General features: G+C 42.5%; 3 protein-coding genes across 4 annotated transcripts; 1 reads left to right on the top strand and 2 right to left on the bottom strand.

Annotated features, from left to right (window-relative positions):
- The first annotated feature begins 55245 nt into the window (after nucleotides 1–55245).
- Nucleotides 55246–61232, top strand: LOC306708702 (homocysteine-responsive endoplasmic reticulum-resident ubiquitin-like domain member 2 protein). The gene is made up of 9 exons (XM_079176619.1): nucleotides 55246–55320; nucleotides 55801–56157; nucleotides 57263–57340; nucleotides 58041–58154; nucleotides 58308–58438; nucleotides 58859–58972; nucleotides 59062–59349; nucleotides 59477–59591; nucleotides 60270–61232. Exons 2-9 carry the CDS (start codon nucleotides 56011–56013, stop codon nucleotides 60435–60437), a joined length of 1155 nt encoding a protein of 384 aa, XP_079032745.1. The 5' UTR covers nucleotides 55246–55320; nucleotides 55801–56010; the 3' UTR covers nucleotides 60438–61232.
- Nucleotides 61233–62828: 1596 nt separating this feature from the next.
- Nucleotides 62829–103854, bottom strand: LOC306708066 (sodium bicarbonate cotransporter 3-like). Of its 2 annotated transcripts, XM_079175758.1 has the most exons (26): nucleotides 103775–103854; nucleotides 89036–89117; nucleotides 87572–87721; nucleotides 85263–85401; nucleotides 84459–84619; nucleotides 84119–84268; nucleotides 82714–83097; nucleotides 78159–78274; nucleotides 77288–77445; nucleotides 76500–76587; nucleotides 76174–76320; nucleotides 75768–75871; nucleotides 73557–73731; nucleotides 72684–72817; nucleotides 72240–72485; nucleotides 71675–71780; nucleotides 71247–71408; nucleotides 70418–70531; nucleotides 70126–70287; nucleotides 69213–69464; nucleotides 68985–69053; nucleotides 68392–68565; nucleotides 67990–68127; nucleotides 66898–67022; nucleotides 66495–66543; nucleotides 65161–65324 (listed from the first exon to the last, which is right to left on the bottom strand). In XM_079175758.1, the coding sequence occupies exons 1-26, from the start codon at nucleotides 103814–103816 to the stop codon at nucleotides 65301–65303; spliced, it is 3651 nt and encodes a 1216-aa protein (XP_079031884.1). In that variant the 5' UTR covers nucleotides 103817–103854; the 3' UTR covers nucleotides 65161–65300. The 2 variants fall into 2 exon arrangements, with proteins under 2 accessions (XP_079031883.1, XP_079031884.1); XM_079175757.1 differs by lacking the exon at nucleotides 66495–66543 and having other exon boundaries at nucleotides 62829–65324.
- Nucleotides 103855–110638: 6784 nt separating this feature from the next.
- On the bottom strand, nucleotides 110639–114661 carry eomesa (eomesodermin homolog a). Its single transcript, XM_079175837.1, has 6 exons — nucleotides 113852–114661; nucleotides 113299–113453; nucleotides 112513–112634; nucleotides 112131–112289; nucleotides 111899–111960; nucleotides 110639–111784 (listed from the first exon to the last, which is right to left on the bottom strand). The coding sequence occupies exons 1-6, from the start codon at nucleotides 114559–114561 to the stop codon at nucleotides 111034–111036; spliced, it is 1959 nt and encodes a 652-aa protein (XP_079031963.1). The 5' UTR covers nucleotides 114562–114661; the 3' UTR covers nucleotides 110639–111033.
- Between the last annotated feature and the right edge of the window lie 29518 nt (nucleotides 114662–144179).

Here is a 144179-nt window from a genome sequence, read left to right as displayed (position 1 = left end):
ATTTCTTTCTCTGTCAATCCCTTAATCTCCTTTAAAGTAATTTATTCCTGATTGGTCTAGAATAAATGCAATGTGCGGAACTTAGAGTGAGAGACGAGGGACCGTTGATTTATGGGAGAAAGTGATTTTCCACCAACTTCCTTCATTATCCATCAAACCTGCTCTCGCCCTGCTTGCTCACCTTCCTTTGTTACCAGTACGCAATGCCTGGGTGCAAATGAACCTCTCATCAAACAGCAATACATATGTAATCAGAGACTGTTTACTCTCAGGCGACTTGTGGTCCCTGACAAGGAAGTCTCAGGGAGTCTGTGGGTGGACAAGGGCCTCTTTGACACCTTTGGCTCTGTAACCTTTTTCCTCAAGTGGATCCCTCTTAATTAGAGTCTCAGTAATGGCACAAAGAGCCATGAACTCTTATCCTTTTTGTACTTGGAAATTCATGCTAATCCCAACAAACTACAGCACAATACCTTTTCTAAGTTGCCGCTGTCAGGGAGTGTTTTTGGGTAATGCCTTTCTTGAAATTGTGTGTAAACAATGGCGTCCGCCATGCCCTAGATATGGAGTGTGAAACATTGCTTTCTTCATTTAGTTGTTAAAGTTATGGCTCTTTGTAATTCCGACAAGGTGACGTTTACATAAATATTCCTAATGGATTTATTTAGACGCTGATGGTATTTACAGGAATTTCCACATACTATTAATATTTGTCTGGAAAACAGAGGTGAGTTGATTAGTTTAATGATAGAGAAGGAAGAGTTTACTGTCCTCTCATAACTGATGGATTCTACAACAATTTCTTTGCCTTTAAAGCAATGACAATTGTGAGTTTGAGGGCTTGCCTTGCTTCTCTAGACAATTCCGTAATATGTTTTTGCTGACAGCCCAACAATTTACACATAGAGACTATTACTTTAACACATCACGTTGGGATTCCAGTAAGTCTTTTGTAACGTCTTTGTCCTGCAGAGTTTTTTTTATTTTTATTTGAAGATGTGCATTGATTATCTGTGTGTTTTACCCTTTTCTGCTGCAGCCATGCATGTTAATCTACCTGTATTTGTTCCAGGCTGACGGTAAGGTAAGTGGGTCTGACCGAGTAGGAATGAGTCTTATGTAAAAGTGACTCAGGCTTCTGACGTGAGACCGACATGGAAGATTACCATGATTTTTACATAAAGAGGTGCATGTATGAAAAGGGCTGTATTCAACCTACTTAATCTAATGGACATCTTAGAAGAATCGCATTTTAAATCACTATCATCATCCTTCTTTGAGAAATGCTTATTGGACCTTTGAATGTCATGCAAGACAGTTTCTAGAAAATGTGGAGGCAAGTGGTGAGTTGGATTGAGTGTCTCGCAGTAACATCTGGACACTCCCACAAGACCTTCACACTCCGCCTGGTGACTAGAGCCTCACTGAATGTGCAGTAGACTCAACCTTCACACTCACATGTAGAACCAACACCCTGCCCACCCTCAGACTAATGCCGAAAACTCACAGTAAAGGACCCCCTCAGTCTGAACTGAGGATGAATGCAAATGTGATCATGCAATTTGTTATCTTTCACAACCCTCATTTCTGCTCCTCATGTCTGACTCGCTTGACCTCTTCAGAACTGTTTACATTTCAACCTTTGTTAATCACTGAAGCTCATTGCAAAGTCTGCTCAGGCTGTCAGGGTTTTGGTGGAGATGAACAGAAAGCAGATGGCCTAAAATGAAGATGATAATCTCTCAGAGAGCAGGGTAAGCATGGTGGTAAACAAGCGGAGTCGGGGTACAGTAGCGAAATGTTAGATAATAACCGGGAAGTGAGTATGTGATGATTGGCAGGGGGGGGAAAACTTTTGAACTTTTGCTGAAAGTGTAAAAAGGAGAAAAGCAAACTAGGCGACAAAGTCGAATGCTGCAAGTACATCACTTAGCAATCACACTGCTGTGAAGTGAAGAAGCATCTGACACCGAGTGTAAACGCAGTCAAATCAAATCAAGATTCAGTGTAGATGCAAGTTGCATAAAACTGTTGACCGAGTGTAAAATGGTAGCAAAACACGTGCCTTAACAGCTTTTAATTGACGCACATTCAGACTGCAGAGGTGAGCAAATGTAATGACATTACAATGGAAAGGACTTTGCTGAAGGCTCCATGATTTGTGTAACACATGGATCAAAAAGACCCGGCTCTTCAATGTCCGACTCCCACGCCTTAAACATGCTCACTGGCCTGACAAAACAAAACACTAGACCACTACCTTTGTTTTCTTGTCATCATTATGTGTGTGTGTGTGTGTGTGTGTGTGTGTGTGTGTGTGTGTGTGTGTGTGTGTGTGTGTGTGTGTGTGTGTGTGTGTGTGTGTGTGTGTGTGTGTGTGTGTGTGTGTGTGTGTGTGTGTGTGTTTGTCTGGTCAGCAAACACAGTATGTGGGATAGATGGACTGCCTTAATGTATTTCAACGCAATTTATATTCAATATGCCACTTTTCCTGCCTGATTATGATTGTGAAAGAGGGGGCACAGAGTGACTAACACTTTGTCTGACTATCCATCTCTTTCTCTCCTTCCTCTCAATTCAAATGTGACCTCTCTTTCTACCTCTCTTTTTGAATTTGCATCTCTCTCCACCTCTTTTTGTTGGTCCCTCTCATTATCGCTTGCTGTCCAGCCTGATGAAACCCGAGCATCTCTCGGAGGAACCCGTCGGTAATGTTCCTGCCGTGGGGTCAATAAGAGACCAAAACCTAATAACAAAGAGTGGGCAGCCATGTGGACTTCGTTGATCCTTCCCCCGACAGACACTTCATATGCATACTCACTGCTCGTACACACTCACACACCAGGCCGCGTGATTAGTCAGAAGCGGGGGGAACTACAGTGCCCTCAATGTGGGTGAAGTGGAGAGAGCGGAGGATGGGAGGAGAGCAACAAGGCGGATCGCAGGATCAACCAGTGTGAGGGGAGGGAGGGTCAGCGGTGCCGAGATCAAGGCAAGACAATCCAAATGGTTGAACAAAAAGATCAGTTAGCATTTCCTCATGATTAGCATTAGCACATGCATGTAGCAGTGAGGTGATATAATACTCGGGACTCATCATAGCCATGTCCACAGTTTGCCATGGACTGCTCCCTTGCACATACATCTGATCTGTTCTTGTGTCTCATGTATGATCCATAGAAAAAGCAATGTCTTCTGCTTCCTACTACTATGTTTGACTTTCTTACAAAGAATTAGGATGGCAAGATCAAGAGGAAGTCACTGCTCCGGGCCAAGAAACAGTCCTGCACTATGAAACCACGACTTTAAGAATTAAACAAACAAGATATAACATGTTAATCAGTGAACTGGTGGATGAATTGTGTTAACTTCAGATGAAGCCAGGCTTGCTGTTTCCCCGTTTCCAGTCTTTATGCTAAGCTACACTAATCATATCTTGGCTCTTGCCTCATATTTAGAATCAATGCAATGAAATATACTTGGGGGGAAAACTCTGAATTACTCGCTAAATAGAGCGGCCAAGAGCGACAAGCTACCACGTGAGTTGCAACAATAATCTGGCGAAGAGTGGATGAAGAACCAGAGTAGATAAACTGTTGAGTGATGAGTTGATGGGATGCAGCTGGTTTGACTGGGCAGGTGAGATGAATTGTAATCAGGAAGCCGGGAGGAGACCAGGTTGGAGCCCTGCTCATACCACACACACAAACACACACACACACACACACACACACACACACACACACACACACACACACACACACACACACACACACACACACACACACACACACACACACACACAGAGGACAAGCAGGAGGCACGGCCTGGCCGTGACACTCTGAAACTGATCAGTTGTTTAATTTATTTATAATAATCTTACTCTCAATTTATTTACATTTTACATATATAACATCAGATTCATATTTTCTTTGGTAATCACATTTTAAAGTTTTGTATATGTAAGGATAGTTTCAAGTACATTTGCCGTGTAATAAATGGCACGATACCAAGTGAATTAAGTCCAAATGGATGCATTATGGGTTGATTTCAGGAGACTAGACTGGGTTTCTTTTTGAACGTGAAGGGGAGGGAAGATCATCCTGTGCTGCAATGAAAATAAACTGATTGCTGCCTTTCTGCTGAAAATAATATGGTCAGAACAGTAAATTCCTAAAATAAAGCAGGCGCAGACCACAATAATCCTGGTTGGAATGTTGAGTTGATTATTCTTTTCCTATACATTATCATATTTTGTACTTTTAGACTGTTTCAATCAGTGTAAGTGAATTGTTTGTATTTTGTTTGTGTAACCCACCTCGCTCTATAGGTTCTCAAGGAGCTACATGTGGTGTGCAATGACCACAACCATAACAAGTGAATTCAGTCACCTGCTACTTTCCTACCACAAAGCAGATAGTTCATCCGGCTGTTCCGGTGGCAATGTTGATCCAGATTCCTGGAAATCAAACTGGGAGGATCGCCATCAACTGGAATCATTCTTCGATCGATCTTCTGCACTGGATCTAATCACTCAATGAAAGACCTGACCTGCATTTACAAACAGACTTAGTCACTGTTTTTCTTATGGATATATAATTATCTTATATTTTATGCCGTACATCATAATAACAACATCAAAGTCAGCCCTGACTAAATATACTTAACATATCGAAAAACTGTCCTTTACTCTCTCTCAAAATTCAAAAGATAACTCACTTAATTATTCGTGGCATCATGCAGAGTAAGTGATTTAAACCTCCACATTAGAAGAAATTGACATTCTTTTATTAACATGGTATAGTATTAATAAGAAATGTATTAACTTATTAAGAAAAAATAAATTTCCCTTCTCTTAACACTGAAATAATTGTGTAGCTAACACACAACAAAGCAAGGATCAACTACTTCGAGCTCTACATGGCGACTCAGGGGAACTCTCTCAACATCGAGGACTTTCCCTCGTGCTCTTAAACTGCACCGCAAAACTTCCTGTTAATGTTATGTAAATAGATCAATTGTTTACAACGTTATTAATTATATACACATATATATATACACCTATATATACAGTATATATACACATATGTACAATACATACACAGTATATGTATAAATCAACGCTTGGTTAATGAGGGTCCTTAAGCCCTGACACGTCAACCTCTGTTGTTTCTTTTATTACGGAATGCAAGTCTATTTTATTCTCTTGCACAGTTTGTGGTTGCTGTGTTAAATGAATATCATCTATTCTGTTGATCTGTCATTGTAATTTCTGTAGTCCTGCACCGTGCAAACTGACTGAAAACGATGCAGGTGGCGCTGTTCCACTTACGAGTTTTGAAAAAAACTATAATTGACGACAATTTTGTGCATCATCTACCACCCTCCTAATCCATCCTATTTACTATTTTGTGTCTCTTTCAAATAGCAGCCAAGAGGATATTGGCTTTAGCCAATACCAGCACATAATATTGTCACCCACATCTTTACATCATCTCCCTTAAACCTTCACACATACGCACTTTGTCTGGGTTTGGCGACTGGAAATAGCGTAACATTCTACAAATCAGGCTACCGCGTAGAGCCTGGGAACCATCAGCCTGCCAACCCCCAACTGCTCTATGGAGTTTACATGCGTCATAGCGGGAGCTGGCATGCAGTGATATTCATATTCCAATGAATGATGAAAACAAGTGAGACAAAAACAACTCAACTTAATGATGCTTCAATGAAATCTCTATTTCTGTTTCTTTCTAACTATTGCAGATAAAGGCCAATTTCTAATAAGTGCAAACATAGATTATTACCTCAACAGGATTGGTTGCTTGTCAAAACAGTCTAGATAATCATGTTTTCTTGACAAACAACCTTGCAGCCCAGCGAATAGTCAAGGTCCTCAAAGGAAAAAGGGATCTTTGGTCACTTTGTTAGATTGAGAAGTAGGCTCACATTATGAGGCTCACACTATCAGTTTTGTTTGAAACTTGAAAAAAAGTACTGTGTTTTATGAATGGGGGCAGCAAAATGCAAAAATGAGTCATTTTGGAATTAATTGAGCTTCCAATACAGATGTTCAAATATACACCAAACCAACTCATTTAGACTAAAAGATCTATAACTACAACATTACTCAACACTGGCGTGGGCACACAGCCAGACAAGTTGTAACAGTTACGCAAATCCTTCTGTTGGCAGATGTACTGCGACCTTAAGACAACTTTTCATGAAATATTTCAGAGTAAAATAAATTATATTACATTTGTTTAGTTAAAGGGCTATACAGTAATGTATGATTTATATCAATGACCAACAACAAAAGCTGCAAAATCAGCAACACTGTCTCCTTCTACACAGCACCGACCTGTCTCATCTTTCACGTAAACGACAGAAACACTTGCTGTATTATTTGTAGCGACTTGAAATGCACACTTGTTCCAAAAGAATGATTTTGCTGCAAAGGGCAGCTAATAAGTTGTATAATTGTGTATGAATAATTCACAATATTAAATGTGCACGTATCCAACATGACTGTGGAACTGCAGGAAACAATGCTGGATAATTAAACATTTTCACTACTGTATTTTTTCTTGTGAGTGACATGGACGGACATTATACAGAAAATATCAATAAAGCAATATGAATAGCTCGAAGATAAAGTCATCAAAGGGGCTAAAAAGCTCCCTGTGGAGACCTGCTTGCCGATCTAATCATCCCTCTGGAGTAGTAATTGAGTTGACAACTAAATTATCCAACAGTGCAACACTGTTTGTTTTTTAATCTACCTCTATTGCCTGCCGAGCCTGCCAAGTGTCATATCTCAGCCAGATACCTTTGACGGTATTCACTCTCAAAAGGCTGCATATTTTAAGAGAAAAGCAGCTTTTTTTGTTCTTTGTGATACATTCAAGATGGCTCAGTGGAGCATTACAGCCACGTTTAATGGGATTACTCCCTCATAAATATGCATACATATGCATGAATCACTTTGAGAGTGGGATATGGTAGATTTTTACCCATTGTCAGGTCTTCTAAAATAACATAGGAAGGAACTAGATGTAGATGCCACTGAAATGTTAACGATTCAGCCTTTGAAATGTCAACTTCCATGACAACCATGCCAATGGAACCTACAGCTCAAAATTAGTTTGCGAGTCATGCGGAAGAAATTTGTAAATTAAATCACGTCGCGTGTGCTCTGGGCATTTCTTTAAAAATATATATTTCCTTGAATGAGCATAAAGGAGCTGCAGTCTGTTTTGAACCGCTGTGCAGGATTTAGTGTTCTGGTGAGGTGAAGGCCACTTGTGTCCACAAATAATTTCTATACCTCCTGAGTCCTGTCCATCTGGGTCTGTAGGACCAACTTCTCACTAAACAGTGAAAAGCTTTTAAAACAGCAATTTATTAAGACTTTCACTGTTACAGTACATGCAAAAGCTTACTCTCAGACACACACTAGCATTTGGGGCATAGATGACAATTATAAGCACACACAACACTAACTTAAAACACCCATTTACCAGCAGAGGATGAGAAAATAGAAGTGCGTATGAGCAAGGATTATATTGAGAGGTGATGTTTAATTTGTTCATATGATGAGGTCCCTGGCTGGCTTGCATTCTTGAAAGGTTGTGAATAGAAGAAAGAAAGGGATCCTTAAAAGCAGTTGATTTAAGTGTTCATCTGTGTCAGACTGTTCCCAGCAGGCTGTCGAGCAAAATGTCTGTGAGGAATTGAGAATTTGAACCTTCTTGTTCAAACAAACCACCCTTCGTTTTAGTTATTGGCGTCCTGTGGAGTTGTCTTGTAACGAACAAATGTTAATGTCTACATTGAGAGTATTGTAATAAAACACATTGCGTGTGCACTATATTGTCTTTTCTTGCATTGTCTTTGTTTTATTTTGTCTTGAAACCTTACCCATGTTACCCTTTTGCACCTTTTGCACCTTTTGCTGTTGTCTGCCTTGTTTCTCTTGACACATTTTCAATCTCACTCAAACATCACAATTTCCCTGAAGAGATGGAGTAGTTTGCAACAACAAAAAAATTGGTCATGATGTCGGATCTGGCTCAAATTGGAATCTCAGACCACATGCCGAGGTGGCATTGAGTTCAGATCTCAGTGAGATGTCGACAGGGTGTGGCCACAATCTGGATGATATATCGAACTTTGGTCTCTCATCATCTTCTCCCATCAATAGCAAGGAAGGGAGAGGAGGAAAACCGGGGCTGAAGAACAGCTGAGGCCTGCTGTCCGAGTCTTGTTTAGTTTAAAGACTGTATAAAGTATGGACATAGTCTCCATGACGTCACCCACAGGGTTCTGAAGAAGCCTCAAGTTTGGCACCATTGAAAAGAGTGTAACCAGGGCCTAAGTTATGTTGAATAATGTTGTCTCACATGCACTGCTATAAGCGGGTATAATGGTGTATGTGAAAGTGCAAATCTGTGTGTGGAAGGTATAATTTAAAGCCTGAGCATTGATGTGAGTGTACATGTAAGCCGGGTGTGTGTGTGTGGGGGGGTGTCGCGTTGTATGTGTCAGATTGTGATGGGTGTGTGTGAGAGCAAGTATGAGCTTCACATGTATGGACATGCATATGTACACACCAGCGTGTACTCAAACACACACCCCCCCCCCCACACACACACACACCTCTCTAACCCAATCTGCTCCCCCCAGTGAGTAATTCTTTGCAGCTCTCAGGCTGAACTCTACACTCCTCATTTGTAAAAGTTCAGACCGTATGAGAAAAATCTTGATCGCTTACTACGCCTCCTGTTCAAACTATGAATAGCATGGTTCTGGTTCTATTTACCAAATAGATACTCCACGATAGTACATGCACGATCATAAGAAGAACCCTCAGCTCAAATCCTCTAGCACGATGAAGAAAAAAAATCCTGCACACTAAAAAAGCTAATACACAGCTAACTTCTGACATGCAGACGAAGAGAGCCTTCAGTTCACAATGATCAAAACATCAACGTGTTTATCAGCTGATTACTCATCAAAGGTCAGATTTAATCGGACTGCCAGCCTACTGTATATACGTGGGTATCTAACAAAGACAAAAATGATCTTTGACATTTGAATAAGCAAACCTTCAGCCTCAGCTGCACTGTTATCACACCGTACCATCTCAACTGCTCGTTGTTGTGACAGTGTTTACACAATCTCCCCGACCTTATTCACGCATGGATTTGCCAGTAACAATAAAAAGAAATGAATGCATCTTGGACTTAATTGTGCTCTATTTTGCAAAGTGGTTTTATGGAGAAATCGTGACTCGAAATGTCAACCTTAAGATGGTTCGATTAGATAGATGATTAGATATATACTTTATTCATCCCCAGGGGGGAATGTGTATGTTACAGCAGCAAGACATACAAAGTAAGCAAAGTAACAAAGTAACTAAAAATATTAAGTATTAAAAAATGCACAATATATACACTAAAACAACAGAGTAGTACATATTAAATATCGGAATATAGAAGATAAAATAACAGCTGGAACACGTTTACAGTCCCAAACAATCTGAGTCAATTGTTGCAAAAAAAAAGCTGCATCACATACACAGTTACTACAACTGGAGATGCACACGAAGTTCTGCTCAAGGCAACTTGTCAAAAACTGCAAACAATGACTTACTTTTACAACTATTTTATGATACTTCAGGAAGAGCAGCTGAGGAGGGATCCCTCTCCCAAGTACGGAATAGACTGAAATAATAACATTACAGTAAAATGACCAAACTATACATCCAAGTAAAACAGTACTTTCTCTTATTTCATGATATTATTGGTGAACTTGCTCTAAATGTTAAAAAGGACCAGGAGGAAATATTTCTAACTAATCAATAAGCTAATGTAAAACCAGCATCTTTGATTCACAGTAAGTCGGGAACTGTTGTTGCTTTTTGGATCCACTTACTGCAATAGTTTAAATGTTGTCCTAACTACGTCAGTAGTGAATGCTATGAAAAGCAACACTTCTATGAAATGGCCTGTTAGCCATGCTCACCAGGGTGAAAATATTTTAATATTTGCTGTCTATTCTGCTGATCACAGGTATGAATAACGGTATTTTCGGTCATCAACTCATTATTAATGTAGGTCTGAGGACCAAATTTCAAAGTGAATGCGAGTGATAAACAGTGGGAAGGAGTTTGTGGTTCTTTTACAGTTTTTGATCACGAGCTAAACAAAATGACAAACCGTTCTATCATTACAAGTCCATCATCAACATTTCCGGAGACCCGCAGGCCCTAAATAACTGAATGAATGAAACGGCAACACGTCACTGAAAGTGAAGAGGTGTTTTTTTTTCAATTTGCCAAATTATTTTGAAATCATGGCACATATTCAGAGACGTATTCATAGCCGATGGTTAAAAATATCAGACGAGTGAGATTTCAGTGGGTGTTGAATTGTTAGTGCAGTTGTAACTCTTTTTTTAATCTCAAGGGGGAACAGAGTCAACAGGATGAGTGGTGTGAACTTGTTGTGGGCTGACCAAGACTGTGGTTGTGGAAAAGGCTTCACACAAGGGGAAGAACTGGGGTATAAATAACCTCCATATGGCTTATATATTTATATGATTGATCCATACGGGTCAAACTAACTTTATTTAGCATTTACAAGCACTATAAAAACATTATAATAACCGTTTTATAACATACTAGATGGGGATATTTTTGTCTCTATGTTTACAGAAATTGTCAATAATTACTTACTCATGTATATGTTTTACAATATTGTCATTCATTATCATTTTATCCAATAGTTTCTACTTATGGATGCCTTACAGGAGGAGTTACAGTTGTTGACAATTACATTAATAAACACTTGAAAATGTTCTTATATTTGCTCAAATAAATTATTGAATGGTGTGTTATTGAACTACTTATGTAGTAGTTAAAGTAGTTACCAATATGTTTCCACTCTGAACTAATGAGGGTGACGATAGCAGCAGAGTGCATGCACTAAGAAGTGTGTTTACAGGCCCCCCAAAAAAGACCTAATGTCACAGTGTTGTCAGAAGATAACAAAACGTTTTTCTCTTATTTATTCTTTTTTTTGCTATTGATCTGCTCATCCCGACTGTCAGCAGGACATGAGAGACATTTGGGATCTGCATTCATTCGGTGTACCAACAATCTGCATGCTGCAGTAGTTTGAGTCTTTCTGCCCTTTACAGCTGACATCGCCGTCACCCCTCACCCCCGACAGGAACAAATCTACACCGGAACCACACATACACACTTCATGAGGCTGTCAGCCACACTAGCAGGTCAGCTCATTGGTACCACAAGGTCGCACAGTTTCACACCTGCACTGTATATATCTACCCACTGGCACTGGACCGTATTTTGTATCGTCGCCAAATTAGCTTCCTCCACAATTTTTCACATTATTTCATCAATGTACTATCTAGCCGTGCGGCTAGTTGTACAGAAATAGAGTTGTAAATCTTACTGACGTCAATCGCGCTCAGTTCTGCACTCGTAAACACTCAGAGGCAGAATGTGGGTTTTGTTCTTGAAGAGAAAGAGCGACAGAAGAAGAGGTACAGTACACAGCGATCACTCAGACCTGACTCATCTTCAGATGCTTCCTCAAAATAGATATTACCCCCATTTAGCAAGAGAGAATGTAAAGCAAACTATATAAATAAATAAAGGAATATGCTGTCATTCATTCACCCTCCTCCCCAACATTTCATTCTGTAATGTAGCTATCTATAACTAAAACAAGCCAACAAGTGGCTCCATTATGCCCATTCAGCTCATGTGAACTCTGTGATCTTCCTTTCCCCCATTTGGCAGCCTGGGGAAAGTGGTTTACAATGTGCAACTTTGTAAATTCACACCTTGTTGAGATCCATTAGGACATCAAAATACAGCACTTCTGTACGGATACAGGGGAGCTGCCACGCAGGATGATGTATTTTACTGAAAAGCAAAGAAGACTGGTGATGAAACATGTTTGGGGGAAATACGTCAAAAGAGCCCTCTGCTCGTCCACTAACATAATGTTGTTGGTGTGCAGCAAAATGAGCGTGTCAGTACGTGAGAAACTCATCCTGCTGAGTGGAAATGACACTATTTCCAAAGCCCCTAGTGTCACTAACACCAGCACAATAAAATGCAATCTGCAGTGCACTGCAGTGGTCCAACAGCGATTCCATTTGAGGCTCATAATGTTCAATTCATGTTGAACAGTTACAAAACAGTGTTGAGTGTTTTAGGATATTTTTCAGACACATACTGAAAGCTCCAACCGATAGTCCCCCACCATACACACCGTTCGTGTCACTGTCTGGCAATTAGCAGAGAATAATATGGGGATGTGGGGGGGGGGGGGGGGGGGGGGGGGGGGGGGGGGGGGGGCAGAAGGTTCATTATGTAACGCAATATTCAACTGTGTCAGTCTCAAAAAAAAAAGCATCATCATTTTGCAAAGGCATATTTGTTGCAGGTCTACTGTACTGGATTCAATGAGGTCATGCGGGTGATATCATCAGTTAGCTGAAACATTAAGGACATCAGAGAGAAACCTCTGAAAACACACACAAACAGTGCTGAAGATCTGTCCCAGTGCTTCTGCGATGTTGTCCAGTATGGATGTGCATGTTACAATATTGCTCAAGTTAAAGCAATATTAAGCTAAAAATTAAGTGTTTAAGCGGTGGCTATCCTGCAGATCATTGCTCAAGTAAAAGTACTTGTGTAAAAATGTTCTTAGATTAAAAAGAGAAAAAAAATATTGGGTCAGTTAAAATGTACTCTCAGTAAATATGACTACGTTACATTTTTATTTTTAAAAAGGGAGGAGGGAGGGAGGGAGGATAGGCCAACACTGGAACAACATCAGCAACAAAAGCCCATTTATCCTTTGATGGCACTTTGCAGCCTTTTCATACAGCACAACTGATTCTTACTTAGAATTAAAAAATAAAAACTCCCTCAGCTGGTTTTTCTTTACAAGAACTCATCAGAAAAGACAAAAGACAATTAAGCAAAAATTACCGACCGTCACTTTTTTTTTATATAGAATCAAAAGCAGAAATAAAACATCACCAAAGCAGCCAGGTTCCAGGTTCAACTTCTCTGCTCGTTCACTCTTCATATATATAATCTGTCCAATCGTCCTCTCTGTCCCACTGAGCTCCTCAAATTAGTCTCAGTATAGTCTCAGACAGCAGCATGCTAGCTAAGCGTGTACCCGAGGTCACATCATGGGTGTGTTTGATTTGATTGACAGCAGGTGCATTCAAATTATTAATTAAGGTAGATGCAACATTTTTTTTTTTAAACTATGATGATGTACAATAAAGTTAAGCATACCACATAAGCATGTGAACTTTAACTTGATTGCATTGTCGTCCATAATTTGTACTGTGGCCTGGGGCCGCTGTTTCACAGCACCTCGAACCCCCTGACACTCGCAGGGTGTCACCTCTCAGGACTCCCCCCCCGGCGGCCTGCTGACACACCAGCAGCTTCTTCCCTGCTGCAGCTGGTGATTTACCTTGTTTCTTTTGTTCTGCCCGTGCTGATCTATTGAAGTCCAAGCAAGGTGAGGTGAGAGCGGGGAATCCAGTGTGGAGGTGTCCACGTCATTTTTTGTCCTAATAGTTATTGTCAATACGTAATGGGTTGCTTGCATGTTTATTTTGAGAGTTATTGTTATTATTATAAAACTAGGGATTTGTTTGCTTGATTGGCATCTTAGCTTAGATTTTGTGGCTGCAGGAGCTGCAAATATGGTGCAAAGAGAAAGCTTGCTTTGCTGTCGAGTACAATATAAAACATCGTCAACATAATGGGACACGATCTGTTCCGCCGTGTGAGAGACAGCGAAGGATAAAGCATCAGAGAGAGAAAAGTGAAAGACATGCCAATATAAAAGAGAATTACGGCAAAGCAGAAGGAAATGGCTCTCAGCTGTAACAGCGTCACATTATGCTGACATGAACCTGGCTGTGAGACAAGAAGAGCCAAAGCAAAAGGAGAGCGACGCAGGAAGGGAGGGAGAGTAACCGGGAGCGAGCGGAAGTGGTGGGCGAGGCAAAGGCAGACAATAGTGTTGAGTTTGTGCAAGACCGAGAGAAAAGCAGTGATACGAGTAATGGGAGGCTGCTTCAGAGGAGGAAGTATGACATGCAGAGAGAGAGACAACTAAGCAGGCAGAGCTGATGAGAATTTGGTGTCGGGGGATCAAAACAAAGAGCTCATCAAGGACGAGAGAGCAGCATGCTGGCAGCGAGGTCACTCGCTGTAATAGATGCATTATGCACGGAGATCAATTGAATAAAGACGAGATGGGGAGGGAATGTTGTGTCCTGCGGGCGTGAACGTCTCTAAATCCACCCGAGGGTGATGAAAAGCCTTCAATACATTGTTTTGATGTTGTCACTTTACATAATATGTGGTTCGAAGCATTGTTTTTATAATAGTGTCATGCAAAACTGCTGGCATGAACCCAGCGAACACTACCCGCTCAGCACTAAACGGCAGACAGACTAATGTCCGGTGAACACAGTGGAGCATTTAGTGAGCTGAAGAGTCAGATATTCCCCTCAGGAGATGGTGGAGACCCAAACAGAGATACAAGAAGAGTTGAAACATTACTTTCAAATGAATGTTAATGTCACTCCATGCCTGCTGGATGTGTAAACACGCAACTTTATAATTGTCGGTGTTGTGTTAACAGCTTGTTGTACAGCCAAAATGTGAGTTTGACTTTTAAATTGATGAGACAATTAAAACAATAGAAGTTGGAATTTTAACCACTGAATTATATTCTGTAAGTTGTATTTTAAAGGGCAAAAAAAAAAACACATCCACACTGTACATAATGATATATTTTGTATACACATTGCCATTTTATCCAGACTTTTCAGGTACAACTTGACACATAGAATTCATCTTTTTTTGAACACTTTTCCTACAAATCAAATCAAGTGGTTGAGATGGAGGAGTTGCTTTCATAACACCAACACTGATGCATTTCTTTCTCCTGATTAACAAAAGACAATAAACTAGGCTTTCATCATTCTTTTCACTCAATGCTGTGACAGTCTGAGTGAATGATGAATGAATTAAAAGCATGTGGGGAGACACCCTTGCCACGACGGTGTTCTCCTTGCATCCCAAAAACAGAGTTCTCCCTCTCCTTCTCTTTCTCCATCACTTTGCCTCACAAACTGCCTGTTTCTGTCTCTCTCTGTCTCTCTCTCAGCTGTTTCCACAGCGACAAAATATCGTTTTGAAGGCAGGTGGTGAGTTCTTGAGGACTTGTACAAGCAGTGAAGTTGCCATTTCCGACTCGGCTCTCACAGGAAGGAAAAGAGACCAAAGAGCCGGAGAGAAATTTAAATTAAATGTTCTCGGGAACAGCTGTGTCTGTCAACATTAATGTGTGCAGCTGATGTATGTCATCGCTTGTTTTAATGTGAATTAATGTGCGCACTGCTGTCTCCGCTTGTTCCACGGTATCAGTGAGGTGCTTGATTACGCAATCCACTACCACAAGTAGGTTAAAGGACGAGCTCAGTAGTAGTAGCACTAGTGCAGACAGTCCTATTTGTAATTGTTTGACCATTGCAATTCTTAATTGTAGGTGCTTATACACTAATCACTTATGAATATAATATTCCATTTCTGCTAATGGAAATGCTACACACCGAGCCATTAATTGGAAGCACCACCATCAAAAAAACAGAAATTAATAAAGAAATGAGGTGTCCAGTTGGAATAGTGCAGTGCTAACACCTGTTGGTTCATAAAATAAACGGTGAGATAACAAAAGGAAATTGAACCAGAGCTGGAGTTCTGTCCTGTCCTGTTCGATACTCGACAGCAAATCCAATACCTACTGTGCAAAAGTATTGACCTTTACTGGCAAGCTCTCCAGATTTTTTGTATCCCTCTGACTTGACTTACATTAAACAATGTGCAACCGGCAGTATGCATTTATGTGAAAGGGTAATAGCTGCTGCTGAAGACACCAGTGGTGCTGTAAATGTCTGGCTCCCATAATGTCCCAGTATCTGCACTTTACTCTGTCAGAACCAAACCAGAGAGAGTGCATCTCCGGGTTAAAGTAGATGCACATAATTATTGCAATTGGCATTGCAAATAACATCAAAATTGCTCTCAAGGCTTTAAGTGTATTGTGAAGATGGTGGAGTAAAATATTATATTCATGTGTGAAAATGTATGGGTCCTCTTCCATCTTTGAAGATGGAAGAGGACCCATACGGAGCATGAAGCAGAGAAACAGACTGTTGAAATATCTTCACTTCTCTGCTGTTTTTTTCCTCAAAAGTACAGACGCTAAAGCTTTTGCAGCTCTGTTGTTCAAGAATTCCACTGCAGAGATCCAATAAAATGTCAAATAAAAGGACGCACTGAAGAGCACGTTGCATGTCAGCTTTAGAGAATCTCCCAGTCGTGTCTCCTTTTGCTTCTCATGCTCTCTTTCTCACATAGGAGGTTGAAGCTGCTATTGGGCCCATTCTTCTGAATAATTCCCATCGGCCTGTCCCATTGGTGCTGCACCAATGATCCAGCAGCAGACTGAAGTCTCTGTGACTCATGGCGTTGAATGTATGACTATGTATCCACGAGCAAATTACACTTTGATCCTGACATGATACCCAAGGCATCACAGAAAATTTGCCTCCCAAATTTATAATATGATTTTAGTCCAAATCCAACAGCTTTGATCAGATTCCTGAGAGAAAAAAAAGATGGCTGTCAGTCTTTTTTCTGCTTTTGATGAGAACCACAGCGTGCTTGCACAGTAAATGTTTATATGTTTCTGGATCTGAAAATAAACTGTCTGTCATTAAAACTCTATTCCTGTATGTCACAGAAGTGTCTTGCTTGATCAGTTCGGCTACTGCCATAACAACGACGGAGCGAAAAATAGTGTCAATTTATCAGACCAGGTTTTATGGGAGAGGGTTTCCAAATTCATGACATCCAATTACCAACAAAAGGACCTCTACTTTGAAGGATTATTATTGTATATATTGCCACAATTTGACTTTGAAAAACTGATTGATTTCTGGAGCACCAGCCTGCAAAAAAAATAGCACCAATCTCAGTCAAGATAGATATAACATGATTAGTTGTGCTCTGAAAATTGAAATACAAAGTGCTGCCCATAATTTGAAAGCTATTTTTGCTTGATTCGCCATTTCAATATAAAAGCAGAAAAACATGAAGACAGGGAGTGTTTGCAGCAGTTTATAGTTGCAGTAAATAAACATTAAATAGCTTGTTGTGAACTCAAATTACCCACTGTTGTTTCTTTGGCTGCCTCTTTATATAATATGTAAGAGTTCATGCACTTCTATTAGAGTGTTTTGTTTGTTTATTTTGCTCATATGATGTTTGTTATTCAACCCAAACATGTATTACAGTAAATATATATATAAATATTAATACTGCTGTTCGTTCCAAATGGAGAACAATGGATATTAACTGCAGCTGAAACAACAGTGACATACTATTATTACCTTATAAAATTATAAAAACGTATAAAGTGAGCAAACTATTTGCACATTCAGCAGATACAGAGCTACATTAGCCTGTACCGTATTTGCAGGCATGTTTCTGGCCACCTGTTTAGTGTAAGTTCAGTATTAATTCTCCTTTTAGCTTGCGGTTTCGGTCTCCACCAGCTCCTGCAGCTAATATCTGCTTCTTTGGCAGCTAGAAGCTTCACCATACTCACGGTCACTGACTTTGTCTGTTGCCATTTGCTTGATTGATGCTTGATTTGCAAGGTTGATGAGAGTAACGACATTAAGATGTATAGTTGTGGGCCTTAAAACTAAATAACAAAATGGACAGATATTAAAACACTCGTTGGAGCAAAGGAGGTTCTCTGTGGGTTCGTCACCACAAGTGACTCCCTTCCCTTTACACACAGCTATTTGATCCATTGTGGAAATGGAAAATATTGATATAGTTTAATGTATTATGTATTTTCACCACAGTACTGACACAATCGTCTGTCAACAAATCTGTTCCAGTTGCAAGCCAAAGTGAAAAATCAATTGACACGTCACTGACAATGAATACGTTTTGAACACTTTGACAGAGCCAACGAGCTAATTCATCTTAGCTGTGAGGACCCATGTGAACTGAAACATGGCTTTTTATGGCAGCTTAACATGCTTCATGAACATATGACTCCCATAAGTTCTGGAGTTTATTTATAGAGTTGTTTTTCGATGATAGCTGTACCATCGAGCATGAATGCACAGCATGAAAAGCATCGGGGTTATTCAGTAATGTTCGACACAATTTATCATAAAACATTGCCGTGAGGCTAAGCGGGCAGCGGCTGCCCTTCAGGTTGAGAGACATGAGTGTGATGGGTTGTCCATCACCCATTTTGCTTCGCATCTGGCACGGATGGTGTAACTCACAGAAAGCAGATGTCTTGGAGGAGTCGTAAGCCATCTGTGTCCCCATATTGAGCGTGCCTCCTGGCTCACTCTGGCTCCCTTTCATGTCCTGACACAGTATATTCGAAGACTTCCACACAAACGGAGAAGGATGGCAGGGATCCCGCTGCATTGTTTCTAATCCCCAAAGTTGGCAGAATGTTCCCAGTGAGCACACTCACTGAAGAAGAGAAAGGAAACTCGATCTTCAGGCTAATTTCCCAGTATGTCATGACAGAAAGCCCGTATGAAATAAAAGCTGCTGTGTGTTCCCCTTGCTTGTGTATATCAGTCAGTTTTTAAAGTCTCTTCCAGAGTTGTTAAGACTAATGTACACCTAGCTTACATGTGAAGTGTGTCCTTACATGGCCAATGCACATGTTATTTGACTTGATGGCTTTTATGTTGTAATTGAAAGCTCAAAACAACAAGTGAATGGCAAGATTATTATGACAACTACTTTTTCCATAAAACAAAAATGTTCTTTCAATCTCAGCTTATAGCATGGACGGTTAGTCCTTAAAATTCTCAGAAAAATGGAAGTGTATCTTTAGTTTCCTGACATATATCTAATATGGCCGAGGCTTTCAGAACAGCTACTAAATCGACCTTTAAGCTGCGATTTATTTGCCTCGTGTTCACTCCTGTGATTTCCTGTGGTTGTAAGACATATGTGTTTGTTTTTTTGCTATTTGTAAAATTGAGTTTTATCACTACAAACCTCATTCTTCCAGCCTGCTGCAGTGTTTGTGTTCCCCTGCTCATTGAGCTCCCTCTTTTTACGTGGCTGTAATGCCACTGCCTCAGCAGCGGAATAGCTCCTTATCACTGTGTTTGCTTCTGTGATGTTCTTCCAAGTAGCACTGACAACTAATACTCAGCACCAACTGTAACAATGTGCCAAAGCACCAGACAGTTTAATCCTTACACAGCCACTATTAATACAAACTTCAAACATTACCAGTGCCATCAGCCCACTGTAAAATCACCACGAAATGTTGAGTGTCAGATGAGAACACAGTTTGTAAAATAAGACAAAAGACAACCAGAAGTCATGTTTCTATGATTAATGATCCACCACTACAAGCCATCATATGAGTAACCGATGACACAACACCCACTCCCACCCAGAGCCCCGGTGTAGGCTCTGGAATGGGCAGGCCTGAAGCACGGGGCACCTGGGCTAAAAATGATTCCCACCCTGCTGCCCAATTGGAGAAAAACTGTCACACACCCCCACACACATACGGAGCAGCCTTGCACACTCACCGCAATCACACACCCACTCCCCCTCACTGTGTCCTCCCTCTATAAGTCAAAACCAGCTTTGTTTATTATATGCAGGGAAAGAGGCCCATGTTACCGAAAGACTAACAAGTCAGGTGCATTCAATTTCACATTAACCGGCAAATATTAGCAGGTGAACAAAAACATATTCGCCATCTACAAACAATACAATACACTCTGAATATGAATTCAGATCGATTGTTTAAACAGTTTTATTCAGTTGATCATTATAAAGAAGTTGGATGAAGCTGCTGTGCCACTGCAGGAGGCTACACCATCGTGAGCTGAGAGAAAGCTTGAATCTAGTTTTCAGTTGTTCCCGTTCCGATTACTGAGGAGACCTTGATGTGATGAATCACTGTGAGGCCAATGTGAGACTTGAAAGTATTGATGTCATCTTCAGTACTGAAGGAGATGTGCGTTATACTATTACGGTTTTACTCAGAAACATCCGGTGTGTAGCGCGTGCATGAGTCAATACATATATGTATATAAACTGCATGTGCACAGTGAGAACATAATACCATAGACACTGCATGAAAACCTTTTACTTTTAACCTTTTAAAGTAACTGCATTACGTTAGAGAGGCTTTCACCAATTAGCATGTTGTGCCTGCTAAATTACAGGCTGACAATCACCTCTGTTATACGAGACATCTGAGGTAACCTGTAGAAGCAATGCCTGAAGTCTAGTTATATGACCAGAGAGATGTCCTTTAGTAACCTGGCAGCCTGTACTTTCTTTCATCAGCGTGCTCAGAGGTCATCTCCAGCTCTCTTCTGCCCCTCTCAGGCTGAACTGGGAGCAGCAGCACTTCCGGTCGTCCTCGTCTTTTGTATTCCTCTTGTGGTGCAGTCCTCCTCCCTCTCTCAATTTCCCAGCTTTTCACTGAAGAGACATCTGCACACTCAGGCGAATGGATGCTTGCCTATGTTGTGGGTGTTAAAGTTGGTAAAGAGGGAAGTCATATTGGTATATAGATTTACATTTTAGGGACTCCAGAGTGAACTTAAAGATGGGTGAGACGGTACAATAAAGTTATTCGATTATCAAAGCCATAAACTTTGCACGTGTCAATGCATTTGAGTACCTTTGCAATAGAATTATGGCAAAAGAGCTGTCATAGCAGAATGACTGGAAGATCAGATAGAAATCCAAAAGGTCATAAGTGCAGGAATTAACTCAGAGGAGATGCAGCTGTCACATTGAGTGAATGAATAAAAGTGACGGGATGAAGTGCAGGATTAGCTAGGCAGACATATGCTTTGTTAAAATCAGTCCACTGGATTGTAAATATCTTAAGAATGTGCTCCTAGCCACATCTAAATGTATAGTAAATGTACAGTGTATGCATATGGTTGTGCAATGTGCAGATATTTGATATCCAAATCAGTATGCATGAGGAAAAAAAAGTATATGTAGATTCAACTTGTTTGCTTGTAAACACATACACTGCAGATGCTCTGCAGCTTCTCCCTGAGCTCATGCCGTCTGCACAGGAAGTGTTGCTCAACGTGACGGCACAAAGGAATACGCAGAGCACTCCATGTGCCACCTTGAGGGGAATAGAGCTCCATCGAGATCCATCGCTGCGTCAGGTTAGTATAGTGGGCGGGAGGTGATTAGATGGAATTCACTTTTCTCCCCACTGTGCTTTGGATGTTTACAGACTCAGCACGGTGACAGAGCAGTCTCCCTGCCTCACTCTAATGCTGCATCCTGTAAGCAGACTTCTGCAAGCACCACAATGCAGCAGACGTCATGTCAAGCCCAACAGCCCCGGTGTTGTGTTGAATAAACAAGAAGAAGAGGAGGAGAAAGTTGAGGAAGAAAAGTTTATTCTGCCTATAAATCCCTCGGGTCTACTTCTCTGCTTACGTATATGCATCCCCGGGCACAGTACTGGTAGCTGCTGCCTCATCTGCACTTCCTCATCCCCGGATGGTGACAGGCGTCATCGGCGTCCAGCTTTGTTGGGAAACCACGACCAGCTTCTTGGTCTCACATGAGCTGCAAGCTGCACGTGGTGCTTTGCAGCACATGTTGAAGAGATCCACGGGATCACGGCATCCCTCCTACTCTCCCTCGCCGATATGGACTTCAGCACCAGAAATCTAATATTTGCCTTGTAGACAGTGTGCAAGAAAGGTGATGGATGTGGGTGGATGGTGTTGCAATTTGAACAGACGGACAGAGAGAGGAGGACATTAAGACGAAGAAAGATACATATAGAGAAAAAGGAGGAATAACCTGGAACATAGTGAAATATCAGATACGCATGCTCCTTGGTGCCTGCAGATACATTAACTGTTCATATTAATATCTATACTAATGTTGAAGTTCAAGTACATTACAAGGAAATGTTTCTCATTCTGTTTAATTTGTATTGTTAGACTCAACTCCCTGTCTCTGTGGAGATTATGCGTCTGAAAGCTCAATGTTGAACATTGCTGGTGGCAATGGTTGATATGAGATGAGTGTGAGGGCTCAGTGGGGGATCAGTTCAGAAAAGAAAACATTTTGCAAACTGGTTCATTAAAATTGTCGTTTGCCAATAATTATCCTTCACAGCTAAACTTTTAGCCACCAATAAATACTTTCTAGGTGCTGTTTTGTAATTGTTGTGACACACAATTTTCAAAATTAAAAAACGACCGTGACGGAATTATGTCAACAACTTTTGGATGGATTGATATGAAACTTTGTGCAAACATAGCTGAGACAGAATGAATTCAGCCGTTGGTATTCAGTAGTAATCCTGTAACCCAATAACAGATAATCGTATAATTTGTAATCTGATGCAGTGACATTCTCACTAACTCTTTTGATTAACAGGAAATGATAATATTTGCACATTACACTTTCAAATGCAGAAATGTCCACATGGACAGCTTGAATGGCACAGACATTATGAACAGTACTTTTTACCTTTTCTTTTAATGTCTTTTCCCGCTTTTGAGTGACATTGTTGCTATTCATCCATCTTTAGCACAAATACAACAAAAACTAAATAATACAAAATCTTCTTGGTAAAGGCTCACCCCCGGCAGATTTGAAAGGAGTAAACATTAGAGAATAAACATCACCACGCGGTTTGTTTCACATGCCATGAATGTTCACTCCACCGATGGCTTTTTCCTTCACTTCAGATCCAAATGGTCTTTCACGAATGAGAGATTCGATTTCCATAGACGTGGTTCTAATGAGTACAGGATCAAAGCAAGGACACAGGCTACTCTATCTTGATGACGCCTGGTGACGTTTGCAAAAGGGCTGCGCAAAGGAAAATCTTTGATACGGGATTTACTTCAGAGCTGATTAAACTGTCCTTTTAACACAGTGTAAGAATGACGGTTACTATCAGCAAGGAGACAAGTCCAACTTGTTTCTCCTTTAATGACCTTAAACCTGGAAAGACTCAGCAGCCCCCAACTATTATTATGTTTTCCCCTCAGGGTTGAATCACTATAGGCCTTGCTCAACACTTACAGCTGCAGGCAACAGTACGTACGTAAGAATAAGATTTTAAATGATTCAAAACATAGAGTTCCCATTCCTTAAATAGTAATGTCGCGCATCACACAAAATAAAGCTTTTAAACCGATATGTGGTCTAGTAACTTTTATAGTAACCATCTACTAACTTTCTCATTCTACTTGCTCTTATTGCATACGTTTTCTAGTTTTTTTATGTATTTCAATCGATCAAATTGCTTAAAAATACAGCACATTCTTGCAACCGTTTACTGGCAATTCATTATGAGCAGCCTTCATCTTAATAGCAAACATTAAAGAGCATAAAGTAGATGCTGTATGCAACAGTTGATCATATAGGGAAGTGATGCATATGATAGTGGAGGGTATAGGCGTTGTTAGCCCCGTTTTATAGAGTAGAGCTGTGTTGCTGTAGTGCAACGTCCAGTTGGAAACACAGAGCTGGTTGCAGTTGCTTGTTGCTTAAGAAGATGAAGCGTGATGACAGTGACAACAAAAGATTAGCATAAATTCAGTCCTTTAATCCCAGACAACTCTGGCTTTGCTTGGCAAGAACATCACCACCACAATCAAACAGATAACAGCAGGCGGAGACAGCAGTCAGTCTACACAGACGTTGCGTTGGGTATATCCATGTGTGCATCACATAGACACGCTCGGAGTCTCACTCCAGAGCTGTGGAGGCTTTATAAAACGGCTTCCCTGGGATCAACAGAGCTCTTATTCCACACCAGAGAGGACACTTGGCTGTTCCTGCACCTGCAAAGCTGTGATTAAAGTCAAGAGTCAAGTACAGCAGTTCAGCTGAAACTCCATTTCACAGACTAATCAGGGCTGCACAACTCATTTAAAAAAATCTGTTTCAATGAAGAGTTTCCGCTCCTTAACTTGTTAGTGCTGTTTCAGAGGCCTCTATCGCCATCTCACTGGTATATAGTTATGCACACAGCATCCCATTTGTCTTGAAAGTGTGTTAGGATTTAATACTAATACCACAATGATTACTAATGCAACTTCTGCTTCGTGGGGAAGAAGGCATTTGTAATATGTTGCATTAATTCCACACTTGGAAGCTACTGCAAGCTTTTTTTGCTTATTCCCTTAAGTCAATAATGGCATAAAATGGCTAAATTTAACTTTTTTTGATAAGATAAACTGCAGGAGAACATCATAAACACTGTTTTCCAGCATCACAATATTAACATTTCCTACCTCCCAAACAGTGTCTCTATTTCAGCTGCAGAAACGTTATCATCGTTATCATCCATCAAATGGGTCATGTATTAGTAGGTGTTGACGTAGAGTCACTGGATGTCCTGAGCTTTGTCACTGAGTGTTATTGTTTGGACGTCCTCTTCTGTCCTGAGTGTCTTATTGGGAGTTAATGAAGCTCTGAGGAGCATTCAGCATCTCACAGTCCGCTTGTTGCACTGAACAGAAGAAAACAATTACACTAACCATTCTGATGAAGTGCAATGTTTTTTTTTATTGCAGCACAAATATACTAAACTAATTAATAATATATGAAAACATCTGATCAGTTATGCTTTGGCTTCATTGTTTTGTATGTTTGCTCTTCTTCTGGCCTAGAAAGTGTATTTTTGTTTACTTTTTTTCATTTCAAGGTGCACATCGCTAGTTGAAACGGTTCTGTATCATGTAGAGAGGATGTGATGTTTTCCTCATATTTCACTTACAGTATATTGAAATGGTGTCAGGTCAGTGGCCACGGGAGTATTTCAATGATTCTGGACACCATGGCAACAGCAGCCTGCTCAGCTCAGCCAGATGGCTGATAAACTTAAAACCCCAAACCTCATATTTCACCCACATTTACTTTGATAGTGCAATGATGATACCATCACGAGACAAAAGATGCTCAACCAAGTACTTCCTGTCTACTTATTGCAATATTGCAAACTTTAACATTTACCCTGTCATTGATTATGTCTGCACAATGTCATATTGACTTCTAGAAACACATTGTTGTAACTTCAATATCTGCAATGTGATATTTTTTTGCTCCTAAAGAAATGTAAGAGATTTAAGCTCAATGTTTTTAAAGGCACAAGTCGTCTTTGTCGTCTTGTTTCTAAGTTTAGTTTTGACACATTGAAGTGTGATCAATTTAGAACAAAAAGAAAACATGCAATTTATTATTATTCCATCACCGCCTTCACTCCCAAAGCCATCTTCAAGTTTACGGCTGTCACCATGTCAGTCACACAAACCGTGGCAGAATTCATAGTGTCTTTATTGAATGGACCATGATTCACAGAGAGGCTATTTAAAGACTGTGGGGGATGAAATGTTCTTCTTGTTGCTTTTATATGGGAACAAACAGCATCTTTTTACAAATATAAATAGACAAAGTGCTGCTTAGTAAGGGACACAGAGACTACGTTGTGATTCACAGCAAAGTTCTTAAGAACTTTCTGTGTGGAGTTTGAATTTTCTAATCTGAATGTATTGTGCTGCTCTTATAATGGCATTCTGGGAGTAAACAGAGAATCGGACTTCTTTCTCATGTGAAATAAATGATGCATGAGGCATGATGCTGTTGGACAAGACTGTTAGGCGACGGGCCCATCCTTTGTGTTGAGCTTAACCGGTGCTCTTATGTATCATTCATATGAACTGATTTTAAGGTAAAAAAATAAGGTATCCAGGAGGTAAACGGCCTCTGAACGTGGTGCTGCAATCATGAGGTGGATCAATTTCCTGTACTTTTAGATGGCATTGAGGGGAATGCTTTTCACCAGGTAGCATATTGCTAATGGCTGTGATGTGTAACCGTTATCTCTCACATGGAAAGTTTATTGTCACCAAGACGGTGTATTTTTATTATGCCACGAACGTTCCAGGCCTTAATCTCCCAGAAAAGTCTCCCAAACTACTCAGCAAGTTTTGTGTGAATCATGCGTTAATATTGCAGCATTAACATAAAGATGCTTGATGCAACAGAAATTGGGTGAAAATTCCTGCTTAGTGATGTGTGTTGGGAACAAAAGATGAGGCATCAGTCCTTTATCGTCGCTCTTATTCACTCTGAATTCATCGAGTAGATGTGACACTTCAAATGACCCCAACACTCCCCCACAGATTCCTTCACAACCTCACTTCCTTTGTCTGTGTTCATCATCAAAACCTGCACTGGCCTTTACGTCTATGATGCTCTATTAGAGTGGAAGGGACGTGTAGACAGACACAGGTTGTGGGCTGGTGGAGGCGGGAAAATAAAATATTGGTGATGAAAATCTTGTTAATCACATAAAAAGAATACTTAATGAGAGAAGAAATGTACTGAGAGAAATTCTGAAATAGCAATAATCATAAACGTGGGAGGAGTCGTTGAGTACAGAAACAGTTGGCTTGACACTGTGTTTGCTTACGTACACAATGATCCAAATGCATATATATATATATATATATGTGTGTGTGTGTGTATATATATATATATATATATATATATACACACACACACTCACACAGTACAGTAAAAACTATATACGAGTCATGTACCACATGGAACACACACGCACGTGTGTACATAGAGGGCTCTGGGTTTTTCACTAACAGGCTCTGAGGTACAGAAAGAGCATCCCTTCCCCCCTTCCCACACAAAAATAAAAAAACATTTGATCAACTGTGCATTAACACCTGCTCACATAGACAAACGGGCATTCAGAGAGACATCTACGCACAGGCATTAACACATTTTCCAACCTACGCCAGCATGAACTCACAGTTGGGCGGCAGAATTGAGTTTCTCAGTGTGTGACGTATTTCCTCACTGTTTCACTGGCGGACACCAGCAGAGGAACCCTCCCCTGTTGACGGAGGGAGTCAGGGGTGACTGTGAATCACTACCTTTCTCAGTGGTTTGCCATCATTGGCTGCTTCTTGCAAAGGGAGCTGAGGGGAAGTGGATTATTGCTTTTCATCTCTCAGCAACCATAAGGGATTGCCTCTTTATTTAGGATTTCCACTAGCACGAGCGTAAGCATTGTCTTTTCTTCATGGGGTCCTCACACATACAGTCGAACACACTTAAACTGTAAACTGCTGCAAAACAGCTCATCTTACTAGATAATCAATCAAGTACAAAAGAGAAGCAAACTGCCATCCTTTCAATAAACTTTAAGCCAAACACCTAATGAATGTAACAAATTCTTCAGGAATTCTTATAAAATTACATTTTGTCTTATAAATAGTCCTTCTTAATAACCTCTTGAACCCTAAGCCTATTTTTAGACCTCTGCTCGAAAATTGCATACCCATACTCAAGAGTGTAAATCTCTAACTACAAGGTCTATCTTATATTAAAAAATAAATCAGTTGCATCCAGTTAAATTGCCGAATCATATTCCCTGAATACGAGAAATATGTTGTATAATAATGACAGTCCTAATTCTTTTGTTCATTTTTTCATTTCTTTTTTTATATTTTTGTGTAGCCCAAACCAACTCTCTAAATTGATGTCATAGTGTTTAAGGGTTCCATTAGAAATGGGTGTAAGGCAGATAAAAATACAACCCTTAATTAATGGAACGTGGGTTAAGACCCGTTTGCACTGCTGAGTCAATGACAGATGTGAATTTTCGCCCTGCAGTACATAATCATGCTCCATGTGTGTACTTAATCAGTATGATTGGTTTTCCATCAAAGGCCTTTTCATCATCATTAAAAAAGAAAGGTTTCAGCTTGTGTTAAATGTAGTATAGCTGTAGACTGCGGAGACTTCACTAAGAAATAATCTGGGTCGTGTCTCGATTTTTAACCCTCGATTTGCGAAACTCTAACGAGATGATCGAGGTCAGGCATCGACTTTGAATGGTCAGGGTTAGGATAGGTCGCTGGGCAGTGAATCTCACTTTTTGCAAATTTGTGAAATGACTAATAGTCTGGCACATAACCTTCCTTAAAACCACAACATGTCACTTTTACGCTTCGGGAAAAGAGTGATGTATTCCTGGGAAGTAATCACACGAACAGTGGTCACCAAAAGGCCATGCAGGTAGCTGCCCTTAATCGTGTCAATGCTTCTATGTTGAATAACTTGTACAGCAAGCAGACTAAAGAGAGGAAATACATCAGTTATTTGGCCTTAAGTATGTGTTTAGGTGAGAATTGTTTAATGTCAACAAATTGTGTTTGCTTGGAATGAAAACTCCAAAAGAATACAGTCTGTGTTGCAGAGAGTTACAAGGCCAGAGTCTAGACGATAAATATCAAGACATTCTCTGTATTCACGCTAATGAAATGTTCCACGTGAGTTGCCTGGGTGAATTATTGTTAATAATGAAAACATTCTAACAATGATAGAAAAACAAATAAAGCAAGAAGAAATATAACTCAACCTCCACCTCATTTCCATATGATTATATCACATTTTAATAATGCTGTGTTTGTTATGTTTGAATTATCCAAATCATATTTAGTTCAAAAGTATTGGAAATATTTTCCAACTTTTTTAATGTCTGTTAAAAAAACAATTGCTTTGGCATTGTAACTTTTTTTATGTATTGATATAAAATAAACCAAATGTCTTTCTTTATTGTTAGAAAGGCAAATGTCATGAGTCACTAGCTGTTCACTACTTAAGGATTCCTTTTTAAAACTTTTGATAACGGAACAATCCACATACCTATAATACAAATCTAAGTTATTTTCTTTTTGTTGTTAAGCTATTTTTTTGTTATCGCCTGATGATGAGCTAACCGAAACATATCATTTACTGATTAATTAAATATGAATTAATCAATAGTCATAGTCACCAATGACATTTGCATTGTTAATGGCCAGGTGCAACATTTCTGAGTAGTGTTGCGTAGACAGTTATCATGGTTCGTAATTCATACATTCATAAATGAGCACAACAAATATTAGGCTGCAAGACTAGCTGTAGACAAACACACACACGCACAGTAACGAGAGCACATTATGGCAGCTTGTACCCAGATTAAGAAACAGAGGCATTCTTTTTAAAATATAAAAAAATGTACTTATACACCAGAGGAAATAAGAAAAACTATAGACATGGGTAACCAGTACCTTCAAATGTTCGGTGGCTGTGTGCTTGAGTGTGGAGTGTGTTTGCTTTTTTAAAACAAGCAAAAGGTACAGCTGTACTGCACTGAACTGCAGCTTAAACTGATATATGTCGTTTCTAAATAGCAACAGAAATAGCAAAAATCTTGCATCTTAGAATAAAGTACAACAATACAACAGCAGTTAAATGCGAACTGACGCCTGTAGCACACATACGGGCAAAAGAAGCCAAAGTATGCTTGACGGCATCTGCTGATTTGTGGAGCAGATGGGATACGAATGTCTCTTTTTCTGGAGAGTTGATGCTTCGATGCAGGGAAACAGGACAGGGGCGTAATCCTGACTTCAGCCTGTGATGATGCGAGTCACGACACTGCCAATGTGTGTTCCTCTGGATACTTACTTTTAGCATATTACCTAACTTAGCATTTTTGCTAAGCACAGAGAAGCTGACAGGAATTTGGTTATCAGGTATCCTGTTGTGAACTGCAGTGTTGGATATGGGGACATGTTGACCTGTTGGGGGCATTAGATGGATCACCAAAGTCATTAGGATAACGCATCTTGAGACAATAGATGGGTTTCCATCTACCTGTTTTATATGTGCATTTAAAAAAATTAAAATATTGCAAAATCTAATTTAGGCTTGACTGAGGTAGAACAGCTGGTGTATATGTAAAAGTAAAATTCGACAGAGTACATTGGAAACAGACTTGTTTTATTGTTTGTTTTGTTGAGTTCTGTTTATGTTAAACGTATGTGATGTGAGTAGATTCATGAATGGAAAAGTAACAATAAAATACGAGAAAAAAAGAGAAAATAAAATTCCCTACAGACATAGCTATCCCTACAGCCAGCATGTTTAAAAAAACTAAACAATTCTGAGTCATAATCCTATGCTCACATGAACTCTTTCAGGACAACCAATATTATTTGAAATAGGTAATTACGGAGGAAGCAGGACACATTGGTGTCATTGTCCATCATGCAGATAAGTGGTTATTTGCTCTGTGTCATTATTTGATGTGTTATGAAGAAGAGAAAAAGCAGATTGTGACGGTGCAACATTGATTTATTCACCATGAATACATACATCCCCATAACTATTCCACCCCTACGTAATTGATTGCTTTTGCTTCCAACTTCATGATTGATATGTATTTTTCCATTATCTTACACCGCTGTTGCAAAATATGAGACTAATTATTCTTCAAATGAGTCTGTTTGATTAAAATGCAGCTTTGAGAGACCATCCAATTGAATGGGTGATTAATGAACGGATTCTCCTGTGAACCCCTGACTACTGAAGTCATTAATGCCAGGCTTTCATGCCTAACAACCATTTTATGGCTTGCTTTTATTATTATTAATTATAAATCCTCCTTTCATTGAACATTTAATGTACTTCAAACAAACTCTATAAAGCTGAGATTTTGAACTTGTGCTGTCCACAATACTGTTTGTATAATGGGGAAGCTATCTATCTGTATTACAGTGCCTGATCGCTAATATGTAAAAGTGGATGTGAAACAGGCTCTGTACCTCATTGCAAGTTAACCTTAATTAATACTGAGAGCAACTTCATGAAAGGAATTCCACTGACATTTCTTGTGTTTGCAGAGTGTTAATCTACTGTGGTAAACCATTACATCAATAAATAATCAAGTCAGCAGCAGAGTTTCTAGGAAGAACACAGAAAGCATGACCGTAAATCATATAATAATCAAATCATAATTACCCGGAGGGATTATGCAGATAGTACGTTATGCACATTAATGCATTCTTCTGCAATAGCGAAGTAGCACTCGTAAAAATGGAAGCATTTTTTCATGGGATATTGATGAAAACAGCTATGTCTGCACACCCTGATCAACTTTATGATTACCGGTGGGGATATATCTTGAATGCTCTAACAACTGCAGGATCAGGACCTTGGAGAGCGACATGACATGCAGTCCTGACAGTCACGTCCAGATCCTGAGGTTTTCCCAGCCTCCTTTTTTTAATGGCAGACAATGTACAAGTAACTGGCGATGAATCTCCCATCCATCTTTATTTTCCCATGAACAAGATACTTGATCTCCTTCACTTGTTGAGTCGCATGTTTTTGCTTTTGTGGCCACAGGAGTTGCAGTTCTTCTGGCCTGCTTATCCCAGAAACTCTTGAGCTGACCAGACCCAAACAGTTCCCTTCTTCAATATGAGGACTCTCTCCACTACTGGGTGTCTACCAGTAGTTTCTTGATTTGCCACCAAGACGGGCGCCGTTGACCTACTGGCTGCAGTTGCCTCAAGAGCAGCAAACGCTTTAAACATGGCCCACTCAGATTAAATATCTGAAGCAAATGTTTTATTATTATTCATTCATCCGTCATGTGATGTTCAAAGGCTAGCTAGTTATTCCCTCTCTATGTTACAGTATATGTTGTGTAATATTAAATACTGCACTCAAACAAATCCAGCCTCAGTCCCACCTGGACCTAAAATAAGATATTATTATGATGATTTAGAATTACAAGTTCTACTGTGCGCTGTGACGACCCCGCCTCTAACATCATGGCTGATTGCCTGATGCAGAGCACCTGGTTCTGGAGCATAAAAGCCCTGCTCCAGTGTTGCTCTGCCCTGGTCGTGCTCTGACATACTTGGAGTGATCTCTGCCAGTGACTGCCGATTATACTTTGGTTTTGTCTTCTTTGGTTTCGCTGACAACACCCCACACTTCATCCCACACACATCCATGCTCACACTACTGATATACTGACCGACACACTTCACAAAGGTAATTACTTTCTTATTTGGTTAACAATAAATACGTTAATTTACCACCACCCCCTGTGTCTTGTCCATATTTGTCATGGCCTAAGAGCCGGGTTGAGCAGGGCCGATTTTATCACCAAACCGGATGACTTGAACAAACTGAGCAGAGATTTAGATTCAAAACGAGTAAGTGTGTCATGCTGCAGTACAACAGATTTCAAATTTTTTTTTCCGCTTGCAGGAACTACCAGTGATATAAGCGCTTTTTTTCTGACTACGTTCATGTTCTTATGTTTAAAAATGAGTCAGTATTGCCTGATGTGCATTCATTTATACGTGTGTGTGTGTGTGTGTGTGTGTGTGTGTGTGTGTGTAGGCAGTTATTGTAGAGCCATCAGGTGGGCGCATGTGTCAGTGATCCAAACTGTACACAACAAGTGGTTGCAACATCAAAAGTCCTCAATCTAACCCAAACAGTAATGAGGAAGATAATGACGCACCGGCCTTCCCCGACGCCATCTCCTCCATATTCATTACGAGATCTGATGATGCATAACTGAAGTTTTAATTGCTACATGCAAGGAGATGGGGAGATTCATATTAATATGCTAATAAAGGGAAATCAGGGAAAAGAGTCAAATGAATTTCCGGTCCCCCTGAGAAATTCTGGAGCAGGAATTGTTGAGTAACAGCTCAGTGTCGATGGTTCGATGTTTAGGACCGTGGTCCAAAAAAAAAAATGAAATGATATCCTGCTCATCTGCAGTCAGGCTTCTGTTCCACTAGCATCCAATCCACAATGGGGTTTTTTTGCATAGTGGGTTTCATATTACAGTATTCTGTTCATAATCCAAGTCAAGTATAGCCGTATAAACGTAGTGCAAACAAAATCAAAAACATCCGTGGGTTTATTTCTTCCTATTTTTCAGGGTCTCTGTGTAATTGTTTTCATTTCACAGGAAGTGAGAGCAAACAGGGGGGGTGGCAGCTGACAGTGACAGATATCAGTCCACTAAAACCCAAATAGAAATCCAATAAGTTCACTGACGTCAATGCCCAGGTTCAGAAGGTACATGTTGATCGAATCAGCAAGCTTATTGTAAAATGTCTGTTTCGCACTGCACTGTTCGTCGTGATAATGACGGACTTCAGGCTGCAACACCGACACTGAGTTAATAGGGACGAGAATTTGAATGAGACCGGCTGAGTGGGGAGTTCACCAGGAGATATCCTCACAACAAGCTATCCATTTTTGGGATGATAGGTTTTGCCTGAAATGATGCTCATAGCAAGACCGGGTATAAAGATGAAAACAACAAGATCTCTGTGAGGCCTGTTCAGGCTTCAAAGAACCAGACATCTCCACCAGTAAGATGAAAAAGAAAGGATGACATTTCAGAAATGTGCTCAGGGTCACACTGTCCACACAAACCGGCAGGTGAAAGCCTGCAACTTGTGGTTGGAAGGATTCAGTGGCCCATCACGGTTGCTTACAATGTTCCGATCAGACCCCCTTGATCCTCCTCCACCTGCCGGTTTGCGTAACAGACAGAGAGCGTCGGATGTTCTTGGACAGCTGCTATGACTGAGCAGCTGAACCTCTAATGGTCACTTCCGCTGTTGAAAACCCGAGCCTTCACACGGTCACACTCCTCTCACCCCAGATAGTTGCATCTGTGTTTCAAATCTGTTAACCTTACATTCATCCCCACAGAGGCTGAGACCACGAGGTGATTCACACTGAAGTAATGAAAGATGTTTTGTGTGTTTGCCCTGAGTGACTGGTGTTCAGTGACATACAGAAGAAATCCATCCATCCATCCATTTTCCTCCGCTTATCCGGGGTCGGGTCGCGGTGGCAGCAGGCCAAGCAGGCTGACCCAGACTTCCCTCTCGCCCGCAACATTTTCCAGCTCATACTGGGGGATCCCGAGGCGTTCCCAGGCCAGCTGGGAGATATAATCCCTCCAGCGTGTTCTGGGTCTTCCCCGGGGTCTCCTCCCAGTTGGACGTGCCCGGAAAACCTCCAGTGGGAGGCGTCCAGGAGGCATCCTAATCAGATGCCCGAACCACCTCAGCTGACTCCTTTCGATGCGAAGGAGTAGCGGCTCGACTCCAAGTTCCCTCCTGATGTCCGAGCTCCTTACCCTATCTCTAAGGCTGAGCCCGGCCACCCTACGGAGGAAACTCATTTCGGCCGCTTGTACCCGCGACCTTGTCCTTTCGGTCACGACCCAGAGTTCGTGACCATAGGTGAGGGTAGGAACGTAGACCGACCAGTAAATTGAGAGCTTTGCCTTCCGGCTCAGCTCTCTCTTCACCAAGACGGTCCGGTGCAGCGCCTGCTTTACTGCTGTAGCCGCACCGATCCGCCTGTCGATCTCCCGCTCCATCTTACCCTTACTTGTGAACAAGACCCCGAGATACTTAAACTCCTTCACTTGAGGTAGGCACTCCGTCCCCACCTGGAGGGAGCAATCCACCGGTTTCCGGCAGAGCACCATGGCCTCGGATTTGGAGGTGCTAACTCTCATCCCCGCCGCTTCACACTCGGCTGCAAACCGCCCCAATGAATGCTGGAGGTCAAGATCCGAGGAGGCCAACAGGACCACATTGTCTGCAAATAGCAGAGAAGAAGAAATCAATGAGCTTCAATCTGGCTTTCATTGCCCATGAAGGCCAAAGCTCTTGCTTTTCAGCAAATAGTTTCAAACCGGAAATAGTGAATAAGGACATCTTTTTGATGATAAATTATAATCAGAGAAAAGGTCTGCTGATGCACAAATGACTAAGTCCTTGAAGGGAGTACATTTACCTCAAGTTTTTAAGTTTTATTTGTGTTGCAGTTAGCAAACATATCAGGGAGAGCGAAAAGGCAGCGGTGGATTTACTTTACTACGTTATAATTCCTACCATTTTCCTAAAATCAAACCATTTTCGATGTGGCTTTTGGTTAGCATTTTTTCAGCAATAGTCATTCAGTGTATTTACATTCAGTAATTATACCTCTATATATTCTTTTTTAACAGTAGTGGCAGAGTCCACTCACTGTGGATTCATCAATATCAGCCTCACTGTTTCCTGTTCCAGAGCTGCCTGATGTTACTGCTACGGTGGAACAAGCGGTGGCTTTTACTGTGAAGCAGTCACAGGTAACACAATGTATTTGTCATCAAGGTTAGCACTAACTGCAAAATGTTCATCTAAACTGCATCTACAAAAGTTGATGAGTCATTTTCAGCATTTCTTTTGTAAAGGGGCCGTTTGAGAATGTGCTCGAGGTAGAGCAGCAGGCGACTCACAGTAAAGTTAGTTACATTGCCGTTTGTGGAAAACTACTTCCGCTGTGTCAGATTGACTTCTTTATCTAAACTAGAGGACTTTGTTTGACTGAAAACACTCACTCCAGTTGCTCCTCCACGGTGAGTAGCTGGGGCTTTCTCTGGAATGAGAATGACTAACTGAATGTCGGCAGAGCACTACATTGCACACAGGAAATCCTTTAACAAAAGGAAAGTCCTCTGAAGGTGTTGATGTACAGAAAAGCCTTCTGTCAATTACAGGGATTGAAAAAGAAAACCCTTTTTCTCAAGGTCTGGTCGAAGCACTCAACACCTCATTATAATTGCCTCGGCGAGCTGGTTCTTCCGAGAAAATGATCGCTGTAGGTGTTCATTTTCTGTAGTTGCTGCCTCCCTTAAGATGTCATTGACGTCATTGGAGTTAAAACAAACAAAAAAACTGCCAACCTGAACAATCTCTCCCCGACCATTTTCATTCCTAGTCAGACTCAAATTAACAGTGCATACATTCACAACCGTGCACTTATCCAGCACAGGGAGAATACGCCAAGTGAGTGGGCTGATTGCAGCTATTGAACACAATGAAAACATGAATGACAGCACTTCAGCGGCCCGAGCAGAAGCAGACGTCATTAAACACTGATGGAGAAGAGAGAGACGGAGAGAGTGTGAGCGACAAAGACAGCGAAATAAAATGAAATATTGAAAGTAATTCTCAAAGGCAGGGGGGGGGGATTCAAACTCTGCAATAGGAAATGTACCTCGAGAGGTGATCAATGAAACTCACAAAATGATGTCAGTTAAACTGCCCCCCATTAATCTACAGGAAGCGTGGATCAGGCATGGATCTCTGGTCTCCTCTGTGTTTGGGTTTGTTTATCCACCTCCTGTCTGCAAACCAACCTCACATATCAGGGAAATAAGAAATTGAATTTAACTGAATTGAAAGAATCATATATGCTGACATTTGTGCAATGTGGCTTCAATGTGTGCAGAAGAATATGGTGTCATTCTCACAATAAGTATTCGGCATATCTTGACGAATGCCTCTCTGCACAGCAAATGCCTGATACACAGACTGAAGGTTTAGTCGAGGAGAACAATACATTATATTTGAGTGTTTTTTTCTGCAAAGCTATTTCCTCTTTGAAAAAGACTAAGTGCTTCTGTTCCATCTAGCAAACAGGAAATACCTCCCATATGCATTTGCACTATATGCACTATATGAGTATTTTCTCATCTTTGCACCTCTGCAGACTGAGATCGGCGAAAACAAGCAAATAAATACAGAGTTTTTACAGAGCGAGTGTGTCTGTCCAAATGATGGAGAGAGTCTCTAGAGGCCATGGACGTGTATGTGTGCTTGGCACTCTGCCAGGTTGTGCAATGATCACATGCTTGAGGCTACAGATGGATTTTCAATTTACAGGTAATGACATGGTGCCTTTGCAGAGGGCAACAACTGGCATGCGAGAATCACAGAGGCGTATCCTTTTTACATGTAACCAGATCATTGTCATCACTGCTATTGTCCAGCTCAAAGCCGTCACTTCAGTGTTTTGCAGTGTGATCCTTTTCCTACAGGAAAAGCAGAAACAGACAGTTTAAAGCTTTGACTAAGTCCACTTTAAAATGCAATAAAAGCATTGATGGTAACCAAAATCTTAAATGGACGGAAATATCAGGTACACCGGTACCAGCAGGGAGATGACTCAATAACTCTACACACGTATTCACTGGAACACAGGGTTTGGAACACGGGTAAACAGTCCAAAAATCGTAAGCAGTGTATGAACTAAAGAACGGTTATATGACCACTAGGAATAACATAAGGAATGTACAGCTGGAAAGCTAACTGAGACAGAGAAGAAGACGAACTAGGAGGGTGATAACGAGGGGCCTGTGACAGCAGGGCTAATGAGGGACAGGTGAGAACAATCAGGGCGGGGTGGATTATCTCACGGGTAGGAATCACACAATGGCAGGAAGCAAAGTACCTGAAACGTGAGGCAGAAGGTGTAGATGTATGGGATAATGCCCAAAGAAGTGTCCATTATCATTTAGGTAACCGTCCGATTCTGGCCTCCCTGTCGTCCATTAATTAATTAATTATTAATGAATGATGGACACCTCAAAGGGCATTATCCTGCTTATACCATGGCAAAGAAAATTAACCTCTGACCTCCAAGTCAGCCTTTAATCCACTGTCGATACAAAAAAAGTTGGTCGGTGCAGCTTTAAAAGTACAGTTTCAGTGTAAATGGCCATGTGCGAAAGGTATATAACCAATCTAATTTGATTTATTATGGAGCGATGAATAAATAATTGTACGCAGATCGTACTCCAGAGAAGCTTATAAGTTGTTGCATTAACCCTGTTCTCCGTTTCCTTCAAGAACATTTCCCTTACCGGTTTCTGTCACATAAAAAGAAATAATTTGTGCTTTGCAAATACAAGGCATGTCTATGCTATTACAAACCCCTTCTGCAATGCTTGAGCAGTGGGTTGCACAATCTAAACATGCCACACAAATGCTCCTCACAACATAAAAGCGGCACAGCGATTTTACTCTTTTGTTTTTTGCAGTTGCCTCCAGCCATTAATGTGTCCAAATGTTTGTCCGAAATATGTTCTTCACCTATGAATGTGTCAGTCCGTGTCTTTCATTCTCATTGAGATGCAGGAGCATAAGACTTGGTCACAAGAACCCGGTGACAAATCCTTATGGAGCGAAGGATGTTGCTGCTGAGAGATTAGCCTCACGCAGGTCTGATGACGCACATAACCCTGAAAAAAGAAAGAAAGGTATGCTCGGTGAGGCAGAGAGGAAGGTGAACAGCAGGAACGTGGATTAGTGAAGCTTTCTTCAGGTTTCATCCATGCAGGAGGACAGAATCATGGTCTGCATGCAAAATGATCAAGATGAAATCATTTGAAAGTTTCTGCAAAAAATGGATACCGCATGGATTCTGTGCACACAGGCGATGTCTGAAAGCAGCAAATTTAAGAAAGCACTGCAAGAAACAAAACGAGGCTTGTTTATGTCTGATCAACGCCTCGCTCTCAGAATGACACAAATCCTCCAGCTGCCGTTGGCCAGGTCAGGCCGAAAACGCAGGCTGTAACAGATCTCCTGCGTCACTGAGTGAGCATCAACCACTCTGATGTTTTGAATGACCGCCCACGCCTCTGCGCACTGCACCCTTTCATACGCACATGCATGTGCATACAAACACACACACACCCTGCACGAGCACATGCATGCTCTGTTCTGCCGGAAGGAAACGCCAAATTCAGAATGTTTGTCTTTTTTTTTCTTTCTCACATTTTCTTACAGGTATTCTGCATCGAGACGTCGGGAGCTCCTCGGTGCTGGAGCTTCACCATTAAACATGTTGTCACGGTAACTGAAGGCCGACATATGAAGGAACCCCGAGCTTGTCATAGGCCTGTTGCTGTGGTGACGTCTTTCCCAGAATGAAATGTAATGAATTGGACAATTAGAGTGTGAACGCCGAAGGCAGCATTCAAATGAACAATTAACAACATGAAATAGATAACAGCAATGCACAAACACAGAATGTCACTGCAAACGAGTTTATATAAAAGGCGTTAGGGCAAGTCATTGTCACAAAAAAGGATAAAAGAACTGATATTTGAGCATTTTTATATTTTACTGAGTGTCTTAAACTGTATCTGATTCCATATTTCAGATGGTACGGCTGTGTCCTGCTGCACACACTAGTTAAAACAACTTAACTCCCATTCGGTCTCACTGACTATTCCCTTGGTTGATGGCACTTCGTTCTTTTATGATCTTGCAAGATCAACAGGAGGCACAACTCCTGCATAGAGTCAAGCAGAAAGGTGAGGTTGAGAAATGGGGAACGCAAAATGAATGCATTAAAAAAACGAAAGCTGCATTGGTTTGAGAAACTCAGACAAAGAGTACAGAGAGTCTCTGTGGTGTTGTAATTACTATGGCTTGCACTGGCCATCGGTGTCTGGTAGAGCGTCAGCTTCCGGCGGCAGCTCAATGCAGAATACTAATGCTGCAATTAGTGTAACCCAGCAACAGGAAGTTGGCTGCCCTTGAGGGGAGGAGAGAGAACAGAGCTGAATACATCGCTCTGATACTGACGAGCTTTAGTGGCTGCTGTCAGGTGGGCCATGCTCCCTGCTCAGACCTGAGGGAACGAGCTGGCACAGTAAGGCTCTGTGGGCTGCCTGCACCGACAACAATGGGGAGGGGGTAAAGCTGGCATGTCAAGGTTAAGTGCTGCAGGATCATTACAGGTTATCCCTCTGATAATCAAGAGAAAAAGCCACTTCCAAAGGTTCCCACATCTGCTTGAATGCTGCCCTGGCAGGTTCTGACCCTGCACATTTGCATTCAGAATATGTAACAATAAGAAAAGTTGCAAAGCTAGGCTGAGTGCAGTCTTCTTTTGCAGACTAAGGCAAGTTGCATGCAACTAGGAGTAGAATAAATAAAGCATTTATATGTTGTGAACAATTTACTTGCATATGCTAAACAAAATGGCAATTACACAAATATGCTGGCTGCCCACCCGCATCCTAACTCCATATAATAGCATCTCTCTTAACAACCTCCAAAACCCCGGGGTCTCCCTTGGACTGCTTGACCATAATGAACCGAGCAAGGTGTAACGTAAAGTGTTCCTCTGTTCACAAGCCATGGAGCTTATACCTTATTTGCAGCGCTGCACACATCTCCAAAAAAATCAGACTGAGTAGTTGAAACAATGGGGAGGTGTGTGCAGCCATCCAGAGGTCTGAAACCAGGCAAGCCCTCTAAGTATTGACCTACAGATATTGTCTGTCAGTTATATGGCAACTAGTTAACTTTCAGATATAGACAGAAGCCATTCAGTGGTCTGCTGTGGTGTAAAAGACCATGAGGACTAACTATCCAGACAACAGACCTGAAGTTATCGGATGCCTGTTAATTGGACTTAATGGTACCAATTGTGACTCTGCAGAGTGCATCCATTCAACCCGATTGCCCCCTCTCTCACATCTCAAGTGGAGTTGAATGACATGTGTCCTGCATTCTTATGAGCCCGTAGCTATGGAAACTCGTCCTCGAGTAGCAACTTGTTCGATACGACGCACTCTGAGCTTTGCACGGCAGGATTCGCTTAAGTGCAGCTTTCCGCTCGACGCGTTCATTTCTGAGGCCTTGCACTCATTATCCCAACGCTGATGGACAATCAAATGATAGACACAGAGTCTGTTTTCAACAGTTTGTATACATTTGTATCTCCTGAATGAGTTTGTCAAGCCCATTGACAGTGCTGACATTCATGTTTTGTGTCTTGGCTTATGGAAAGGAGGAGGACTAAGAGGAGGGAGGTTTACTAGTTGTCATGCCTCACACTACCAACGCTTCATTGGAGTTTTATTTTTGCCCATCAGTGGGATGGCAGTAAACATACTTATTAGCATAATATTTTTCATTGAATAAAACTGGGAGTAGGGTAACATGAATGGGATCTGACTTGACACGGAACGTGGTTGTACCGTATAATAACTGCAGCTCATCACAACCCTCAGACATTCATGTCCCCTTTTATAAAAGTAAAGAGCCCGACACATTCAATCACCGGTTACCTTTCATTTCAAAAAGTGATTGAGGCAATGAAAGTACAGCTCCAGAATGTCCTTTAAAGAAAGTTACTAAACTTACTTTCATGTTCATCATTTGATTTTGTGTTTGTACTAGGACATGTTTACATTATGCAGCCATTGCCAAAGACTGGGTCAGGACCCACAGGTGGGTCGAAGGAGATTTTATTCGGGTCGCCAAATAAATTTGCAGAACATTCGCAGAAATTGCATAAAGAAAAGTCTTTTGTTAAACATTTATATCTGTAGTAAACCTTTGAGCCACATGAGGGGGCTTGAAGGTTCGTAATGTCCTGTTAATTGTAGCCGACTTATAACATTGAGTCTAGAATGACAGGCTAGCATACATTCTGTTTGTTTAACTGATGAGAGGAAATGAAAAGTATGAGATGGCCTGTGTGCCCCTCATGTTTTCAAGAACACATGCATATAAGAAGGTTGTGATTTATCAAACATATTTTTCTTCGAAATGGCTGAATTAACTTTAAGATAATATTAGGTGATGTGGAAATGGCGTTAAAAGTTCGCCATTTACGCACTTCTCACGATTTATAGATATTTATTGTGATTTGGGTCGCGATGCTTTGTCATTTTTAAAAAGTAGGTACCTATAAAAAATACAGTTTATATTTTATATTGACTGTGCCAAGGGCCATGATTACCACCAGGGGCCCTGATTTGCCAAAATTGCACCGCAAGAGCAACTACTTCGGACAAATTGCAATTCAACTGAGCAACAAGATCAGGTTGAGAAAAATATTTATGCAAATCAAGTGATCAGAAAAAGTCACCCCCAAAATAACCGGTAACACTTATTTGCGAAATATTTCTATGCAACTGCGTAGTCACACCTGCTGCAAATGTGCTCATGCTGGGTGCGCTTTAAAATAAACTGAGATGTGCAGTTTAAACTGATATGTTCAATTTAGCTGACGGGTTTTCAAAAGGTATTTTTAGCCTAGCTTATTTTTGATTAGCCTTCCAAATTAAGCTAGAATTAATTAGATGCTATCATTAAGTTTGTCAGTTTTGCTGTTGATTGTGTTCATTGTGGGTGGTAAAAGAACAGTTGCCACTTATCAGGGAGAACAGAACATCTTTTGTGTTTTAGTGGGCTGAGCTGTCAAATGTTTTTCCAGTCAACCCCCTTTAAAGTATCCTTGTAAACACCACTGACAATTTGGCAAATATCGAAATAATCAAAAGTTTTGTTGCAACTTAGTTTGTGTCACACTTTTCAAAACCACACAGGGCCCAACACTAACGTGAAAGCGGTTGCCACGCTGGCGATCAGGTAGAATGGTTGCCATTCTTAGTCACCAAAATGTCAAGAATCGTTGCCAATTTCTCCGAATGGTTGGCAATGGCACAACTTTGTTTTCGGGATGACATGAAGTTAAAATTAGACTCTAAGCTACAAAATCACTTTGTTAAGTTAATAAAGAACATCACGGTTGGGCTTGAAATAACTACAAACGTTTAGATTTAGGCAAGAAAACCATGAACGGTAAGATTTCGGCAACAAAACCACTGCCGCATATCTACAACGCCGTGTCGAATATCGGTCTCCCGGTTCAGCTTTAGCGTGCTCCGTTTTAGATCACAGTTCCCTAAATACATGTCTTCAAAATGAGCCGCTGGTTGCCCACCACCAGTGATTATCATTATTGCCTGGGAGAGGATTCAAGGAAGTATTTTTAGTTGGTGTAACTAATAATTTACCCGCGTGGGGAACTATTTTTGATCACAATGCCTCTGCCAAGATGTTTCTGCCTGAGCACACCCAGAGTCTGCTCGGTACATCACTCGTGGTTTGTATAGGACCATTATGAGCTTGCCAGAAATAAAACTAACAAAGGCAGTTACAGACCCACCGGGGGCACATGCATCAATAATAGCCCCTTTGGGGTGACATGGCACTGGGTCATCATGCCTTTGATGCATCGTAATGACCCATCCCAAGATGGGAAGAGGAAACAAATACCATTTCTGTGACTTCATGGGCAATTTACCTTTCCTTCCTCGCATCCATTTTCAGCACTATCGGGGGGGGGGGGGATTTATTTTGCTAAATAGCATGCATTTGCCCTTGCCTAGTTTGTACCTTTTTTCCTTTTTTCATCCGGGCACAAATCCTTATATGTGCAGTTATTATACTTACTGTAGACGGTAAGGCATGTACAGTATGTCATACAGCTCAACTCTTGAGTTATGTCCTCTCTCTCCTCTCTCTCCCCTCGCTTGTTTTCTCTCCCTCCCTCGCCAACCTCTCCAGCAGGAAATCTCTTTATGGACCTCCAGCAGATAGGAAACCTGTTTCCATGGGGACCGGCTAGACATGTGTGCGTAAGACGGTCATGCAACTCGAAAAGAATGAAGTTTTCCACTTTGATATACCAAGCTATTGACGCAGGATGAATTGCTCAGGCTAATCGACCAATTTCACCGCGACTAATCAATGGCCTACTCCAGTGTAAAAGCATCAGTTGAGAGTTTAAATTGTTTCTGCAGAGTGGATCAAAGTGCACAAGGTTAAGCCAGCTGTTACGAAAGATACAGGAAATGCAGCCAGTGTCACAGGGACATCCATTTAAGACTGAGCAGTATGTCTTTTCTTTGTAAAAGAAAATAACAGCGGATGCATCCTAGACTCACATGCCAAGCTATTGTTTATGTATGCATGAGTAAATGAAAGCAATACTGCACTTTGCATAGGCAGCGAGTACACAGCTTGCCAATGTTGGAGAATTGTTTGCTGCAAAAAGTAGTTTTTCCACTAAAGGTCAGGTCGAGGATGAAGATGTCGTGCACCGGATGTATTTGCAATGTTCAAATGTTGCAAGCATGGAAATAAATAAATATATACAGTTCAGTGTGATCAGATTGGAGGTTTAAGTGCAGGACATGCAGGAATGCTGCTCATCAAAAGTGAATTTACCGTTTGGTTTTTCCGTAAAAATGAATGCACACTGCCACCCAGTGCAAGCAACAGGTTTTCTGAGAGCTGTGTATGACTCATACAAAGCTGTGCTTGTAAAATGATACTTTTACATCATTATGAATTAGATTGCATTGCGGCGCTGTCAATTACATCTGCGTATGTTTTGACTATTACAACACTATGTACAGAATATGTAAAGACAACGTTAAATGATAAAGTGAGACCCTTCAGGCGGCAGGATATTCTGTTAATGGCCCTAAACAGTGAAGGAGCTCCACTCATCAGTATGGCACAATCAAGGGTTTTAACAAGCTTGACTTGGTCTTTAACAGTCAAAAACCGGATATGCAATTAACGCCCCCTCCTTCCCAAGCCAGTGACTTTCTAAACAGCAGTGACTCACTAATTGCAGACAACCATCGTGCATTACACCGAGGGGGCACGAGGGCTTCAGAATCTATTCAGCACAATACAAATGGAAACATAAACCGACAGCATTGACAAAGCTTTCCTTTTCTTCTTTGTGACAAATGATATTTCAAAAGGGCAAATATCAAAACAATAAAGCTGAATTTGAGCAAAAAAACCCACAAAAAAACAAAACATTCCATCTATCCGCAAAAGGATTTGTCAATAGCATGGTTCCATATGAAATACTGGATCAATTTAAATTGACTTTACTCCATGGTCCACCTCAGTGAAACGTAAATCTCAATCACTTCATAAACATAAGCGCCATCCATTCACAAAATGTGCAAATACCTTTGAGCTTTGATGATTAGCACTAGAAATCTTAGCAGACACTGTAGCATCCTAGTAAGGAGTGCAGCTCTCCGTTTACTGCTCTTGTAATACCTACGCCAGAGTCGAGCTGTGTGGAGATCTCTGGACAGACAGACCTTGAACCTGGACCAAAGTGACGGACTAGCAAGTCTCACTGAGCGTATCATTATCGTCACAGTCAATATAGATCTCTGTCAGACAGTACATCGTCTGCCGAAGGATGACTGAGATATTTGACCTGGTGCTGCAGGTAGAAACTTTAACTAAAGCAACCTGCGTAAGCAAACTCGTTTAATCTTTCATGGCATGAGCTGGCTGCTCTGAGACCAGAGTGAGGGAGAATATCTGGAGTGTAGAGAAATATCTTGAAACTTTTGGCAAGAAGTTAGTTGTAATCCCGTGGAAGTTTATATCACTTTAATGTGTCTTACTGTCGACTGTGAGCTCTAACGCATCCTTGCCGAGACCTCGCCGCTACACGCTCCTGGCGCAGCTGCGGTGGACCGTCCAGTGCATGTTTCCAAAATCCATGAGAAAATGTTTTTAATAATCATGATGATTTTTGCCAGAATCAAGCAGCCCTACTCTGAGGCCTTCAGCAGGGCCGTAGCTAGGGTTTTAGAAATACTAAGAGCGCACTAAAAAAAAAAGATTCTGGTGAAAAATAATGTATTCTTTATTTATTTATTGCCCTAAAAGTAATCACATTGAGCTGAAAAAACTCAATATGATTTCCCAAATGAATTGGATCTATACCGGCTGTGCGGACGGATTAACAGATCGTTGGACGGATGGATTATGGATGCAATTTAACACACAAAGAACACTTGTTGTTACTGCTTTTTCAAAACCTCCTCCAGGAAGGGACCTTTTCACACTAGTGACTCACTGATACAGACGCTCAATATAATCAGAGGGGGCAATCTGTTCAGTTCAACAGAAACGTCAAAGCATTATTGAAGAAATAACAAGCTCTTTTCTTTCTTTGACTATCGACATGTCAAAGGGCAAATGTTACAAAAGCGATTTCCTGAAATAATCATTTATGAGACTTATTCCTCGTATTGCTGAAGGAAGAAAATGATCCAAGCTCGGTATGTATAGACATCAGTTATCTATAGAAATTGCCATGCCTCCTGGCCACCGAGGGGCAGATAGACTAACTGTATGTGTGTATGAATGAATGGAAGCTGTTCGTCTTGTATCGTGTCCAGAAGAAATGTGCACACTCAATTTGAACCTGCTGCTCAGAAGCTTTCCAGTGACTTGCCACATGCATGTGAAGCATTTTCTCTCCGCAGAGGGTGGCATGACTTATGGCAGGGGTCACCAATAGGCGGACCGCGGTCCGGATCAGGACCCAGACGCTGTCCTATCCGGACCCGGACGAATAACTGATGGATAATTGAGAATTATACATTTTGGCGGAGCGCTTCTATTTTAACCTGCACAGCTTTTCCAGCCTTTACGGCACTCGTTCAGCAGTCCAGGAAATACACCGACCAATCACATACGTTGTAAATCACCTCACGTGACGCTACTCAGCCAATCGAATATCTGTATTCTGAAACGCATCGTTCGTGAGCCGAGTGAGATTTGCACACATATTTAGACCAAACACTCCAGTCTGAACTGAGGGCAAGATGTTGAAATGTGTAGAGATTGTTTATTATAAAGTTCACTGAGACAGTTATGATGTGAAATGGATTTAACAAAAGAGAAGAAAAAAGTTCACTCCAGCCACACTTTCCTTTTTTCCTTTTCATACATTTTTCTCAAATCAAGCAATATCTGATGCAAGCTTTTCAAAGATTCATTTTTGTGTATTTCATTTTTAGATGGATCCCTTATTTTACTTGAAATGAGAGAACAACATTTATTTATGTATTTCTATGTATTATTAATAATCCATCCAGTTAAATTTGAAAACGTAATTACATATTAGTTAATACTATATTATATATAGTATTTTTCATACTATACTATGACTTTTTGGACATGCTATACTATTACCGTTTCATGACTTTTTTCCACATAATATACTTTATTGCATCTTTTTACATGCTATAAGACATACTATAGTATGGTTGCAGGTCACGTGACTCCCAAACGTGACAGGAAAGCTAGCTTTATTATTTTAGCTTATGTCCATAAGGATATTCCTCATGAGCTTGTATGTAATGTCTGTTTGTGCAGCGGAGGACTGTTGATCCGGACCTGATGGAGACTCTGAGGTAAGACCTGTTCTCACCTGAACGTTCTGTCGTTACCATGTCTACCAAAATGCGCATCTTTTCAAAATTCACTCAGTCTGTCCAGAAACGAAAGTTCAGTCAGTCAGAAAAGCAGAAATATCCTTCACTCGACAAAATCTCTCGAAAGAAACCTTCAAACTGTGATTTTAATTGCATCAGGAACTCTACTTGTGACCTACTGTCAAGTTGTGAGAACTATTTGCTGCAAAGAAGTGAGATTTATACACTTTCTAAACCCCTATGGTCTTCAATGCATTTTACCATTGAGACTGTGAATCCCCAAAATACACCAATATGTATGCTAATATTGGTAATATTTTCAATTATCAGTGTAAATTCATCCACTAGGATTGACTTTTGACTGTTGTGACCAAGTTTAAACACGTTTTTGTCTAATTTAAACCCAACGCTTTTGTTTTGTTAGCTAACGTTAGCTGTTTAGACCTGACCGTATAGCATTAAGCTAGCACACACTGAGAAATGTTAATACAAATATTGTTTCTATATATTTATACAACTTCTAGGGGATATGGATCATAAGTGATGCACGCATGACAATATATTTAATCTGTATTATTTCAACGTGTTCACAATTCACGCGTTTCCTACATACTCGTGATGTTTTTCATATATGAGGAGACTATTTTACACCAAACCTCGCTCAAAAACGTGTCACTTTTATGTCCTCGTGCCCTGAACATTAACACGATGCGCAACAGATAGTGAAACAACCACAAAAGGATAATTATTTTATAAAAAAGGCGGGGACATGTTTCCCACTTTTAGTCAATCAGCAAGACCGCTTTAAATTGACATTTTTTTTAAGGTAGTCTGGTGTAAATCTCGCTGTGTAAAATGTATCTGAGTGTAGATGTACTCTGTTTAAACTGTGCTAAGCTTCGAGGCTGATTGTACTTATCTACACACGTTTTTACGTGCACGCACATATTAATGTTTACAATAAACAGCTGACAGAAATCAGTACATTATCCAGCCTAATCCTTCATATGCTCAATAATTATGAAAACAAAATGGTGTTGTGAATATCAGAGCAGGTCAGGTGTCATTTTAGTCACGTGACAGTAAACTGTGTTGTGTACAGTGAAACTCTCAGTGGTGACTGTGTTCATTGGTTTGATACCAGCAGCCTGTAGACATATGGAAGGCCTCCTGCAGTAACAACACTGTGAAACAATTGCAAACATTTTAAACTTTACTGTGTTTTTTTTTTCATATAGTTATAGCATATAGTTTATTGTATGACATCTACTTTCTGTCTAGTCACAATGCTTTGTGCTACTGATCCTTTTAATGTGATATGTGATGTGGGAAAGTACCATGATGTGCATCAGTGGTCTGAGGGTTGTGTGTGTTTTTACCCTCAGATGGCCCGACGGATCGCGTACAGCAGCGTCCAGATCCCGGACCCTAACCGGCCCGGAGTCTCACGGACCATCCTCAGGATCAGAGGACCCGCCTCCCAGATCGGCACCCCACCTGGACCCTCACCTGGACCCTCACCTGGACCCCCACCTGGACCCTCACCTGGACCTCCACCTGACTACGACCCTGGCAGCACGGTTACTGGGGTCCTTCGTAGCATCCCCCCAAGCTCACCCCAAAGGCGAGGCAAAAGAAGGTACCCTGAGGGACCCGGTGAGCCTGTAAAGGTAAGTCCAAAGAACAGGAAGCTGAATCCGGAGTGGAGGAACCAGGTTAACAGCTGGTGGTGCAACAAGGCCCCTGGACCTCCAGGCATTGTGAAGCACCAGGAACAAGGTGGATCTATTCAGGTAAGTCCACCTAAACTCCCTCAGGGACTCGGTGTGCCTGTAAAGGTAAGTACACTTAAACCCCCTCAGGGACCCGGTGAGCCTATAAAGGTAAGTCCCGGTCAGCGTCGCCCGTTATGGGACCACCCTGGGCCGGAGTGGGCGAGGAACGTGAGTCTTTATCTGGAGAGGAGAGACCAGTTTGACAGCTGGCGGTGCAACAGAGGCCCTGAACCTCCAGGTAATGTTCAGCACCGCAATCCTGGTAAGCACCTTTATTCATTTGAACTGAATTTAGCTGACTTTGAGATTACTTATTTAGACTGAAATCATTGTGTTGAATTGTTTAAGTTGTATTAGATAGAAGTATTAAGTTGTATTATATGTATTAAGTTGTATTAGATTTTAGGAGCATGCTCTGTTGAGAAGGTTCTCCTGGTCACTGCACAGAGACTCAGGCAGGGTGTCTGCACACAGAGAGTGGTCTGGGGGGGATAGCGTGAACCTCCAACGTGTTTCGACCCCCTAGGGAAGCTCCTCTGTGCAGAGAATTAATAGGATGTCCACAGCATATCAAGGGGGTTCACATGTCTGTTGATGCCCACCCTTAGTCCGACAAGAGTCCTCAGTGACGAGGAGAGGAGAGGAGAGGAGAGGAGGCGAGAGGAGAGGAGGAAGAGTGAGGAGAGGAGAGAGGAGGTTCGAGGTGAGTATGAACCCTCTCAAATAAAAGGTAAATATTAATTTATATTTTTTTCTATACAGCTGCATAATTTATATGTTCACCTTTATTCTGTGAAGATTTTACTTACTGTTTGTATTTGTTTTTTTTAGAGAGGAGAGAAGATGGAGAGGAGGTGGAGAGGAGGAGATGGGGTGGTGGAGGGCAAGTGTGAATCCTTCTAAGGAAGAGGTGAGTATCATTTTATTTCTTATCATCAAAATTGATGTTGTGATAAATAAATAATCTGTTCATCTGATTTTTTAACTATAACTCTATAACCTGTGTTCCATTTCTCTTTTAGGGAGAGGAGAGGAGAGGAAGAGAGAGGAGGGGAGGTGGAGGGCGAGTGTAAACCCTCTCATTCAAAAGGTAAATATTCATTTTTATTTCTTTCTATACAGCTGCATAATTTATATGTTCACCTTTATTCTGTGAAGATTTTAACTCTACTTACTGTTGTCTGTATTTGTTTTTTTTTAGAGAGGAGAGGAGATGGAGAGGAGAGGAGGAGATGAGAAAAAGTTCACCAAAGTGTGTACCGTTTTCCTCTTAGCAGAGTATTTCGGACCAAAGATGAACAAACCAAGACCCCCCCCCCCCCCCCAAGACCCTGAAACCACCTTTTTAAAAGTGCTGACAGAGCGAAGATCTTGTACATCTGTTTGTTCAGGGTCCTCGCCTGAGAACAACATAAACACCCCTCCCCCAGCTCCGGATCAAGGTGCGCGCTGTATCTGTTTGTAGTTATTGCCCCGTGTACAACCCTCCACTGAAGGTCTGCTGTCCGCTTTTCAACGGGCAGCTTGTACAGAGACCGCCAGCTGCCTTACGAGGAAACATCTGGACCAAAGAACAATCCACCTCGACGACTCCATCCCTGCCAAAGAGCGCAAGTTCACAACCTTGACGCAGGTGTGGTAGACGGCTTTTTTTCATGCATCCTGAAACTTGTCCAGGTGCAGTGTTTTAAAAGTGACTGCCACTCTCCCACCGGGGGGGGGGGGGGTGTGAACAGAGAGGGGAAACTGCACTCAAAGCCGTCATGCCACTGGTCACACAGACTTCGGTTTGCGGCAAACTCTCTCTGGGTTATCGACAGAGCTGTAGAAAGATGTTAGTCCAGTAAGGTCCAAGTTCTCTGGTTGCAGGAGGAACAGCTGCTTGTCGTAGCCCGACCACCCAGCTCTCCTCAGCACTGTGTCGAGCCAGCTTGGGCCACAGTTGTGAAGCAGTCTTTGAGCTGTCCGGAGTCTAAAGGAGGCAATTTTGGACTGGATGTCAATCAGTCCGTGCCCTCCTTCATCAACAGGCAGGTACAGAGCTGCTGCCCGGACCCAGTGCCAGTCTACGATGGCTCTCTGGACGTCCTCTATTAGGCCTCTCGGTGGCGTCAGAGCAATAAGTTTGTGCCGAAGAGTTGACTCAACTAAATTATTGGCAACCGGAACTCTTCCCCTGTACGACAACTGGAGTAGCAACCATTTCCATTTAGACAACCGAGCACACACTTCCTCCTTCACTTCCTCCTTCACTTCCTCCCAGTTCTTTGCTTGAAAGCCCTCGTTGCCCCAAAAAACTCCCAGGACTTTCATTCCCTCTTTCCCCCACTCAGGTCCACCAGGCAGACGGGGCGCTGCCCGGCCCCTCCACCGTCCCACCAACAAGGCTTCACTCTTGACCCAGTTCACCCGCGCAGATGAGGCCTTTTCATGCAATGACAAGTTATCCTGCAGACATTGAACGTCCTTCTGTCAAAAACACATCATCTGCATATGATGTAATATTTTATTACTACAAACAGAAGTAATAAAAGTACTACTTTATCAGAAACATGATCCCTGTCAGTGTTTCACTGTTATATATGGATATTACATATGCATTTGTTTGTAGGCTTCTTGAATATATATATGACACTAAATAGCGCAAGTTAGATATTATTGTAATGTTCCGGACCTTTGCACGAGGAGATTTTCTCAATCTGGACCTTTCGGAATTTTAATTGAATACCCCTGACTTATGGGGTACCCTCCTTAAAGCCAGTTGAGGTCACAGGAAGCTCCCTGAGGGTTCTGATTGCAGCCTGACATTTTACTAGGTGAGAGAAATGGAAGAATAAGATGTCAGAAAGCATTTTTATCTGCCGTTCTTGGCTGGAGAGAGTCTCCACTCTGCTGTGTAAATCAACATCATCTAAGATCAGAAGATGAATACAGGAGGCTTTGAAAACACTTTACCCTCCTATTTCGCATTCATAAGCAGTAAACACGTAATAAACCGTCAAACTTTAACAATATATTTATAGGCAGCTGTAAGGACATTTGTATTAATTGCTACATATATAACTCCTTATACTGTGACTGGTGTAAACAGTTAATAAATGATTCATAACACACAGCTATGATCATATCTGATGATAGATGAATACACCCAATAACAAATCCTTGCAGTGTCTAATAAAACATTTTCATATTAAGTGTTTGTACACATGCAGAGTTAATAAACGTGTTCTAACCTGATGATAACATTTCATCTCACTGGATTTCTTCTGCAGCTTTTAGCTGCATCTCATCCGTGTATTCAGTGTATGTAGTTTGCTCAGTTGACGGTTGAGAGTAAAGTGTTTGTGAATAAGTATGTACTTCATTATTGAATACAACAATTATGATAAGCACTTCCTCAATGAATGTGATATCTGATCAAATAAACAAACAATTGCCCAGTGGTTGCTGTGGTGTTTGAGTTCGTTGCTGTGACGCTTCTAAGTGGTTGTTAGGCTGTTCGGGCTGTTCGGGACGGCTACTATGAATAAATAATTCATATATAATTGATTAATAAATATTCATACGGTATGTTATTAACAACTACTTTACTATATTGTCAATCATCCATTAACTTTTTATACATCAGGATCCAGTCATTCAAATGAGTTGTAAATTATGTTAAAAAATAACATTTACATGTAAACTGTAGTGTATTTAGCTATAATAAGAGATTATTGGGAGGGATTAAAACAAAATGTATCCGTTATAAGTTACAATCACTATATGAAAAGATGAATTATGTCCATTTATATACGGTGCAATCATTATTAGGGGCTCACTTTATCAGAAAGTGAAATCAATCAAATCGGGAACAATCACTGATGTGCTAGCAACCATCCAGAAGGATGATGTTCATTGTGTTTATTTGATGACTGATTCTGAATAGCATACTTGAGAGAATGCACATCAAAGAAAGGACAAAAGAAAATGTATTATGTCACGGGGTTTGTTGGAAGCAAAACAAAGAACAGACTGGAGGCGAACCCATCTCCTCAGAGTAGTACACTATGGATACACTTTGAAAATGTCATCTTGCTGTGTTGTTGGGCGCCAGAATCGATATCACATACGCATGGGACGATAAACGGCGATTCTAGTTTCCAGCGAGCTGCAATATTGGCGAAACGTTTCAGAGATGGAGTAAAAATGTTGTTAACCTCCAGAGCTGTCACGGCTGCTGCACTGAGCTTAGATCACCACGATAATATACTATAATCACCACTATAATAATCACCACTATAAACCATGAGGAAAATGGACAGAAATGATGCTATTGGGTTCAACTTTTAGAGAGATGAGGAGACGGCCTGCTGATGGGCTGCAGTGCAGCACCAAAGCATGGCTGAAACAGAAAGCCTGCTGATACCATGATACATACACATGTATATATGTACACACAACACTGGTCAAACAAACCGTCCAAACAAAGTGTCATTTAATGTGCATTCCTACACTGTGGATGCCAGCAGTGTAAGGGTCGGCTAACATGGCCCTGTTGGTTAACTTTCTCAAGTAACACTCGCAGTCCCACAACTGAACATATTGAGAGAAACTTATATTTTCTTCATCCATCATAACAAAAAAAAACAAAAAAACAAGCCAGGGTTAATCAACATGTTCAGGGAATTGTTCTGACTCCGCCCACTCTCCGTAAGGCTGGAACCAATCACAGCGCAGTCTGGGCAAGAGACAGTATAGATGGCTGAGAATTTTCCAATTTACTTCCACTGCATGCGTGTGGATTGTGCGAGAAAAGCACCTTGAGGAAATCTGGGTCAAGAAGTGGTCTATTGTTCAAACAGGTCAAGTCTTATATGAGACACAGCCTCAACCCAGCTCGGGAGAGTCACATTGTGGATTTACTGGTGCCATTTGTCGTGGTTTGGTTAGGTATAGTTGTGTTTGATTTAAAAACAAATATACTCTTGTGTTCCGTAAAAACTCTAATACGCTGCTATGTGACACACACATACAAGGAGTAATAATGCGATGCTCTTATGTCCTCAGAAAATAGTTATTTACAAGGACCTGCAAGACCTCTTGAGTTCTATGACTCAAGCGGAAGTCTGTTAACCCGTTTTAAGAGCAGATTGAACACATTCTTCTCAGTTTTTCAGTGAAGGTCATTATCGACCATTATGTGTTTCTTTATAGGCTTGATCATTTTAAATGTATTGTGTTTTTTCTAGCTTTAATAATATAAAGCCATGTATCAAACATAATTATGATAGTTAAATCGGCAAATCGGCAAATAGGCAAAAAAAACGTATAAATCTGCAGAAGGACTCCCAAAGTTCTGAATGTTTTATACAACTAGTGCAGTGCCTGTTCAAAACATGCATTCAAATATATTTCAAGACCCAAATACATTTTTTCTCCCACATTTCCCCCCTTGAGTGACTCAAGTCACTCATATTAGAAAAATGTTAGAACCAGGACGGGCCCTTGGCCTGTGGTGTTGCTGCTTGCAGCTTTCTTAAAAAAAACACTCATACAAACACCCTTGACACTGCACTTCCTGGGGTCCTGAGCAACACACCTGCCATGACATAGTTGCATCACAAACTCAAGTCGCAGCGACTCACAGTCAGAAACACTGGTGAAATACACTTTGGTTTCACGGGGGGAAAACACAAGGGAAAGACTTAGCCGTTAGGCAGAGTAGGCAACCTGGGCCTGGGGCCGAAATATAAAGGACCGTTCTGTATTACGATGTTTAGATATAAAAAATATTAAATTATATTACTATTCTAACTAATTTTACCCTGAAAATAACTTATAAAAGGTCCCCAACGCATGTACAAAATATGCAACTCAGCTGCCTACTACTTACTGTGTACTTTCACTACTAGAGGAAAACATTGTCGTACTATATTTACCAGGCAGCGAGATTTACTAGTTACGTTTCTGATTCAGATCTAATATTATGCATTAACCAGCTTCCAGCAGGCAGACAGAGATGCCTTGCTTTAGATCAAACAGGGAACAAGAGTGATGGAGTCCGTGATGTTACGCTGTGCCACCACCAGATGGCAGTCACATTGAATCACTTCAACCGCAATGGATCTTAGCCCAGCATGCCGAGCATGGGATATACATCCCAGCCCTAATCAATCACTCATGTGTTTTTTTGTAGGCTGTAGTTTGTGGCTCTGTTCAGTTGTATAGCGTGATACATAGAAGATGTTTATATTTTTTCAATCCAATTTATATAATTGGGCATGGTTCCATTTATTAAATTAATATCGTCATTATTGTATTAAATCATGGCCATAAACTGTATATATATACAGTCAGATATCATATTGTCATGGCCCACGTTAGATTTGATCATCACTTCTCTGTGCTTGTAACTCAGACTTTTATCAGTGGGTGGCGGTGATGCGCCGTTAACATTGAATATCGACAACATCACGAAATCCAACGAAGAAGACCGACAACCCTCCGGGTTCAGTCTGGGCTCGGAGTTAAAAGTAGGCTGCATATTCCGGTCACTGGGGGTAAACAAGGTAGGCAGACAACACACGCTCTTTGACACGATCTATATATATATAACTATATCCTTTTGATTTGGGTGGCTAAGTATGCTAGCTAACAACTTTTTTCTGCTCGAGTTGACTGACATTAGCAGCAAAAAAAAACCTGCTGAGGCTAACGTTAGCTTAGCCAGTTAAATACTCCTAACCAGGGCAAGTTAAAGGCATCTGTTGACAAACGTTATTGAATCGCACACATGCAGTGGCGTCTCCATCCGTCTGTGCGAGCTCGTTATAACAGCGTAACGCTAGTTGTCATTACACGTCGGTCGTGTTAAATGTCTGTCACTACTACACAAAGCTTTCGCACCAGTAATTAATCCTTGTATATTATTGTAGCGTCTTACGCAATGCCAGAAAGTATGTTTGAGATTAGCACACATTACTAATCTGTAATATTACTATTATGTTGTTGGGATCACGCTAACCTCACGTTGTCCTTTCTGCCCTCAGGCTCCAGCTGTGTGCCGTCTCCACAACATGACAGGGACCACCTTGCAGCTTGCAGGCGAGCAACATCAGACTTCACAATAACATTACAAGCTTCGCTCCGATGTCAGGAACACACTAGAAAACCACCAGGAGGACTGGAGCCGGTGTACCCCTGACAGGACAGTCCAGATCTCCCTTCTTTCTCCACTTGAGACAAATGGTTTTGAAGTCATGGATCGAGGTGTTGTGGACGGTCCTGTTACCCTGGTCATCAGGGCACCCAACCAGAAGTACAATGACCACACCATCAACTGTTGCCAGAACTGGACTGTGGAGGAACTCAAAGCGCACATCTCCGATGTGTACCCAAGCAAACCTGTGAGTATTGTCTCTTGCTCCAGTTAATGCCTGTGGTCCTCTGGTCCATCCTGCTGCCCTTTTGTCATTCAAGTCAGCTGATCACCTTTTGTTGAAGCACCAGAAAGAGCTCAACCTGTGTTGTTGTTGTTGTTGTTTCACCTGTACTGGGCAGCCTGAAACATGAAGTGAGAGAGAAACTGGTGACATAACCATTGATAAAATGTTCCCAGTCAGAAACAAACACGTTTCTATGACTGCTGGGTATCATGTGATCATAATCATGTGATATGTATGATGTCTGTAGATGTTAAACCCAGGAAGGGAGTTATGTGAGATAAGATCCAAAACACTGTTGCCCGTTGTTGAATGTCCACTCGGGAAGCATAATGTAGAAGAAATGGATTTGGCTGGTGTTGTAACAAGAGTTCAAAAATGTTCAGATAGCCGTCCCTCTGTGAGTTAATTAGTGTTGAATTACCATAGTCACACAGACCGTTGACGTTGATCTATTCTCTGAAGTGAAAGTTAGGTTTCCAGACTCTCAGTAGCTGTAAGAGCCTTGGAGTCACAATGAAAAGAAGGCGTTTAGACTGCTGCCGTATTGTGCAACTAATCACATTTTTGCTCCCTTTCCTCACTGCCCGGGTTATAGTTGTGATGCAAACACACACAGGAACAAACGGCTCCCTTTGAAAGCTCCGGAGTAATCTCTGTAAGGGCTGCACTTTTGTTAGGAGTTCGCGGACATTGACTGTGACATATTTGAACAATGAGGCGTCTTGAACCCAGAACAAGTGAGCCAGGATAAAAAAAAATTAAAAAAAAGGCCATTTAAATTCCTGAATGGTCGTACAGTGAATGTAGGCTCGAGGACACACTCTGAACCTTGTTCCACTGCCAGGTTAATCCACTGTTAAAACCCACTTATTCCTTTTGAGGTTACTATAATCTCATCCTCATTACTCGCTCACACAAAGTATCTGCCTTTTGATGTCGTAATCTACATTTCAGAGTTCGCCGCTTGTCATGCTCATTGTTGTCGACATCAACTTAGAAAGGTCGAAACTAAATGTATCTATTATCTCCCGTGACCTAATTATCCTCACACTTTTGGATTTTATAGAGCTCCAAAGACCAGAGGCTGGTGTATTCTGGGAAGCTGCTCTTGGATCACTTTACTCTAAAAGATGTGCTCAGAAAGGTAGGTTCTCTCTGTGCAGGATTTCGTATTCATCAGAGCGATGCTAGTTTAGTCATTGTTAAGCTACCGAGAAGCACACAAGCCGCCTAAATCTCTGCTTTCACCAACTGCATATCCTCAGCAGGTGGACAGCTGTCGGACTCCCGTGGGTTTGTGCTCGTGAGATAAATCTTACTGATGCAATGATATATTTAGACGACAACGCTTTGCCTGGAGCAACAGTCTGGGAAAGGTCCCGTCGTCTTTAAACAAGACAAAGCGAGGTTTATAAAGAAGTGGTTTTCCACGGTTTAGTCGGGACTCTACCTCGGAGCCCTGACCTCTGCCCCGTGGAACACCTTTTGAAGCCGCTACATGCGACTGTGAGCCCGGCCTCATCGGCCAGAGACTGGTGTAACAGCATACCAGGGCGCTCTGTTATTTAACGGTTAAACATGCTATCCAGTAAAGATACTATCAAGTGTGATGGGTGGTATTATTAGACTAATGTATTGTACCCAGATTTACCTGCAGTATGGCATTTTATTGAGAAAATCAACTGGACATGTTGTTATACTCCATTTACTGACATTAAAAACCGATCACATTAAAACAACTCTTTTTAATTAACCGTACATCCATTAAGTTCACACGTTTTATTCCTTTGAACACGCAATACTTGGACTGTGCTTTTGATAATGAGCCGTGTTTGCTTCTACAGCAGGACGAGTACCACATGCTCCATCTGGTGTGCGCCTCGCGAACCCCCCCCAGCTCCCCGACGCCCCCCCGCAGCCGCAGTAACAAGCCTCGGGAGAGCTCGGCCGGTCCCGCGGTGGGTCCTGCCGCGCGCTCCTCACACCTTTCCATTCGTTTCATCATCAGCGCATTTCCTTTCATCATCCAGCTCACTGCTGTGATCTACACCTCCCTTGAGGATTTGAAAAAATTCAAATTCAAAAACTTTTTTTTTTTTTTCTGGTTTCAGCCCCTTCAGAACTCTGCTAGTCCTCCCACTGGTCCACACAGCCAGCCACCTCCAGCAGAGAGCAGTGATGGACTCAGACAGCGAACCGGACCCTTCCCTTACCAGCAGATGTATCCACAACTTATGCACAGGTAGGCTCACTACAGCAAGTAAGGAGCTTTAGAACATAGGAGAAAAATAAACCTTTTGAAGAGGATCATTTGATGAGCATTGCTGCTCCAAGAAAAGTCCTGTAATGTCTGAATGATGCCACAAGGAAGATTAGCATTAAATACACTTCCACGGATTTATGAAGCAAACTGTACTGCAGCATATGTCTGAAAAGAGCTGTAGTTACAAACAGCTGCTTTTGTTTTGAAATGTTAATTAGTTGAGCTTATTTTCCAGTGCAAGGTTTGATTTTCTGTACATTCTGTACATCATTTCCTTGGCTGTTAGTTGATGCAAATTCCATTAATAACTCATCAGTCTAATGTATCTACAATCAAAGACAAATAGAAGGTGTGTGTGCGCCAAGTCAAATGTTTCTATAACAGTGTCTCTGTTTGCAGCTGGAATCAGTACTCCCCACAGCCAGCTGCTCCCACAAACATGCCCGCATACATCAACCCCATGACGCTGATGTGGTGGCAGCAGTTGTACGCCCGGCAGTACTACATGCACTAGTGAGTCCCCGCGTGTTTCTTTAATGTGTTAACCGATTCCCTATCCAGCCCATAGTAAACGAGCCCCCCCCCCCCCTCTCTCCCTCCAGTCAGCTACTGGCTGCCTCCTCTCAACACCTCAGGCCGGACCAGCCCTCGACTCACTCCAACCAGCCCGACCCTCTGAGCCAGCGACCTCAGGCGGACCGCCGAGGCAACCCGGAAGTCCAGATGAACGCCCAGGGAGGGGAGGTCCTGAACGAGGAGGAGCTGAACCGGGACTGGCTGGACTGGGTGTACACGTTCTCACGTGCTGCGATCCTCCTCAGCATAGTGTACTTCTACTCCTCCTTCAGCCGCTTCGTCATGGTGATGATGGCCATGCTCGTGCTTTACCTGTGAGTCTTCCTGATTATAACAGATCTCACGTTTTGCTCAAAATAATGATTCATAATGAATGGATGGGATGTTAAATGCTACTGTACAAAGTTTGTAATGCGAGTTGTTGTTTGTTTCTGTCTGCAGGCATCAGGCCGGCTGGTTTCCCTTCAACCTGGAGAACGAGCTGCAGCTTCCTGGAGACGGAGCCAATCAGGACGACGTGGAGGGAGAGCTACAGAACCAGGACATACAGGAAATGGTAGCGGCCTCTCGTCCGTCTCAGCCTTACCAAGAACATTCTATCTGTGGCAGCGGCTGTATTTGAAGTGCAAGTGGTTCACTGAGATGCCGGTTTACAGAAAATCTAAATACATCGAAAAACAAGTAAAAGTGTTAGTGGGGCTGGAATACACCACCCACTATTTTCATCATCGATTTATCGTTTGAACCGTTTATTAAGAACATTTTCTTTTGGGATTTACATTGTCTGACTAAAAGTAAAAGTGCTGCAAGTATAAAACAATTTTACTTCAGTTAAAGTTAAAATGTACGTTTAAAACGGAACATAAAAAAGTTGTATTGCCGTTTAAATAAATTGCATTAAATGTCACATGAACACTTCTGTCTGAACCAACAATAAATGCCATTGTGCATACAACGATTATCAATTATAAATATATGACCGCTACATAAACCGCTATATAAATTCCGATACTTCTGGTACTGAGTACACAAAAAAACGTTGTCTTAGTTTGAAAAGTAATTGTGATTAGTTACTTTCATCCCTGATTTTAAGTTACATGGTAATTTAATTTAAATTAACTTAATTTACATCGTGTCTGTCACATTTCACAGTCCTGTATGTCTGGTCTAGTGCACTGCGTGTCCCTGTGTCCCGCCCGATGTTCCTCTTATAATTCGGTTTCGTCCCGTACAGGAAGGAGTGATGGACGACGGCTCGGACGACGACGGGGAAAGTGGAGAGGAGGGGGCGGAGGATCCAAACAGCGCCCCCCACGCGGGCTTCCTGTCCTCCACGTGGTCGTTCATCATCACCTTCTTCATGTCTCTCATCCCGGAGGGTCCGCCAAACGCTGCTAACTGAACCACGAGCCGCCACGGGGGTCTCCACAAGGGCACATTCTTTCTTCTTCAAGAGGACGACGAGTATCCCGCCTGCTTAGGGAAACCGTTTCTGTTGCAGCACCGTGTTATAGTTTCCCATTAGTGTACTTTACTACCAAGACTTTGAGCCAAAACACAAATGACTGATTGGACGTGAAAAGAGGAAAAGGGGTCAGAACATTTTTGAACTGTCACAATGACACGATAATTAGCTTAGCTGCTCCACACAAGGATTGCTAGTGATGCCATGTAAACATAGGTCAAATAATAATTGATTCTGCATTATGGAAATAGGAACAACAGGCACATTTCTACTTCAAATAAGACATTTTCTTTTAAAAAAATGGGCCACTTTAGTCCAGAAGCTAAACTTCAGAGAATAATCCTGAGTCATGTAGCGCCTGTGATAATTAACATGAGTGATGACGTTCATAAAAATGTGTCTGAACACATTGTGTACTGTGTTGAAGTGTATCTCAAGAGTGATGTTTTTTTTGTTACTGGAGTGAGAGCTGAGTGAGGCTGAAGAATTGATCTCCCGCCATTACTGGAGTATCAAACAGGACGGCCGTTGATGGGACTGGAGTCACGTGGCATCGAGCGAACAGGAGACACTTTGCACTGCCAAAGTTCAGATTTCATGTTGGACAAAACGCACACCTCTCTCTCGAGTGTGTGAAAATGGCTGATTCTGTTACCTTTTGACATGTTCTGTACCAATAATAATCAAGTTCATTAAACCTTCATTCATGGCAATGTAGTCTATGTGGATTAAGATGGATAATGCTGTGTGGTTTTTTTTTTCCTCCAGATTATAACTTTAGCTAAGAGCAACACACACACACACACAACTACTGACTTCATTTCCCTTGGCCACAGAAAGACAGACGCAGATATTTACTTCATGGAATCCGTTAACCTGTAGCTCTACTGTGCAAAGATCTGGTCTGGACGCAAAGGGGGTTAACGTTGCTAGATTCCAACTCTTAACAGGTTCCCTACAAAACCAGAAGACCAGAGTGTGTAGGAGTGATGAGTGTGTTTGGGTTGCACGCCTGTCACTGTTGGTAGGTGTGTGTGTGTGTGTGTGTGTGTGTGTGTGTGTGTGTGCGCCTCACCAGGCCTTAGTGGGTGATGGCAGGAAAAGTGCGGGTGTATTTAGTAACATTAATGATAGCTGCATTCCACTTTCTGGGGCACTGAGCAATCGTTAATGTAATAAATTTCACTACTGTGCTTTTTTTCTACTATGACAAGTAAAAGAAAAAATGTCTGCTGTGAATAAAAGTCCATTAGATCTCTCTGTAATTGTTTGTTTGCTACAACAGTGAAGGAAATGTCAATCAAACACAACCTGTAGCCTTCATGCCCACTCAGGCCTGAGAGGAGGTGTAATTAGTCGAATAACCAGGATTACACAGGAACTCAATGTGCCAGCAGTACTCAGCTGTGTGTTGGCAGGGTTGGAGTTTTCCTTTTTTGTGACGGCTGGATTAAGAAATCTGGCAACCACAAAATTAGATTACCATTGTTTTTATTGGCTGGCTAGAATTGTTTAGTTAAAATCTAGCATGGAGGTTTTTTTTGACAGTTGTGTAAAACAGATCTCTGCTGCCACCTTTTGTCTTAATGATGAAAATGTTACAAATGGGACGGTTCCCTACAACATACACATTTTCATAAAGACTGCTTCAGATTGGGTATTTAAGAATTGTGACTAAGATATGTACTTTGTGGGACATTTTATAAACAAACGCATATAATAAACTTTTAACTTGTTCTTAAACAATACAATGTAGAGTTTCTAAACCTCAAAAATAGCTTTTGTGTATCAGTGTCTTATTACTTATTGGCCGACATCTGATACTGGAGACAAGTAGCATTATATCTGATTTTATTGTTACTTGATTTTTTATGATCCGTGTTGATCACACCTGGTTTTATTCTTAACTATTGTTGACATGTGGATTGTGTGATGCAGCAGCTTGGAGCCCAAGACAAATATCTTACTTAATATATATATATATATATATGCAATAAGCTAAAATAGAAGACATCCGACACTGATAAATCTGCAATAAGATAAACTAGACATCTGCCTGATGAATTGGTCCCGTCATAGTTTTGACTGTACAGTACATTAGAGACTAATGTACTTGTACTTTACAGGTATAAACTGTAAGTACTTATAGACATATCTCATTAATAGAGCATTTTTCTCATTGTGACGAGTCCATAATCTGAAGAAAGAACCAGATTTAAAAAGTGTTCACTTCTTCACCAGCTGAGAACACAAACACTTAACAACCAACGAGCATCGTCTCCCATAGAGCCAACAAATGAAGACAGAAGAACGTCACCATGTATTCACTTTTATTGCTTTGCACCAATCGGTCATGACAGAAGATGCATCATTCAGTCGAACAACAGGACGCCATGTGCTTCGCTGATGTTGTGCGTCTGTACAATCAGAACTAATGCATTTTTACTAAGTGATGGTTGAGTGTAAAATCCGCCTCTTTTAAGTTTATACATCAACGTTAAAACCGATGTCATGTGAAAATAGGTTATTCTTCATCAAAATAAACATTCTGAAATGATAAGTACTTGGTTGGTGGGTGTTCACTTCGCTGTGTTGATTCTACCGATCGACAGCTCACACTTTATTCACCTCTAACAAGGAGGCGTAAGGAAAGAACTTGTGCAATACCTGTGACTGAATTCAAATCCAAGATCTTTTTGAAAATAGAGGTTTGGCAAAATGTCACCGACTTCATTTTTGACGGTAGAAAAAAATAAATAATTTTCCATTCACTGATCGATTCCAAAAAAAATAAACAGTACCTCAATATCGATAACAGAGCGTTTACATGTGAGCAAATACCAGAGCTGCGACAGTAGAACACACACACGCGCGCGCGCACACACACACACTCACAAGGAAACAGTATCAGGAGTAACATTTGCAAATGGAAGTTAATTTGAGTTACATCGTTGGAGTCGGTGGCTCTGGCTACGACTCTCTCACAGACGTGGAACGACACTGGGACAGACAGAAGCGCAGCGTTAGGATGGTCCGTCTTTGGCATTTGTGTGCCATCGGGTGTGCGCCGGTACATGTGTTCTGAACACATACATCACATCATCGGTACGAGACTTTAAACATAAAGCGCTTCGACAAGGCACGTAAGCGATTGTCCGTAGAGTCACTGTAGCTACACACAGACGGAGCCGCTGAAGTGGACACACAACAAATCATTTCCACATTATTCTATAGGCCTGAATAGTAGCCATAGGTTCATAGAGTCCATACATTGCACGGTATGGAATACTTATTGCTAAAACAGGACTGCACTTAGCAAAATAAGAACAACTTCATAGAATATAATAGTTTTTTTTTTTTACATTTACTGTAGAAATATTTTGCATAAAATGATTTGCAACGCTAAACATACCAAGTTATCTTTACGCCACGCACACATACAAACTATTACCAACAGTAATACAGACAGTATAAAAACTGGTGCATCTAACTGGGTCACAAATACTCTTTTTCTTTTTTTTTATTCAACAACTTATTATATTTTATGATTTACAGCATTTGTTAAAATAGTTGTGATACCAGCGATGAAAGGAATACAGTGGACAGTTAATTCTCACTGCCTTGTGACAAAAAAAAATTAAATATCAGTCAGAAATCATTCAAGATTCCTGAGTTGTTTAACTGACATTTGAACAACAGCTCTAAAGATAATTAACGCAGATATTACACTATAATCCGTTTTTTTTGGTAAGAAACTATACTGGCAAAGTGCTTACTGTACAGTACAGACTTCATATGGCCTCTGAAGTAGGTTTCCTATAATGTTTCAAATTAAAAGAACACAGTATACATACATACATACATACATACATACATAAATACAGAATATTTCTATAAGATAACATACAATATCAACAGTGAGGTTTACAGTGAAAACAACCGACCAACGTATGAGCAGCGACGTCAATACTGAGTGTTCCCCGGCAGACAGAGATGATTCATGAGCACATTCTACAAAGATGTGTGTAGTAGTGTGGTGTAGCAGTTTCTATCTGAATGTACCTCTGTTTTGGTTTGTTTCCTATACTGTGCCATACAATCTGTGAAAAAGAATCAGCTGGCACTGACAGTACCTGAATGGCTTTCATCAAACGAGTTGTGAAGCTGGTGTAGTTGGGCGACGGGTCTAAATCCAACCGAAAACACATGGAAACAAACAGCGCAGGGCGACTCGTGGTGTATGAGCTACGAAGGACCCCAAAATGTACAGTACGGTAATCGGCCAAAACAATAACAGTAAACAGAAATCAAAAATATACAGCGGGATAAAAGTGAAACTAAAATTCAACCAGTCCAAGATCCTCACCAGTGAGGCCCCTTCCTTTGGCATCTGTGGTTTTAATGCGTGACAGGAGACTTCCTAAACAAGGGAGCGTCGGTGGGCAGTAACAGCGGGATTCCTTCATTACTCGGAGATGTGCGCTCGGCGGTGCATCGCGGCAGCCATAGTGCACACGCGCTGCACACTTACAAGACTTCAGGTGGAGGAGGACTCACAGCCCCGGGGGAGCTCGCCCGCTGCCCCCAAGATGGGAACGCTGCAGGTGGGCTGTGCTGCTCCAGTTCTATGCCCCCTTATGCCATTAAGATGGTGCTCGTCAGCGGGGTAGGGTGTCGTGTGTGTGTGTGTGTGTGTGTGGGGGGGGGGGGAGGTGTCAAGACGGGAGGATGGCCTCCGTTTATCACAGGAAGGTCTCGGAAGTGGAGCTCCTTCCTGGTGTTTCGGGGCTGACGTCGACTCTAACGCAGGCCATCTTCTCCTGGCTGTTACAAAGAGATGAAGAGGACATAAATGATGAGCGCTTGTGCTAATTCGGGTGGAGAGCAACCTTTTTTTTTTGTCACGGAGAGGAGTGATGGTGCCCAATTAGCAGTGCTCTTAGGACAAGCTATTACCACCAACAGTACACCTTGAGGATGGGGCGTTATGTGAGGACTGTGTTAAAATATGCAGCTCTTAATAGAGACATTTCTATTTGTCAATGTTTTATGGATTTCCTCATAAGGTTTGTAAGTATTCATGTTGACATAATCCAATTAAAAGCTTTAGCGACAGGAAACAAGAAGGAACGCTTATCTTTGCTTTTTCTAACACTGTATGGACAGTTAACCTGCTTTAAATATTAAGCTGATCTACCTTCCAGGTAGCAATAAGCTTCCGTTTATTTCGGGGGAAATAATCTTGCAGAGTCATAAAATTATTATTAGTCATTATCATATCAAAAGTAATGCAGTTGGGAGGGGAAGGGGGGGGGGGGGGGGCTCTGGAAAACTCCAGCAGATGGCATAGCTACCTTTCACTACGCTTCACAGGTTGGATACATGACTCTGCACTCGAGTTCACGGCTTTCCACACTGCCATTTTGTCCAATTCATCAGAGATATTTACAACCAAGGGGTCAGTATCAGAACTGCATGCGAAAAATGCAAACACACACACACACACACACACACACACACACACACGCACACAAAAACACAAAGAGAAGACAGGCATGTAGACGTCAAATCAGCGGGAGAGGTTCAGTGCAGGACAGTTGAAACAAGCGGACACAAACATGCATAGAAATCAGAGATTAAAACAAATAAACAGCACAGAATGGCTGAGCAGACAGGCCACACACAGTATGTTCCAGGTTTACATGGATCAAGAAATGTCGGCCTTTTACATTAGAGGCAAAGGTTATTTGTCATGAGTTGATTGTGTACACATCATTAGTTAGTTAGACAAGGATACGATTATTTTAACTAGACAAACGTTTGATCACAGACCATTTTACCCTCAACATAAAAACAACACATCAACACACAAAGCAGTGTGTTTTGTTTGACTGACAGTTTTGGCCATGCGACAACTGTCTGAGTATCAGTGAGGAGGGTTAGAGCGCAGCCATGTGGGTCAGATGTTTTCCATCAGACACACAACCCTGCTACCTCTTCTTCCATTGGGAGGCTGTGGGTCACTAGTCCTATTCTGTAAGATCTGTTCAAGATGGACATAACAACACACAGCTGACTAGCAGTGTCAGAATTGCCATTACAAGATGTACATGACCACATGATGCATCAGAAAATGTGCTTACAGCTCTAGTTTATTGTTTTCTCTAAGTTTCCGGAAAGGTTTTCAGCCATAACAACTATTTTTGTATTAAATGTAGTCCATAAAGCATTTTAAGACGTCATAAGCGTATGTGTTTTGTTGCCTCATAAGGGTCAGACCATAACATCCCCATCTCTGTGTGATTCAAAATAGAATAGACGTGACGTCTCACTGAGCATTTGAAATAAAATGCTGATTTGGGCGTCACAGTGTGCTCCATGGCGTCGCACCACTTACCTCCCCGAGAGTGACTTCACCGGGATGTTGAGAAGGTTGGAGCCTTCTAAGTTGACGTTCAGTTCCCGAGCCTCTTCTTTGTACAGACTGGACTCTTCTTCCTGAGTGAAAACAGCTTTGGAACCCTAAAATCACAAAAGCGCAGTGACTGCAGTGAGGCAGGTAAACTACAGGTACAGTATCGAGTCACAACTGTCATATTCACATCTTCTTAAACATGCCAAGTTTAATAATCAACTCTGAAGGTTGGGTGTTGCGAGAGCTCACATTACTTCTCATGCATCAAGAGCCACCACTTGAATTGAAGCATCACTGCACAGACCTACATTGGGAGTGACTGTACTGAGTACGGCTGCCCAGACTGAGAACGACATCGTCATGACTTGTGAGGCTCTAGTATTTCTGTTTAATGTAACTCTGAGAAAAACGAGGATTTTGATGCCTTTTGTAATATTACGGGTTTTAAGTTCAGTGTGGGACTGAGGTAGCATAGTAGGTTTGAACATTTACTGTTCCAGCCCACATATGAATAGAGTACAAAACAATTCAGAGCAATATTAGTATTATATTGTAAGTAACCAAGCAGACCGAGTTGATTCAGTTTAGAGTTCCTCCAATTTGGAAGTTGAACGCACCGAACGTGAAAAGGCCGCTACAGTCAACTTTTTGTTAAACGGTGCAAAGTAAGATGCAGCCAGAATCTTAATTGAAAATGAACAGAATGTGGAGAGGTTACAGTGTTAGCATTATGTTAAAGACGTTTGTGTATCATAAGGTCCCTCTCCCGAAGCCGTTCCATGTTCCCTGAGGTGAAATTAGTCTTCTGGTCGAAAAAATACAAGTTGTTTCTAGTTTTTACCATTTGGGATTCAATCCAATAAACAAACTATCAAAATGTACAAGGACCATACAGACCCCAGTCAGCAGCAAAGTAAACACGCAGATGGCTAAATGTAAACTATAACCGGCTGTCAGAGTTTCAGCAGTTTCGTTGAAGTTTGCTTAGTTTTTTCCCGTTGTTAGCAGTAGTAGTCGAATGTCACATTTCCCCTTTAAAGAATAGAAAAACTATACATTCCATTCCAGATTTACCAGACTTTCTCGAGCTTTCTTTTTCTTGTCGTCCTCTTTCTTCTTCTTGCTTTCTGGTATCAAGTCGTCGAGCCAGCTGAGCTCTCTCTTTGTGAAGAAAAAGTCTAGAAGCTTTCGGATGAAGACCAGCGCCAGAACCTAAAAGACACATGAAACAATGATTGAACATCACTAAATATAAATAAAATGCAATAAAAACGGAATAAAAACACATATTACACTGAGAAAATATATAATATCTTAATTTCATCTGAAACCACAATGAACATCAATGATGTATGGTGATATTAGAAATCTGATTTCATCCTCTTACAGCTGAACTCCTATGTGTTGCGACATATATCTTGACATCTTAAATCTTTGTCTTCAACATATCATGAAATCTGAAGTTGAGGTCATTACCATCATGGGAAATACGACAGCTGCTGTGGAGGCCTTGATGACCCAGAGCAGCACCAAACAGGTGAGCTGCACCAGAGTGAAGACATGCACCTTCCACAGCGGCACGTAGCGCAGGTAGATCAGGTCGGGCTGGTGCTTGGCGGGCATGCCGAACAGCTTGATTCTGTCAAAGAACTGCGGAGGACACGAGAGGCTCAGTGAGAGAGATAAGAAATGCTAATGAGGAGATGAGGAGAGGGGGGGGGGGGGATTCAATACCGTAGTCAGAAGATGGATTCTTCTGAATAACGATTAAAGGTTTGGAACTACAAGGGGAAAACTTATCTGCTGATGACTGCTGCTCTGCTCGGGATAAAAGGGCAGATTATCTTCAAAGACTCTTAGTCTTACAACATATTTAGATCAATGTATTATCATATTGTGTATGGATGTCTGGCTCTACACACATGTCTTAGTGGTCCAGCACTTGGGAGACAGGGGGCATTGGAAGGGATGGACAAGAACTTGACTTAAGTGTACTATGTTCAAGTTGTATTTGTCTTTTGTGATGTATTTAATAACATTAAAAAAAAAACTTGATCCGAGAGTCTTACTTGAATGCCTTTGAGGGAAGAGGCACCCATGTAGAGAAAGACTCCATACAGGACTGGCATAGGAATAAACTGTAAAGAGCAGAAGTATAACAACAGTGTACATTATTCAACTTGCAGTTCAGGAAAGGAACTTGTATGATGCCATTTGTTGCACCAGGACAAGTAGTGAAAACTTGTGACAATAATGAACCGATATGTAGCTACTTAGAGGTCACTCCCGAATCTCACCTTGAGCACCGATGTCATGAAAACAGAGCAGCCCATGAGGACAAAGATCATAAATCCAGTGACACGCTGCTCCCGGATGCCCAGAAACTTGGGCTGCTCTCCCGGAGCGGAGCAGCCGGACTCCACCTTCAGGCTGTTGACGTGGGAGATGGAGAGGACGGTTGCAGCCACGAACCACGGCAGGCCCATGATGGAGCACACACCCAGCATTATCGCCACTATCAGCAAATCCAGGTGATAGCCACAGCCTTTCTGTGGGACACACAGGGAGACGAGAGACCGCAAATACGTTTGAGAGCCAGTGAAGCAGTAATGAGTGTTTGTAACTGGGGAGCAAATGTACTTCAAGTAAAAATAGAATTACAAGATTCAGGAGCACAATCTTTGCATAATTTGCTCATCCACTCATGGAATACTTTCAAATCTTTGCTTTATGTATTTTCAAGGTGGATTAAAAGTCTTTTCTTTTTAAATGGCGGCACTGCTAAACCCGGAGGCATAAAAATACCTCAGAAAAAAAAGCTGAAAGAGATTATAGTTGAAGCATTTCTGTGAGATGAGCACAGCAGAAGGACAGACAGGAGAATATGTTAGCTTCAAAAAGAATTAAGGATGACAAGAAGGGAGGGGGGGGGGGGACTGGTGAGTGAGCGATGAATGAGCTACAGAGGTTTAGAGAGAGCAAATTAGGAGAGTGGAAGAGCTGGAGGCGGTAAAAATGAAGTTAAAAGAGAATTAAAAAGAATTACAAGGTACATTTTAATACCTTTGCTTACAAATTAACATAAATTCAAAACATGACTTCTGTCTTAGATGCTGCACAGCTACAGTTTGCACTGCTGGATGTTAAATGAAGGGATGAACGCCACCACAGAAACTCTGCCAAAAGTAAATCTCCAGCGGCCGGTCTGACCTTGAGCTTGTGCTCCTTGCGGTTGATGATGACTGCAGTGATCTGCTGGTCCATAAAGATGAGGATGGTGCAGAGCAAGGCAGGAAGCGCCGCCACCAGCAGCGTCCACCAGGGATTTTCTCCTAACGGGTCCATCAGCCAGCCTCTGTTCTTTGAAGTTGGCTGTGGGGGAAAAGCAGGAATGGTCTACATTTACTATATTAGGCACAGCTTCATTATTTGAGAATATTTGATGATGTGAACAACATTTAAGGAATAGTATATTAAGTGTAAATGTATTTAAGGTGCCTACCTCAAAGCGGTCAGGGACATTCAGTTTAGGAGAAGGGATCCCCATTAGATAGTCCACCAACACCATGACCATGATGGTTATAAACACAGCGAAGTCGCTGATGGTGGATCGCACCTACAGAACACAAAACACAAGCAACACAGTTATTATGTGCTTTCTACTGTCACACATACACACACACCCACACACACCCACCCACACCCACACACACACACACACACACACACACACACACACACACACAGCCTTTTACTTAAGGTCACTGTCGAGATCCAACAAAGTAATAATTACATTGATGTCAACAGTGAGAAGCGTAACAATACCAGCACCTGCCTACACAGAAGACCAAGTGATAACAGACTAGCTGGTGCTGTGTGGGCGGATGCAAGGAAGTCTTTTCTTTCTGTACATGGGACTGCTCCAGCATGCTAATGACTGACACAATGTTAACATTTACATAGCGCGAGACGCTTTAAGCTAGATCTGCACAGAGGAGTAGAAAGAACACCCTGCTCTCTCATGGGAATTTACTTTTTTATAAACCAGTCATTTAAAAATGTATTTTACTTTGTTGCATATGTAATTCATTCCTGGAATAGAGGACTTAGTGTGGGATTAGTGCTAAACGATTATGATAATTATCTAATTGCAATTATTTTGACTGATTTTTCAATTTAGATATGATTTGCGATAACAGAGGGAATGCTATGCTATGCTAACAAATAATAGGTTTAGGCATTTCATTTTGGAAATGTTACGTATTGTACCTTTAAGAGTAGCACTAGTAGTACCGAGAAGAGAATGCACATAAACGAAGCAAACACCTCACCCTGGTGGGAAAATATCTCTCCGTCTTGAACTGCTTAAGGAAGGCGCACAGACAGAAGGTGGTGAAGAAGAGGATGACGGACCAGAAGAGAACATCTGGGATGTAGGGCCCATGATGACCGCAGGCAGGACCCACAAACTCCCCATGGAAGGTGTTACACATCTAGAGAAAAAGTATTAGGTTAGTATTGAAATACAAAATTTGATAAGCTGTGACAGTACTGACTGATTGGTTGCAGGTGTTTTTGGAAGGTCTTGTGGTGGCTGCAGTTGTTGCATTAATGTTAAAGTGTTTGACTTAATCGGCGTGAATTAGTGAGTTGGTGCGAGTGTGAGAATGTATGTACATAACAGGATGTAGGCCGAGGATCCTATATATGGGTGTGATTCCTGCACATGACAGCGGAGATCATTGTGTGCTGGTCTCACCGAAACATTGAGGCTGCTCCACGGGATAGAGTCCGAGCTGTTTCCTGTGCTGTTCCACTTCTGCACGAGCTCCTCCGAGGCATTGACCGGCGGAGAGCACTGACACCTGGGGACAAGAGAACAAATGCTGAGCAAAGTGCGGATGCTTAGCTTAAGTTTGGTTCATTTTAAAGTCAATTAAAAACACAGGATGCAGCAAATCTGCTGGCATCGGTTGTTTTTAAATTTGTTATTTTGTACGGGGGTAATTTTCCTCTCTGGGGAAGACATGAACTGGGAACAGCTCGAGCCACTGCTATCACAGTTTTCAGCAATAAGAGCAATTTGTTCCTAATGGGATATTTTCATGTGCATAATACGCTGCTTTATGCAACTCTTTAGCATTTAACGTGACATCCTGACCTAAAGAGTGCATCAGAAAAGGGACCTTTTAGCTCTGACTTAAACAGTAAATACATACGCTGAACATATTAGTTATCAGAGAATTTCACAGTTTAGTCAACTCATTCTTTGAACAAGAATAAAATAAATAAATATTAAAAGGAACTGTATTTGTAGTACTCACGAATACAGGGTAAGGTTGTCCAAGTTGTTGTGCATGTTGACGGGGTAGTGTTCTCCTAGGTGAAAGAGCTTCTCGAGAGCCTCGTAGATGAAGATGATGCAGATGAGCGCAGCGAAGGCCTCCTCTGTGAAGCGGGTGATGTAGCAGACCAGGGAGCTAGCATCTGTGGCCACCAGGACCAGACACATGAAGGCTGTCCACAGACCAATGCTGGTCCGCAGCGACAGGTAGGACAGTCCGTAGTCACTGGGAAGGAAAGACAGACAAAGGTGACACAGAGGAGAATGGACGCAGGTACACGCATGCACATTAGGGTCAATTAGATGATTGGAATCCATAAGAAAATGTATTCACTTAAAAAACTAAATGCTGCATACTATGTAGACTATTTCGTCTTATCAGTATTTTGACTCCGTATCATGGAGCAGACTTGCTTGAACGTACGTGCAGAACTTGAAGAGGATCTTCTCAAACACTAAAACCGGACCCGTGCTGCCAAGAATAGTGAGGGGCTGGCCTGCGAAGAGGGAGTACGCCACTCCTGTCAGTGAGGCCCCAAACAGAGACTCTATGGCACTCTGTAGAAACACAGGAGAGGGAGGGAGTGAGGGAGGATGTGGGAGGTGAAACCACCAAAAGGAGAATAGAGAGGGAGAGACTGAAGGAGGAGAGAGAGAAAGAGAGGTGAAGAAGAGACCCCCCTAACAAGAACACAGACACTTTTGATTAAACAGACACTCGGGGCTGCGTCTGAGAGGCTAGACAAAAACAGTTTGAATGCTTCCGCCCCGCTGACTTGTCCGAAGACATATCTGTGTGTGCGTAGACCTCGCTTGCTGAGTTTACTCAGACGCATCACACACACCAGCACACAGACTGGGCCTATGCAAACAGTCCCAGTCCTAGTAAGGACATCTGGTTAAAAAAGGAGAGAGCGAGGCAGACAGAGGGAGCGATAGAAAGAGAGACACTATAAAGCTTGCATTATGATAACAGATTGGTGCATGGGAGGCTGATTATTCGTCAAATCCTGTTTTGGACAGTGAATTAAGACCTCACAGTGAAAGACACCCACCTAGATGAGAAAGCGATAGCACGGTGAAGGGGGGGTGAAAGATTATGGTGACTTTCCTTGACACAGTGCCAGCACAATACTCACAAAATGAAATGATATACTCCCATATGATAGCAAAATTGTACTATGTTCCGTTTAAGTATACACGGCATCTCGACAACCAGGGGTTAGGGGTTTGATTCCCACTGGGCTCATGAAAAGCACAAAGTATTGACTTTTGAGTGTCGAGCTTTCAGACTCACTATGTTGCCTTTTGTTGCCTCCCCGAGCAGACCCCCAAATGTGATGACAGGGGACATGCAGGCGCAGTAGAGGAACAGGACGGAGGCCAGACACTGCAGACTGAAGGAGTCTCTGATGTCGCTCCAGTAGAACGGTAACTTCCGCTTGACGTCCAGGACCAGACCTCCAAATATCCTGGAAGAGGTAAGTTATGTTTGAATTTTCAAGTAGGAGTGCACAATGCTATTATATAATAACAGACATTAATTCATAATACAGCAGTGCGTTAGGCAGGAGGAATGGCAAGAGGACACACTTAATTTAGTGTCACATAAAATCCTTGAATATGAAGCAGTGGTTCATCTATTAATTCCATTGAGATAGTTTCAGATATAAAATGGTGACTCTACTGTAATGGTTCTAACGTGAATAATAAAAATGATAAATGTTTGCAGCCATTTAACTAAAGTGGCTCTGCAGGTCTCTGAACACTAACACCCTGTAAATTGTCATTTTATGGTCATTCCTTCCTTGTTCTCTTTATAGTTTGTTATTCAAATTAAGTGTTTCTTAATAGAATGTGATTAAAACTGATTTAGCATTAATTCATATTTACTAGGTGTTGAGGCCATTTTGACACAGTTAACTGGTCAGGACTGTTTGCGTGAACACTAATTAAAAAGGTATTAACATTGTTTTACTTGATGCTGAGGCTGGAGTATGCATCTTTATAATGCTCAACCCCTAAACCGAGACACTGTGATGGTGCTGCCTGTCATCTCCGTCTGACTCTCTTTACTTTGCTTTTGAGGGATTCCTTTTCTCACCCTGTAAATCTTCCTCTCTTTCCTCTGACACCTGTCCAATTGCTCTGCTGAGAAGTCTTCTTTCATTCTCTTTCCCCCCCACACCTCTGGAATAACTCTATTGCCTGTCTCCACAACCCCTGCTGTCTCTTCTATACAGCTTCTCCTTGTATTATCCTCTTACACTTCCTTGCACTCCTTTGTCCTCCAGTAGCTCCCTCGTAGCATGAGCCTTTTATAGTAGCGGTGAAAAGCAGAGTGAAACTGTAAATAATACAGTACCTCGCAACTGATGTGTGTGTGCGCGTTTCTGTCTGAGGTTTCACACACACACACACACACACACACACACACACACACACACACACACACACACACACACACACACACACACACACACACACACACACACACACACACACACACACACACACACACACACACACACACACACACACACACACACACACACACACACACACACACACGAGACCCAGCATGAGTTACCCATAAATGTCAGCAACTGACTTCACAGAGTACAGTAGACATGTACCTGCTTAAAACACTGTTATGTTGAGCTTATCAAATTTGACATTACATACACATTCAAATTTTAACGATATGTGAGGAATCTCAAAAATAATTCTAAAAGCTTATACTGAACGCTATAAAAGTACCATTACGCTCTGGGTAAGGAAGAAACACGCACTGTAAAAATACTTGTAATATATCTCATTGTCATTTAAGAGTGTTTGCAGCGAGGAAATTCAAACTATTGTGGCCACAAATGAGTCGCTGTAACTTAAGAAGATACAATGAGGTCCTTAGTCTCTCAAGTCCCTTTCCCACCAGACAAAGTAGAAGATCAAGCCTTTCAGTGCACGTCAAGTTCGACTTCAGGAACCTGCCGCAAAACCAGATTAGTAAACAATAGAAAGCAGCATGGAGGCCAGTGAATTAGTTACGCTGGTTACTTCTTATATATATATCTGTAACTCATTCAGTTTCTTTGAGTGCTACTTGGACAGAGACAGACTGAATTTGTGGCTGAGATGAGAAAGAAAGCGCTGTGCAACAGGCTACAATTAGCGTGTCCATCTGGGTGTCCTGTTTCCATAACTGCGGCTCGGAGCTGGAGCTGATAAATACGCACAACTACTGCAGAGTCATTTGTCCCTGGAATGAATGCCGGTTGTATAACCTTTCCCACTAAAGCCAAAAGACAGCTGTTAGTGGGTATTAGTGGGGGGTTTCTTGTCCAGAGGGAGAGGGGCTTGATGAGTTTTCTCCTGCAGCTCTTGTTAACAAAAAGCACTTTGTCTCCACATCGTGAACATGATATATTGAACAAGCTAATTATAAAATAGAAACTCCTGGAGTGGGTAAGTTCCACAACTCATTTAAACCCAATGGTGACAAACTCGCCTGCCGGTCCTCTGCAGCTCAGGTCCTGCGTGGTCCTCAACCTTTACCATCTCTCCAGCTGGAGACGCGGTGCCGTTTAGCTGGGACGGGACCTTCCTCTTCATCTGCAGGTCAAGTCAAGCCATTTAAAAATGACACCGTTTTACACAATTCAGTTCCTTTGCTGTCATGATGCTTTAAATCCATGAGGGGGCACTCTCATTGTGATTATAGTGGTGTGAAGTAAAGTGTGATATACAGAAAAACACACAGAAACCTCTATGTTGCAGTTTGTGAGACCAGACTTAAATACAGTATGTGAGGTGTAGTAAGTGTGTACTGTGCTAGCTTGCAGCTGGTGAACAACGTTTGTTACATTTTTATATATTTATCACACACACACACTTTGACAGAGAGAGTCATTAACCTGAGATGGGACATTCTTGGGGGGCTCAATCCGGATGGTGGGGTCCCATTCTCCAGGAGGCAGGACAGTCACTTGATCAAGGAACTCATCTATCCCCGAGAGGAGATCCGTTCGGTCTTTGGCCTTGTATGCCACATCGTGGAAAATCTACATAATGAAGATTATTCAGAGTTATTAAACATCTCTGCAATAAAAAAAAAAAAGAAATAGATAACAGCCCAGGATGCATCTTTAAATCCCTAAAATTCTAAACTGAACCTAATTAGTTTTTGATACAGTTTTCAAGCTGAAATAAGTTACCAAAAAGACCTCTTTCTTTGTCTCACCTCGTCCGTCATTAGTGTGGCCATGGATCTGCCAATCTCATGGTACTGGGGCCCTTTGCCATGAGGACCCAAAAGCAGGAAAAGAAACCTTTGAAAAAGACAAATAATCATGAAATACACCATGAATAAACCTGATCTCAATACTAATCACAACAGCACATATTCACTTAAGGTACTCAGTGTTCACATCAACAATTAAACACACAACAACACTCATTGTTTCTCACTTAAATTAATTGTGGACATCCTTGAGGATGATAAACTACATAATTGGTTTTGCAAAGTTAATTTTTTCTCTCTCAATATTTTGATAGCTACATTGTTTACATCTATGTTTGCTAGCTAGTAGTCTTCTTTCCTGCCTTCGCTGACTGACACATTGCTATGTTTCTTGACATGTGACAGACATAGTTGATTAGTTGGAATACAGTGAAATCGTCTATGTGTCCATGTACCATGCTGAGGCCAAATTTAAAGAATGTTGCTAAAATATATGCAAAAGCAAACCAAAGTTGTTTTCCAAAGCCACCATCTTGTGACTGGTGTGTAATGAGCATTAGAGCTACAGACTGTTACTTGTGGTACTGTAGAGAATAAAGAGGGAAAACAAGGTTGTGGACACAGATTTACTGTATTCAGAACCACAGTAAATCCCCAGGTCATGCTAGTGACATGTGACTGTTGAGTTCTTATTCTCCAGCAGCAACTTAAAGCAGACTGACAGAGTCAGAATTTTTGGAGTTTAAGTCTCAGTCATCATGATGTCGTTCAATTCAAATCGACTGTACCTCGTGGGCACTGGCACCTCTGTGAGGCCCGTGATGAGGACGGCAGGGGACAGTCGAACAAAAGCAATTATGGGCTTCTCCAGGAAGTCCACTTCTCCCACCAGCACGTTGGAAGCTTCAGCACCCGGGGGAATCTTTTTCATGAAATTCATGTCCACCTGAAACCAATGGAAGAAATGAAAGAGTCAGATAAGCAAGCCAATACTAATGATAATCAGAGAGAAAGAATGAGGGATTCATTTACAGGGACACACATGCAGGTCGGTTGGGCACAATGATATCTATTTAAAGACAAGGCAAGTTAGTAGCTACACGTAGGACTACATAGTACTGTGCAAAGAACGTCAGTTGCCGTCTTATTTTCCTGAAAGAAATCTCTCTTATGTGCGATGCTACATAAAGATCTGAGCATCAACAATTTCTTTATCTCTGTGTAGAAAAGACTGTGTCCTCATCCCTCTTACTCATAAACACTGCACCTTATTTTTGGCAGTCATAGGATGTTTTTATAATGATAACTACTTCTGGCGGCCTGCCATTTCACTTTCAAAATGAACAAAATCACAGAACAAAATGGTAGGTTGAATGGAGGCCATGCGAGGGAGGACTTTTTCAAAACTAAACACAGTTACATAACGATGAAAGACTTTTACTTTGTTGATCAATTCTTAGTCCATTAGCCTAAGCCTCTTACTGGGACTGCAAGTAAAGCGCTGATGGGTATGTGATGGTGGGCTTCAGTGAGGCAATTTTCAACACAGACCATTGTAATGTCTGTGGAAGTCCAGAAACTGAAGAAAGACACTGATGAACTCATGGGCCCTTCCACCATGATGGACTGTTTCTGTGCTCAGTACTGTGGTTAGGTTACCTTGCTGAAGTCGACACCGCTGCTTTCTCTACTGACCCCTACTTTGGAAGGTCTCCTCTCCACCGCCTTGGTGCCATCCAGGTTGTTTGGGACAGAGTTCGGAGACACCAGTGGTCCTAGGGGGAGGGGACAAGAAGGGCAGGAGGGACAAAGTGGCGATGGACACTGCGTCAGTACTTGGAAAGCAAAGACACGTCGAGAAGTTGAGAATTGCAGTGTCAGCGTCACCGTGATATGCCTTTTCTTATTTCGTTACTTAAGGCTATTTATCAAATGCCATGTGTCTTTCATTTTTCTCTCTACTGAAATAAATGCCCACGGTATTTTCATCTTTGATATACAATGTGATAGCATTTCACGGGTGTTGTACTCATTTTTGATCAGAGGTGAGTTCTTTGCTAAACTAAATCCAGAAGTCACAATGCTACAAGTTAAACCGATCAGAACTGTTTTCGTGGGATATTTACATTCTGTTTTGGTCACTTAATCTCCGCATCATATGCATGATATGCAGCTACTTAGCCTCATTAGTTAGTCTTAGTGGTCACTTTAGTGTTAGTGCCAGAATGTCCCAAGTTCATTTCTTTACTTCTCAGGTTAGTATAAGCTCGAGTATATTCCATTATACCATCTACTTTATCAACCACATTGCTTTACAATTAAATGTGATTAAAATCCAGTATTCTACAATGATAATGATTAACTTAAATACAACAAATAGGCGATCAAGCTCATAATAAACATGTATCCTAAATCAGTAGTATTTGGATTAGCCTTTTAATATTTCACATTTTTGGCTGCAAGTGAAAAGACTTCTTCCACTACAACATTCACTAGACGTGATGATTTGGTACAGAGCAGCAACACTGTGATGTCTCTCCACGGGGAAGACGATAGGAACAGTGCTTTGTGAAATCTATTTGCTGCCCGTCTGTTGAGCTCTTAACTCTGATGCTTAAGTCAGTCCTGCTTTGCTTGAATTCATGTTGAGCTAAAGGTGACGTGCCTGACAGTTCAACCTTCCTCGGACTTCAGCACCTTCAAGAGGTGATGCTCCGGTATTTCTGTGCATAATTGGCTGCACACTTCAACATTGCTTATGCGATTTGAGCCCTACCAGACACAGGAAACGCTAGCACTTGAGGTGACATGAGAGCAGGAGATGAGATGAGGGAGGCGTGTATTTGAATCAAAAGGATAGCATTTGCATTCTATCCTCTGAAATTCTGAAGCCAAACTTCTTTTACCAGGGTTTCCTTCTTTCCCCACATACACACATTTCTCATCTTGCCTTCAGGAAGTAATCAAGCCAACGTCAAACAAAATGCATTAATAAAGGCTTACGCAGTATGCTGCATTTTCATTTTCAATAATCCCAAACAAAAATTAATATGAGCCATATATAAACAGCATGTGGTCTGGCCACTGATCCATACCCCTGAACTGTACCACAGAGTAACCCCAGTGGATGCTGGGAAGCTGTGACTGCTGAACAGGAGCAGGATTGCTCACATACCCGACAAAGCCTCTTGGAATAAGGGAGGGATTAGCTTAGGTTGCAATTGCAAACATGCTTCATTCAGGAAGCTAAGCCCTGGAATGCTCCCCCAAACTGGTCTTTTAAACATGGCGTCATAACGCTCCCCATTCATTTGCAAAACAGTAACATAAATACCTAAAATTATACAGCAATTCTGACAAAAAGGTGAAAAGATTTTTGTAGTAGTTGTACGGATGAATGCATGTATTTAATGTACAGGTATCATGTTAAATACTAGGTTCCAATAAGTCTAGATGCGGCCATTTATAAAAATCTTTAATAAGATAAATGTTTTAGATAACTTTCAAAGAGAAATGCTTAGAGTTTAAAAAGCTCTCACACAGGTCTAGAATAACATGGAGCGAGTGTACCAGTGAGTCCCTGCATGGCCTGGATACAGGTATTCCACCCATGACTTCATGCTCAATGGATCCATGGCCTCTTTATGTATAAATAGCCAGCGGACAAGTCAAGACCATTACAGCCCGTGTCTAAAGAAATGGCAAGCACACCGTTGACTACTAGACTTATGTCCTCACTCATTATTAACCTCATCCAGAGACATTACTTTCAAAAGGCATATTAGGGCACTTGACTGTCTAATGCTATATAGCTGTTCAATACAGTCAGACAGTTGCTATTTTGAGTCAACGTTGCACAATAGAGCTGATTTAACGACATAGCGTGTTATTAAACTGTGATGATGAAGGCTTGAAACTCCCCCTCTGAATAATAACCCACACACTGATGTCAAGACGCTGGCTTCTCGTGAAATACTGAGTATTTTCCGAGAGGGTACAATTATAGAAGCTTCTCAGCTATAATAAGACCACCGCAACCCTTCAGATAGAGCTCCCACCAAGTGATCGCTATTGACCCAAACTTTGAAATGGAGCCATTCCCAGAGTGAGACACAAACAGACGCACACGCTGAAATGCAAACACAGTCTATTAATAAACTGACCAGGCTTGGTTTGGGAAGAACAAAAAGTCACTGCTGGTGCCAATAAGATGGTACATACAGTACCAATACGCCCACCCTGGTCTCTGGCTTATATTACTACTCTTAAAATCGGGTAAAAGAATGTTTACACTTGGGAATTGATGAAAAGGAAGAGCATGTGTGCCAACTGAATCAATGGGGAAAGCGCAAGTTGCATGACGTCTACATCGGTGTGTGTGTGTGTGTGGTCAAAATGGGGATAAAACACATATATTATAGGGATGTCCCGAGCCTATCTGTAAGATCTGTGACTGAGACTAAAGGTATTTATTTTTACATTTATCGGTATCACTAATTAAAACCCCAATCCATTTTTAATCCTTCATTATATTAAATTGTGCTCTGAAAATGTAGCCTATCAAAAAGGCCCCGATGCACTGAGCTTGAACAAAAATAACTTCCTCTAAATGCAACGTTGTGAGTGAGCGAATAGCAGAGCAGCACGAAAAATAAACTGCAGCCAAATCTAATTAATGATATCAACACTAAGAGAATGTGTAATTTGGGTTGAAAAACAACTATATTTTCCAGGTGCACCTTAAAAAATGCATTTGAATGTTCATATTGTATTCCAGTAGGAATAAAGAGATGCTCTGCAAATCTGGTCCGTTCTTACATTATATATTGTGGTTACGGCCGACACTGGAGCAGGATCAGCAAAGAGAAAAAGAAAATAATTGACAGGAGAGAATGAAAATTTAAATTAAAAAAAGGGGCCGTGAGAGAACACGGCTGACAACAATATTGAAACTTGGCCGATTATTTAATTATTTATAGATTTGAATTATGGGATGTGAAAGGTTTCAATACTAATCCTGAACTGGACCATTTCTTTCTAGACTGTTTTTCACGAAATACATCGAGTCTTTCTTTCACTAACTTGCAAAACAAATGCCTGTGCTAGCCAGATCAAGACCTTCACAACAAAAGGGGTTGATGCTCATGTAAACACTACCGCTTATGTCCACAGGTGTCGACAAAATCCACACAAAAAGGTCCTTGCTTTAAATTCTGTGGTTAAATTACTGTATAATAGGAAAGCACTGATGCAGATATCAAGCTGTTAAACCGGTGTGGGTTGGCTTTAATGATTTGAACACAGGCCTCCTTGAGGTTAAGTTCATATTGGGCAACTGTATAATGCACCTATCTTATGCATATGATAAGTATTACAGATACCCAAGATTAAATGACACGCAAAAAGAGAGAAAATAGTGAATTTGACAAAAAGCTAAAATGACCGGGACATCCCTTCTAACGGGTCTTACGTGCAATGCATTGACTGAGATAAAAGAGATGGGGGAAGAAAGCTAAACGTGGCAATAAAACATCACATGATGCAGGAGGGGAGAAAGACAGACCAAGACAATTTGGAAGGCAGCCTTGCAACGACAATGTCGGAAGTGTGAATGGGGACGGGGCCAAGCAAGTCATAGACGCTGAGGAATGTATTGAAAATGTGTTAAGAGACAGAGAGAAGTTTGAATGGCAAAAACAAGTAAAGAGTGTGGAGAGCACAGAGAGCGAGAGATATTAGTAGAAAAGAATGGGTCAGTGGAATAGACGTACACAGAGAAGAGAGAGAAGCAAGAATCATGAGGCGGAGAGAAGTGTCAAAAAACGGTGGATAAATACAGTGGGAGAAGCGTCTTAGTGAGTGAGCCTTGCTTGTTATTGATGAGATGACCGCAGGGTTGGAAGTTAAAGGGACAGTTCAACCCAAAGTCAAAAAGACATGTTTTCCCTCTTACCTGTCGTGCTATTTATCAATGTGGATTATTTTGGTGCGGTTCGTCTAGTTTTAGAGATATCAGCCGTAGAGATGTCTAATAATTGGGCAACTTACACCAAAACAATCTATATTGATAAATAGCACAACAGGTAAGAGGAAAAATATGCATTTTTAATTTTGGAGTGAACTGTCCCTTGAACAGGGAGCAGAGCTTTCATGCTAGTGCTAGTGTTCTCTGTTCAAGCCGTGACTCACACTAGCAGGCTACACAGATATTTGCCTTCTAAGGGCATCAGCTCGAAGCCCTGGGATGCCGAGGATGCTCGTCGGCAGAACTCCGGTGATGAGGCCTCTTCTTCTGCAGAGTTTTGTGGGTCGTCGTCCTCGGGAGGCGATACCACCACTTCGGGGATGCCTTGAGGGCCAAGGCCTGCGCCGTGGGTTTGGGAGGAGCGGCGGAAGGCGGATGGGGTATTTTGAGGGGTGGCGAGGAGCGGAGGGCCTGGGGCGTGCCCAGTGTTGGAGGAAGAGGAAGAAGAAGAAGAGGGCAGGAGCTGGCCGAGCAGGACGGAGATCCTGGACTCTCGTCTCTGGGAGAGGTTGGAGACAGAGGAGGCTGCCCCTGCCTTGTTGAGAGAGAGATGTGAAGAGGACAGGCCCTCTCCTAACAGAGGAGACAATGGCAGACAGGGGATAGGAGGAGGAAAAGGAATAAGGGATGGAGCAGAGAGGAAAAACACGTGAAGTCGGAGTACATCACAGAGGTGGTATCTGGAGGAGACACAGCCAGAAGGGGTGGGCAGCAGGAGCGGGGCAGGAGGTGTAGTTAAGAGAGAATCGTGCTTGAGCGGAAAGCATGGCTGTGAGCAGAAGACACTAAGAATGATTCAGTGAGGCACGTGTGAGGGTCCGCGAGGGCCAAAACAGCTCGTCTCATTCAACTCCAAACAAACGGATCATACGACACGTCGGAGGCGAAACTCGGGAGTTCAGAGAGACGTGCATGCAGGAGAGGATGAGTTAGCGCGATGTCAGTGCACAGTAAGCAAACGTGTGCTCTACCACAACAGACCAGTCATAAATCCTACACCGTACATACTCATTTGACACAAGACATACATCATCACCAGCCATCAATGTGACATATGTATATTTTTTTTTACCTTTGACATTTGCGTTTTTAATGAGATTAAAAATGCAAGCTTAACAAAAACCACAGGCACGGAGGTGGAGAATGTGACATTTCTTTCATTCTTAGAAATCTTACGGGATCTTAAAATGCACACCACACATCAACACCACTGTGGCCATGCCCAGTAAAAAAATAAATTAAAAAAAACACACAATGCTGACTGCAGTTGCAGGTGAAGCAATATTTCCTGAGTGTCAACCTTTAGAGTGAAAACAATCATTAATTCAAAACCCAGAGCCAGGCCAGCAATACAGGTTAGCACAGTCAGTAGCACCCAGATTTCTCTTTCATTTTTGGGGCCGACTGAGATCACTCTCTAGATTTTACTCACTTTTACCATCCACCTTCTACGATGGCATTGGGGGATTTGAACAGTGGATTTTTAGGAAGAGTTCCACCCAGCGGTGGAGAATGTGGAGGAAAAAGAAATGCGAGTGCGTCGCTTGGATCTCACCGTTTCTTTCAAGCAAGAGCGGGTCAGAATGTTTCTTGCCTATGTCAGCGAAGGAGCGCACCAGAGGGATGCGGTTGCTGAGTTTTCTCTCGTTCTGGTGGTGGTGTTTCTTCAGCATGGCTTCCCGGACGTTGTGGCGCAAGTCCTCCTTCAGCTGGCCCGACGCCACCATGCTGTCTATCAGCATGTCTGAGTCGTACAAAGACAGGGACGTAAACGCACAGCAAGATATGCGGACCACTGAATGTTATATTACTATAGTGAGGAAAAGTTATTTGCATTGTTTTTCCTCATACTAGTCACCACACGGCTACAGAAGAAATACAGTAAAATGGTGTGAATATGTCATGCATCTTTCAGTGAGTATTGAAAAGTGTACCCGCAATGTCCTCGATACTGTTGGCCCTCATATCCAGCATGACCGTGCCGTTGAGTATGCAGCTACGCAGTTCAAACAAGCTGTGTAGTGACAACGTGGCCACGTAGGGCTTACTCCACCTCTCCCCGCCGTCTTCCACGTCCTCCTCAAACTTCAACCACCTGAAGGTAAACACCAAGAGCACAACACATACAGATACAAAACGGTTTGTGAATCCACGAATTACAATTAATGAACAAAAGCTTGATTATAGTTCAAGTATTATAAGAGACGGATCTCCGAAAGTCACAATTATAATTTCAAACTTTGACTAAAATGACCCTGAGGTTGAGTGTGAGCCTAGTCTGGCTCTCTTCAGATCTGCGATGAAGACGGGCTTACTTATGGTATTAAAAATGTTCACAGTAATGTGCACATGTCGTGTAAATGTAGCCACTGAGGCTGATAGTGACTAATAACCATGATCATGATACCGAAATCAGGCTTTCCACTCAATAATATGCTTTAATTATGCTTCAAAGCTTTCGTACAGATGCATTAAAAGAATTCTGAAAACTAAATTAACTAAACTTTGTCTGTACAAAAAGCCAACAGATCTATAAACCTTTTCATTGCCACTCAACAGCTTTGGTCTAAGTTTACTTCCTGTCAGATTTTGCATTAACAAGCATTGCAACAGGAAATACAAATGGGGCCCATTTAAAATGTTTACGTTAAGTTTGAAAAGGTCTATCTTTCTGCACTGCTTTCACTTTCTGCAGTTGCCGTCATGCCCTTTGTGCCTCGAGTTGCTTTCTTTCTGACCTGGCCGTCTCCTTCCATTCAGTGGCACCGCCATGTCTGAAGGAGAGCTCGTCCAGCTCAGTGAAGAGGTCGTGGGGGACGTGCTCCAGGTCATCGTCCTCTGTACCCAGAATGAACTGGACCCGCTGGGATGGTGTGTCTGCACAAAAGGGAAAAGATCATATTTACAATGTTTACAATAACAACAACAGTACAACTCTTCAGGGATTAGGTGTTATTAAAAAAGGTAACCTGTGGAGTTTTTGACCTTTGTTCGCACATTACATGCACAGTCCTGCCAACGGTTTCACACTTTTCCACCGATCTGCAGGTGGCTGTAATGTGCCAAGAAATGCAGCAATGTGCCAGTAAAGGCGGGGAAGACGAAGACTGCAGGCTAGTGAACAAGGGTGTTAACAGTGCATGTTCCAAAATGTTCTGCTTTGGAAATGTTTGGTGAGTAAGGAAATGTATTTTGTTTGTTTGAGCTCAAGAGGACACACAATACAATTTCTAATGTAAACATAACTTTGGTCAAACTCCACAGAGTATCTGAGCATAATAAAAGGAAGCTGTAGTAGGATTAAAAGACATGCGTGTCGTTGGCCAGTACATCTTTTACTTTTTTGGGGTAGGGTGCAATAAAAACCACTACACCACTGTAACGGCTTTCATTATACTACGTAAGAAGCAATACATCTGCAGGCTTGATGCTGAGAAAGTGTGCCTAATGAAAACCTGCAAGCTTTTCAGCAATTTTCTATTCATGTCTGATTAAATTAGAGGGCAGATATCAGGATATCTGGAACCAGAGAGAGAAAACGGAAATCGATAAGGCAGATTACAAGACTAAGCGTCGCAGAGAGGCAGAGATGGAACGACTGGGCACTGTGTGGTGGTCTGTTGTGTATCATGCACATGCGAGTACACTTCATATTGGTGTTGCCGCTGCTTACGGATGCTACATTTAACTGTGTGTGTGTGTGATTCTGCTTCGGTCTAACTGTATAAATGAGTATATAAAAGTGTTGTTTCAGAAGGTTATAAATGGCGATGCTGTGTGCCCTCAGTCAGTGCTGAACACCAGAACAGGACCAAAACTGTGTTGTTGTCATAAAAACAATTGGGGGCTTTTATACTTTCTCCATTTTGTGCCTGCTGGTGTCCTCGATCCACCGGCTTGTGACTCGGAAATCAATCTCAGCGCTCAATGTTGACGGACATTCTCATTCCTAAAATGCATCTTGAGGAGCGAGCAGGCTTACCTGTAAGCGAGGAAACACTGGTGTATCCTTGGTGGAAGTGTTTTCGGCACCCGCGACGTATAAAACAGGTGTGACACACTGCTGGAAATAGTCTCAAACCGTGGCAGGTTTCTAAAAACGTAACTGTTCCTTCGGTATTCATAAGTTGTAGTTACTTATGACGATCAACTTTCTGCCCTTCACTGTTCTAACCTTGATATTACTTGTTTGTATCTTAAATACAGGCTACATACAATTCCACTGCTCTAATCGTGACATAAATGTGTATTAAAAAAAACAAAAAGCGAATTCAATTATTAGTAAATATATAAATGGTCATGAACACGGTTATGCTATGCATTAGATAAAATGGACAGCTGATGCATCCTCAATTCCTTTCCTCGCCCCCGCTCCCATCTCCCGTGAGTGGGACGAAGACGCAAGAAGAGGAGGCGAGGAAAGGAATCGGGGCTGTAGAAACAGGGGAAATGAGAAATGCCCTAGATAACCCTTCAGAGTTCAAAGCATTGTTTGGGTGCGCACAAGTCTTGCAGTTGCGGTGATGCACCAATTTCTCACACAAACGCACGGATCACTTAAAATGTCACTGCCGTCAATCAGTGTCAGAGGCCCGTTCACGCTGGCCTTTGATGCCTTTTAGAGCTGAATGTTTTGTTCAGAGCTATTTGAAAGATGGTGAGAAACAGCAGACTGGTGCTATAACCTGGGAAACTGTACAATGTTGAGCAGCTTTCAGCTTTTCCTGTGGTTTAAATGAAGATGTCTTAAAGCATTCCTATTGCATTAAAATTAAATGATCATGGCCATTATGAGCAGGCAAATCACAGCTTAGTAGGCAGTTAGTGTGCTGTGAAAGGTCTCTCCATTGTGGATTGCTCGGGTTTCTGTTTATTGTCTGAGGAGAGTCCTGCGCTTGTATGAATAAACACAGTTGAAGGCTCTAAACGTAGACATCAACTGCAAGGTAGAGTACTGACTGATAGAAACTCAGTAGAGAGGGATTTAGAGGGAGAATAGAGTGTGGTTTGGTAGTAAACGGGGACATTTAGGAGGAGTGTTTCCAACCATATGTGGGGGATTCCCGGCCATCCTCCTTCCCCTCCTCAAAGTCTCTCTCTTTCTTCTTTCGGTGATGTTTGTGTCCTCGGTGGCGATGCCTCCTTTTGCTCTCCCTTCCTAGAGGAACATGGACGCCTACGTACACCGCTCTGTGGCCTGGGGAGAAGGAAAGTGCAACACCAATAAGACACCTTTTCCTCTACAGCCACTTTCACACAATTTGGACAATGAAACAAAGCAGGGAAGCATCTTGTAAACAAAATAAAAGGTTGAAATTGAGTAGAACCGCTGATAGACGGGAGGCTTCAGGTTTTACAGTAGAACACTTTCCATTTCTTGCACACACACACACACACACACACACACACACACACACACACACACACACACACACACACACACACACACACACACACACACACACACACACACACACACACACACACACACACACACAGAGCTAATGAACTGACAAAGCAAGCACTATGTCAGATGATTCCCAGAGGACAGCATGAATATGAATGGAATTCAAAATGAAACGGTCTAAATTCAATTTCAAAATCCAAGGCTACATTGTAAAACGGAAAGTTTAAGCCTACAAGAACAGTGTCACTGTCCCAGTCGGTTACAACTGCAGTAAAAGACAGACACGCTAAGATGTTAGGCCAACGACAGAGAACCTATTTCCATTTCTTTTTAGTTCTCATGACAATCGACTTGAAGGAAACCAGAGTACGACGTTGACATTTTTCACCCCTCTGCTTTCTCCCGAATGTTTACTTCCCCTCATTATTATTACTGCCACACAGAAACTGTGTTCTGAAATGCAAACGCCCTATTTCTGCCCTACATTCTCTGCCAATACTCATTTTTCACAGATGAGTCATCTCTCTTTGATTTGAGAAGGGAACCCAGAAGGAATGAAACCAGGATGCAGCACTCAAGGCACAAGTGACATACAGTACACACGAGCCGAACAGATGGAGGAGAAGCAGAGATGGAGAGGAAGAGGAAGAAAGAGGAGATGAAAGAGGAGGATGGAGTGAAAATAAACAGCTTAGCCGGACAGAGAGCAGAGGGCTCCAGGGGTGTCACAAAAGAGGAGAACAGGATAAATGGAGATATTATTGAATAGAGGATGGAGGATATGAAGTGTGGTGGACCCACATAAAGGAAGAGCAGTGGGCCGAGGGAGATATTGTGCAGCTACGTGCTCTACATGTGAACAGCATTGACACTTCATCATCTAATCACATAGTCGATAAAAATATATAATAATATTCAATTATATCAGACTTAATAAAGAGACCAGCAGAAAGTGAATGAATGCAAATAAATAAAGCATTCATTTAATAGAATTAGAAAAGGCAACAATCGTTTCTGCTTTACATGTGCAGGCTTAGGTGCCCACCCTTACCATCAATTTATAACACATTCGTCACAGGAAGAATATTTCAGCTTTAAACTTACTTTCCAAATCTTCCCTTTCATAGCTTGTGAGAGTGGTGAAGCTGGACTTCCCATGGTCAACTAATGCCTCCTCATCTAGACCCTGAGAACGACAGGAGGAGAGAGAGAGAGAGAGCATAAGGGACAGAAGGAATATAAAAAGATAATAAGAGACACAGCAGACAGTCAACAAGACCTCTCATTGCTGCAATGGAGCACAATGTTAGGAACGATGACATGAAAATATATCAAAATTCAGCTTGAGTCCAATATACTGTCATCACAAAGCAATCTAAGCTGATAGGTTGATGAACGGGAATGACAGATGTAGGATCTAAAAATATTATAATACAAATTTACCAGCAAGCAGTGACTGATATTTACATTTGAAGGATAATGTAATTTACAATATTCAGAGTTTTGGCCATTTTACTTGCAATGCCGTCTGACCTGTGACATGACTTAGTGGTGTGCTCACAGCGCTTTCACAACATAACCAAAGTACAAACGTTAATATGATCCTGATCATAAGTCAGCCCTTTCAGACGGCAACGTTATCTATTTTGGGGGGGGGGGGGGGGGGGGCTCTGAGAGATAGGAGAACGTTTTTCAGGACATTTGACCTTTTCTCTAATTTTCCATGTGTTTTCTGTGAATGGAAAAATTGGTCCACTGTTTTCCAGGTTTTCCAGGACGTGTGGGAACTCCGTCTATCAGACTGCAGGTTTTCCATTGAGCCGAGTAGCTCGGCGGGGATTGGCTCGGCTGTGATAAGACTGGTGGGAACAACACAGCATGGAGAGATCCTTATGTTTCCTTAAACACTCCAAATATGTTAATCACCCTGTCGGTTTTGTGGAGAGATCTGAAGGCAGTGCTGATTTTTCTACTCGTGTTTTTACCTCGTTTAAAAGTAGAGTGTGATAAATCACATGTAGTCCAGAACACAATGAGGCTACATACTGTGACAAACAGGTTACATTTAGCAGATTGATAACAGCATAGTTTATCCAGCACCTTGAAGTTCAGTTTAATGCAGGAAGGTATCATTGGAACCTTATGAGGGTTTATATATCCACACGTGTTATTTTTCACAAACCAACTAGTCTGTATTGGAAAGTATATTAATGTGGTCCATGCCACAAAAGGTCGAATTTCAAGAGGCTGGCTACACTCATTAAAGAAAAGAGGTCATGACCTAAAATAATTAGCCTGATATCAATGTCATGGAAAAATCAAAAGATGGAAAGATCCAATGAGAGGAGACATAGATCTGTCAGGAGGCAAGACGGCAAAGGTGCATATTACTAATATTCTTTATCAAATTATAGTGCCTTCAAACTACAACTACAGCAACTAGACAAACATACAATTGCTATACTTGTGAGGACACTCAGCCCTCAACCGCAGCCTTAACCATAAGCAGTACACGGTTAACCTCAACATTTGAGAAGAAATTAGCCCAATCTTAGTTTACCTTTAACCTAAACCAAACGTTGCTCAGTCTTACACTCATAACCGGTTCTCACAAAGACTGAATTATAAGAAAACACATCCACAGACAGACAGAGAGAGAGCAAGAGGAAGAGAGAGAAATCCAAGGCCTAATTCATTTGAGGGAAACTTTGCTGCTTTTTAACCAGCTCTGCGTCCCTACAGCACAAATAGTACATGTGAAACGCCCGGCAGGGTTTTACCAGCGGGTGAGCAGGAAGTTTGGGTGCTGCTTGGCGGCATGGAGGGAGGCTGAATGTATTGCCTGCGCTGCAGTTGAAAATCGACTAACTTTCCCTTTCATCTCTCCATCGTCATCCTCCTTATCAGACAACAGGTAAGGGGGGGAGAGTGTGTGTGTGTGTGTGTGTGTGTGTGTGTGTGTGTGTGTGTGTGTGTGTGTGTGTGTGTGTGTGTGTGTGTGTGTGTGTGTGTGTGTGTGTGTGTGTGTGTGTGTGTGTGTGTGTGTGTGTGAGAAACACTACGCCTGCCCACTTGTTAGAGGTCCAATTGAATGTGAAGGATTTGATTTAACTCCATCTTGTAACTGCACGCCGTTCCAATATCCCGTTTCACTGTGAAATATGTAAAAGGACAGAAGCTTCAGTTCCTCAAACTTCCGTTTCACTGGGACTTTAAGTGCCATTATATTCTTGGCAGCCACTGTCTCCAATTACTGCTGCATGTGTGGCCAATATACTGAACTTAATCATCCCCCCCCCCCCCCTCCAAGACCACACAGAGAGGATCGATAGAAGTCTGGCCAGCTGTGCTCCGTGATCAGTGTCTTTACACTCGACATGATGTATTGAGACTAGGAAGGAAACGCTTATTTTAGACACACATTCATACCGGGTCTATAAACACTACAGGGTGGCAGTGAGCCAATGGTGGGTCGGACAGCCAGGCTGATAAGATCAGCCTGAATTAGAGATGTATAGTTTGTGACAGTTATGGCCGGTAGTAAGGATCCTATCTTGTGGTTTCTTTTAGTCCAGTTTTTTGGACAGCTTAGATTTTAATAACAGGTTGGGACAAGTTGCAAAATACAATATAAAAATGTATTTCTGCGTATTTCAACTGAGCCCAAAGTGATAAAAAAACATACACTTCTATGAATTGTTTTTTAAATATCCAACATTCGGTCTTCTACAGAGGCCATATAACAGGATCAGAGACGCGCCGCAACAACTACAAATGTGCTGGTCTCCTGCCTTGTGTACAAACTCTTTGATGCAACACAATCCCTCAATTGGATGAACCTTTCAGTTCCTTCGGCCAATCGCAGAGTGGCACTGCTGCCAAGCAGGAGAGTGTGGAAACAAAAAAAGATGATGACAGCCGCATGCTGAAAAGACACGGGATACGTGGATGATATCAGGGCCTTGTATGTGTCTTAGCCCCAACACGACCAACACACTGAAGTTTCATTCTGATAGAAAGCACAGGCTCTATCCCCTGCTTTCCCTGTTTCATTACCAGCTTCCTACTATGGATACGTCAATGACATTCAGATTCACACATACATTACCATAATCATTCTCCTGTTAGAACCCCACGTAGGATGAATGATGCCATCTGTGATTGTGTCTGCGTGTGCACTTGTGTGCCCGTGTTTCACAGTTGCTAGTGGATTTGCATGATAATGAGCCGTGTTGCTCTCTGACGGTGCCTTCATGAGGAGCGGGAATAATTCAGCTGCATGGAGGAGAGCCGAGAGAAATTAATCTATCTCTAGTTACTGGAGTTCTCCCCCCCCCCCCACTCCCCCCACTCCCCCCACTCCCACCCCACCCCAACTGCGGCACACCAAGGGCATGTAAAACAGACCAAGGGTGACTAAAACTGGACTGGTTCCTCATGGTCATTTGTGTCAGTCACACTAGCTGACGCATTTAGAGATTACATCTGTACCTGACTGAGTATTGTGTAATTACTATTAATTAAAAGCCTTTCAATTTGCTGTAAATGTAAAACAACGATTCTTTTTTATTTCAAATAAAATTAAAAGTAAACTAATTTAATGGAGCAACTTTTTCAACAGTTTTTGGCTACCAGCCACAGTTCTAGTTTCCCAATCTGCCAGAATCACATGTACCAATGTTTACAAGCGCAGCACACAAAGCTGGTGTGAACATATTCCTGCTTCTTATTCTTAAGCCTCTTAAAATGCCACTTCTACAAATCTCTTCATTTCACTGTATAAACACCAGTTTACATCCCGTTATCATGTACTCTATTGCATGCCTGTTTAGTGGAGTGTGTGCACGTGTCTGTTGTGCCCTCAACCCCACATTGCTTTGTACAATTTAAGAAAACATGATGCAACCTGTCACATAGCTTTGTCCAAAATAAACTCCTAGTCTATCACACACGGCCCCCAGGCCAGGGAGGCAATTGGCCATTATGCCCACGAAGCACAGCTGTGGTTGGGCTACAGGAGCAGTGCCAGCGGGGAGGGCAGTAGAATTGCCAGCTGGGTAAGAAAAGCCATAATCCGGCAACATTAATAGATGTTGTTGACAAAAGGCAGATGCATCTCTGGCTACATCTACACAGCCAGACTGTGGGCCTGCTTTCTGCCCTGTGTGGATCCAGAGGGTGTCTAGTCATGACCAATATTATATTATAGCGTTTGTTATAAATATGCCACCAAACCTGTCTGAAACTAATGAGTGTTAAGCATAGCTGCAGGTCACATTATCCAAGTAGATCTGGATCAATACAACAGCACACTGCACAATAAAATCCAGATACAAAGATAGATGGAAACCAATGGAACCATGAGCTTAACCCTCCTGTTATGTTGCGGGTCAAATTGACCCGTTTCAAAGTTTGAAAATCTAGAAAAAATATTTACAATTTTTTTTTCTGTATGAAACTTCTTCTGCTTGCCTTAATTAGGGTAATCTACGTGAAAAAAAATAAATAAAAAATATCATGTATTTGCAACCCCCCCCTGCAGGTTTATATAACAGAGATGATGTTCGGGGTCAATTTGACCCGGCAGTGAAGTGGAGGCTATAAGGGATCAGAGGGGTCAAGTTTAGACCATTTCTTTCTTTGAAAATGTGAGACAAAGTATCTCTTACTCCTCCCAACATGTTTCACCCGATTTCACACACACACACACACACACACACACACACACACACACACACACACACACACACACACACACACCGCACCTGTGCGAGAAAGGAAAGGGAAACCTTTTTTTTTCTCGCGGGAAAACTCCACCCACACTTAGCAGGAGAGGGGAGAAACATACGAAAGGGTTGCTTGGGAGTCCTACCCAATCATGTATTTGCAACCCCCCCCTGCATGTTTATATAACAGAGATGATGTTCAGGTCAATTTGACCCGGCAGTGAAGTGGAGGCTATAAGGGGTCAGAGGGGTCAAGTTTAGACCATTTCTTTCTTTGAAAATGTGAGACAAAGTATCTCTTACTCCTCCCAACATGTTTCACCCCATTTCACACACACACACACACACACACACACACACACACACACACACACACACACACACACACACACACACACACACACACACACACACACACACACACACACACACACACACACACACACACACACACACACCTCGTTCATTGTGTTGATATCTTGTTCATTTTTGTAAATGTGTGTTTCTTAACACTATAAATAAACATAAATACAGTTTACTTTCAATACAAATCCTTATGACTCATTTGGCTTGATTTTGAGTGAGCGGGTCAATATGACCCTGAACAGCAGAGGTGTCTCTTCTCCATTTATCTACATCACCCCATGAAAAAAAGAAAGTTTCAAAATGTAAAAAAAATTTAGAAGAAAATACATATTATGGTAGACTAATGCAATTTACATCTAGGTTTTTCCAATATACCTAAAAAATTGTTTTAACATGTATTTTTCATTAAAACGAGTGAGTTACCCTCATTGAACTATGATCTATGGAGGGGGGAATAACTCCATTCCACTAAAAACTGATTGAATTGTTAGTAAGGGTGTTGGTGATGAGGTACAAACTATATTTATTAGGATTTTTTGGTTTCTGACAACTTTTGGATGATTAAACATGCACCGGGTCATATTGACCCGCGAACATCATGGCTGTACCTAAAAAACGAACATAACAGGAGGGTTAATCTAGAAAAACGCTGTAGCCGTAAATGTAAGAACAATGTCTCCTGGCCTGTCCACTGAGACATGTGTGCCGCCACACGACAGAAACATTACTCGTGGGAACGCGCTACATTCTGCTCCAACTATCACTGGCAAAACAGATGTCTAGCACGGTGGGGAATTCCGATCACAAGCCCCTCGATAGTCACCAGGGAACATCACGCCACCTCTAGTCTGAGTTCGGAAGAAGTGAAAGCATGCGTGGAGTCTGGTGCGCGATAAGCCCGGCCTGGCTTTTCTCTAAACACTTGAGATAGCAATCAAAAGAGAGGTAGGCAACACCAGCAGGAGACCTGCCAAGACAACACAATCAAATCATGAAGTAAAGTGTCACTCTTCATCATTTCTTATCTTTCTGTTCTCCACTGCAGCCCCCTCATCCTCTATTCTTTCTCACACGGCCGTCTTGTGGGACTACCGTTATAATAAAATGGTGAAGATCTAGAGAGGGGGGGATTATCAGGATAATTTTTCTTTAAGTTTATTCGCAATTATCTTGCCATGTGATTCATATGCAGAATCAGTTTTTCAGAGGGTAATTGTTTTAGGCAACTAGACAAGATTTAGGTATCAGAAGCGTGGTGGTGTCCATTTGTATACCGTGTAGTATTATGTTCCGGCCGGCTGTGGTTAAATACAGGCAAACAGTCCACGTTGGCTGAAATGCAAAGGCAGAACCCACCGGCTATCGTCAGACGATGATTCTGCTTTATGTTGGTTTAAAATCAGCACGTAAACCGCCGGCTACAGGCCGTCTCTCAACTCCAGCTCTAGTCTTGCATCTCATGTTGCTAATTGGACTGTAAACAAAGAGCAGGGTATGGAAAAGGAAGTCCAGGCCCAGATATCTGCTGGCCACACCAGAACCTCGGAAATATAGCCCCTTGTCTGTCATCAGACGACTGCAATTACCCTAACATACCTGCTCCCGACCAGATCAGTCAGCAAAGAACAATATGAAGTTGAACTTGTATCATATTAATGATGCAAGTGGGCCAAAAATGACCCCAGTTGCTCTTAGTTTTACAGTTATACTCCACAAAAAGTATTTTGAGCATGAAACTCTCACCGCCTACGGACTTGAAATGTTGCTGCAAAGGTTTGTAGTTTGATTTAAAAAGTAACTGTGAAGACTAGGTGATTAAAATGCTGTTTTTTGTTTTGTTTAATTGTATTGCTTTGAAGTGGGTCACTGAGGAACTACTAAGGTGGCAGAAAATGAAGTGGTAGCATCTCATCAAACCCCAAAACAATCTGTTTTCATGACTGCTCATCAGAGAGAAAGACTCACTCAATAAGTAATAAAGATAGAGACCTACTATGTTCTAGATAGTACAACAAATATTAAATAATATTAATTAAAAAAATATAAATGTTCCACTATCTACTTTATTGTCCATGCTGTATCCACAAAGGAAATCATAAAGGGCTGTTAAAAGCATAACTGTAATCGTGTATGTCAGTATATGAGGATAATAATAATAACAGCTGAGGTGGTACAATCAACGTAGGGAATTATGCAGGAGGGGGATTTATGGTTCACGTGAAGCTTTAAGAGTAATCAAGGCTCACCATGAGTCCATCCAATAGCAAAGAAAACACTCCATCTGAACTCAACATTCAACTTTATACGAGGATTTTCCAAGAACACGATGAAGACTGCGATACGATCCATATTAATGTTCACGCTCAAGATAGGCGTGTTGGAAATGCTGTTCATGTATGTATACAGTGGTGTTTGTCATCAAGATATGAATAACTCTATGGCATTTGTTGTGTCATATCATTTTGTTTTACAATATCGTCTAATATTATTCACGTACAGCCTCAGTAATTACCAGTTGAATAAACATTTCATGTCACAGTTCATGTCATGGTGTCACAAACCTGTCTTTCCTCAATTACACGCTACATTTAATTAGCCGCTTGGCGTATATTTTTCATATTGGCAACTACTAGTGACAAATATCAAAGTACCATTTCTTTCAAATGTAATGTGTTTTTGTTTTTTTTGGAGCTTTTTAGGGATATTTTCTCAATTAATGCCGTGTGAAGTTTTGCTTCCTCTTTAAAATCAGTCAACAGACAAATATGTCTTCAGTCAATAAGTCATCTTTTAAGTTTTTGTTTTGTTAATTCTGAATGACTTAATTCCAAGAAACTTATGAGCACATCTCTGGTAAACACAAGATTTAAAGCGCTGCTTTTGTGTGATTTCTTTTGTGGAGAAACTCAGTTTTACAGATCTGTCGATTAAATCAACTTATCGTATGTTGAGTGTTACTTGACTCAAACTGTATTCGGTCAAGGACGGCCTCATTTACAAGCTTGTGTATTGGAAAGCAGTCTGCTTCTCTCCTGCATTTGCCAGCACACTGCTGCATATCTTGGCACATACTGGGCACCTGTAGATCAGTGGGATAGCATGACACCATTGGCAGGAATGTGTATCATGTCACACGCGTGCATGCATATCCTTGTGTGCATGCGTCAGTATAACGTGACCCACTCACAGAGAGAAGGCGCTACTAGAGGTCAGACACTCTTATTATTTTATGTAATTTTAATGACAGAGTTGAAAGGGGCACATTTGGCTGAATTACTCATAACTCATAGATGTTTATTTTTTTATCTTATATGTTATTGAAATGAATAAGTCCTCATAATTGAGCGGCTGGAATCAGAACATATTTGACACTGTTGAAAAAAGTAGTTGCCGGCGTATTTTCTGCCGATCGACTAATCGCGTCATCGTTGCATCGTTTACACTTCAAAGTAATTTTCTTATTCATTGACAACATGAAGGTTAACCTCTCTTCTGTTAGTGCGCTCGCGTGGGAGTGATTCTAACCACGCAGCTGCCAAACGCCTCTTCCGCCAACCAGACAGTGAATAAAAACAAGCAGCCACCCAACAGGCCTGGTTCCTTGCCAGGCTTGCTTCACTGGGACCCGATCCAATCGATGGAGACTGACGTAAGAGAGGTGTTACATAGTGAGAGACCTGTCCCTCGAGATTACTGAAGATCGCTCTGTCTTACACTGCCAAAATGGACACTTGCATACTACGTATGAGAATATTGACATTTATTTACTGCCAATTAATGGTAAATTATGCAACCAATTAAATGATGTCTGAAAACAAAAAGACAAGTAGATCTATTATAGATGGCTGCTAACCAAATTATGTACATTAAATGATTAGCACAAGTAATATGTAATTTGGGGAAATCTTTTCAGGAAGGCACAAACGTTACATGCTTAGCAGGGGCTGGATAACGAACGTAAACACAGATAATAATTAAATAATTTGATCAGGCAGCAACATTTAGCTTTCGCAGACTAGCTATTCAATTATTTACCTCCCTGGAACCCATCACCGTGTTTGGACAGGGCAAAACTAAAGACGGCAGAGGCAGGCACAAGCTGGTGACCTGTCCCTGATGTCTCCAGAGTGAAGATGTAGTTCAATCTTATAGTTTAAACAGCTCATTAGGCAGAAAACAAACGGATACTAATCATAGTCTCCATTGGATGTAGTCAATACTCCCAAACATGCACAGACTTTGCAGATAAACACAAAGATGGAAACCGTCCCCTCTCTCTGCCTCACACATATTTTCCTTCCGATTCCAACAGTCCCTCCTTGCGTGTTGCTCCCACTCTGGGCATAGTCATTCTCACCCTCTGTGATGTGTTCTGGACTGAATGGAAACAAGTGTTTCTTTTAAATTCACTTCGGTCCATAAATGTCATCTCTATTGACAACATGCACCTTGTTTTGTATTCGGCTACCTCGGCAGACCCATTTTCCACCCTCCTCTCCCTAACACTCCTCATCTCTCTCTCTCCTCTCTTCCTTCCTGTTCTCCTTGTCCCGCTCTCCTTCAAGCAGCCATAACGGTCTCCGTCCTCGCTTTCCTGTTCCCCAAAGGCGATTAAAGAGTAGAAAGGAAACGTTTCCATTTCAAAAGACACATGAGGCAACAGCTTCTGTGTACCGACCACCTGCCCCATTCATCGGCACAGACCAGTGCACTCTACCGTGGAAGAGCACAAGAGGACGAACCGATACAAAGCACAACTATACCAATAACACTGTCGTGTTCTACACCTGAACAGGATCCAGGGGCTCTGTGCATGCAAACGGAAAACCACACAGACGGGACCAGACGTACCGTAAGCACATGCTCCCCTTCGCTCTGTTCATCCATTTAGACTAAAACATCGGCAAAGCACAGGCAGCGAAGACGTCAGCCAGTTCCTTCTTTTACGACTATCTCTGTTGGGGGAGCTGTGTGTGAGCTGAGACCCTGTCGCACTCGTACGTTCCCTCTTCCTCCGCTCATCTCTTTATACAGAGAAAGGGAGAGAGAGAGAGACAGAGAGAGCTAGCTGCTTCTAAACACACGGTGCTCTGCTCTACCCTGTCAGCGCGCTCTTTGCTCAGCGGCCAATCCCACCATGCCACCATGAATATTTTATTCTCCTGGCCAAGAGCTAAAAAACGCACCCGTACACACAGAGGACGTACATGCACATTTGGAGGACATTCAAATTCTCACCCGCTGAGGTATTCAGGTCACAAATGAAGACGCGCCCCCCCCCCCACACACACACAGATAAATAGAAACAAGCACACGTGTGAGCTTGGCCATTCCTCAAAGGTTGCACTGAATTGAGAAAGGACAGATAGCTGCGTATTCACTGAGACTTCAAATGCGTCCGTGCCTTTTGACATTCACAGTCCTTATCGTGGCCTGAAGGTTGCACACGTCTTTCGACAACCTGTAATTTTACGAAGAACTACGTCTCATTTGTCAACTGTTACACGAGTAGGGCAAAAGTAACATATTCCTGAAACATAAGCAGTAACTATTTTCTAATTGAAGGAAGCGCTATAGATGTCGGGCCTGAGGGACCCTTTGGATGCCGAACAGGACCACTCAGTTCTAAGTAACCACAAAACCATGAAGGCAAATGTGAAAGCAAACCTAAAATTAAGAGAGCACCATGGTCACGGATATAAAGTGTGCATTAAATTAAATAGAAAGAGTGCCATCTAAAGGCTGAACCTACGCTGGCATCAGGCAAATTGCAAATGTTTGAAACAAGTTGCAAATGTTTGAAAAAAGTGACTTTAAGCTAACAAGGATTTGCATAAGAATTACGAGCTTTAATATTAAAACTAAAAATTATTTTTGTTATTGATTAATCTGACAATATTGAAATTGGAATTAATTGTTGGCGTTAATAAATTGTTTACGAAAAAATGAAAGCCCCATCATCAGAGACCAGGGTGATGTCCTTAAATAGCCTTTTTCCCAGACCACCAGTCCAAAACCCCAAATATTCAGTGTAGCGAGGAAAAGCAGATAATCCTCTCATTTGAGAAGCTGAAACCATTTATTGCTGATCATTGACTCAGCACTTCTTTCAACATCATTTTACAGAGCTGTATACTAGCAAACTGTATGGTCAAGGACAGAGAAGGTGTCTTGTTGTGTCTTTTCAAAGCAAAAGAAATATGAACTTATATCTCATACAACTCGGGCATTACAACACATGCGGACCCAGAGCTGACCAGCACAAGCACGATAAAATACCGGTGTTTCCTGAATGGCTTTTCAAGAACTGCCCAAGTTAGTGTCATGGTTACATCTCAATTCAAGTCACAATTAGAGGCAGTACAGAAATGTACAATAATAGTATGCCGCTGGTACAAAGCTGTACTGTAGGTTACATCCAGAGCACTGGCATGCCACCGACGACCACATGCTTCCAAAGGAGAACAGAAATACAGACCCATATTTGTAGTATTGTTACTAGATAACTGAATGCAGTCTATGGAAAATAGTAAATAAATTCATGTAAGCTAAATACTAGCTGGGTTTTGGTGAGGGCGGCTGAGCTTGAGCAGCCAAATATGGATACGATCCGACCAGCACCCCTTGGTTTATTTGCTAACGTATGGGAGCATTTCGCTTTATCTTCTTCCACCCAACTCGGAAAGGGTGAAGCGAATCACGACCTAGATTCCTACTTTTTTTGCCACGGATTTGCGCCCCTACTAACTCATTGAGAATAGGAGCTATCGTGCTATGTTGCACACTTTGCAACCGAGATAAAACATCTCTACATTTTTACGGACACAGCGATACTCTACAACCAAACCAAAGCTAAAGTCATGAAGTCACTGAGGTGGGATAGTAGTAACACGCTATGAGTGACAACAGAATATAGTGTCACAGTAACCGCACACTTTATCAAATAATCAATCAATTAATTGACGTACTGCTTGCGATCTAAACATATTCATCCCGACAGCCTTCCAATAAGTTCTGCTTCTCGTAAGGTAAAGAGATTAAAGATTTCTCTGGCAAAGGGTAGCATGTGTAGTCCAGTGTGCATGCACAGGAAAGAGGCTTTGGGTCCACTTTCCCATTAGATGCAACTACCAAGAGTGACAGACCACACCTAGCAGCATGGGGTTGATACCTTTCTTAAGTTTTCCTGTAATTGGATGAACTCTCAAATCCTCTCAGTTCACATGGTGGACAAAACCATACTACCATGCAGATTAGTACAATCCTGTGCCCTTTGATCTGCTTTTCTGTGTTTTACAATCATGAAATGACCTTTACAGCAGTGACGGTTACTCCCAGCAGTATTCTCGAGGCTGCTCTGAATACCCTGTGGACGAGCAAAAGAATCCCAAAATTTAATACAACTTTTTCTTTGCGCAAGAAACAAAGTACAGGACGGGACACATAGCTGTGTCACGCTGTAATTTATGTAGTGGACTTCATTGATCTTTGCCTCCAACAAGCACTTAAACGCTTGTGGTATGTTTAATCGCATCGTACTTTCTGAAAGTAGATTTGATTCTCGCAGAAAGTAGATCGGGAACAATGTAAACAAACAGGCTCTCTGTTGTGTACGCCAATTAGCCTATAGCTGGGTACGGTAGGAATTAATTATTTCTAGCGTATTATTGTAATAGTGTAGCTGAACAGTACACGGCACCATCTGACTGGCAAAGAGGCTCATTGTGTGTAATTGCCCATTCAAAGCAATGTCGTACAGTGAGTAAGCTTTACAAAACACTCACTAACCCCGGCAGTAAGTGCTGAGCCAATAATAGTGCAGCTCATAGAGCCTACCATGGCTGAACTAAAACCCCCCTTTTTCACTAGTGGAACAGCAGGACGCACAAATCCCTCTTCACCTGAGCTTAAATTCAGTGAGAGATTACACGTCAGAGCACATTAGCATAGTCCAAATCGTTGAAAAACAAGAGTTCGAGGTGTCGGTGACAAAGCAAAAGTGTGCATTTATGAAGCAAACTATGGGGAAACCAAATGGTCCAAGCTATAAAACCCACTATTGTAATCTCAGTGTCTCGATCCTCAGCCGTTCCACCGCCGCCAACCCGTCTTTCCGATACAACCATATCGTCGATTACACTCTAGTGCAGATATGTCTAATCTTTGGCCACTAAGCATTCATATGGTTAAACATGCAAAACACAGACAGGCGGAGAAAGAAAGCTCATCTCCAACTCTGAGGCTAATACCGGTCACTTAAACACAAAGCTAAAGCCGTCTAAGCAGCCTTCTATAAATGCCACAAACAGCCTGAGATGATAATCAGTGACATAAAGGCAGGCGAACAACAAATGCTCAATGACATTGCATGCTGTGTGTCCCCATGGCCCATTGATATGACTCCAACACAGGCCAAACTAAACAGCTAACTATTCAGTTCAGAGGAGTCCCATTGGTCAACCAGCAAGCCTGAATATAACAAGACTTTCTGTTTGAAACCAGATTCCTGTATGTTAAACATGCACACACACCAGTTAAATGTCACACTCAAAAGAGCAACAATGGCGATTAAAGGCATCCAGCAGTTGAATGTCTGTCTACAGGGCTCTGTGTCACAGTGAATGTATTGACGTCCATGAAGTACACAACTCCTTTTCATAGGGCAGCCGGGGGGTCAAGTTTCCTCAGAGCATGCACGTGGATGAGGCCCACACACAAACATAGTAGTGGATAACCCAACACCAGCATTGATGTCAGAGAGCCAGCACGCCTTTTAAACTTAGCTCTCACACCAGTTTCTTTTTTTGGGGTGGGCTCGCTAACACTGCTGTGGGTGTGTTTGATGCTCATCGTTCTCTCTGTGACAGGAAAAGTCTCACCAAGAAGACAGGATGCGAGTCTCTACTCAGCCACAAGTTAAAATAGCACACAGAAGAGTTTGGTAGATGTGACCAACTTTAACCGACGTGTCTGATACTGTTCAAACGCAATTCCTCTTTCAGCTCCATGTCAATTGTTCTCCTCTCTAGCTGGACGAGTCCCTCGTAGTAAAATTAGCAGCGTTTCCTGACTTGGAAATGTCACACAGGAAGGCTGGTCTAGTTTGGTCGCAGTTGATATGCAAATGAGCCTTTTATTTCTGTAAATGTACCAGTAGATGGTATCGACTGGCAGGCTGGGACACATATGTAGTAACAGACCTGTTGAACGTGAGGGGGAAACGCTACAAAGCTGGGTACAAACGTAACGTTCATTAACTTACACGGGCAACACCAAAGGCACGTGGTTATGTGCACGTTTTAGTTGATTAAAGCGCGTGGGCACACACTAACGTCCAAAAAGTACATCTATTACCCCAAGTAACGTTAATAACGTCACTTTATCAGACTCTCGTGCACCCCGGATATCCCATTAACGTTAGCAGGTGCTATCTAAAAACAAGTGAAGATGAACTAAAGAACCTAAAACTTCGGCAGAGGAACCCATTTCTGTTCAAACTTATGTTTGAATGAACGCTTTGGTTGAATCAAACGGGAGACCCGAAACACAACTTGTACCCATGCCACGTGTCATAAGAGAAGAAGCCGGCTAACAATAGCAGTCGGATGGTGCCTCACTGAATCTGACTCCCAAAGCATCACTAGAACACGTTACTTCTGCGGCTGCTGGGCAAACAAGAGGCAAACACGGACAAAGAGCCGCACAGATGTAATGGTGGGCTAACGGTTGACTGTGTTGGGCGGGCACTTACGGTTCTCAAAAGGGGCGTCATTTGTTCCGACGGTTCGTCCATTTCGCCTGCAGCCGGTCTTCTGCCCACTGGCTCTTTTATTTTTTAACAGTTGATGTAACGGAAGGTCCCGGGCCGGTAAAGACTAGTGAACTGTAAGGACTGGATATGCTTTCCCTAACGAGACACGGTGAGGACACGCCTCTAAAGTGATTGACAGGGACTGATTGCCAATTCACGTGCAATACCCGGCGTTCTCAGCCAATCAAATCTAAATGCGTCACGATGTGGGCGGGGGCTATTTTCCGGGCTCCCGCAAAGTCTCAAGCGGTTTGTTTTATCTTTTTTGTGTGATTTTTTTTTTTTTTAACTTCTATAAACTTGCTGGGACGGTTTGCTTCCATGGCCATTTGAAATGTAAGTTGTACAGATGATGACTGTTGAAATAAATACAACTTATTTAGAAGTCTAGATTCCAAAGTTTCATATCTGAACTAACTGGATATGAAAATGATGCATGTCGCCGTAATAAGGTATCTTGGGTTTGAAGTTTTGGGCACTATAGCCTGAATTAAGACGAAGAACAATTTTGTATCACTTTTTTAATTTTATCTTACTTTAGAGCTACTTAAAGGCAAAGTAACAAAAATAATGGAAAGGAGTACCATTACCAACCGACAGGTCTAAGACAACAACCAAAATGTTGCCTTAAAGTTATTTTGATAATGTTAGAGAGTTATTTACACTAGCAGTATTAACAGTCAAATAATACCTGTATTCTCAACATTTCACAAATACACACAATTGTATTTACATAAATGCATATACAATATATCTGCAATTTATACATAAATAACCAATATTTATATTACATTGTTATAAGATGTTTATTATGACCTGAAGTGTATTCACTTCTAAATAAAATGAAATCACAAATATTAGATAACGGACAGTCCAGACGAGAGTAATAAGATTGTAATTAGTTTGATAATGGCTAAGCATTCAAACACTGTACATTTTTAAATCTACACAGACTTACTTTATAAAGGATTTGAATATAAGAGTTTACTGTTAATGTGCTATGGCCTTTTCTGCCCAAAAATTACATGACCGCCTATGCCTGTGAATCATCCGATATTGATATTACAGTACATTCAAATTGTTATAGGCTATTATAATGTCACATTTTAAAACAAATCAGAAATTTTAAATTAAATCCTTCTTATTATCCCACACCTTCCTGACACATGCTTGTCATCCACTTTGCTTATCATGTTGTTATAATTTGTTACTGTGTAATGATTCACTCTCACCAGCAGATGGCAATGCTGTATCAACCATTTATCCTGTGTAAGAAAGCAGTCGACCACAAAGACATGAACATATTTAATTCACTCTTTAGAGGCAACCCTTTCAGTTTCACTCTTTTACTTCTGGTCTTTTATGCAAAATCATTAGTCAAGTAAAACCACCAGTGAAACGACACCTAACTGACTTTTAAAGCATCAGATATATGTTGAGATTGTGATGTGAGGGATCACAAACTAAACATAAGAAATAAGAAAGTATGGTAGGTTAAGTTGGAGTGGATACACAACATGATGCTCTTAATCTTTGCAATTACTTTTAATAGGAATCAACTGTAGGACCACCCTCCTTACAGAGCTGTGGGATTTGGTACATACTTTTGAAAAAAACAGAAAGTTAACTTCCATTACAGTGAACACCATCAGTCAGTAGCATTATGCCAAAATCGCTTTGTGATGGTGTCATACATTGTATTCCAATGGAGTACAAACACCGTCAGGCGTGGGCAAACAGCAAAAGTAATCTATTCTTTCAGAAGAATTCATGGGTGTCTTCCTTTAAATAGAGGCCCGTTCCTCACCCACCCATCAACCTCCGGCATAATCACGCGGCAGCTCAGAAATAGAACTGCGAGGTGGGAGATCAAACTATCACCTCTTAATTGTACCCCGAGTCTTAAAGATGCTGGGAGCCCATTAGCGCACAACGAAGAGTGTTGTGTACTGCTCATGAAACATGCATCCGCATAATGAATCTGGGAGATGAGTCAGAAGTTAGACAAGTGGAAGACGCGCCACACTGGCATCCACCTGTGCTGGGGGACTCACGCAAAGAGATGCCGACTGCAAGGTGTGGTGATGCTGACAGAGAAAGTTTTCTTTTCCGAACCTTCAGAAAGAAAAAAAGAAAAGCAGAGTGAAGAGTGTAGGCGTACTGAACTTACTTTAGCGGAAGAAATACAACCGTTGCCTCTTAATGTAAAATGTAAACTCCAGAACTAATGGCTGCAGAACTTGTAGAATGTGTGCAAAGGTTACACAAACATTTTTCATTTAGCATTGAGCAGCAAGAGGCGACAGTTCGGAGAGAGTAACATGTCAGGTGCACGCCACCAAATTAATATTGACTGTGTCATGTTTTGTCCCAGAGGCTGCAGAAATGAAGAGTCCCTCTCTCCCAGAAGGTTTAGTGGATGATGTTTTTTTCTCCTGTGGCGAGGCCTTTTGATGGCGCCAGGAGAGAAGGACCCGAATGTGACATACCCAAATCTGTCGGAGCGCTCCATCAAAGTGCCAATGCATTGATTTTGACCACAGATCTATTCCACGCGGCTGCCTCTGCACGCCCTGACCCAAAACATCGCTCTCAAGACCAGGGTCCTGCTGGAGCCTTAGTGCCCCTGAAACCTGTTCAACTCCTCCGGGACACTCAGAGGAGGTGGGCTGGGGGGGGGGGGGGGTAGAGGCCAGTGACCAGCATGGTGTACCCAAATCGACTCTGGGATGGGTAGATGGTGGGAGGGGTAGGCTGCGGAGATGGCAAATGATGGTGGTGGTCAGAAGGGGAAAAGAAAGTGGGGGGGTGGGGGTCCGGCCTGTTGAGGTGCATCCCACTGCCCTCGAGAGGGAACACGGGGGTTTGAAATCAATGTGCTGTTAAGTGCAGCTTAGCCGCGGGATACTCACTCCAACGTTATCCATGCACCAGTGAGTCCGGGCCCTGCCTGCGCGCTGCACACACCGTCTGAGGGCATAGACACACGAGGGCCCGGCCTGGCCTCCGGTTCCTCTCACCTCCGTGCTCTCTGCCAACACTCAACGCCCTTCTGCAAACAGTTGTGGCCCCGCCAACTTGAGACTCATCTCACACCAGGGTCTCACTTCAGCAGACCTGCGAGCATTACACCCGCACTTAAGTCAGCCCACCCCCCCTATTTACTGCTGATTAATCAGGTCCAAATAAAGCATTGTGTTGTGTACATCGACACCTGGGGCGAGCTAAAAGGAGAGCCTTTGTCAGCATCTTTAGGACTGTAAATGCCCATGACCTCTACTTGAAAACACAAAGAACATGTGCTCATTACACGTAAAACAGAACATTGCATCGCGTGCCAGAGAATATCTACAGTACATGTACTGTATGTGTTGGGCTACTTTTACAATATAATATAGCCCACTGGACCTGGTTCCTGGCTTTAGTGTGCGGGCCCGCGTGTGTCTGCAGTGTCCATCGTTTCCCGACAGTTAAAAAGATCTGACTCACGTCGACTAATGACATTAAACTCAAGATGTTTGAGAAAGTCTTTGTAAAATAAAAAGCCATTAACTAGATGATGCGTGAATACATCACAAAACAGCAGAGTGGCCATACGAGGCTCAAACCGTCCCTGAGGAACAATTCCACAGTAATTCTAACTGGCTTGATAAGCATTTAACAGAGGTGACATTTATCAACACATCAAAAGGGGAAATGTAGTGTGAAGAGGAAACATAATCGCCACCGTCTCACTCGTGCTCGTCTGTGGGGTACTTTAAAAAAAAGGGGGGGGGGGGGGGGGCGTCTTAAAGAAATGTTGACCCAGACACACGTCTGCCTGTGGCTGCATTTAGCCAGTGAGAGCAGTAATAGTGTGTGACTGAAGGTGAGGAAACCGCCTCAGGCCTTCATCTGTGTTTAGATGTCAGCCCTCCTTGGGTACAATGTCTCCGTAGCCTCCTTGGCCTTTCCTACATCAACTCTCAACGTGGTCGCCAATGGGCGGCCTGGGGGAAGGTTGGTCACACACATGAAGCAAGAAGAAGTTTTACTAATGCGCTTTAAATCCTGCAAACCACTGGATTGTTTCTGCCAGGCCCTCACTGACACGACAGCAGAACCCAGTCAATCACTGAGATTGTAGCCAGCAATGTTAACAACGGCAGTCAATTCTTCAGGCCTCATCCCAATGCGCATATAGCGAGTCAACATGGTCTGACTGTGCAGTAGCATGCTGTAGAGGTGTCTATTGATTACTGTACTTCTTGCATGAATGGGTTGGGAAAGACACAATTTATCGACTTGTTGCTATGTCGTTGTTTTGGAGTTGTCGAGGGCTCCCATGAATCACCTGGAATATCCTTTGAATAAATAATATGAGAATTGTTGAGAGAGCTGCAGTGGAGACCGAGGACGATGTTTTGTTGTTTAGATGCAAGATGCATCTCCCTGTATGTGTGTATGGAAGTCATGCTGTCGCTGGGTATGATGTTTCAGTCCAGTGGGAGGACGGCAGACATTACATATGCAGTGCCGTCATGCGTTTGACGAGCCATTCAAACAGATAGATGCACCTTGAAGCGCGTACGTGTGCTTGGGTTTGGTTGTGTGTGTGCTGGAAAGACAAATTCCAGCAATAATGTGTTTATTGGAAGTCACATTGCAGTAATTCTAATGATTGTTGTGAAGTACGTATCACACATGCAAATTCTTAGCTCAATACAAAGCACTAGAATTGTGTTTCTACTAGCATCCTAAACACTGCATTGTTTTAAAAGCAAGTTTTAACAACAGGATTAAGGACCATTAAGCACTGAACATTGTCCTGACCCTGAACCACAAGTCTTTGGTTGATGCAATTTGCTCGTTTGTTTTGTCGCCTCTTTAACTTCTTTTCTGGTTTTTACAGCTTTTTGCTGTTTTTTTTTTTTTTTTAAGTTTGTCATTTATGTTTTTATGTGGCGCTCATGTGAAACCTTTGCGCTGCCATCTTGGCCAGGACCCCCTTTTAAATGAGACTCAAAATGTCAATGGGATGATCCTGGCTAAATAAAGGTTAAAATAAAAATAAAATAAGAGGGTCTTATTCTGGCTGAGAGATTCACGCCATTTCCACTAAACTGTAGGTCAGTTATGGGTTATAAATTAAGGGCGTGTGAAATCCTAATTGTTTTCCCCCTCCGATCGTCAGGGTATCAATTACTGTCACATCGCTGCAACTCTCTTTCGCTAGTTGTCCACTCATAATCTTGATTCTCCACCTCACCACCACCAAGGGGCAGAGGTCAAGGCAGCATGAAAAGGAGAAGAAAAACATCGTCAGATGCTTAGAAATACAATTTGCTGACACGCACAAGTGCAAACATTTATACTCTCTCAGCTCGAAACCCCCCCCCCCCCCCCCCCAAGAGCCTTCTTCTTACAGCTTTCCTGAGAGGCCAGGGCAATCAAGCACTCTACCTTGTTAGGAGGTGTTAATTGGAGTTAGTCAGACTCCTCACTTTGTCAAGGAGTCTGACAACAGAATTAATTAGAATTCGAGTATGCAAATCAATTCAAATTGGAGTCGTTATGGGGGAGGATTCAAAGTATTTTCACTTGAGGAAAAACAGGTGTTGAGAACATGAGCCAAGTAGTCTCTGTGTGAATATTATGACTTCTCTTTTCATGAGTTTGATCTCCACTAATCCACTTTTGAGAGGCGTATAAATAGAGGTGTTTGGCTGTGCGTTGCCCTTAGCTGGGTGGCCGACGGACCATTTTTCATTTAGCCTGTTTTCATATCTTCTAAGTACACATGCCTCGCAATGCAGTTGCACTACTTGGGTAAATGATCAAATGCGTGAAAAAGCCATGGCAACAACAGAAGGAATGGTAGGACTGTGTGCTTTTCACCTAACTGGGTCTATGTTGTGAGTCATGTCATCTAAAAAACATGTAAATCTCATATTTAAATCACACTTCGCTCACTGTGTATGTGTATAAACATAATGGGCTCTGAGAATTTCAAGGAAACGTAACAGAAGAACTAAACGATAGTGCTTACCGACTGTGACCTTAAAACAGAAATAGGCTTTCACACACTATATGCCATCCCATGCCCTGATCATCTTCTGTCGTTTACTATGCATATGATTATTTGGATTTATGATACCCGATTACAAGTCTTTGCATCTGAAAATATTCTGAAAAATGACGCTTATGTGCTTTATTAGCGGAGAAGGGTGATAGATTTAAGACAGCAGAAGCTTATCCAATTCTAAGTGACAAAGGAGCGTCGCTTGAAATTAATTCCCTACTCAATTGTAGTTGGTCTCAAATCGCTTACAGGAGAAATGTTGATTAATAATCTTTAAAAAATGCCTCAATTTGAATCCAAAATTGGGTACATTTTATCACTGCGCCGCTCCATTTGGAAGCATGGTCTTATTCATATTTTATAATGACGGCTTGTTGCTATGTCAACTTGTTTGCAGCGGTCACACAGGGGAGCCTTTATTTTAGAGGCCCAAATTCATGGCCTCTATATAACAAGCCATACAAATACAGTAGGGTTACAGGCACCGCCACTCATTCACTGCATAACACACACTTTTGATTTATTTTCATCAGAAAATGTATCAGATCCAGTCATTTCAGTTCCAGCAGCGACTGTACATTTAAAAAAAAAAAATGCATGTGTAGACTTTTATCTATAGCTGATGAAATGGTAGATTATTTTCAGGACTGCCAAAGGCCCGTCTTATTCATTCACCGTGGACATGGGACGTTAAAACATACCGAGGCAGACATTTGGACAGCTGCTTTGTGAAAAGCCGTTTTATTATCCATTTAATAACACCTCCATGAAGACAATTTGTACAAGATACATCACATTCTAAAGTGCACGAATACTGTACAACGGAAATGACTTAAATACGCAGGGGGAAGGAAAAAAGAAAAAGAAAATGTACATTTGTAAAAAAAGGAAAAGTTGTAAAAATAAATGAATAAAAAGGGACATGCTTTTTCAAAAAACAACAATCACTATGCATGTTTCTGCTCAGGTATGTGAGAGGGGCTGGCCTGGGAAAATAACCGTGTGCAGCTTGCTTGGGGGGGAAGGGGGGTGTGGGGGGGGGGGGGGGGACACACTAAGCTTTGGCACCTTTAGAGAAAAGAGAAAACAGACATTAACAGGGAATGAAGAATTATATTTAGTTTCAATAAATACAGTCTTAGGGGCTTGTGTAGAATGCATAATAACCCATGCCTTTTGGGTTGTCCTTGTACTCTTCCGTAGTCAAGTCCTCACACTTGATGGTGGGGGAGTTCTCTGTGCTTGAGCCCCCAGGGGACATCCTGCGCCGCTTGCACACCACGGAGTACACGCCGGAATCGCTAGAGTCCACCGATTTCAGCGAGTGGGACGTCTCGATCCAGGTCGAGGCGGGCGGCGCGCTCTCCTCGGGCAGCTTGTCTTTTGTGGCCCCCAGCTGGTCCTCCGGGAAGGCTGGGGGGCTTGGACGAGGGGACCAGGGCAGGCCCGTGGTCATCTTGCGCTGGTAAGAGCTTCTGGTGCCCCAGCCCGCAGCCATGGAGGCGAAGGCCGAGTCTGGGTAGTAGCTGAGGGCGTGGGACGTCTGCAGGGACAGGGGCTTGATGCCGTAGGACAGCAGGCTGCTGGTGGAATAGTCATTCTCGTAGGACAGATCCAGCTTGTTGGATCCCGGCTGCTGGACTGGGGGGACGAACCAGCGCTGGGCAGAGGCCGCAGCGCTGACGTCCTCGCTCTGCGGGGAGAGGAGGCTGTTGGTTTGGGGGACGGCCCGCTCACTGGCGTAGAAGCGGTTCTGAGGCAGGTTGTTGACGAACTGGTCCTGAAAGAAAGGCTGCATGGCGTAGCGGGCCCCGGGCACAATCTGGGTGGAGCGGGGGGAGTCCGTGGGGGACGGAGTCAACCGGTCACTCTCTGGGGCCGTGTACATCCTGTTCGACCAAAAAACGAGAACACGAGAAAAATTCAGCATCCGAGACATGCATCAAATAGCGTACCACAGGAAAAACAGATCAACCACACTGCTTGAACTGCAAGACACGTACGAGTCATAGTTGTCCCGGAAGCCTTTCGCAAAAGGGTTGTGATCTATCTTCAGCTGTGTGATCTAAAAACAAACAAACAAAAAAGAAATCTTGCATCAATAATGTGGGAGAGCAATACTAAAGACATGTTTTTATAAAAACCAAGCATAAATGCATGCATTGCATCTAAACAGCTAAATACATTTTAATTCTAAATCACAAATAATAAAAATGTATAAATTGCAGTGCTTACATCCGTGTTCTGGTACGCAGTGACGGCTATAAACTGGTTCTCTGGGAAGGTGAAGGTCTGAGTTCTGGCCTCGTTGCTCATGTCCTCCACTCCGTCTTCCGTCACCTCCACAATGTGCAGTCGCGGTTGGTATTTATGAAGCGACTGCAGGACTATCATCTGCAGAGGAGAGATGTGTGATGAGTGCAACGCCGGAGATTTCACAACGGGCTGCGTGAATTGATTTGTGCTCTTTTGTTATTTAAAAATTAAATGGAGTGCTCAAATATCTTTAAAAAAAAAGACTGCAATCATGCTTGAAAGTTATAGTACTCACACAATTATTTTCAGTTAGTTAATATCAGAAACAATATTTGGAGCGTGTCAGAAATCGATATCTTACCTGTGTGTTGTTGTTGTTGGCCCCTTTATTGTTGGTCAGCTTCAACTTGCCAAAAGAGATTTCTTGCCTCATCCAGTGAGCGCCAGTGTTTGGAGATTCAGGATGAACATACATTTTGTTCCCTGAAATTTAAATAACGCAGTTAGTAATATGCAAAACAGAAAGAATAATACTTTTTTTTTTACATTATGCATATTTTAATAATAATAATAAAGATCTTTGGGGAAAATCGAATTAAAATACTTAAACAGGAATCCTTATTAAATTAGGTTATTTTAATGAAAACATGAATTGAAAGTAGATTCAAGACAGACTAATGGGATTTATTGAAATACAATTCAAAAGTTCTGTTTTAAAAGATCTTCTTATAATATTTCTCTTAACAATAAATGATCAAATGAAGAATAATCAGTTTAATCCCTCTGGTACTAGTCCTTTGAAAAGACAAGTTTCACACTAGAGTTGGTTCTCCGAGAGGAGTCTAAGTTATTGAATTATATGCATTTAAACACTACAAAACAACCTTTCAAAACATTTAGCAAAAAATGGGTAAAAATAATTATAATAAATTAAAAGAACCATCTTTATTTCCAATCAAGCTTAATCTTTGACACCCACATTTGATTCTCACTTCATCAAGCTCTCAGGACTGAATGCTACATTGCTGTATTATTTATTTCTAACCATGTTTCATTCCTTTCCTTTTTCGATTTCTTTTTCAATCTTTTATTAAACAACATACATATTTGCCAGAGACAAATACGTTTTCTTAAATCTCTAACTCACCTTGCATATTATTGTCTGCTTTCCCACAAGTGACCCACTTCCCTCCCTGAAAGCGCCAGTGATTTGGGTCAGCCAAAATAACTTCTACAAAGACATTGTAGTGGGCCGTGAGGTTGAGTCCAGTGATGTTGAAGCTGAGGAATGGGAACATCCGTCTAGAAAAGACGAAAAAAAAAAAAAACAGGAATAATTAACAGATGTGCTCATAAAAGCAGGGAAAAAAACGCTCACGTCATGTGTGGCATTTGGCAAAGTGTCTCTCTAATTTTAAATAATTGTACATTTCATAATTGTCATGTTTAGTCTGCTGTGTAGTTGTGCATTTACAATTTACCAGAAACGAAAACTTGCAATTTAAAAGTTCAGAACCACAATAAAAAATGCGTAAAAGGAAGATAGGAATCCTGTGCGTAAAATGTTGGCCATGCGTAAAAAAGTGGTATAAAAATGACCGGTGTCATGAGAAGTAGAGTCTAAACAGGCTGACGGGAAATATTAAAACGAATTTCACAATCTGCACATGTCGTGTGCTTATATTGGGCCTTCTGCTTACCTGCCCTGTTTGGTGATGATCATCTCGGTCTGGTGCCGGTGGAATTTCAGCCACAGAGGCCGGTTGCACAGATAGACCTGCGCTCTGGCTCCGGCGGCAGACCCCGGCAGAGACATGGAGCCAATGCCCGTCCCCGTCCCGGGATAGGAGGGGTACAAACAGCCCGGGCCCTGGCTGAACTGGTACCCTCCGCTGCTAAACTGACTCCGGCCGGTGCACATGGACGAGGAGGAGAAGCCCGTGGGCGGCAGGACGGATCCGTAATGAAGTGAAGCCGGGTACCTGGAGCCGCTGGACCCGGTGTACACCGAGCCGGTCTGTCCTGCGTAAGGAAAGAGGGAACAGGGGCTTGCCATGTCGGAACTCGCCTGTGCGGACGAGATGAAGTATCTATCTGAGCCCAGTTCGTCTATGTTGTAACGTCGACCGCTCGTCAACTCGTCCTCGCCTAGCACCGGGGAGCCTTTCCTCCCATCGGGCCCGGCTTTAGCGAAAGTGTCCCCTTCTGCCTCACCCAGCATCCCGTTCCCTACCCCGCTCACGTACTTCTTAGGGGCACTGCTGGACTCCGATTCCGTCCGGTCGACTTCTTGGTAGTCAAGCTGCGATGACGGCCTCGGGCTGTTGTTGGCACTGTCCGACGACGAAAGATTGTAAAAGGTCTTGGGTAAACTGATGCTGGCGCTGGGAAGGATGTTCTCTAACTGCATTGTTTAGACCTTGCAATACAATAAAAAAGAGTTTCGAGAGTTTCCAGAGGAGTGAATCTCAGCCAAAGGAGGCGACGCGACCAACCTGCGCCCTGGTAGTTTCTGGCTCTGCACGCCTCCCTCCCTTACGAATGATGGAAGGAGGTTAAACCGGCTCCTCGCCTACGGACGTTCGGATCAGATTCTAGGCTGGACACTGGATGTTCAGCGGCTCTTATAAAGATGTAGTTCTCCACGCACCCAACTGATTGTGAGCGAGAGGGGAGGAGCTCTTGGAGAAGCACGCGGGCGCACCAGCCCGCTCCGCAGCCAATGGCCGCACCACTCTAATTCAATTAGAAAGCGTCTGGTGGAAATAATATCAGGAGGTAAAAATGTCTTCACGAGTGTTGTTACGTTTATTTTCACTCTCACGTCCCGGGTGCAGACTTGAGCGAAGTGGCGATCGCTCCACGCGCCACGCATCCAGGATTTAAAAAAAAACAATAAATTACAAGTGCAAACAAGCTTCAGTTTGCTGTCAAACATGAGTGAAAAATCATTTCTAAGAGGCCAAAACGACAACCAGTGTCTCTGCACATTTTACCCACAAACTAAGAAATTACTTAAATAAATCGCACTTCACCTGTCCTGCATTCCGCACCGCGCACGTTTCTAATCTCCGATAAACTTTCAGTTTCATGTCATCGTGTAAAATGTACTTTCACATACGGCTTGTCAGATTACTTCCACACTCACTCAACCAACTAAGACGTATCCTCGATGAATAGCAAAACACCGAGACCCTTTCCCCTCCTGCAAAAAAATAAAAAATCCCATGTGCACCTTATTTCCTATAATTGGCCTCTGTCGCCTCTTCCACTTCCAGGTTTTCAGTATTGGCTGTAGTAAAACAATCGACCGTAAAAAATGGGCTCAAAAGGAACACCTGAAAATAAAAAAAGACGATTTTTATTTACTTAATTTGTTTCTGCTTAAGAGGGAAAAAAACGGCGAGTATTATTCCAGCTTCCTTCTCCGTTTATCAGGTGACAAATGCATTTTTGTTGCTAGAGCTTTAATTCCCTTCAGATACTGAAAAAATAGAATTTGTTTTCCTTGTTTTCTACCTTTTTAAGTTTTAATCCAATATTTGAATTATTGTTAAATTGGTCACTAAATAAAACGCGAAACATGCTTTACTTATATGAGAGATATTAACAATAGGTAGATATTCTTAGACAAAATTGGATCTATTTCCTAATTCCATTGAATTCAAATATTAAACCGTTTAAATTTGTTTCAGTTTGGGATGTGGGAAATAAATATTAACAGGCTACATAATGGGGATGAGCTCTCTGAGAGCAGACAACTGATATTTTATGTATTTTCTATTTTCTCTTAAATTTAGCATTTAAAGTAACGGGGTTAAAAAAGAGGCGAACTGCCGTTTGTAAATGATGGTAAATAAACCTCCCTTAAAACCACTGACATTCTGACAACGGTAGGCCTATAGCCTACTATACAGGACTGAGAGAAAGGAAGCACTGACACTGCACAGGTCTGCTGCATGACTCCCGGTGAAGAAACGATAACGACAACAAAAAAGGACACATGGTCACAGTGGTTGGGTTATAATTAAAAAAATAAAATGAACAAAAATGAAACCCGTTTACTGAACATAAGGTCATTTTGAATTGCCCACCTCTGTGTCTGAAACACAAACACAAACGCGCACGCACGCCGAAGGAGCGAGCGAGAGAGATCGAAAGCTCCCGAAATCAGAAATAATCAAAGAAACATGTCGCAAACGTCGTTACGGCCCCCGGACCGCATCATAAGGGGATTTGTCAGCAGTGGAACGGAGACAGCGCCCTCTAGTGAGCGACCAGGATAACTGGGGAACTTTCCCATCGTTTGCTTATATTCAAATAACTCAACACTGTACGAGAGCTGCATGCAGGCTCTCACTTTCTCCACTTGCATCTCTCACTTTGCAGCATCTTCAACTGCAGCGAACACAGCTTGTGTTTGCATGTGTGTGTGTGTGTGTGTGTGTGTGTGTCTGCCTGTGTGTGGGCAGTCTGGGCATTTGTGTCTTAAAGTAAGCTGAAGGGAGAGGAGGGGGTGAGATGAATTTGGGGAAAATGGGGATACAGATCTGTGAAAAGCTGTGGGAGAGTCTCTGCTGGAGGCAGATTGGCTGGTGTCATAAATGGGACAGTGGAGCTGGCTGTTGGGCCATCAGGGGACCAGAGCTACATGCACACGGCACACAATCTGTCAATCAAAGACCGGAGAGCCGTCCCAGACTGCCTTCACAGAGGCGGGAAACACCAAACATTCGACAATAGAGATCAAGCTTCTTCTTTTTTTTTCTCCAAATGGCTCGGGGAAGAAAAGCAATTCTATTATTTATTTTTTGACCTGTCTCTCCAACAGAGAGTCTCACTTATCTGCAGCCATAACCAAATCCTATGTTTGCCCCAGTCGTCCTCCTTCCTTCGGCTTTGTGCGACGATTGCAGAATTCCACAGGGGACATTGTGAGAAGGTGCCATCGCAGCTTTTTTCTTTTTTTTTTGTGAAATGTAAAATTTCATTTCAGCAGAATCAGAAGGAGCTACTGTTTGTGAAGGCCCGTTTTTCCATGAATCCCGAGGGCTTTGATGCAAAAAGGACAAATTAACAAGTATGCATTGGGAGGATCACCATGGGCCTGTGAGCCTGATCCAGGATTAAGAATGATATACTTTATGTCAGTGTGTTAATGTCCTCTCTCTCTCTCTCTCTCTCTCTCTTTCTCTCTCTCTCTCTCTCTCTCTCTCTCTCTCTCTCTCTCTCTCTCTCTCTCTCTCTCTCTCTCTCTCTCTCTCTCTCTCTCTCTCTCTCTCTCTCTAGTTCTCACACACACACATAGCAGAGGTGCTGCTCTCTTGACTCAGTGTTGCTGCAGTCGTTCTATAGTTGGAGGCTGAATCTCGAGTTCAAAGGAAGAACAAAAGTCGAGCATTTCACACCTGAGCTGTTGACACCTCGTTAGTGCAATCTCTTATTCGATGGGCCCTTGCATGATCAGCAAAATTCTAATAAATGATGTTAAGAGAAAGTTTTGATTTGGCTTTCATGCCACCCGCAAGAAGCCAGGCACCTGAACTGGTTCGCAACTTTGAAGGTTGAAGAGAAGAGAAAATCCTGTGAAAACCAAACTCAGTGCTGTTGTTTTAATGGCCCCGCTTTCCAAAGTAAAGTAGGTCGGTTTCTCTGAAATGACCCCAAAGACTCCATTGCCATTCGAAAGCAATGTAGGAAACAAAATAAATGTGATTTACAGGCCGCCTGTAAATGAACTAATTCCAAATGAGGTAGATGTTTAGGCTCCACTCATAAAGGAGCTCCCACTCGTGACCTGTCAGCGTGTTTCTTGACCACCTATAAAAGTCCAAGTGTGTCTGAGATGACCCTCCTTGGCCCCGGGCCAGGGCCCGCGCGACAGGGGAAGGGAAGTCCTACCATATTGTTGTCAGAGTAGATCATCAACAGAGCACATGAAAGGCATACATTCCAGGTTTTATGGGCCAAGGTGGCTGCTGAAGCCTTTGCTCGGGAGTGAATTCATGTACCCCATTGCAAGGATTAATAACGCAAGTCTCATTAGAGATCCTCGCCACCGAGACCCCTGGAGGGAGTGGTGCTGGGAAAGGAACCGAGTGCAATGAGCACCGTGCCAGCGCCCTGCGCTCCTCCGCAAATCATCATCCTCCAGAGCATTTTTATTGGAAAGAATTTATTTCACAAGTTTATCAAAGATGTCCCCCAGTATATTTTCCAGTGTGTGGGGGGATTGCTAGCGTTTAATTAAAGCAGTGGCCCTCCGCGTGAGGAAAGCTTATGTTACAGACATGCTGCTGTCTTCAAAGATACAAAGGTGACAGCTTTCATGAATTTCCATTCGGGTGCATATTGCTTTCATCAATTACTCCCTTTTTTTTTTCCTTCTTATTTCCTTGTCCCCGCCATTTTCTTCATGATTTAAACAGCACAAGGTTCTCCCTCCAGCCTGGACAAAACGTGTTTTGTATTCACTTCTTTTTGTTGTCATAATGCATTTTCTTCTTAACCCCTACTCAGAGAACATTAGAATATGTAAAGTGTATTCATGTTCGATGTCATGTAGGCTATTTCACAAAGCAAATTATCCTGAAATGGGAATCTTTCCCATCTGCAAGCAGTCAGTGGGGGAGACCCGCGGGAATTCTCTCTATATATGCAGCACGTTTGAATTTTCTCAAAATACATTAAAGTACGCCAGATTGCATAAAACCATCAGATGCTACTTTGCGTCATATCAACAGATAAGTCTCAATGTCAGCATGTTGCATGCATGCACGCATGTTGTGTGTGTGCGTGTGTATTTTTTTGTGTGTGTGTGTGTTTCCGGCCCGTGGAAGGAGCGGTGGATTATTGCGGAAATGTATACGGGGATATGTGAGCTAGATGCTTCTGTGATGCGAAGGGTTTTCAGGGGGCAATGATAATCCACTGTGTTAAGACAAATCTTTGAAAAATAAGGTGTACTGGCTGCATTCAGGGAAATAGGATTGCACTCACTGTATTTGACTCCCCAAGGCATGCTAACATGATTTTTGGATTACTGCATTATAGAAAGTGTCACCCAGGGCCTGTGGGGAAACGCGGCAGCTACACGGTATGGAAGCAGGGTGAGTTTCAGGTAGCTGTGCTTCTCTTATCTGACTTTTTATCCTCTCATAAATACATTATCTCTTGGCGCCTGCCGTGCTGGGTTCTCACGGAAGTTTTAAATTCTTCAAGTCTAGTGATGTTTTCCAGATACTGAGAAAATGGGAAATAAATTTAACCCTAAAAAAGAAATTGCCTACAACAGGATGTTAACTTCATGGTGCTTTCTTTTTTTGTTGTTGGGGTCTTTGAATTGTGTAAGCAGATCATTGAATTGACTCGGACACATCCACCATTTTACTTCCACCCACTGTGTTGTCACCAGCAAAAGAAGCCAACAGCGGACGGTAGTCCGATGGCCCGAGTCTCACCCTCATCCCCATTTTAGCATCAACCTTTGTTGACCCACTTCTCCCGGCCCATCCTCCTGAAAACACCAGAGGCATCGACATAAGGGACCGGAGCAAAATAGCAGGTGCTAAAAGTTTGACAGCGTAGACTGGATATATGTGTTCCCTGGAACGTGAGGTGTAAGGGAGGGTGGCGGAGTTGTATCGACTCGGCATTTAAGCCTCCCTCTCTGGATAGGCACACGAGGAGAGTTGGGGTGAGCTGGGGAGGGGGGGGGGGGGGGGCAGGGGGGGGGGGGGACATGGTCCCACACTTGAGCTCGTCAACCAACCAGCCAGCGAGACGCAGAGCGGCCCAACCCAGCTCACCCCTGGTTCTCCGTCCTTTCCCACAGCACTATTACTGCCAAACAAGCTGGGCTTTTATCACATCGCTAACCCTGACTCAGAAACTGCATTTCAGGAGGACCCTTTCTTTCTTTTTTTTTCTTTTTTCCGTCTTTTTTTTCTTTTTTTTCTTTGGGACAGGGAACACAAACAGATTTACACCACAGGAGTATTCTGCTGCTGCTCCTGTCTCAATGTGGTTAAATCAGTGAGTCAGAAGTGAGAACGTAGAGTTTTAACACTTCTCTCTCCCGGTATGAAAGCTTCTAGAGCGACACAGAGGAAAGCCCGAACTGACTTACTGTCTACCAGCCAGGGGCATATGCTAGTGGGAGGGAGGTTATGTAGACATGATTAATGGCTTAAGGTTGACCCCCCCGGTGATACAGTGATGTAGCCTCGGCATCTTCAGTCTCCTCTGGGGAGCAGGGGCTACATTCACAGTGCTAGAAGGCCCTTTGATGCCCCTGTCTGTCAAACAAAAAACACACCCTCACAGCCCCCCGTTCAGGCCTCATTTATACGAACACTGGACACATTTAAGTCAATATTATTATTTCCTTTCCTTTCCTGCTCCGTGCAATTAGATATTAGTCTAATTGATAAAAAGCCAAATCATCCTCTGAAAAGGCTCCTATTCCTGCTCTGGAGAAATGCGTCCAGCAGCCATTAGATATAATTAGAGACCACAGAATGCTTTTGTATTAAAACATTTGCAGCAATTTGGCAGCTGTATAATTTAGATGTACTGGATCATGCCATGCACATACATGAAAACACACACACACACACGCACGCACACGTGCACGTGCGCACATAATCGTATACGCTTGCCGGCGCGTATGCACACACGCTCATATATGCACACACAGAGGGACCTCAGTGCAGCGGACACCTTCAATATTGAACCCAGACCCAGGCCCGGTCTGTGTATTTACATGTAAATGGTCTACAACAATCTGCGGCCCCTTTCGTCGGCTCCGTCCCTTCAGCCGTCTGGGCCCGGCGAAGAGAGCTGCTAGTCAGATGGGGGAAGGGGGGGGGCGAGTGGTGGGGGGGGGCCACATCAGATGGGCTCCCGCGGTGATGGAGCCAAACGCTCCGATGGGAGAGGGAAGAGGCTGCCTGCCTGGCAGCTACTGAAACAGCAGGGACTCCCACATATCATGGAAGTGGTCCATGGTTTGGTCTCCTTCTCTGACTGGAGAGCAAGGGAGAGACGTAGAGGACCAAAGGCCCTCCCGACCGAGGGCCCGAGACCAAAGCAGAAGTCGTCTACGTTCGAAGGGAAGGCCCACTCGTGTGTGGCTTGGTGGCAAAGTTTAGTCAGGCTTCCCAGAAGAGGGCTGATAACCTGGTCTCTTCCCTGTGGGTAGAGGTGTCATATTTGACAAGTGTATATGTGGATGTGGAAGGGTGGGTGTCAGCGATAAGAAATTACGAACAGCAGTGAGCATGCATATCCAAGTCACATGGCGGAGGAGAAGGAGGCTGCCTGTGTTTGTTCCTCATGCTCGTCTGTCGAGTGTTTGTGTGTCCTTCTGTGCTGGCGGGTCAGACATGGTGGAGGTCTAGACACATGGACCAAACATTCTGTCTGACGGGGGGGTGCGCTTGTTTCGAGGTTCATCTGATGGTTGTGGACCTTGATAGAACAGACCAGCCGAGACAGGCTGGACCCATACCCAGCGTTAATGGTCCAAAAATCTGGTGTATGTTGAAGCAATCGAAGCCACTTGGAAAAATCTGACTTTTAGCTGTGCTCTCTGACGTGCGTTTTACGCACACGGTATGAAATGAATAATGTTTTCTGTTGTCTGAATGAGTCGAAATAACCTGTAGTCAACTTGAAACAATTAAAAAGCGAGGTGTTATTTACTTGGTTGGCAAATATTTGATGATTCACCTCATGACCAAGTCAGAGAGAGGGGGCACGCCTTGATTTTCAAACGGAAAACAGATGCTGACAGTGATTCATGGGAATGAATAATGCCATTTAAGTCCCACGTCTAACAGTATTGTTTGACAAACTGGCATTGAGCTCCCTATTAACGGTATAATTTGGCGGGTAAATGACTCGATGAAGTCATTTTGCATGCAATAAGAATGCCTTTTGGCGTTTTATTTGTATGTCGTCTGAACTGAATGCAATGCAAAAGCATCTACGTTCTGAACAAGTGACCGAGTATAAAATGAGGGGGGAGACCGTTCATGATGGGGCAGGTAGGCGGCTCAAAAAAACACAGGTCTTGAACCAGGACCATGTGGTCGAGGCCGGTGTCCCCAAGAGTTCTTCTTTTTTTTCAAAGTTACATTTGCGACGTTTTACTTTTCCATTGTCTGTATGTATTTTACTTAAACCTAACTTTGCTTGTCAACTCTCGGCAAGAAAGCAAAATAAGTGTATTTCCAAAAATGCCCAACTATTCCTTTATTACAGTTAGTAAAGTATGAACTAGTTTCACAGCATTTGTTTGCTGCAGTTTTAGAGTCTTTTCATTTTCTGGAAAGAAAGGAGGATGAGAACATAAACCCATGACCGTGCAAGGAACCTCGTGTCTGCTTGGTGTAGATGTCCTTCACAGCTCTGATGCTTATCGGGGGATCCCCAACGATGGCCAACCTTAAAATCTAAGTATGATTTGGCAGAGTAGGACACACCCCTGGTTCAAGAATGTCCCCCACCTCCTCACCAGGCCAACGAGCGATCACACCTTTTGAGCAGAGGCAGACAAAAAGGGGAGCCCCAGGCTGATGTGGTCTTCGTATAGCTGTGTGAGCGTGAGCGTGAGTCTCTATGTGTTTCTGATGTGTGTGAGTGTACGTGAGTAGCTGTGTGGGGGACAATGCAACACGTTAAACCAACGTGGGAGGTGTGAAGACAGGGGATCTGCTGCAGTCAAAATGAACAAGGAAGAAAACGGCTTTTTGCTTTGTTTTCACGTCTTGCGAAAGTGCAATTAATTATGTTCCTTGTCAGGCTTTTTTGGTTTTGCTTGTTGCCTATGGAGTTGTTAATTGTTCCATGTCAGAAATATTAAGGGGATGTCCTTCAAAAAAGAACCATCCCAGTTGCGTGAACATGCGTTAAAGGCCTACCGATGAGCAAGAATCTCAACGTAAAATGAGATACTTTCACGGGGAAAGGGGGGCAACGTTTGCCGTGTTTCATTTTGCTTTAGAGGCGATCTGTGTAGGTGTTGGGGGACCAAAGTACCTGTGTGGTTAGCGGTGGCTGGCGGTGAGTCACCCAGAGCAGAGGATGTGAGTGGGTGGTCTCACACCACCCTAAAGCTATTTTCTCTTTCACTTTCTCAACAGGATTTCCCTGAATCTTGTTCACAATCACTTAGAGGGAGCTGTATTGCAAAGTCAAATTGTAGTGGCAGTTGTAAACCCACATTACCGTCCAGCCCTCACAAACATTCTGATGTGATCTCGATTGCAAATGTTGTTTTACAGAATATCAGTTTTAACGTGACATAGTTTATCATTCATAATGTGATAGAAATTCTTTCCATAATTTGATGATGTAACAATTCATAATTTCCCCGTTGTCACGCTTTGGACAGCAGGCGACAGGGGATGGAGCCAAGCGCAGAGAAAGATGCGGATGCAGCACAAAACGATGTAGCGATTTAATTCAAAATAAAACTTACAAGCAGGAATCCCACATAACTGAAGACAAAATGACAAAGAGTGAAGGAACTGGGCTAGTATAAATAGGGACTGTGGAACAGGGAAGTGGGAACAGGTGAGCATGAACACAGGCGACTACCAGGCTGACGAGAGACAGGTGAAACTAATTAAGGCGGGGCAGTCAATGACGAAGGCGGGAAGACAAACAAAGGATGAAAATCATACAAACAAAGGACACAGTAGGCAGGGAACTTCAAAATAAAACAGGAAACAACCTGAAGTAAAACCAAGATCATGGCTCACAGGCCTTTTTCATAGCAGACAATTTTACTTGCCATTGCAGGAAAAGCACAGGTGTGGCTTACAGCATCAACGAATGATCTGTTCTATTCAAGTGTCCCAGAAAGCCGTGACAGTGTGACGAGTGACCGAGTGGTACGACTTTGTGGTGGCTGGTAGTTGTTAAAGCGATGTGACTTTAAATACAAGACTTCCATAAGTGTCCATCTGGCTGACAGGTCCTTTCAGTCTGGCTCTAAACTCTCTGTAAGAGAGGTATTAAATGGACAAACTCAACAGAATACAGCAATTTAAACGGTGTCAAGCACAAAAATGTTTACGAAATTAACAATGAGTTTTCTCAAAAAGGCTTCAGTACCTGTCAGCTGGAAATTTCCAAATATAATTTGCTTTATTTTGTTTTTAAATTGTATGCCTTACTGTGGACAGTGAATAGATGACAGTAAATATGAGGAGAGGGAGATGCAACAAAGTTCTGGACACAATCATCGCAGCTCATTTCGACGCCGTAAGAGCTTGGCCACCAGGGCACCCCTCCCTTGTTTTTTTTTAACTATCCAGGGACTTGCCATCCCGAAGTAATCTAAGATAAGATAGATGCGATTGGATACACAATTCAAGTCAACCTGGCACACTGTAGTTTTATGTGAGCTGAAACTCATCCCAGTTTGCATTGCTCACCCGCGACATTCTGCCAGTCTTGGCAGGGCCGACATGACTCGGGGTTCAACACAAGGGTTAGGCAGGCATCATCCGACTCATGCCAGTTAACAGCGATCTCTGCTCTTTGTAGCTTTCTGATTCCTGCCATTAACAGGGTCACTAGTTGCTGCCCCGTCCCCGTCCCCCCCACCTGCCCCTCTAACCCTGCGTGCATGTGAGCGAGCTTGCAGGGTGAAGTGTGTGTGTGTGTGTGTGTGTGTGGTATGTGTGTTGTGCTGCATTCCCTGCTGGCCTTCCTCTCTGCCGAGGCCAGAAGGCGTGCTCCCCGAGTCCTGCCAGCTTCTCCACAGTCTGGGGCCACTGATGTCAGAGTGGCAGGAGCTTGTAGGCGGCTGCTATTAGTGAGTCCTCTTCACGCCGGATTCTGGAGTTCCATCAGCTGGTTGTGTAACTTGTTTCTTGTGGGACGGGGGGGGGGGGGGGCTAACTTTTGGCTCCGAGCAGAGCAGTGCGGGTGGACCTTCAACCACATTATTGACACCAAAGTAAGCTACTAGCCAGAAACTTTAGCGACGTCCGAGCTAGATGTTTACATTTTTTTTAAGATAAAACGCAGAACTGTGCTGTAAATCAGATTTTAATAAGAACACCTCTGAACAGCTGCCCTCCCCACGTCTGTGTTTATGGTTCAGTCCTGCCTCCTGTATAGAGCAGCAGCAGGGGCGAACCATCACATTTGGTGCCCAGCGTGGGGGCGGTTGGTGAGCTGTCGAGCTCCAACTATCCCATGGAGCTTTTCTTCTGTCTCTTCAGTACAATTTTGACTAACCTCATTTGCATCTGCTAATTAGATCCTGTTAGCATAATTCATACACATGACACCCTTTTGAAGCTAATGAATAGATACATCTCCAGACAACTCGCAAAGAGCATTTAATGAGACTCAACTTACTCGTGATCGCCTGTTAATGTGAAGAGGAAAGTTGAGGAGGAAAATCAGAGGCATTACATTTTGTACCTAAAAGTCAGGTGGGAGTTCCGAATTAAAACTTGATAATGCAGGAATATTTGCAACATAATGAATTCAACGACCTGCTGTAAAGGCGTTCATATAAATATTCAAGGCTGCCTGTGCACCTAAATCATGTTCGTTTCTCTTTTCACGCTGCATAAAAAGTTTTTCAAAAATCATCAATCCATTTGTTTTAATATGAAAGGACGCCACAGATGGTGGGACGCAGACTATAACTGTGACACTGACATCCACAACCATCCATGTAGATAAGGTATATGCAAAACACTGAGTTATGAATATTCATCAGTCGAAATGGTGAGTATGATTCATCGTATACAGCTGGGTATAATTCACAGAGACAATGTGTAGAATAGAGCAGAGCCTTCCTGCCAGGTTTTCAGGACAGGAACCAAACTCCCCATGTAGTTACATCTCTGAGCTGCTGATCCCTCCGTTATCAAGACGTGTTCTTGATGAGAGTTCACAGCTTTCACGGTCCCAGAGCTGGGTCACCACGGGAGAGAAGCTTTTCTATACCTAACATGCAACTCTTCAACGCTATAGGTTAAACGTTGGTCATATATAAGGAGTACACCACTATAGCTCCAGCTCTTTTTCTCAAACGACGCGATACTCTCACACAAGGACTGCTCTCTTTTGATAGTTGCACCAAGCACAACAGAAGACGGGAAGGCTGCCGTGCGACCCCACTGCTGTCACGCGTTCTCGTCTGTATCACAGTAGATGAGGTTATGTTTTGAAAAAAATAACGATGATACAATTACATGAAATTAAGGCAAAAACTGGTGCTCAAATTTGTGAAACACTCCAAATTGTGTTCCTTATTGACTGCAGATGTTTATTTGGTAAATTCTGCTGGACCTGCATTAAGATCTATCCAAACTTTTTATTTTACAAATGAAAATCATTTTGCTTTTGAAGAAGTTTGCTTATCTTTTATTTTTTTTTTAAGTGGTAGTCTGATTTGATTATCAAATGAAGAGCTGTACGATTTAAGAAATGTGTTAAGTTTAGACCCAGGTGATGAAATGTAATAATTCAAAATTATTATTGGCTGCTTCAGAAACAAATGTGTGGCCATCTGGTTATTAAAGTAAAGTTAATGTTATGATCAAAGCATCAACAGAGAAGCGTAATGCTTTGTACTCCCTTTGAGTAATACTGGGGCAACATGCAACTCAGCCGGTGACACTTTCAATTTATTGGTTACTTTCCGAAAGTGCTCTGTCACTTTCATTTTATTTCTTTCCCTTTCTTTTTTGTTAAAAACAAACAAAAAATTGCGACAGAAAACTTGAGGTGTCTTTTTCAAACTGCAGAATGCATGATTAGCTCAAGAGTTGGTGAACGAAATGGGAGCGGTGGAACCGATTAACGGATTAATAAGTAAACTAATTTGTTCTTGAAGTTGTGAAACATCTTCAGCTGCCTCTAATTTATAAAACCTTTGTAATTCATGCATTCCTGTACAGATATATTTCTTTTTCATTATTTTTCTATCTGGTTGGTGCATCGGTAGATTGAATGTTCTCCACTGGTTAGTAACAACTAATACGTATATTTCTATTAGTATTTAGGGCCAGACAAAAAAATGAAGTGACTTACAAATAACTGAAGACCAACTTTCATCATTTGTGTCGTTTGACTACAAACTACATATTAGTCCTCGTACTACTTTGATTAGCACAAATTCACACACACAAATTCATTTCCACATTTATAGAGAGGCTGTAGCGTGGCGTGTTGGAGCTCTGCTGTCGTTCTGGTGCGGGGCTCCACCTGGCTGATCGAGTGAGGACCCAGCGGGGCGTCTTGAATCATCTCAGCTGAGGCCTCATGGCTTGGCCTGGCTGGAGCCCTCGTGATGTGATACCATAGTGAGCCAGGCCTCCGAAGTGTGTTTGTGCCGCGGTGTGGGTGCTCTTGTCTGTGTCGCTGCGTGTGCGTGGCTTTTTTGTCTGTGTGACTCTGTGTATGTCTGTACGTGTGCGTGCATAGTGGTGTGTGTGTGCGTGTGTGTGTGTGCTCCCGTCTGCTCCCTCCAACCGGTTGATCTTTCACATTTCGCACGGGCAGGAGGGACAGGAGGCTGCCAGGCTGCGCCCGGAGCCTGGGTACAGTACGGTTAGCAATGCCCGGCATTCATTAGCACCTCCCAAGCTGTCTGCACTTTTACCAAACGCTCTAGCTAGCTAACATGCACTGGCTCCCTGCTCCCTGCTCTCGTCACCCCAGTAAAGGCCTTCACCATGCGTTGGCTCCACTCAGACACAGCTGAGGCCTCGAGTCTTGGCTTGGGCCACTTCAACTTTGTTACAGTTCAGCACAGTGACACAATGGGAAGCCGGGCAGCTTTGACGGAGTTCAGAAGTTTATAGAGGAGGATTTCATTTCCTCTTTTACTCTTTTGCACTGAGTGGCTTGATTCTCCGTCTCACCCAAGTTCAAGTGGGACCCTTTGGCAGAGAATTCCTACAACATTCGTACGTCTCTGATATTGTTCCTTGTGTTTCTTGTTTCCTTCTTGAAAATGATTACAGGAACAAATAATTGTGCTTAATAAATCTCCACATTTCCCCTTTTATGTGGTCAATAACTACAATCATTTGCAATTGGCCGTGTCTATTAGCGAATGGTATGGCTATGGATATGCCATATGGATGTATATATTAATGGCTCGAAATATGGCGCAGAGGTGGCAAAAATTCTCACCCACCACGACAAAGGCCGGGGTTCAGTTCCCGCTAGCGGTACCTCTGCCTCGGCCGCGCATGCCAAAGAACACAATTGGCGGCGGTTGCTGGTGGGAAGCCGGTGAGGGATCGCGTCCTTGTTGCTGTTCTTCCAACTCTTGCAATTACGAACATTTTCATTTAATGCTGGACAGCGTAACCACAAGTATAGTGAAGCAAACTGAAGGGACCAACAATCTAAACAGAAAACACTTCAGAAATATATTCAAGCATGTGTGGCCAGAAGAAGAGCCCTTTTACGCATGCACACACACACAGTTGGCACTCTGCTGAGCGAGTGACTGGTTTTTTACACTCTACACGGTCGTATGACTTAATGACAGTTCTCAAGGAGGGAGAGAAACAGCGAAAAAAAATCTGACCTGTGCTAAGCTGTGAGTCTACTGCAGGCAACGTAACACGAGGTGTGTCTCACCTCATTACTCATCTCTTTGTTTTACACTTCCAGAACTCCCCTCTCTCTCTCTCTCTCTCGCTCTCTCTCTGACTTTCATATGTTCTCTCTCTCCTCCTCCTCCTCTCATTTGATCCTCTCTCTTTCCCTCACAGGCTCAACAGGCCGGGGATACCTCTGAGAGCTGCGACCGGGGTGCAAAGAACACAGCAGGAGTGGTATTTGTTAGTCTTGGCTCTTCCCCAGCCAACTCTGTTAAAGCCTGAATGTACTCTCGGGGGGCTTCTGAGAACCCTTTCAAACTTCAATTTGATTTGATGAATTTTTCATGGTTCTTGAAAATTGTAGACATATATATTATATACTGTATATATAAATGATCTTTTCTGTCACATGGACTTGGTGTGTTCTTTCAGCAATAAAGAGTGTTTGATGGTAGGTCTGACCTGCGTGTCAGGCAACACCTAAGCTGTGAAATAATGATGGAAAGTCGTGGAAATCAAACCGTAAGCGGATCAATACACTATAGTCAAGTCCGGTCAAGTCCCATTTTTTTTTATGTAGCCCAATATCACCAATCACAAATTGGCCTCAGGGGGCTTTACAATCCGTGCAGCATGAGACACCCACTGTGCCTCTTCGACCCTCGCTTCGCATGAGGAGAAACTCCCACAAACAAACCCCTTGAACTGGCGAAAAATACCGAAGAAACCAGGAAGAGCGACTGACGAGGGACTCCTCTGTCATGACGACTGTAATAAATGTTGTGTGTGTGCAGAATAGACCAACCTAAGATCAACCACAATATAGACAATCCGTATTACAAAATGACAATGTGAACATATTTGAAAAAGATGCATCCAGGAGGATGTCAAGCAGCTTCAGGGTGTTCATTCCGTGAAGTCTACCCAAGTTAGTTTGGGGGAACTTATGCAGGAGGAATTTATTTTCTTCATTTCCAAGGCCCCTCGTATTCATCATTTTGCACCCGACCCATCGCTGCAGAGGTGAGCAGTCATCCAAAGAGTGACTCTTCAGAGTGACCTCTGTTTGATGTCCACAGACTGCATGCATGAAATATACTTGTAGGAACTTCGAAGTCGAAGTGAAAATTCAATCCCACTTGCAGCCTCAGTGTGCATGATCTGTCACAAACCGATTCAAAACAAAAAACGTTAACGGCATCAGTTCTGAACGAGAAAAACAGCTTCCAGATTGAAATAATAACTAGAAACACCACTGTGCCACACATTAGTAGACATGATATTCATATTTCTCGCTGTGCAGCGCAGAGCAACAGCGTGTTTTCCCCAGAATCAAATGAGCTCAGTGGTACCAATTAATGGATCTTGCAGCCGCACAATAGATACATTACAATATAGAGTACCTCCTCTCCATGGCAACAATCTCACCCCGAGCCGCTGCTATCTTGAGTTTGGAAATTAGGAGAACGCAATCGGTGCATCACACGCAGGTAAATAACAGCTTCAGGGTCACGTAAGGTTGGGTCAAACATTTTTCATTTAAATCTATTCAGTCGCACGACGAGTAGCAGCCACAACTGCAGGGTGGTTTCAAACAGGAGTTAAGTGTTTTTAGGGTCTTTTCATGAATGGCGTTGGTTCTAGGAAGAACCTATTTTGTCACAAAGTGTGAAAGACTGTGTGCTGATAACAGAATGTATGGCGTAGGGTTTTTTGTTGAGCATTTTGGTTTCACATTTTTTTTCCCACTATTACATTTTAAAGGGCATGTTCATGTTGTTCTGCGCTAATAATCTTCGTCGATTTTTAACAACCCACCAGCATAAAGAAGAGCTATCAAACGAGACATTTAAAATGACTTGGAGTTATCCGATCAATGTCTGCTCAACCGTGATCCCCTATAATTCACTCTCACTGCTAGTTGTCAGGCTCATTCTTCTCCGGCGGCAGACAGGGCACCATAACGCGCGCCTGCAGGCTACCATAAATGCCGGGGGATCTAAAGTGTATGCTGATATGGACTGAGGGTTTGTGCCACGGTATGCATAGTGTTCGTTTAAGGCGCACCATGTTCAGTCTGTTCCTCCATGAGCAAATCCATCTGTTTTTTTTCCCGGATCCGCTGTAGCACGCGCCCTGACAAACACTTTGGATATGTAGTTTGAGGCTAATCATTTCAATGGAAGACAACCCGAGAAAAGCTGTTCCGCCACATCCTGCATGCGGGAGGGGGCTAATGATATGCGATAATGAATGTATTTGACTACTGAGCCACGTCATTCTCAATACACTCATGATAGAAAGATGGATCTGAAAACTAATTAACACTTAAGTGCATGACTGTCTGTTCTGTTGAAGAGTTTAACAATTCACTTCCGCGGCCTCCATTTTTCTAATTTGCGTCTTCTTGGAACGTAGGTGCTGAATATGGTGATCGACTTTTGATGTTTGACTGATTTAATTACAACTGAGATAACTGTATAAGGCGTCATACTTTGAGATGATTCCTGTATACATTTTCAGAATTTACACTAGTTTCATTTATTGTTATTCCACCGAGAAAAACAAAAAACAGAGAAAAGACAATTATTGTCACAAACATGAAAAGCGAGTGAGCCAAACACTTTCTTTTTTTTTTTTTTATTGGATCCGTAAACATCCGCAGTGGCAAAGCTGCAAAAAAAGGCCACCGCTGATTGAACTAATTTTAGGTGATGCCATGCGCGCAGGACAACCTGCTGGGCCCAAAACGGGCCTTCGCCATGCCATGACAAACAAGTAGTGGGCGAAAAAAGAGAAAGGGAAAATTGATAAATGCAGCAGCCCACGCCAGTTTTTCTTTTCCAAGTGAACAATACCATCATTGTTCAGCAGGGGCTCTGGCACGGCTTACTTGGTGGCGGTTGATTGTTTTGTAAAATCAACAACTTAGAAAATAGATTTCTGAGATTCCTGGCTCCTGTTTCCAATGTGGGTAGACTACATACATCTTTTAAAAACAATGTCACCTCAGAAAAAAAAAGGACAATTATTTGCATAACGGTTATATATGTTTTATTTCGTAAATGTATATTTTTCTCTGATCCCCTGTATTCCTCATCGGCCAGGACGAGCCTTCAGCAATCTGCGGGATGCATCACGTCAGTTCTCTTTCTCCTCCAGCTCGCCATGAGCTGTTTGGGCAGATGCTAAATGCGAACAGCGAACCCCGGATCCACCCCTCACTCCACATTCAGCACATTGGCCTTTGTCTGCTTTAATTGAGCTCCCCACTCCATTTAATGGCCTGTTTAATACTTATTGAAACAGAGCTAGTGCTGGAGGTTAAATACGTCTTAATGCACTGCGTTAATCCTTTCATTAAAAGAAATCTAAAGCTGGTTGAAAGCTGCAAGATTGCCTCCATTAATTAGGGGGGTCTCTCTGCCCCACTGCTCGGCCAAGCCGTGTGTCGCTGCTTCGAATGGTGGGAGAGGGCTGCAGGGAGAGGGGCCGCACTAACTGCTAATACAACTGGCAGAAATGGATAAAAGAGGAGCCAGCGTTTTATTTAGCGAGGCCTCAAAAGAAGCCATGGTGGTACGAGCTTTAGTGCACTATGCTCTTTGGTAAAGTCTCACTGTCGTCTGTATCAATGGAAAATAAGAATATGTGTTTTTGGATTTAAAAAAAAATGATAAACAATATGTTGTTGCAGATTTCTTTTGAAGTAACCATTTATATATTTGTATTTTGTTTATATGAACATTTATCCTAATATCATTCATTTAAAATGATTACAAGATCTGTAATTTGATTTGATGACACTTATTTTTCATCATTTGAATAATGTAAAAAAAATCACCTGGTTTACCCCTGTGTCATTTCTCCACCTTGAGACTCATTAATGCAACCGCCAGTCGCAGGAATTCACCAGCTAGAAATTCGTTTGTTTGTTGTGTTTTTTTTTTTCACTTGGTGGAGAGTTGGCACCGCGGCATTTTTGATCCCTGCGCTGCTGTTCCTGACTCCTGAACAGAATGACCCTCTTTCCATAGCGAGGCGGGCAGGCCCAGCGTAGACTTGTCTGGGCTCCAAGCCACGCTCTACGGGTGAGGGCGTGTGGTCACAACACGACTACGCCCCATATCCTACCCCCCACCCCCCCCCACACACACTCCTTTGCCTTCACCCAAAACCACCGCCTTCAACCTCCCATCCTCTTCCCTTTCCGCTGAATTTTGGACCGTCTGAGTGCCCGCTCCTCCTCTTCCTCCACCTCCTCTTCACTTCCTTTACTAAGAGCTTGCAGGGTCACGCCAGGTGACAAAAAAAGCCAAGACATTGCTCTAACCCCTTTCCCCTTCTAGCATTGCTCCAAAAAAAAGTTGCAGATTGTGTTCGGTACACCTGCCCGGGAACAATGATTAACCTGCGAAGTTATCGTCCAGCTGATGTGATGCCTCCACTCAACTCCACTCTGGAGTCACATTAGCAGATTGCAGTCATCTTGAGCACTGCTCTACCACCGACACCCGACAACCAACCCCCCCCCCCCCCCCCCCCCCCCCCACCCGCTTCCCCCGCCCTGCTGCTGCACTCCGCTTTAATTTCCCGACACTTTGAAAGCTTTTCTCACTGTATATTTTATCACTTTTTCTTAAGACTTGCGCTCAGCTACGCCTCAGCTCTTTTTAAAATACAGAGCCAAAAAACAAGACAAGTCGCTTCTTGGATTCTCTCTCTCTCTCTCTTCCTCTCTCTCATCCCATTGTGAACAGGCTTATTGGAAAGAGCGCACTTAACAGAAGAATTTCACACTGTATTAGAAGAATGCATCTTTTCACACCTGTAAATATCTTGTCTAATCTGCTTGGTAACCAGCCCCTCTGAGGGAGGGCCACATGCTGTACAGCAGAGGGGCGATGGTGGAATTCGCTTCCACTGCCAGGATGACAAACAGAATAGACGACAATGTTACACGGTAATCCGGCAAATCAAAGAAATGAACACATATGAAAGCCGCGCCGCTGTTCCTTTTGTCTTACAACCGTGCGGGCGGATTCATTCATCATTTGCTGAAAAAGAAAAAGTCGAGAAAATAGCAGCAAACACCGTCTATTAATTCCGAACATGCGGTCGGTTAATGTTATGTGATTGAAGTGTGACAAAAAGTTGTGAGGTTTATTTATTTATTTATTTTCCTCCGTTGCTGTTGTGATGGAGCTGGGAGATCTGTGGGCGTGCAATCGCACCGAGGTAGAGACACTCGGAGACAGACACACATTACATCTCGACGTGCCAACAAGTTCAGGAGTGAAATCCTGTGGATGCGAGCACATGTAAAGTCATCATAACATTGGAACAAGGTTATCTGAGAAATGGCAGCTTGTGTGCCAGTTTTACCTCCACGGATTGAAAAATATGGTCGGGATGAATTTGCACACGTACGAGTGCGGACGCACACGGGCCCAAAGTGATACGCACTGCGGTGTGAACATGATGTACATGTCGATGAGTGCAGATCTTTTTACCTTAAATTACCTGACACATAAATGTTACATAACACACGCATCACCACGGATGCCCATAGCGAATAATTCCTGCTAGCTAGCGAGTGCTACAGCTAGCTAATATCGCTGCGAACATGATGTACATGTCGATGAGTGCAGATCTTTTTACCTTAAATTACTTGACACATAAATGTTACATAACACACGCATCACCACGGATGCCCATAGCGAATAATTCCTGCTAGCTAGCGAGTGCTACAGCTAGCTAATATCGCTGCTAGCTATAAAGTATTATAACATATAGTCAGCTAGTTTGATAATAAAGCAATTCTTACCGTTGGTTAGCTATTATGTTATTGTGCTAGATGATGGTGTACATACATGAGGACTCTAACATCAACATTGATGCCCCTGTGGAGGCTTCTTCCCTCAGAAATCTCATCCTCACACTTTCACATCAAATTAGCTCAAAACCACTTTCCTCGCAGGAGTATAATGATTTCGGAGCTATCTCAAAGGTTAGCAACGGCAATACCGTCCAAAAGAAACAAGAAAAATTGTCGCTTTCACTCAAACACACGCACACACAAAGGCCCCCGAAGAACATCTTGTTGTGTAGAGCCAGGGCCTGCACTGCAGCTATCGATCGCTGCTCCAATCAGTCCATCAATTGGCAGGAGGGCCTCTGATGAACAGGTGATATTTCAAGTGGACAAGTGTCAGCATGCCCCATACAGAACACTCAAGAACACGCTGCCTCCTCGTTACCCCCGCCTATGGCTCACAGATATCTCTAATTGCCTACGGACCACATCCCCCCCACTCCCCCCCCACAACCTTCCATCTTGCCCCCGGCCAGAGCAGGGATAGAATGGCGGTCGGTGGACCTTGGGAGAGTGGTCTCGGCTGGGGCCCCCTCACTAACACTCAGCCCAATGTGTTAATAGATCCAATGCCATCTTATTTTCGCACTTCTGCGAGACGGCAAGGGGCGGCCAGGCGGGATCGACAGTCTGCCGCGCTGAAAGAGCTGGAACAAGAGGAGGAGGAGGAGGAGTGGATGGAAGGAGGGGGCAGCGGTGGGTTCACAGCACTCTACCGAGGAGGTCATCAAGAAGGCAGGGGGCACAAGTTCAACTGTGCAATGGGATCAGGGATGGAAGGGTGCAGGTTTATGAATGAATGCGACCTGAAACCCAAACCTATAGCCGCATCTTAACCATAGCAGTGTGAGATCAGAAAACTGTCTACATTTTTAAAACATCAGTATTAGAAGGCAAAGACAAATGATGTGGTCCTGATGATAGTGCCGTCACATCAGAGAACGCGTTGTTCCGGAGGGCATGGACAAGCGGCGTGTTTTGTTTCATTTGGAGGACTTGTTGCTTCCTCAGTATTCAAACAACTGAGCATCCATTCTAACCTGTTCGGAGCCCAATTCTCTTCCAAGTAAAAACAATATATTGTAATGGCAGATTTACACTGTAAATGCACTCATAAATCATTAGCAATACGAATAAATGATTCAAATACTTTGTGGTCTATTCCAATGGACGGAGAATCACAAAAAAAACACCTAATTAAAAACCACGCTAAATATTTTAAAGACTACTTTTTAACAAAACAAAAAAAACACACTCATTTTATTTCCATTTGTTTTCTTCTCCTTCATATGATTTCAACATGCATATTCTCCTACAAAATGTTATTCCTGAACAACTAACCTGCACTCAATTATGTTTTGACGGAAACGTATTTAACCCAATTTCACCCAGTCTCAGCTTCAAAAGGTTTTAGACAGTTTGAAGCACATAGTTAACGTTGTAAATTTTAACAAAAACACGTCAAACCTACTTTATTAGGTTTAGTAAAAAAAATATTGGTTTGGTTAAAAATGACTACAAAATTGAAGCATAACGCAACAAAGTTGCTTTGTTATGTTTCGGCAACTAAAGTACTACAAACAGAAGTCTCCTGGATTTAAGCCCTGTGAGTTTTGACTCATCCACCACCACAACCTCTGCACATGAACCTTTGCGAACTCATTTGAAACCTATTTGTGATACGTCGGCAGCAAACGAAATAGGATTCTCTCGAAACGTAATTCAAATGGAGCTCCGTTGCATGGGAACGTATTTGCTGGTACCATAACATCTCATGTTTACTTTGAACACAGTTTGAATACAAACTATGTACTTAAACAATACAACTAATACATCTAAATGTGCCTTTATTCTCCCTTGTCTCCCTTGTCCCATGTTTGCTGAAAAAGGGAGCGTTGCTCCACTGCAGTCCACTTTAAATGATGTGAAGATTGTCTTATACACAACTAATCAAATGAGTCTGTGCATTTGGGTGGAGTCAGATGACAGTGAAGATAGAGCTAGACATCCTAGAAAAGTCCATTGGGAGGGTGGAGGGGTAGGGAGTCTGAACGGGCTGAATAGTAAAAGGCTTAAACTAAAGTAGTGTGATGTTCTTCAACAGCTGGAACAATTGTCAGGTTGGAGTTTAGGGTCGGTTGGTTGAATGCACAGTGTGATGCTTTTGTTCGTGCCATGTCTTCTACCAGCAGACAACTTTAGATTCTTTAAAGCATGATTCTTTTCAGCCTTCCCCTAAACTTGCAAATGTTTTCAGGTTACGTAATTTAACGAGAACATAATCATAGAAAACGCCCATATGAGTCATTTTGGAGCAGTCATATGGGTAACCTGCAAATGTACAGATACAGATTGCTGGTACTTACAAAGGACATATCTAGTATCTAGTACATAGTATCTAGTATCTAGTCACCTCAAGGACCCCCAGTTATTACATGTATCAAAAGAAAATACAAAATCTTGGCTATGAGTCTTGGAAATTCTACACATGCTTTGCCAACTGCCTCCTACTCATGATACAATGTTCTCAATACTGGTTTGGGCCCTGATTACCGTGGCAATGTCACGCCACAGCACAATGTAAATGGTTGCTTCATAGAAAAATGCATTACGGGATGTCTCAGGTATCAAATACGTTGTCAGTGTCAATTGAAAAAGGAAATGCTGCTCAACCATGTTGGCCTTGTGAGGGGCATGAAATGCATGTTGTGTGGCTGGGAAAGAAATTGTTCTCAAGTTATTGTTCTTGGGAGAGAAAGAAGTGACACATACATCACATTAAATGTCCACCGTCTCTTATTGTTCACCTGAAATGCACCAGCTGAGGATATTATGCAGCAACAGGGTACCAGAGTGTTGATTTTTACTTTTAGTTCAGACGTCTCCAGAGGCCTCTCTCGCTGCGAGGACCAGAGAGGCAACAGTCACACTTGTTTTTCTCATAGCTGTCATTTTTCTCACGGGTGAGCGAGTCGCATGCAGGAATCAAGTTTTTATTTTGAGGAGTACAATTATTAAGTTTTAGTTTGTTTAATCAACTTACATACATTCTATGGATCCCAAAGAGAATATGAAAAATATTGAGAGATCATTTGGAAACAAAACAAAGCATGCATCTAGGAAAAAGATGCATGCTTTTTTTTTTTATTGCAGTTTTCTTCTATGTGATAGTTTCTAATTACATTATTGTATGCTAATTAAGTTATGTATCTACTGTTTTTATCTTAATTGCAATGCAACGGGCAATTGCAATTGCTTCAAATGGTTTGGTATCATTTACTGCTCTATCACTGAACAACCCTGTCGACATGATCAGTTCAGTTATTAGAGAAAAATCAAATCCAAACCAAAGAGACCACGGAAACTGTTTTCTGATGCACTTAGAAAGTACATCTTCTACATCTCTTGCACATTGTCTTGCAAGAGATGTGGAATCCCTTGTTCGCTTTGCAACGCCCACACGGTATCAGAACATTAGTCATCTGTGTCACATCTGCCAGTCTTGAGGGGTTACTCCAAAGTGTTTTCTTTGTGTGTGTGTTTTTTCTTTTTTTCTTTTCGTAGTGCAGTGCGGCATACCCACACTTGTGTGTTGTTGTTTTTTAATTAGATTTCTGATAAGTCACATGATGCCAATCAAATACTTTTGGATGCTGATAAATGAGTTTGAACCACAGTCCTGTGGACGGAGGAAACTTATTGGATACTGCCTGATGGCCCCAGGTAGTACCTTTTGTTTTTTGTTTTCAAAAGCATTCAATAATCATTCAAAACAACAACGGATTAATAATGGATCTCCAAGAAATCTTCAATATTTGCATTTTATTTCATTTTTTTACACAGTTGGACTGAATACAGGGAGGAATTTATGAAGTTAATTCAGTGAGATGCTGATCATGATCCTGATCAATATTTTTTAGACGCTATGTGTGCATGCAGTACATCTGTAATTTAATAACAATAATAATGGTAATACATTTTATTTGTATAGCGCTTTAAAAGGAACTCAAAGGCACTTTACATGGTAAAAACAGAAACAATAAAAGCAATTATAATATAAACAAAACAGATGACAAAACAGTAAGGAACACAACAAAAACCTACATAACTAGCTTCACGGGTTAAAAGCTGATTTAATTCAGCCTATAGAAGCACTGCATTACAGTCAGACTAAAGCGCACGTTTATGGAAGAGACTTTAACAATGCCCTTCTAACATTGTTCATCACATGTTGTCGGCATCATGTGACGTTTCGTCAGACAGAAACAATATAACAGGATGAGAACAGTTCCCACACGATGCACCTCACCCACTTAGGGGTGGGTGGGTTTCTGCTGAACCCTCGGCACCTCTCCCACCCGTGGTTGAGTCTGAGGGCGGCGTGTCGCCAATCAATAGTGGACGGTGAAAACTTTCCTCTACACTCACAATGAATTTTCACCCATTGCAGTGGATGCAGTAATTGTTAATAACTTTTAACCTTCAATTTGTTTTTGTTTTAAAATTCGTTTTTTTTAATAATGTTTCGCTCTGGTGCCATTTGTCTTCCAAAGCAGGCATATTCAAAATACAGTGAACCTTTCTCTCACTTGTCATACAGTATAGTGTCAAAAAGCCTGTTAAGGAGAGAAACTAATAGGTCTAGATTTTATTCTCAAAATGTAAAGGTTAGAAAGATCATAAAGTATAAAAGTTCACATAGACACTCTGAAGTGTCAGGAGGAGGGGAGCGTGTTAGTGTGTGTGTGGTTGTGTGTGTGTGTGTGTGTGTGTGTGTGTGTGTGGGGGGGGGGGGGGGGATAGAAAGTAAAGGAGGAGTAGACTTTTGGCTCTGAGCCAAGTGTGTCTCAAGCATTTTGGGTCCTCACCTTCCGCTGCCCCTGTCAGGCTGCTCATGGTCTCCCTCTCTAGGCGTCAGAGATGCAAAGTGACAGCCAGGGTGGCTTCCATGTCAGTGAGGTGAGACTAGGCTCTCCGGCTAGATGCCCCGACCAGGACCACCCCTTTGGGTCTGCCGCGTGTGAAAAGTGAGAAAAAAAGGAAAAAAAAATCCTCACGCTGCAGTGTGTCTCGCCGTGATTATATTGTCAGTGCCCCTCCCAACCTGTAAGATATCCCCTCCTCCTCCTCCTCTTGTCCTTCAGCTTCTCAGAGATCCGAGGGTGGCAGATTAGCATGCTGTCATCAAAGTGGCAGAGTACTAAAACATCCATTAAGCTTTTAATCGAAGAGACGGTAGGATGTGTGTGGGGGGGGGGGGGGGCATGTTGTGTCGTGTGCGTTCGTATGACAGCGCTCGTCTTGCGGAGGTGAGAAGTGACAGAGACTTGTCAAAGGTCACAGTCGGCCAGAGGCCAGCCCCACTACGCTGTCAATCCTCGCTGCTCTTTTGTGGCAAAACGCATGAACACGCGGATAAAATGCACTCATGCTTTTATTTGCGCCCACGTACTTCCACCACACCTTTTTCTTTCCACCACATCATGCATGTATAATTGTATCTTCATGTGGACTTTTGGCACATCGGTGGCTAAACTAATCCTGGACGTACCCACACACGCGCACATTACAAGCGCTGCTTAACTGTAAATCCAGGTTTGTCAAAAGCAGATAGACTTCTTTGTGTCTCCTCAGCCGAAGGCTCACACCTCCGGCTCGCTTTGTGATGGCGCACACAAGGTCGCTCAGCTGTTTAGAAAACAGATTAAAAGCATGTGCACAAGTAGTTTGTGTGTGTGAGTGGGCAGGGGTGGTTAGTTGGATTTGGCATGCTCCCAAAAGCATTTCTTTGAAGATATCAAGGCCCCCCTTTAATGACTGTTTCTCGCATAGATTACTGTAAACTGTGATTTCTGTTCATTTTTAGCCACGCTACTGTGGCTCTATGGATGCCAATATTGGTCTGTTGGTCCTACGGCCCGGCACTTTGGTCCAGACTGAAACGTGTCCGCCGCTATTTGATGCATTGGCACGACAGACATTCATGCTCCTCAGACAATAAAGCTGTCTGACTTTGGAGATTTCCCGACTTCTCCTTAAGCGCCACTGTGAGGGTGGCACGTGTGGTTTGAGTGAACTTTCTCAGCAACTATTGGAAGGATTGCCATTACATTTGGTGCATAATCGAATGCTCTGCTGAATTGTCATAGCTTTTGGCAGGGAAATTAGATTTCACCGTTGAACCCAGCAATTTGGTGATCATCAGGTCCAAATTTGTATTTGTCTAAATTTTAGATTTATGAACAAAGTACTGCAAAATTAATGACACCCCCATTAGCCTCAGCTTTACTTTGAGATTAGTGCTAATTAACAGTGAGTTAGTAAGCTTAAAAACTAAACTTAGATACGTTTACTTCCTGTCAGCTGATGTAATTCACATACACTGCAACAGGAAATAAACTGGGACACATGTTTACGTTTACAACTGTGAACTGTCCCCCGAAACACCCTTAACATGGACTGAGCCCTGACGTCTAGCCCGGGCTGAATTAGCATTTACATCCGAGATTACTGGTTGAAATTGCAAGTGCGTTCTTCTAAAATGTATCAGACATGTGTTTAAAATGATTTCTACCACCGGGGGCAGCAAACTCGGAAAAGAAAACAGAAAAGGAGCAACTTGTGTAGCATGTTCAAAGCGCAGCCAAATAAACGGAGAGCGGAGAGGATTGATCACAAAACAATGTTTAATTAAAAAAACTGACAGGCCATGAATTCTATTAAGAAAAAGGGATTGAGATAAATTCTCTAAACAGTCAAGCTATGAGGGGCAGCGAGGTCTGGCAGGGCGTGATGCATCCTTTCCTTTGAGAAGCGACACACGGACACGTGCTTGACTCACAGAAACCCACACACTGCCCTTCAGAGTTTTTATCTCCCTGCTGAGAGGCAGTAATGTCAGTGTTTGTGTTGGTCAGCAGGGTCTCTGTCCACACAGTCAGCGGGGTCAGCGGCCCCACAGCGGGACCTGGACACTGGGAGAAACACAGGGAGGGGGTCAGAGGGGGCACCAGTTCAGGTTCTGAAGGGTCCGCTCATCTTCAAATCCAAGCCAAGGCCTCTGTTGCCAAGCCAGTCTGTCGAGCCCCCCTCTCGCTGCGGTTCTGGCCTCGACACCCTGCAGTTTTCGAGGCATAAACTGGCATAGGCCAGCATAAGCTTCCTCGTGGCGCTGCATATGATTAACTGGACCATTGGGCAGCTTGGCCTGAGAGAGGCCCAGGTCCTGGGCATGAGTCCACAGGGCACGGGCAAGGACAAGGGAGGCTTTGCCAGGGTGGAAGCAGATCTCTCCTCTTGTTTACATCTCGTACAATTTTTGTGCTGACTTTGAGCTAAAAGCTGTGTTATTCTCAATGCATCAGATGGATCCCTCTGCCAACATCAGTGTCTCACACTTTCTGAGGCTTATGTATCTATGTGTAAAAATCTTCAGATGCTAGCTAGTTAGGTTTTTACAAGTAGAAAAGGTGCCAGTGAGTCAGAAAAACTCATGGCTGAGGTGTCTCATGTTCCGTATTTGCGTTTCAATGTTCAATGTTCAATGTTTGACGTTTATGCAGTTCAAATAAATGAGTTGTAATAATACTTATACCACACTAACATCAGCAGCACATATTCAGAACACTGGGCTGTATTTTTCCGTATTTGCACCAAAGTTTGTTGGTAAAGTGTAAAAAACAGATCTGCTGCCTCGGAACAGAAAGCGTTAAGCAGCACATTGATGGGTTTTAAAACAGCAGTCCAAAAAGCTGCCTTTAAACGCGATCAAGTCTTTTTCTTCACACCTCCAACTTCACAAGTGCGACTTCCGTCTGTTGCGTCTATCTCGCGCTCTCTCTCCATCTTTTTTTTTCTCCCTCCTTCTTCTCGTCTTCTCTTCCCTTTAATGTGTTTCACTTGCGAATCCCAGCACTACACTCACTTTGCATGAAAATGTTATCCTCTTCAGCATAATAAAGCCCACCCAGGACTTCTTGAGCATCCAGGTCGTGCTCACATGAATGCAGATAAATCGAGCAATTGTTGGCCTCACGTCCGTACTAGGCCGCTTTCTATGATACCTGAAAAACCAGACATGATCAATTTTGGTTATCAGTATAGCTGATCGGGCGCGGCCGGTGCATTTTTACATTTACCGTCAGGACCTAAGCCTGGGTGTATCATACGATGGCAGTACCATTACCAGTACCCTTAATGTGACACGGATACCTATAAAGTACTTACTCAACACCCATCATGTGAATGGAAGCTGTGTGTGTGTGTTAATAAAACCGTCCCCCAACCAGCACTGCTGCCTTTGTTAGCGCTGTTAGCACTGTTAGCTTCTAGCTGACAGCTCAGCCATCTTGGTGTGCAGGCAGGCAATCACGGCTGTATGTGTTGTGGATCAATCACATGTCGCTTTTTAAAAGCTGGCAGTGATTGGCTGCGAGTAAAACCGTGCAAATAGTTTTTTTTCTTTTAGATCTGGGCACAAAGAAAGGTAAATTGTAGGTATCGTTTGACTGGAGAAGTTGGTACTACTTGGTACTGGGATATTTCAGTCAATACCTTCAAGGTATTGTCGAACATAACTTAGCCCTATCAGGGACCCAAAGCCGCTGTCCAGGAACTGTCTTGGTTGACATGTAGCACCAGTGATCAATCATTAGATTACGCTTGAGCACATGTTAGACAACAAAGAACGCCCGCATGTTGTTTTAAGCTGTGTTGAAACAAACTAAGTGAAAGGTGACATAAAAAGAGGCTGCTGGGACCGAGCAAAAATCTTGTTATGTTTGTCAAAAATGTCTATCCACTCAACTCCAGAGAGGATGCTGTAGCAGTCACGTTCTATTTCGATGTTTTTCAACAGAAAACGAAGGAATCTGTCCAATCTCTTTGGCGTTTTTGGCGAGCGGACTGACAACTCACCTGAGAAGATGCCGACAGAACCAATGACATTTTCAAATGTATCTGCATGTTGTTGACATGGACCCAGACCAACTTAACCCCCACTTGTACCCCTACTCCCCTCCCCCTTTCCCCCTTTCCCCCTTGCCTCCAAACCCCTCTAGCCCTTCACCCTTCTTCTCCCCCCCCCCGCCCCCGAACCTCCTCCCCCACCTCCCCCTCTTCCTCTCCCTGAGGGCGATGTGGTATTTCGTCCCTCAGCCGGCCGCCTCCCTGGCCCTGTGCTGTCACTCTGGATGGCTCCTAGCATGCTGTGCCCCGCTGTGATTGAGCATTACGAGGTGTTTCACGCCTCCGTGCATTAGGCGAGACGACAGGGAGGGCGTTGGGTAAACGATATGTATGGATCGTAAGGGCAACAGGGTTCATGGCCGGGTCAGGTCAGAGGGAGGAAGGCGATGGTCCTGGATCCTGCGACAATCCATGCATACACTCATGCATGTGCACACCTGCAAGCAACTACCTATACCGCTCAATACGTGTGCACGCACACACACGTTATGCCTGTATGTTCATGTACAGGCGCACACGCCAATACATGTGCATACACGTTTGCACGTCGAGTAAGGAGTGCCATCACGGATGGATTGACAGAAAAGAGCT

Source organism: Pholis gunnellus (assembly GCF_910591455.1).
Source record: "Pholis gunnellus genome assembly, chromosome: 16".
Classification (NCBI taxonomy): Eukaryota; Metazoa; Chordata; class Actinopteri; order Perciformes; family Pholidae; genus Pholis; species Pholis gunnellus.
This window is presented reverse-complemented; position numbering and strand designations above follow the sequence as displayed.

Excerpts from the sequence above, each read along its gene's own strand:
- LOC306708702 (XM_079176619.1), top strand. The coding sequence starts at position 56,011 with ATGGATCGAGGTGTTGTGGACGGTCCTGTTACCCTGGTCATCAGGGCA. Across the intron at positions 58,155-58,307 it reads AGAGCTCGGCCGGTCCCGCG|CCCCTTCAGAACTCTGCTAG; the intron begins GTGGGTCCTGCC and ends TTCTGGTTTCAG. Across the intron at positions 59,592-60,269 it reads ACCAGGACATACAGGAAATG|GAAGGAGTGATGGACGACGG; the intron begins GTAGCGGCCTCT and ends CGTCCCGTACAG.
- LOC306708066 (XM_079175757.1), bottom strand. The coding sequence starts at position 103,816 with ATGGACGAACCGTCGGAACAAATGACGCCCCTTTTGAGAACC. Across the intron at positions 89,118-103,774 it reads TGACGCCCCTTTTGAGAACC|GGTCTAGATGAGGAGGCATT; the intron begins GTAAGTGCCCGC and ends TGTCGTTCTCAG. Across the intron at positions 69,054-69,212 it reads TCATGACATCGGTGCTCAAG|TTTATTCCTATGCCAGTCCT; the intron begins GTGAGATTCGGG and ends TGCTCTTTACAG.
- eomesa (XM_079175837.1), bottom strand. The coding sequence starts at position 114,561 with ATGCAGTTAGAGAACATCCTTCCCAGCGCCAGCATCAGTTTACCCAAG. Across the intron at positions 112,290-112,512 it reads CCAACAACAACAACACACAG|ATGATAGTCCTGCAGTCGCT; the intron begins GTAAGATATCGA and ends TCTCCTCTGCAG. Across the intron at positions 111,785-111,898 it reads TTCCGGGACAACTATGACTC|GATGTACACGGCCCCAGAGA; the intron begins GTACGTGTCTTG and ends TTGGTCGAACAG.